Here is a 125,704-nt window from a genome sequence, read left to right as displayed (position 1 = left end):
CGTGCAAGACCAGGGGTCTCCAACCCTTCCTGCATACTCAGGTCTAACCCTGCTCCAACACACCTGCCTCGAATGTTCAACACTGAACACCTTGATTCGCTGCTTCAGGTGTGATTGGGGTGGAGCTGAACTCTGCAGGACAACAGCGGCGTCCCAATTCAGAGGCTGCATCCTTTAAAGGACACATTCGAAGGCTGACTGTGTCACAGTGGCGCGACGGAGTGTGTCCCAAATCGAAGGCTCCTCCAAACGAGTCCTTTGTTTCCCGGGCAATGAAGGGTACAACAGATGGATCCTTCGTGGCCTTGGCCACCCCAGAATTCATTGCGCACCACTGACGTCAAGATATTTTTCATCAATCGTATTTTGCAGAATCTCGTGCATGAGACTTTTTTTTTTTTTACTTTTAAAAAGACATGTTTCTAGGCCTTGCTTTATTTTTTATTCCACTACCCTGCGTCTCGCATTTTTAAATGCAAAAACACGTTCTTTGTGTATAGCCACGAAGTCCACAAGACTGCAAATGCACTTGAATTGTGTCAATTGGGACAGGGCCAAGGATGTTTAAGAGCTTGCTCTCCTTGCTGACCCAGCACTCCCTCGCCCTTCGGTCACGCTCTTTCAACTCACAATTTCATTGACTGTTGCTCATTGCTGCCCTCTGTCTTATTGGAGACAGTGCACATACCCAACATCTGGTTGGCTAGATTAAAACAAGCATGAAATTTATTGTAGCATATTCAACATCTCTGATCAATAACGGACAAATTCCACGAACTGGGACATCTAATTAGAAATTCAAAAAACGAAACTGCAACAAGCTTCTGTCTTGTAGTGCACTAGACAAAGACAGAACAAAATACACCACACATCAAAAGGTTTTTAGATATTTATTTAAAAAAGAAAAGTTTACACTTTATAGAGATTTAGCACTTTATTTTAAAAGCATAAATTATGGCAAAAAAAGTGACAGACAAACCACTATAGTATTTTCACAACTAATAGTTTATAATTTGATACCACGGCTAGCAAACATCTACTGCTGTCATGTTCAAGCACTGCTCGCTCACAGAAGTTGTGCACAATCATCACTTCACATTATATTGTTACCCTTTATAATATCTCAAATCTAGATCATTTTTTCTTTATATAATTTGTCAAGTTACATAAAAGTTGTGATATGGATAACTGAGAATCCCGCAGACTGCTTTCATTCGCAGTCTGACTCAGGAGTATTTACAGAATCATGGAAGAGCTCACAAGCAAGGATTTGCCAATGCTCGTAAGTTACAAATAAAATTAAATAAACGTAAACAATGGGCATAAGCACACACACCCCCCCACACCCCAAAAAAACACACACACAATCACATGAATATTTTTTTTATCATATAGGTAAATAATTCATTTCAGTGTATTTGGATGTGTCTACAAAGATGCAGTTAGCTCTTCTATGAAAGTACATTCTACTACATAAATACATTCCAAACCTAAACATGGCTCTATTGCTGGTTCAGTCTACGGGGACTTCGGCGTCCCGGCTCGCGGGTGAACCAGCTCAAATGACGGCCGTCCCCATCTGCCCCGCTTCATACGCAGGGGGAGATCGGAGACGAGGAGAAAACATTACCTTCAGCAATTCATTTTGCAAAGCTTGCTCAATCTGAAACCGGATCTATATCTCTGTACTTGCATCGCAAGCTCGCAAATTGAATTTCCAGCTTTTCTCAACTCTAGTGCCACACACAAGTCCCTTTCTTTCACGACAGGACAAATATTCCATCACTTAAGTCTGCTCGTATTGATTAAGCACCAACGTTATAAAGTGTATCTAATCTAATGATTATCAATCTGTTGCAAAGTGAGAGTATTAAATGAAAAATGCCAAATCTAGTCAGTTAATCATCATTTATCTGTTACATGAAACTAAAATATACAGTGTTTGGACAAAAGATTTTAAATGGTGTATTGGTTCTATCAGAGGCAACAGTCCAATCAACCATTCAGTGCCAATGTTGTGATTTTAATCCAGATTTCTTTCTAAATGAAGAGTTTTTGCTACTGTATTGGACAGAGAAAGTGAAGACACTGGGGACTTGAACCTGCATTAATCATGTGAGCTCCAAGATGTCTCAAGCACATATATTAACTGCTGCGTCATGGCTCTGACAAATTAACCAAAGTGTGCTAAAACAGGAGAAGCGGAAAGTTGCGTTTAACATCTACCTGAGTAGAGCCGATGAAGTGCCGTACAATCTTATGCGCATCTTGGGGCCCCGCCCACTGACAGTGACATCATACACGAGTCGGCAAACGGAATCGGAAATGAAACTAACTTTTGACGGCTCCCAGGAAATCAAGCCTGGTTTATTTTAATCAGATGTTCTCTTGCGGATCTTTTGTTGGAATCACCTCAACACTTAATTTGACAGGAGATGCAGCTGTGCAAATGTCTTCTCCCATCCCTCGCTACGATAGACCACTGAGATTCAATCGCAGCTGATGAGCAGATTTAAAACCTAAACTGAACTAAAATATGAGTTCTAACAACATATTTATGAAGACCATCTGGCTGTCGGGAAGCAGGCTGGCATGAAGAGAGACATATTTGCACTTCAGAAGAAGATTTTGATGCTTTTTAAGCACTGCAGCAACAATGCAGCTACATCTGATGTTTATAAAGACGGACTGGCTGCGTTCACACTGGCACAAAAAAAAAAGAGAAAAAATCTGATTTTTTACTCACATCTGAGACAGAAAAATCTGCACAAGATCAGATTTTTCGCATCTGTTCTGAGCCACTTCCAAATGTGGGTTTAAATCAGATATATATCTGATATATGGACAATATCTGACCTAAACATGTATATCCGATTCCCCTTGGATTTCCCGCTAAGAGGGTGACCCGTTTGCCAACACAGATAGCTTTTTAATGTTGTTTTATGAAGCAGATGTGGAGTATAGAAATGTGTTTTCAACCTCTGCCCCGTGATTTGTATAAACAGCTACACTACTGAATACTTCTTTATAACGATAATTTCTCTCTTTTTAATTTATTCAAATTCATTTACATAAACGTACTCTTTCAACGCTTCTTTATTTCACTTCAGAATTCTAGATCTAAGTGAACCGTTTTTACCGTTATCTTACCGGTATCCGTTCAGGTAAATTTTGCGCCGCTAACATCAATGACAGCTTTTAACTTATCTATGCTGTAAAGTAATCTCTAACTGATATGAATTAATAATAAATAAATAACAGAATCGATTTGGGTGGGAGTTAATGTAATTCTTTTCTAAAGTGAATATAAACATGCAAGACAAAAAAAATCTGATATGGTCAAAAAATCTGATCTGTGCATTAGGGGAGAGTGGGGTGAGTTGTGCCAGTTTTTACTCAAAGTGACTTTAAAGTGAGGCCATGGCAGTAATGCCTTCAACTTAAGGATGTACATATATTTCAGGATGTGGTGCATCCCTGAGAACAATAACTTTGGATCTGAAATAAATTGTTTCAGAAATATAGCTCTTGGAAAAAAAGTGGTCTCATGGCACAACTTGCCCCTGGTGCGGGGGAAGTTGTGCCTTTGGGGGAATACATTGGGGGTAAATTGTGCCAGTGATTTCTGAAGTAAAACAGAACATTTTAATGTTATGAACCATACTGCTATATGAAAGCAAGATAAATTCAATACAAAATTACTAATTTAAGGTTTATTTAGATATTGTCACCCTGGAATACCATAGCATGCGTTTTTCCTACTATGGTCAATTGCATAGGGATTTTGTATTGAACATAACTCTGGATCACAGTGTCATAGAGACAAGGGGGCGGGCTCATTTTACTCAGACGACCAATCAGTCTCTCAGGATCATTGTGAAGCTATCAAGCTACGCCCTAGCAATCATTTAGAGCACCATAGCAACACAATATATGATATTTGTGAATCATTTCAGGCAAAAAGGCTTTTGCAATAGATGCGTTGTCTGTCAATTATGTAACATATAAGAATAAAGTGACTAGGCTAATTTCTAAACATCCTATTGTGACATAGGCCACTTAAAAACGGAATAAAACTTCTCTTTAATAACATAGTGCAAACTCAAAACTGAAATCAGTGTTAGCTAAATTAAACAAATAACAGGCAGGCCCAAGTAAAACAATGATGAGGCATGCCCATCTCCTCACTTCTCAAGATTATCCCCTGTGAGTATGTAGGTCTAGGTGGTCTGGATCTGGCACAACTTAACCCAGGCCCTTTGGCACAAATCACCCTGGACCCACAAGTTTGAAAAACTAGCATGATCCAGCAGTTAAGAGCTAACATCATGCTAACTGTATAGACTCATTGTGTAGCCTACTAAAGCACTAAAACATGTGTGAAATGTTTTCAAACTTGTCTATAATTGTTCAGACACTACAATCAAAAAACCTTAATCATAGAAATTTTACTTTGAAAGGGAAAAAACAGTTTTTTGCACTAAAATATGCTTAACTCTCATGCCATGTGTCTCTCTTCTTTGGAGGACGAGTAAAAGTGATTGCTTTTCAAAATTATGTGGTCACATGACCAATTTCTTCTATGGTTTTCCAGAAACAAGGGTGGAACTACTTCCCCCCCTGGCACAAATCACCCCACTCTCCCCTAAGCCTTGCAGTGTAAACGCAGCCTATATGGCTTTTACGCTGGATTTGTAGGCTACATTTGTATTAATGAAACATCCCTGTAATATCTTTGTTTTGAAATGCGTAATATTTTACAGCACATTTGTGAGTGCGGGAAATCATATTACGAGGTAATCTTGGTTAAAGTCAACATGTAACTACATTCTAAACTCGTGTCTGTAAACAACATGATGTATTTTCAAATGAAATAGGCCTACATTTTTTTATCCTAATTTTTAGGGCCCAAGCACCGATGGCGTGAGCACCTTCTTGGAATTGCTCAGTTTATTCCTGTTTTGAAATTGCAAAGGCGGAATGTTTACATTGAATATTGATTGGATTATGAAAATGAGCGTTACATATAAGCGAACCAGATGATTAGAGGAGAGCGGTTGAAAAATAAGAGGGATTGTTGACGTCAGCCAAAAGTCATTGCAGAGGCATTTATTTCATGCATATTTCATATTTCGTGATGAATCGTTCATAATAAGCCAAGGGACGTGTATTAAAGTAAATCGGGCCAATTTTCATTTCATGTTGACTTTATCGTTAATGAGTTTTATGTTTGCAAACTGATTAGACACAAATAACATGGAAGACTTTGAATCGACGTAATGTAAAAATGAACACATTCTTTGCTTGACTTTGTTAGCCCTCTGTTTGACTAACTCAATATAAGGTTAACTGTGTTAACTCCCAGTTGTCAGTCTTTTGAACTGCGTAATGCTGGTGTGGCGTCAGATCGAGGAAAGGGCCTTGTGTGTTTGCCGATCATTCATAAAGCTCAAAGAAAAATAAAGGCCATTTTGTCTTTTGATGCGCTTTTCTCTCAAATCTCTATTGCATTTCCATACAAAACTTACCCATACAAGACTTACCAGCTTTAATTCAAAACTGACCGAAGTCTCGTCTGGTTGGGGAACAGAAAAATGAATTTGTTTTCAAAAATGTTCCAAAAAGTTAAAAACGAAAAGAAAGAAAGGTTACACTTTATTTTAAGGTGACGTTGTTACATTGTCCTTACTCAAATACGTACTTGTGTACTAAATATGTACTTATTATAGTGTTACGGTTAGGTTGAGGGTTAGTTACTTGTAATTATGCATAATTTACTGTTATTACTATAGTAAGTACATGTAGTAACGTGTAACTACGTCACCTTAAAATAAAGTGTTACCAAAAAAAAAGTCATTATGACAAACAAGTATATTTAAACTGTTATGATCATATGATGCATGTTGTACTATTGCTTTTATTGAACTATACTATACTATTAATCTACTACTATTCTGTATTGTTTCTGAGATTATATCCCATATTTTCCTATTTGAAAGCTACACTATTACACATTCAAACACAACAGCTAAAATATGACTAAATACATGGGGAAATTTATATAAGAGGACACATTCAATAGATATGTGAGCTGGGTTGTGTCCTGTTTTTGTGAAATCCAAATTTCTTTTGCCTTATACGTTTGGGTTTTGGTGAGAAATTGTGACATTCAATTGCTTACTGAAAGCACAGTAAAATATCAAAACTACTTTGACATACAAACATCAATACATTCCTAGTGATATTGGTTGTACTATCTACTTGTACATGTGAAGCTAACAAGAGAAGGACATTTTTATATAAAAATTACTTTCATTACTTGACGATAAGCATTCAGAGTACAGTAAAACAATCCTGACGGTTCTTCGAATAGCTGTAAATCTGAATATAGCACAGCTAAAATGATATCATCAAGCGTATTCCCATTTCTGTGCTCTGTGGTTGGTACTGTATCTGGGAGTCTTTAGAGAGCTGTTATTAATTAGTTGGCCTACAGTTGCGCTACAACAGACCTGCTGAAGAAAAACGCAAAAAAGTAAAAAGCGACTGCTCGCTGCTGCATTAACCCGAGGCCTGTTTCACAACACGTGTGAGCGGCGGTAAAACATGCATTGCGCTTTCACACCCACAGAACTGCAGTACTACTGTGAAAAATAGGGATTTCTGGTTGACTAAATTGAGCATTTCCTTTAATAACAACCAGAGTCAGTTATCGGGAGTTAGCTACTGAAAACTTGCTCTACACGGAACTGAACCCAAACACAAATTGTAGCTTTAAACTCCTTTCATTGCATAAAAGCCTTTAACGCTAAATATTGTGTTGTTGCTAAATAGGTTTACAGCACATTTTCAGCATGTTTTCTGCAAGAACAGGCAGGGCACAGAAACTTGCAGCTACGCTTCTGCTATGATTGTGCAGGCAATGTGAATGCTGTAACATGGCCACTGAAATGTGTCCAAATATGTGCCTTTTGTGTGCAGTGTGAAACAGGCCTGAGAAGTACGAATGACAGAATGAATGGAAAGGCGAATGAAGGGCCACCTATGCCGCGTTAAGAGAGTCACCTGTGCTTTTGCAGGGAGAAGTGAGTGAGTGAGTGACCGGGTCACACTAGCTGCCCCTCATACCGTGATGACGTGTACGAGTATGCACCCCAGTCAACAGCCAGAAAGAGGAAACCAATCTGCCGTCGGATGTGCTTTAGAAAGACCTGCGTGTTCGCCTGTGAGGTGTGGGTGTAGGCGGCACGGTGGCCAGATGTTTGGAGGACGACCTCTTGACCCAACCAGAACGCCAGACTTTGGTCGACTGAGCAAAAACACGCACGCGCGCAGATCTGACGAAAAGACACGGCGAAGCCGCTCGAGTCGGAGAGAAGGAAGCATCACTTATCTACTACAGGTAGATTAAGAAAAGGGCTTTCATATTGCATTTTCACAAGAATAATTTACTAGATTAGATTGCTTAGCATATATGTATACTGTATATATAAAACTGGAAGAAAGTTATATCCTAGTATAATTGGTTACATATCACTTTCCAATTCTAAAATAATTAATACCAAGAATATGTATATGTATATATATATACTGCATATAAATATACATAAGTACATCGGTATATCTACACATATATATTTATAGTGCCATAGACCATACATATATATGCATGTATTTATAATATAGCCACACATACACATGTGGTGAATATACAATGAAAATGACTATATTGCAATGCCAAGTTTGAGTAAGACTCAACCGAACATTCACATCTCAAGTAAGCTTAAAGCCCAAAAGAGTTCAAGTGTATTGCTATATAAGGAGGAACCGAGGTCCCCAGCCGGTTTTCGGGACGAGCAAGTCAAATAGAGTATTGCTTTTGTAAGAGTGGTGCATTTTTGGATCCTTAGATTGGGTTTGGATGGGTTTGTGAATGAAGTTTGGGCCGTCTCTGTGCGGTGGAGACAGCCTGGTCATGCCTGGAGTGGTACGACAGTTTAGAGCCACACAACCTGATGGTTCTAGAAGTCAGAGAAGAGATCTTGAGGACCCAAGTGAATAAAAAAAGGAGCGATGGTCCGCGGCTGGTAAAAGGGATTGTCAATGAAAAGACCACCTACAGTGAGGACAAGAGCAGAGAGAGCTGCGATTAATGATGCGGCACGGCAGGAGGCAGCGGTATATATATATATGCATTCTGATGGCAGGAGGGAAACGGGGTTAGGGTGTGCCACAGGGGTGGATACTAGGGTCTCTGCTCTTTCGGGCTGTACGTGGGGTTTTCATTGCACTGGGAGCGTCTCAGGTTAATAAAAAAGACATCAACAACTTAAGCTGCACGGTTAACTTTCCGACAAAACGGAAAAAAACTTGGAGCTCATTCCTTTGATACAAGGCAGAGGAAATGTGAAACGTATGTGGCACCTCTGAGGTTTCCATACAGATGTAGTTAGTACATAACTCTGACAAATCAGATCTGTTGTGATTTTGGAGAGAGTATAGTACAATGACTGCTATCACTACCAAAGAGGACGGGCCATTGGTTCTGAGTGGACACTTGAGGATGACCATGACGAATGGGAGGGATCCGTTTACAATGAATGGGAATAGAGTGACCACTCGTTTAACCATGGAGATGGAGTTCCTCTTTGGTAAGCGATGATCATGACCCAGCCATAAGCCAGCACAAGCATTGATCCACATGATCCAACAGGAACCAAAGGAGTCAATGTTTCATGAACGTTAAATCCAGAACGTTTGTGGAAACAGGGACTAGCGTCTTTGCAGAAGCCAATGTTATATTACAGGTGTGCGGCATCGTCTGTCGCTCAAAGGGTCAGGAACAGGGTTATTACAGATAACTGAAACCATTTTTGTAAAAAGTTCATGAATAAAATTCAATAAAAAAAAAAACCTTTTTATTTTGAAATAAATCAAATAAAAATGGCAAAAACAAAATAAATGAACATGAAAAAAAGCATTAAAAATATTAATAAACACTATCTCAATCATACTAAAATAGCAGTGGTTAGGAAAGACCCCCCGAGCAAAGTGAGCGCACGTGAACCTCAATGTGAATTAGCTTGTGCTGGCCTTTGGAGGAGTATGAAATAACATCTCACACACAATAAGACACTCACCAAGAAGTCAAAACAAAAAAGGACAAAAAGACATTTCAGTAGCATGTCTCCATGGATCCCTTGTTGCTGCTTTCGATTCTCCGCTGTAAGGCTGTGACTGGAGGCTCCGGTGTGTGTCCATGTGAGGGGCCGTGTTTGAGCTGTGTGTGTAATGTGTGTCTTTGTATGGTTCAACTCTACTACTAATTGTTCAGTCGACATCTAGAGCCTGATCAACCAAACCTTCTGTGAGGAGACAGCAACGTAATGTTTCATGACTATGAATGGAATAATCAGCTTCATAACTAGCTCGAGACAGGGTCACCATTCATTCATTGGGACAGCAGAAGGGGTCAGGTCAGCATGAAAGGGTTCAAAGGCCATCTCGACATGTGTTAACTGCCCAAAAAAGCTACTAAACTGCAGGCTGATATTCTTAAACGTCCAACGTTTTAAAACAAGCTCTGTCTGGAAACACAAGCTGCTAGAATGAAATAAAAAGTAATGTTCCGGGTTCAATACATGCTGTCAATTATCACAGAAGAGAACGGACTCGTCCCTCAGTTTGTAAAAACAAATCGTGTGCACAATGTACTTGATGGAAGTCTATAGCACTGGAATTTTTATATCAAAATACATAACATTAAAATATAGCTTTAACATTATACATGTTAACACAGTCAATGCTTTGATTTAGTCTAAAAAAAAATAAAACGAAAAAATTAAAACGAAAAAACTAAAACATAACAAAACAAAAACAAAACTTCAGAATAGACTTGTATAGACTTCGATTTAGTCCAACAAAACCAAACCAATCTAAAAAACATACAAATAAATCAAATCCAAAACAAAACAAAAAAAACAAAACAAAAACTTCAGAATAGACTTTCACAGAAAGTGCATTACAGCAACTTTCACTTACAAACTGAGGGACAAATCAAAGCTTTTTTCTGTGGTCATCAACAGAATGTGAAGATGCTGTCCATAAAGCACAAGTCGCATTGAACCTGGAACATGCCTTAAAACTTCTTTAAGTATCTGAAAGCTACACCAAATGTTCATTCAGAGCTGCTAAAACTGCTATAGAGGAACATATAACTGCTACACGAGTAACTAAAGAGGTCTGAAATATACAACAGTCAGCGCTTGGCAGATGATGAAGATAAAGGTTTATTTGTAAGCAGTAGTTTGAATTAGATCTATACATCTTAAGCACAGCTCCTGATATCCGTACATAGAGTAAGCCTGTCATGCCTATTCCCATTCTACAAGAAAAACCATAACAACAAAAGAGGCTGATATAATTTAAAATGTCCAAGAATGAGGTAACAATTCACAGTACAAATCCTTCAAGTTTTCTTTCTGAAGAACATAAAACCTGTATTTGTTTAAAACCAGAAGACAAATGTGATAATGGTCAAATAAAAAGCTCTTTACAAATATACCCTCATAGCTATCCCTGTGTGTGATAGGGATGTGCTCTCTGACCTTCCCTTCTCACATACATTTACACGGTGCGTGTGTGTGTGTGTGTGTGTGTAAGGTAGGCTCCTGAGCTAAAAGAAAGAGTAGTGGGGGACGGGGTAGGCGGGCACTTTCATGACGGGCAACAGAAGCATTCTCTTGGGCAAACCTAGAGAGAAAATGAAAAGAGCACTCCACATAAGTCCAGGATAAAATAAAAGACCTGAGGGTGTTTTGTTTTAAATGAAGCTAGAGCCAATTCAGTCTCATTCTAGCATGGGGATATGAGCCCAAGAGAGGGGAGGAGAAGAGTGAGGTCAGGTGAAGAGAGAGGGCAGAAATCAAGCATTCATTCAGATAGGAGATGACACACATGTAACCTGCTGGCTAATGTCATGTGATATGATATACACATACAGTTGACCCGCTGAACCACATGGTATATTCAGTCATCTTATGAAAAATGGCTCTTGAGTAGGGCTGGGCGATATAATGTAGATAAAATAAAATCTAACAGCTCCAGATCATTTGATTGGTTGATATTTCAACAACTTGTCGCAGATATTCTGTACATTGAATGATGGTGTAATAATTTCAATATTTTCCAGCCTTTATGTATTTGCTTGGAAAGTATGATTTTTCTAAAGTCCCCAAGATTTTAACCAAACCATCACCAATTTCGGCATTGTATAAATCAAACAGTAAAATACAGTGAAATTATAGTTAAAAAAATTCATGGTATGTTTTCCACTAAATTAACACACTAAATTAAAGGAATAATAATTATCTATTCGATTTTGCTTTATTTACAATGTATAAATCTAACAAACAATAATATACAGTGACAGTTTAGTTAGTTTTTTCAGCTTTTCACAAACTTAAAATAAATGTTATTTTATTCACAGTGTATAAATCTAACAAAAAATATTCAAGGTATGTTTTCCACAGTTTTTATGAAATTAACACACTAAAATTATTTTTTTAAATCGTATTCACAGTGTATAAATCAAACCATAAAATACAGTAACATTTTCGTGGAATAATACTTGTTTTTGTTCATTAATTTTAAGAGAACTGTTTTCCGGAGACAAGTTGAACCGTTTTTTCAGAAAGATTTAAATCCGAGCCACTAATAAAAATATCTGTCTATCACTATTGCATTAAGTTGCGACATTAATTACATATAAGCAGGTTAGTTTACTAGCATAGTCTTGAAGAAATGTAAAAACAGCACAATGCCATTGTGATATTCATGTCCATACTTAATAATGTACATAAATATCCAATATATCACCCAGCCCTAGTTTTAACAACTAGACAGAACTATCTAATTGAAAGTAATAGTGGTGTCTGAACCATATATTTGAATTGTGGGTCGGGGCACATGGAGGGTTACAGGAGTGATTTGCTGGCTGGCGCTCTTATGTGGAGTGTTCATTCTGTGCCGTGTGTGTGTGTGTGAGTGCATGTGTGTGTGAATAGAACTGTAGTCGTAGTCTCACAGTCGTTCCCATTTAGAAATCCCAAAGCAGCAACAGGAGGAAGAGGGTTGGACAGCGTAAGATGACTGGTGAGAATTACTGCATGCACACAGCTCTCAGGCACCAAACCGGAGAGACGTCAAAGAGAGGGGCGCACTGTTCTCTTACAGCACAATACCAGGTTTCACCTTCCACCTAAAGGAACAGTCTTTATGTGGCAGGCAGAGACCAGGCCGCTGGGAGCAACCCCATACCCACCCCCCTCATCCTGCGAGGAATGAACACACAAACCCTCGTTCCCGCTGAGCCCACCTCACCTAGTCCCCCCTGCACATAAGGCTCATTCAAAGCATCTTCATCTGGGCCTGACCGGAGAGGCGCTTACGAATCTGTTTACTGTGCGCGCATTCCTCTATTTGTGTGTTTAGAAGTTGCAGTGCGAATGGGCGTCCCTGAGCGGTGTGTTTGCGTGGAGTATAACGGAATAAACTACGAAAAACTGTGTCAAAACTCAGCAGCAATTTCAGACGGTTATGACAATGGCGCGTGATGAATATTAAACATAAAACGGAAGTCAGTCAAATTATTAACTGAAATTAAAACCATTAAAGCCTTTTTCTTAATAGAAATAAAGCTAAAATAAAAAATATATATAAATATTCAATGAAAAACTTACACAAACTTATTTAATACAAATATTTAAATGTTTTTTTTTTTTAAACTTGCTTTAAAAAAACGACAAACTGAAACCAATATAAAGCTGAATAGAAATATTTTTTAAACTAATAAAAATGACAAAAGCACAAAACAAAATTACTAAACTTAAAAGAAATTTAAAATAAAAGCTAATTTAAAACATTAATAAATATACTACATAATACAAATTAACTGTTCTGAATGTGCCTTCTCTACTGTATAGCGGTACAGTATGTCCGAAATCACTCTATAAAACAGAGGCTGAAACACTGCTGAGATTTTGAAGTGTACATCTGATGAACACTTAACTACTACGCGCACTTTTCTCATCAGTCAGAGCTCTCTCTAGTCTAGTATGTACAGGCGGGTGGACTCAAGTTTGAAGATTATACTGTGTTTACTAGAATATTAACTGGGGATGCCAATTTAGAAAGTTGATTTAATGTGATTTATTATTAAAAGAATTAAGTGATCAATTTAAAGGGAGAGTTCACTCAAAAATGTTAATTCTCTCACCATTTACTCACCCTCAAGCCATCTTCAGATAAACACAAAGAAGATTTCTGAGAGTCCATATAACGCCTGCTGCTCGGTTGACGCATGAAAAACCACACACAGCAATCGTGACCGTAATCCATACAACCCCGGTGGATGAACCAATGACTTCTGAAGCCAAATGATTGGTGTGTGTAAAAAAATATAACACATTAAATGTACATTTTTATTCCGGTCATGAGAGGGACAATGTGAAGTTGTGAAGTTCACACGAGAAAATGCCTCCGTGCTTCCACGTTACTTCTCAAGAGAACTTCAAAAGCATTAAAGTCACGACACAATGTCCCTCTCATGAACGCTCATACCAGACGCAATGATTTACAGAAAGTTTAAAATATAACTTTTTTCTTACACCTATTGTTTGGCTTCATTGATTCTTTCACTGGGGTCATATGGATTATAGACTGCGACAGCCTTTCATTATATGGACTCACAGAGATGGAGGATGGCATGAGGGTGAGCAATGATAAGAATTTCATTTTTGTAATATCTCTTTTAATATTATAAACATGCCCCCTGACCTGTACAGAAATTAAATAAGGGATTTTGTTACTAATGGAGTGATTCAAGCACATAGTAAAAAGGGCTGTTCACACCTAGGATGATAACTATAATGTTAACTATAATGATAAAGTTTTAATAATCGTACTAATTCCATGAAAACAGTGAAGTCCACAACTTCACAGTGAAGTCCACAACAATTTTGTTGGAATCACTTTCAGAATGATCCCCCCCCCCATTGTCAGCCAATCAGAATCCACCCGACTGTAAAGAGCGCAAGCATTTAAAGTGGACGCTTGTTAAATCATTCTTGGTGCGAACATGCTTTTAGGTGGTGCAGGGTTGAACTATTAAAGTGTTATTTAATGGTGTCTTAAAGGGATAGTTCCCCAAAAAAATTAAACTGTCATCATTTACTCACCCTTATGTTTTTCAAGCCTTTTTTCCAACCATCTGAATGAAGGTCAATGGATTCCAATGTTGTTTTTTGGAACCCGCTGACTTTAATTGTGTGAGGAAATACAGATTTGAAAATGATATGAGGGTGAATAAATGATGACAGAATTTTCATATTTGGGTGAACTGTCCCTTATTTGCCAGCTAGTCGCAGTACTAGTCTTCAAACTGTGCTTAGCGTGATCCCTCCTCTCAGGCCATCATGCCCAGCGGCTGCTTTGAATGGTGTAACTGTGTGCTGTAGACAGTAGCACTACGCTGACGCTTCGAGAGCCGCCCAGAGTCAGGAGAAACGGGCCAAGCGTCGAGCAGGCAGACTAGATGAGCAAAGTCACACTCAGGCCAGGTGCAGCAAGTCTTGCTCCAACCACAATTAAGAACCAAAAGGTTATGGTTCAGTTCCATCGTCCAGGGAGTCGTTTCTCTACGGGATTCTTTGTGGGGGTTTGAAAGCCCAATTGGAGAGCTGAATGGGGGAGTAAGTGGGGGCAGATTTGGACCCTAGACCCTGACTGGAGGAAGGGAGGACGGGAAGGAAGGGGTACGTACCGTATGCAGGAGTGGCGGCCGCAGCGCTGTACCCGTATGGGGCTCCAAAGCCTGTGAGAACACGGTATTCATGACGGATGGGGAAGTAAGTGTTAAGACTCCTTCACAATCTTACTGACATGAGTCATGTGAAAGAGCCTTTCTGAATACTATTATATAAACTATAAATTGATCTACTCATAAACAAGCAAAAATGGATGCAAACAATGTTGTGACAAAATACCATGTTAAAAACAACACGAGTTGGTGTTCTCATCAAAAAGAAAGCTTACTGACCAGATAATTTTTAAAGCTATTGAAGCTATTAATTAAAGCCATTGAATATATTCGAAAACAATTTTCATAATTTCCTAAAAATGTTCAGATAACTTAAGGAAATATAAAAAAATTTACATTCAGAATAAAAAAATTAAAAAAACTTCTGTAGTCAGTTCCATATCAGCGAAATTAAAGATTTTTGATCGTATCGGTCAATCGTAGGGATGTACCTGAAGCCGAATACTATGTTCAGAAATGAAATGATGCAATGGAGCCTCTAAAGGGACATGGTGATGGAAAAAATACGAGATGGGAGGAAAAAATATATTCCAATGATTTTGCGTTCTCTTGCAATTATATAGTTGTGTAATTATATTGTATATAATTTGCGGGCATCAGGGATAGCTATCAATATGCTGGGTATTGAAATCGCTTTTGAATGCACGCTCGGTTTTTACTTTCACTTAACTTTCGCGATCTCGCATACTCTGTGGATAGGGAGCAGTGGCACTGCCCGCACCTTATACAAGACAATTCCGCCATTGTCCTGTCAGTCATTCTCCTTACCCTCTTCACATGATCAGTGAAAGCTAACTACTGCAGCAAGCCTAACCATGTCCCTTTAGGGGCTCCGTAGAATGCGTTACTCATTTTCCGTGCCTTTCCTAATTCGGATTTAGGCTTCAGGGCGCATTCCTAGTCAATAGCATTTAAAACAATTGATTTCAGTTTTCAGTGTATTAACCGAAATAGTACAAAGAAATTTCATCCATTTACTGTTCAAAAGTTTGGGGTCTGTAAAAATGTATTTTGTCTCTTGCACTCACCAAGGCTGAATTGAATTGATAAAAAAAAAAAATACATAATTAAAACAGTAACAGTGAAATATTATTTCAACTTAAAATGCTTATTTGGTGCTCAAATTCTTATTATCAATATTGGAAACATTGTGCTACTTAACATTTTTGTGGAAAACGTTATACACTGATTTTTTTCAGGATACTTTGACGAATATAAAAGTTCAAAAGAACAGCATTTATTTGAAATAGAAATCTTTTGTAACATAACAATTTGTCTTTACTATCACTTTTGATCAATTTAAAGCATCTTTGCAGAATACAAGTATTACTTTATTTAAAAAAAAAAAATCTTACTGACTCCAAACTTTTGAACGATGGTTATACAATAACCAAAATTAGGGCTTCTTTTATAGAAATGCATTGTTGCATGCAATTTTACAAGCGTCAAAAAAGTCAACTTGAAGTAAACAGGCTTTTAGTCACTATAGAAAGACTGTCATCAAACACACACCTGGCGTGACGTATCCCGGTGCGGCCGCAGCGCTGACGAAAGCTCCTCGCGTGAGAGTGGGTCTTCCTCGTCCTCGTGCGGCCTGGACCGCGGCGGCAGACACAGCAGCAGCTGCAGCTAATGCCCCTTTACTCTACAACACACACACACACAGGCTTTAATGAGCACTGAGAATCTACAGTAATGCCACAGTGTTTTATGTGTAAGGTTGCCACAGATTGATTTCTGGAGAAAAACGATGAGTTAGTCTGCAGGTCCCAGTTTCATCCAGGATATCTTTATCACAGAATATCTAATCCTGCAGTCGTGAATCACCAGGCGCTGACCCCGGTTATTGGAGAGACACTCCGAATCTGGACATTATTGATCACTAATGGAAGCAACCGACGACCTACCGGAGGGATTATTTTCTTCTTCTTGTTTCCAGCAGCATTAGGCCCGGAGAAGAGTTTCTCTAGAGCTGCGAGGGCAGCGCTGGCTTTGGCTACTTTCTTATTGGGCCCTGCGCCGCGAAACTTCTGCCCGTCGACTTCCACCTGCCAACGAGAGCATGAGGATGAGGAGGGTTGAACAGGAAATTACATCATACATCAGTCATCAATGACTGAAATGTGAGATGATGTGTATAATAAGGTGCTTTCTTTTTAGAGGTCGATCGAAATTGAATTTTGCTGAAATGATGACAATGTTTTCAAAGAAAGGCAATAAAAAGATTGTTGTGCTGATACTAGTAAAATCCATATATTAAATGTGTTATAATGTTCTTTCCTGTAACAGGTCGGCCCTGAGAGGCTGCAAGAGTTTACTTTGAGTAAACCAGAAAAGTTTATTTCGTAAATAAAATACTAAAATATCCAGAAAAAAACACTGTATGCATAATACTTTAAGACTTAATTATAAACAAGCCTAAAATACACTGGGACACTTATTTTGAAATGTCTATGCGTCACTGCTCCCGGCTCATTCAAAAAGATAAGAGAGATAAGCACTCTTACAGCCACTTACAAAACATTAAAATATTAACACCATAATCATTTTCAGAATTCATCAATAGCAGATCAAAAGGAATCACTCAGCATACTATTTTTGACTTTGAAACTCACATCACTCACAATTAAATTAGAGCCTTTTGAAGTTTAATAATCACATTAAACCATATTGCGATTCCTGTTTTCCGTCCCCAAATTTGCAGAAAGACCTCTTGAAATTATAATTAAGACTTTTGTTATACCAAGACTTTTTGTTATAGTTTTGCTAAAGTCACCATAAAATCAAAATTGAGAATTCTCAATCTGCCACACCTCTCAAGCTGAGGCATCACTCATATCTGCATGTTACACAACAAACATTAAAATCTGGGTTAGAGGTTTGTTCAAAACCCTCACTCCAAATATGACTAATAATAATAATAGCGTTAATGCTCGTTTTAGCAAACATCACAAATAAACAGTATTGTATTGCGGAATAGGGATTAAGAGGTACATGTGTGTTTGAGGCCCACCTCCATGACGAAGCGTTTGTCGTGACTCCCTCCGCTCTCTGAGATGAGCTCATACTTCAGCCCGCGACGTTTCTCATTGAGCTCCATGACTGGGTTCTTCCCGCTGGCCGTCAAAATAGGACCCTGAGTTCGCACCTAGATGCAGAACATGTTATTGAACTGAATCAACACAGACTTGAGCTGAATAATGATACTATTGTCCTCTGCAGAGCTGCTTTAGAGCTGAAATCGTGTTTCAGAATCAAAAAACTTAGTAACATTAACACTGTTATTTTCTTGTTTAGTACTGCGAAGCTGCATTGAAACAGTTGGATTGTAGCCTATATAAAGCACTTTCTAAATAAATGTGACTTGACTGGAACAGTAAGAACATTTAATAAACGCTTGAGTAAATGTGGAGTTTGCAGTTTGTGTGCTTGTACCTCCAACGTGTTGGAGTTGTCTGAGTGTGATGTGTTATTGCTTGAGTGAGTGGACGATTCGCTCTTGCCCTCCCCGTCGGACTTCTCATCTGCACTCATGGAGTCCAGGTCTGTGTCGAAGCCCGTGGGGTAACCCATCGCCTGTAGCACCTACACCACACGTCCACAAAACATCGTCACACAACAGATCCAGCATGGAGATCCAACAGGACATAATGAGAGTTATATTTTAGTAAGTTGTCATTTATTACTCGCCTATGGGTAGGGTTGCATCAGCCTTCTTTAATAACTTAAACTGGAACATAAAGTCCACACTAGAGGCTTAGTACTGTAACTACTAGTTTGTAACTAACTCAGTACTTTATTAGGTTGCACCATTTGTTCTCAAGGCAGAACGTAGCTAGTCGTTTATACACTGTAAAAAATGATTTTGTTGTAAATAAAACAGATTATTGGACTATTTCAGTATATGTGTGTTTAAAGGATTAAAGTCTGTCAGATAAAACAAAGGCTTATTGATGTAATTCAGTCAATTAAATTTTATTCTAGCCATTACTCCTTGCTGGAGGCTTACGTAAATATTTAGTTTATACTTAGATTTACATTTCAACTAATTTTTAGTGTTGCACCATTAAACTATTTAGTAGTGTGTAAATTGTAAGCTCTTAGTGCCCCTTTTCTTCAATACGTTCAGTTTAGGCTGTGGCTATGCCACATCAGTCCTCATTTTACTTGAAGTTTTTATCGAAAATGACACAATGATCCAAAAAAGTAAAGCTTTAAAGTCTCTCGTTTTGGAGGTTTTGTTATGAAAGTATCACAAAATGATGAGACATGCTGGGAAAGATCAGTTCATCATCAGCATGAGCCGGCAGAATCAAAAGAAGACAGTTTCTTGGATACTGAGGTCATTATTGAGAGAGAAATCATCACCTCGAAAAGACTGTGCTTGTATAAAAAAAAGGCACAAAACAGATCTGTGCAAATTAAGCTGGATGTTTAACCAAACAAAATCCTGAATAACTTATATTATAGAAATATACACAAAATATATTATACATAAACTGCACAATATATTAGTACAATATCAGTTGTCAGCCAATAATATATACTGAAAATACTGATGAATACTGATAAATTAAATCTCTAATTATATATACACTACCGGTTCAAAAGTTTGGGGTCGGTTAATTTTTATTTATATTTTTTCTCTCATATGCTCTTATAGTATGTTATGTTCACCAAGGCAGTATTTTTTTTTTTATGAGACATACAGTAAAACATTAATACTATGAAATATTACAACTTCAAATAACTGTTTTCTATTTTAATATATTTTAAAATGTGTTTCTTCCTGTGATAGCAGAGCTGAATTTTCAGCAGTCAATACTCCAAAAGATTGATGAATAGAGAAAGAAAACATTGTCACTTGATCACTTGTACTGCTATTCACGGCTCACATCTCACAGTTAGGGTGAATGCATGCTTTAAGTGTGTGTTTACACAGGGTAAAGGATATCATAAGAGCGCCAGGGTTCATTTGTCAGTCTGACCCAAATTGGGGCTGCTGGTACTGTTAATGGCTGCGCTCACAGAAAGAGGATTAGTGTGGTCTTACGCTCCAGAGCCTTTGTTCACAAGCACTCTGGGATTACATAGATTTGAGCCCTTTTTGCATCCTGGGAATCACTGGTTTGAGTGTGTGGGAACAAGCTTTACTGGTCTTCCTGAAGAGAAGCACACATAGCTGTAACCTTCTATCCAGTGACGGGTCATCTATACCGCTAACAGATGGATTTAACTACGGTCATGCGATCGAGTATACATCTAATAAGAGCTTAACACTAGCACAACAACTAGGTCTGTATGTGTTGGCCTGATCACAATGGAAAAAGTGTAGTATATGAATATTGTAATGGAACAATTAATCGAAATGAAACTGGCATATGGCATAGAGCAATTATAAAATCGCAAATGCTGTGATTCAATTAATTAAACATATGTGTTTTGTGTTTCAGAATGAAGGGCTGTGCTCATTTACACACAAGCAGCTCATGATCCATGTGTTTTCAGCGGCTCGGTTCACAGTAAATGTTGCTCCACACAAACTCCAGGTCTGCATGAGTTTGGGTCGCTCATATAAATAAAAGCTCAATGGTTTAACATTTGAAAAGTAAGAAATTGAGATATAAATATTGTAATTTAAAATGTTTACTGTAAAATAAAAATAATTATTATTTTATGTTATTTTACTTAAATATGTATTGTTTAATATATTTTTACTGAGCAATAATAATAATAATAATAATAATAATATTTAATTGAACAGCCCTACAAACAAGCACAGCAAACTGGAGCTTTAAAAAAAGTCCTGAATTTAACACCTGGAAACTCTGAAAATACATAATATGGATGTAACTTGGGTTGTAAACAGCATTTAATTCTGACTTTAAACCTTTTGTGCATGCACACAGGAAAAAAAAACAAGGTTTGCATTTTTATCTGATTAATCAATTAGTTAAATCGAAAAACAAAATCAACAGATCGATAAAAAACAATTGTTAGCTCTAACACTAATTATTAAACCGTTTTGCCACATTTATTCAATGAGAGCGCAGGACGTGAAGGGAAAATTGAATCAACGGGATCAGGAAAATAGGCAACCCAGGCTTGAATTTACGTTGCCTGCATCAGCACTGTGGCTTATTGTGGATAAAAGGAATAGTTCATCCCAACATAAAAGCTCTGTCATTATTTACTCACCCTTACCCAGTTTTTTGAAACTCATATGAATTCCGTAGATCAGAAATGAAGAAATTAGGCAGAATGTCCAAGCTGCTCTTTTCCATACGAGTGTGTAAAGCTACAGTATCAGAAGGCTAGAAATAATATAAATAAAATACCACATGGGTCACAGACTACATTTATGGTGCTTTTTTTTGTCCTTTTTGATGCTTTACAGACAACATTCACTTTCATTGCATGGAAGAGAGCAGCTCAGACATTTTTTTGTCCGTATATGGGTTTCAAATAACACAAGGGTGAGTAAATGATGACAAAATACTACATTGAGTGAATTAATCCTTTATTTCCTTACGTAATGCTCACCACTCCAATCACACGCCTCAAACTAAAGTCCAGATGTACCTTTACAGCCACGTGCAGCTTGGCGGTCTTCTTTGAGGAGCCAGAGGCTTCGTAGACAGTGCCGTCGACGTCTACAGACATGGTGAAGACGGGGGCGTGAACCGGACCTGACTGAGACAGCAGTTTATACTGCAGCCCCGGCCGGATCTGGTTCAAGCGCATCAGAGCGTTCATGGGTTGATTCGAGTCTATTGCTTTACTGTCAAGAACTGCTGGAAGGGAAAAAGAACAGAAATAAGCGTTAGCAATTATAGCGAAAAGGAAACGCTCCTTAGACACACAGGTCGTCTTCTAACTTTGTAGCATCCCTTCGTTCCATCAGCTGGCTAATTGTGAAATTCTGCTGCTTTGAAAGCAATTTATTTGAGTCCAGCGAGGAGCACAGGCTGGGGACAGTAGCGCGGCTCCAAGAGAAATTAAGAATCAATGCCATTGATTTCCCAACGGTTGTCTGCTTCCGTACGAGAGAGCAAGAGATGGAAGTGCAGGAGGATGTGGAGCGAGAGGGAAGGGAGACGCAAATAAAAGAGTCGAGTGAGAGCTCTACAGCTTACAGAAGAGAAAGCAGGTGAGAGATTAGAGGTACAATACAGCAAAGGAAAATAATAATTCTGAGGTGAGGAAAAATGAGACGTGTTATGCGGTAATCTTTCTAGAAAGAGGACAAAAGCTTTTACAGCCAAACTGGGGAATAATAAAGAATAAACGACTAGAGAATGCAGGTTACTGTATGAGCATGTCCTTGCTGGTTTAAAATAGGAGATTATATTTAAGGCAGGCACATTTTTCCACATTATATCATGTAGTAAATTCATGCATTAAATTGACAGAGGCCATTTAAAACTTAAACAAAATATCGTATTAACAAATATTAAATAAAAAATAGAAAATAACTTACTCATAAATATTATAAATGTTCAGAAAACCTGACCAATAAGAACATACAACAGGTCAACTGATATGCATTTTCTAATGCCCAGTGCTGATACTGTTATCTACAGAGCATATCGTTATCTGCTGATGAATGGCAATGACATAAAAATTATTTTACACATAAATTATCATGCAATTTAATGATAACAAAAAAAAAAGTTTGCATAAATTAAGACTTATTTTGCACAATATTTAATAGAAATGAACACACAAAAATCACTGATAAAGGCAGATGCCCACAATCTCAACAAATATCAGTAAATTAACCAGTCTGGACAATATATTTGCCTATCATTACTCAGACGGACCTTTTCTCAGGTTGCGCTTCATCTTCTTGATGATGTCTTTGTCGTCCAGCAGACCATCTTCATAAGGTCTCTTCAGCCCTAGACCTGATACAACACAAGAGTAAAGTCAATGTGCCGATGAAAACACACCGACAACAAATTACTAAAACACATCGAAAACAGACTCATAGAGCTGTATGTTAGTGTAAAATTTCTAAATTATTTACATTATTAAAACAAATAAAAGGTAAAGTATGTCATTTCAGAGGCACTGAATGGATTTGCAAAAAATATGACTGTTCAAACAGGTTTCTCAAAAACTTCCTCTCTTTGATTGGACAATCAGACAGGCCCACCTCAAACTCCAACACCATTGGTTGAGTCAAAGTTACTGTTGTCGGGCAGATCAGGATGTTCAAACAAATAGATTGATGTTTTAAGAGCGCCAGTTTTCACACTTTTCACAGATATCAACCTATGAATGACGCGCTTATAGTTATATCTACAAATTAAACTAGACTATGAGTATTTAAATATTGGAAAAATAGACACACTTCAGGTTTAAGTAATGAATTGGGCATGTTTGCTCACCTTCTTTATCTGACCAGGGGTATTTCTGTGAAGGTTTACTTGAGGGGAGAGGGTCCATTTCTAAGACCTTATAGATCTGCCCAAAGGCCATAAGCCGCAGAGCATGCTGAAACACACACACACAAAGATTAGATATGATAAAAAGGTATCAAGTAGGGATGTGCTGAAGCAGAATACTATGTTCAGAAAGGAAATTACACATTCTATGGAGCCCTTAAAGGGACATGGTGATGGAAATATATATATATCTTAGTCCTTCTATAATTGTATTCTCTCGCAATAATATAGTTGTGTAATTATATTGTATATAATTTGCGGTCATCAGCAATAGCTATCAATATGCAGGGTATTGAAATCGCTTTTGAATGAGTGCTTGCTCTTTACTTTCACGATCACGCGTACTCTGTGTATAGGGTGCGGCGATACTAACCACACATTATACAAGACAAGATACTTGTCAATAACACTTAGGATTTGTTGCGCATCAAATCCTCCGCCATTGTCCTGTCAGTCATTCTCCTTACCCTCTTCACGTGATCAGTGAAATCTGACTACTGCAGCAAACCCAACCATGTCCCTTTTGGGGCTCCGTAGAATGCGTTACTCATTTTCCATGCCTTTCCGAATTCTGATTTAGGCTTCAGGGCGCATCTCTAGTATCAAGGTTATCAAAGAGCAAACCTAAATTATCTGAAATAATTTGGTCTCAAAACATACCCTGAACACACACACACACACACACTTGTTGCTTATTCTTTTAATAATAAAGCAATAACTCTGCTTGAGCCCAGATAGCGCCTGTAGATGTGGAAGATCGGGCACTGAATCACCGTGTTCAGAGGAATTATGAGGCAGACTGCCTCACAAATAATTCATGCTACAACTAACTCGCATTAACTCATCTCAACAGATATTGACAAAGCTGTTTACTTTAGTTATAGCCCATTAGGAGGCACCATAACTTTGGTTCCAAAAGTATCTCTAGAAAGATTTGAAAGCCCATTTTGAGAAACACCTTTAATTACAGTAATCAGAGCATCTGTAAGAATATCATCACAGAACAGTTTACATAATTGAAGTGGTCTTTTTAGTATTGTCCCAAAGAGGCAAGGGAGGCACATCCTAAACAACATTTTGAGGTGAAAATGGGAGAAGGGTGATTTAATGTTAATACAATTCCTAGTTATTCATTTCATTTCATGTCTCAGAATGTGCATTTCTTGCTTGTAAATTCACCACAGTATAAAACACCATAAAATATCACTGAAGTCGGAAGCACTGCTGCTCTTCCCCGAGCGCTCAGAATCTGCCGATGTAATTACAATCTTTCGGAAACTGTGCTGAGGCGAGTCTGAGGGGACAGAGAACTGGAGGGGGGGGGGGGGCCTTCTGCCTCCGTTGCCAATCACAGAGAGTAGCCAATTATGGATAGTACAAGACATATTGAATATCTGATCGCCAACATATTGACCGAGTTAACATTCGAAAAGCAGCTACAAATTAAGAAATAAAGGAAGACTCCACGCCTAAGTTGGATATAGGCTACAGAAATCAGCTTCACTAAAGGGCTGAACATGCTCTTTTAACACGGACAGATAAACCCCATAAAACTAGATCGCTTCCGTTATAAATCAACAAAGCCGTCCACACTGCTACTGGCCGATGTGCCTTCACTTCTACTTTTGACTTTTTTAAAGGTTCACACTTAAATGCTTCAAATTAGTTTTGTAGATAAATTAAAACTGTAACTACATATGAATTTCCTTGCAGTTTTTCAATATCATTTTTATTGTTTATGTAAGGGATAATGTATAGCGAGGCGGTTGTTATAGCGAATACAACCCCGACAGGCTGATTGGGACCCCGACGAGAAGCGGAGGGATCCTGAATCAGCCTAAAGGGGTTGTATTCGCTATAACAACCGCCTCGCTATACATTATCCCGCTTATTACATGGCTACCCACCAAATAAATCAATAATTTGACAAAATATTGATTTAAAAAGGAGTTTATTGATTTAAAAACGATTGTATTGCTTCCGCTAAAGAAAATAGTCCGTTCCGTCTCTGCGGTTAGAATCCTGCGTCCATAGCAACGCTCTGTTTTTCATGGCAATGGTGTTATACTTAGCAGCGGTTATCAAGAAATAACAGACCGCATTCTACATTGGAATTCAACCAAGCCATGTAATAATCAATTATAACAGTTATTAATAACTGTTATATACACTAGCATTAAGTAGTTTGGTTTCAGTAAGATTTTGTAATGTTTCAGCATCATTACTCCAGTCTTCAGTGTCACATGATCCTTCAGAAAACATACTAATATGCTTATTTGAGACGCTAAATTGGATACATAGTTATTTACCCACTTTCCCAAGCTTAGCATTGAGATTAAAGATGATTAGTCTGTAGTTAGTAAACATTCAGAAAGTTTCACAAAGTAAATGTTGTTCCTAATGTAAAGTTTTAAGTGACATTTAAGGTTAATGAGCAATAATGGCATTTTAATGAAGCAAAATTGACATTGTCCTTCCTTTAAATTCAGTGATTAAACACGCAGCTTATCTTTAACTCATGAACTCGTCATCACAGAGTAAATTATAGCTATGAGCACCATCTTTTAGTCTCATGTGACAACAGAAACTCTCTCTTGAATGCAGTATTTCTGCAGGTAGGCGTTACTATGGCACATTACCGCAATGCATCTCATTTATGACTACGGCTAACTGCAGTAAAAACATATCCTCATTTACACCCGCAATATTCCCATAAAACCTAATGCATCACATTCACAAAAGTAGATGATGAATAAAACAAATATATTGAATCATTTTTTTCCCCAAAACATAATACGCTTAAAATTATTGCTGTTTTCCCTTTTTTAACAAGGAAATAATACAATATAATAAAAATGTTAAGCAATAAAACAAAAAAATCAGTGGTGTGTGTGTGTGTGCTGAACCTCTTCGATCTGCTGCAAAACAATTAGACACATTGTGATTCTGATCTCGACTGCATGAGCGTTCAAAGGAAAAGCAATACAGAAATCTACTCAGAGATGCAGCTCACACACACACACACACACACACACACACAAGTCCCCAGGGCAGGAGTAAGATTCACAGGCAGACTTTGTATCATTTTCCCACGCTCATTAGAGACCCAATCATCAAGGTGCTCAATCGGGATGTGTGTGTGTGTGTGTGTGTGTGTGTGTGTGTGTGTGTGTGTGTGTGTGTGTGTGTGTGTGTTAGTGTTAGTGTTAGGGCTGGGTGATGCAGAATATCCACAATAGATTTGAGAATATTTTGCTGATGATATAAAATCAAATGATTTTAATTCTGAAGAGCGTTTTGTTAGACTAGTTCCATGAGCCATGATTGCGACAGTGTTATGACAGGTTTTAACACTACCTCTGAGATAAACTTCAGTAGCAAAAATGGGGTTAGAGCTGGTAGATTCAATTCTGTGAATCAGTTTAAACTGATTTAAGGAGACATGACTCACTGCCGACTGTAATATCGTGTGCATATAAGCCGGAATCACTGATAGGACCAGTGTGTGTGTGTGTGTGTGTGTGTGTGTGTGTGTGTGTGAGAGAGAGAGACACATGGCAGTAATCTAGATAGCACAGATGAGATAAGCGCCTCTCTGTCATCCATTGACACCTGCATCTCTCACACACTAGCAGTACCTGTGCATTAAACGTGACGGCCTCTGCTTCCTCGTCCATCATGGCCGACAGTGTGTTTGTGGGCTCCTTCTCACAGGGATCATGCAGGCCTGGCCCACCTGAGAGGAAACAGAAGAGGATCATTATTCACACGGGAAATATAATAACAAAATACATGATTTATATAACTGACACAGTTAAGCGTTGTGGAAGCTACTGGAAACTCTAGTGTTTCATTATTTAGTTACTCCCCGTTACTGCAGGTCAGGAGTTAATTAAACCTTTAAGAGAACCCTTATCGTTTAAATTATGCCCTAAAGGTACAATACAGATATATTTTTTTTTAATGTTCAAATAAGATTATATATCACTGTGGGATGGGCTTATTTCCTATGCAAGCCAATCAAATGTTAATGCCTGCATCTCGTTATTAATGAATAAGTGAGAAAAGAGTATAAGAGTAGAGAGGGATGGACTAGTTGTGTCAAGAGTAGATAAATGAGGCATCATTATTCCTCTGGGCCTCAGACAGGAACTAGAGCTTTGCAAATGAAACCCAGATCTGATAGTGACACCGCTGCAGTCATCACACCGTACAGGACATGCACACACTTATCTCACATATTCAGACTTATTTATAGTCTATTATGATGAGGGATCCATTGATACACAACAAATCATTTTATAAAAACGTTTTAGTTTTTTTTAGTTTTTTACTCTTTTCAATATTTTCATTTAAAACAGCATTCATTTCATATTAAAACTCTGACATCACTGTCTAACAAGCTTTACATTTGAAAAATCAAGAATCAAATTATTATTATGTATAATATAAAATGATTATAATATACAAGTTTAGTATAATGTTTTATTTTAAAATGGTTAAAACTAAATGTCCTACAGCACTGGTAAACAAGCTTTTTACATGTAGCTGATACATTATATCTAAAAATTATACTTTTATTCAGAAAATATGCATTTAATTGATCAACAGCGACAGTAAATATCTCTCAAATAAATGCTGTTCTTTTGAATGCTGAAAAAACTGAAATTTGCATCAAACCATCATATTAGAATGAATTCTGAAGGATCATGTGACACTGAAGACTGGAGTAATGATGAAAGTACAGCTTTACATCATGTATTTGTATTTCTCATATTCCAATAGAAGCATGCATTTAAAAAATATTGCAATGGAAAGCAGTTATTTTGAATTGTAATACAGATTTCATAATATTAATGTTTTTGCTGCATTTTTGATCAAATAAATAAAGCCTCATTTAGCATAAGAGACTTACTGACCCAAAACTTAAACTGTAGAGTATATTATGAAATATAATGACCTATATGTTAGACATTTATAATTTCGCTTATAATAGTATATATAAATGTCTTCCACATATAGATTTAATTATGCCAAAAAATACAACTTTAAACATTACAAAACCATAAAAGTCCCCCTATTTATTACTCATAAAAATGAAATTGTCTGAAGCACAATTTTTTTTCCCCCGTTTTTTATTTTATTTTATTTTTTTACTTATAATGGATTTTCCAAAATGAGTTTTTTTTGTTACTCATTTTTATGGCTTCTCTGTGGAAGTGTTCATACCTGGAAGCAGTATGCCAGAGGCAAGACACTCCATGACCCGGCGCAGAGCCTCTCCAGCTCCCAGAGGTCTGTTACACGTGGCGATGGCCTTTTCACATATTAACTCCAAAGGCTGAGGACAAAAGAGCAAATCACTTTTCAAAGACTGATTTATTACACAAAGAGCTATCAAGTCATCAAAATGTGCCCATGGGCCACTGGGATGAGAGATTAAATCTGTGGTTATTGTAAAAACCAGTCAGTTTAATCACTCAATTTACAAGTTATTTATAATTATAAAAGTGGACAGATCCAGACCTGGATGTTGAAAAAAAAAACATGAAAAATACAGTAGTGCAAAATTTGCTCAGTTGCTCAATTTTTATTTTGGATGACAAAGTACTGTGTAATTTTTATATGCAATAAGAACTTGTACGACAAATTAAGTATTTTCAAAGTCTTTACCACATTAACAGTTTAAAAAATGATTTTGAACTGTAATGGCAGCTTGAGGTATTTTTAAACAAGATATTAATATTATATATTTAATTTCTGCATTCCTGCATATATGCATTTCTGCAAGAATGCATTTTAAGTTGCTGTCTTAAATTTTTTTAAATACAATCAACAGATGTTGGATGTTTAAGTCACATTAAACTGACTTAAAAATGAGTTGAATCTTGTATAACATAAAATTTAAAATTGTTTAACTTAGTTGAGTTAAAGCAATGTAGAAACATGTAGTCACAACTTATTGATCTTTCTTTTTTTTTTCTTTTTTTACACAGTACAGATTCGAGTTTTGGGATTAAAAATAAATGTATACGGGAATATTTGTCACTAATCCATATTGCTGCACGCCGTGGCTCCATTACACACTTGAGCCCCAATTTTCAACAATTCAACGTCAATTAATCCTTACTTACCAAATTCTATACACTGAATTCTCATTGGCAGATTACACACCTAAAGTTTTACCGTATCATCACTGTAGTGTTTGCAGTGATAAAGTCAATCTGACTACTCACCCATCCTTTCAGAGGTTCCCACGCCGGGACTCTATTGCACATGTCTCTCAGTATTCGTAAGACGATCACGCACGACTTTAGGCCGTTAACTCTAGCCTGAGGAAACCAGAGGGAATCGGCCAATGAGCTGAGAGCAACAATCAAACTCAACCTTTAACCCCTGAATCTCTAGATCTTGACTATGTGTGTGTGAGTGTGCAGGTGTGTTCAGCTCTGGTCCGTGTTGTGCGGGTGATGGAGGAGGGGGCGGGGCTTATGTCGGTGGGGTGGGAGAAGGGAAGATACGGTGCAGGAAAGCACTAGACAAATCCTTTATGATGACAGGCAGGTTATGGACAAACAAAAACAGGCAAAAGAAAACTAAAAGTGTAACAATTGCTTTTGTAGCCTTACGATACGTAAATGTTCGTGATGAGGTGTTGAGCGTTTGGAGAGCAGGAGGAAATTGAGGAAAATGGCATGTAGTTTTGGGTCATAAGGCTACAATAACAATGAGAAGAAGTGAGCGCCAACCTGGAACCATTTGGCATGTCGCAGAGAGGCCAACGCCACCAGGCACCTCTGTCTATCCAACAGGTCCGCCGGCTCGCTCGACTCAACGCTCTCTATCGGTGAGAAGAACGGGACAGGAAATCAAATCACACACGCGTAGACACGCACACACACACACGCACACACACACACACACGTGATGAGGGAGGGGCTGTTAAGGCACAGCAGGAGGGAGAAAGGAGGAAGCCAATCGGCTCAGCTGGTCCAGTGCATCCAAAAGAGATGAAACCTCAGAGCATCTCCTTGGCTGGCTGGAAACTGGAGGAAGGATTCGCAAAACGTGTTAGCATGTGCCAAGTGTTATGAAATACTAAACCCAGCCTAAAACACGCCAAATGAGGCTGTTCAATTGGCGTTACACACTATCCTAACCAGGCACGCCGCTATACAATTTTAATTTTAATTAATGTGTGAATGTTTTGTGCTAATGAGCTGCAAAAGTCACGATTTGTGTTGATTTTTTTTTTTTTTTTTTTGAAAACCAACAGCTTTAAACTTTTTGTTATATAAAAGGTCACAATAAAACTCTTGGAAAATTAATTTGATTCATATTTTACAGTGTGTAATTTCCAGTCAAAATTACTCAAAAAGTGTGAAGATATTATCTTATACATCCAATTAAACATAAAATGCTAGAGTATAAGCATCTATATATAATCCCTATATATTATTTTGTTTTTAAAGAATTCTGCATGTGAAAATTATTACTTTGAGATGTGGTGTAAGTTACATGTGCTGGTTCATAAATGAGTACAGTGAAAAAAGACAACATTCTCCTCTGACATTTACATTACCATTCAAAAGTTTGGGGTTGGAAAAGATTTTTCTAATTTTTTGAAAGAAGTCTCTCATGCTCACCAAGGCTGCATTCATCTGATTAAAAATACAATAAAAACAGTAATATTGGGAAATATTATTACAGTTTAAAATAACTATTCTCTATTTGAATGCATTTTAAAATGTAATTTATTCCTGTGACGCAAAGCTGAAATTTCAGCAGTCTTCATTTTTTTCAGGATCTGACCAATAGAAAGCTCAAAAGAACAGCATTTATTTGAAATATAATTTTTTGGTAGATTATAAATGTCTTTACATTCAATCAAACTTTTGAACAGTCGTATACAGTGTTGGACATTGTTAAAAGACTAACTAAACTAATGAGAGTGTGAAAAGCATGTTTTCGTTTCTAAAAGTCTATATCTGAAGAAATCTGCACACTGAATAAAACATCAAATACTTTGATTGGCTGCATCTCAAAATATTTTTCTAATTTCCTGCGTCGTGCCTGGTTAGGAGTAAATGTCAAAAGCATCAGCACACGCTAACACCCTCAGCGAATCCGTGCCAGTTTGTGCTTGGATTGGCACTGGAGTAATGAAGACATGCAGTGGGTACTGTTATAGACCAGTCACAACAAGAGAAGAGATCGCTCGCACACACACACAACACACACTAACATTTTGAGTTGTCAGACCATTTTTCTTCGTCTCTCCCACCCAAACAATACATAAGGTTCATTCTTCAACAACGTTTGCTAATCTTTTCTTATATTGGCTCAGAAGGTGAGCATCTACGTACCAGTGAGACCATCACATTGTGTTCCTCTGCAGATAATGCAGATAAACAAATAGATAAAAAGAAAAAAGACAATGCTGCCGCAGTGTAAATCCAGGAAAAGGCGTGCAGGTGTACGGGGCTTATTTAGAGATTATATGATGATAACTGAACCATTACTCTTTCATAATACTCTCTGGATTTTAATCAGAGCAGCCCAGCTGAGGATGGTTTAAAGAGGAAGATCTGTCAGAGTGATGGAAAGGTTTAGCCCACCCTCTAATCAATGACTCACACATACCGCAAAAATCAACATCAATCCATCATTGATCACCCCACAAACTTCCACATATTCAAAATGAGACAAATGCTTCAGTGCATTATTAATCTGATCATACACAAACACGGGTGGAAAAACATACAGAGGGGTCCAAAAGTCTGAGGCATCTAGTAAACTGCCTCTGATTTATGTTTTTGAGGTTTAATAGATTTTTATTACATTATAAGTTAGTTACATTAGTTACATTATCAGCATAACAAAAAGCTGAATTGAAAAAGTAATGAATCACATATTTACAATATAGACATTTGGACTCCACTATATAATTATATATAATTATAATTTTATACTATATATTTTTTAAATAATAATAAAAAATAAAATAAAAAACAAGGTCAATGACGCCATTCAGCTAAATAGGGCCATTTATTTTTTTAATTGTGACATTATGACCTCAAGGGTGATTCTTTTTGATGTATTACAGTTAAAAAAAAAAAAAAAATGTAATACAATGATTCTGTATTTAAATCAACAAATAAAGTGGACAAATTTAAGGGGCACTTTGTAATATTGACAGCTAGTGGTTGAACAGGGTACTGCAAATTCAAAATATTGTATAGATTTTCCCCCACCCCCTCCTCCTCAGCCTCGGATTGCCAGATTAAGGACACGCAAAAGAAGCAACGAGCCTTACAGTGTAAATTAATCAGCTAATGTATACGTTTGCAATGTTTTCAATGTTTTCAATACCAAGGCTTTTTAGGTCAGGTAGAATTCGCAATCTGTGACCCAGTTCCTTTGCTGGCTTCCATCGCATTGTTTTCTGCCAACTGGCAACCCGGGGAGTCTAAACACTATTGTGTAAATTGGCAGTGGGCGAGATAAAACAGATATTCCAACATGGAACGCACACTTCAAAGTAGAATAACTGGCTGTAGCATTGCTTTTCAGAGAAACAAGTATGTGAACTTAATATGTTTGCAGAGATGTAGGAAACATGCTATGATATTTTTTGGTTTAATACGTCATGGTAAATGTCATGAAATAACATCACAAATGTAAAATATCTTAATGGTCCTAAAAACAGCCTCCATGTTCTTTTTGAAGAATATAGTTTTCTTATCTTATATAGTTTCACCTAGTGTGTGAGTGTGAGTGTCATGTGCTGTATGCAAGTGTGTATGTCTGTGCGCGAGCAGATGAGAACTGCCCATTCGGGCCGGTCCTGAGATTGAGCAGTTTCTCAATGGGACAGGGCCCTTGACCTGGTCATGAAAATACGAGGTGCTCTTGTGGTGATCTACAACCCATCGCTCCATCTCTCCGTCCCTCCCTCCCTCCTGACATCTGTCATCCCACACTCCAGGGACAGTGTCCACTTCTGACACATCTGTTAGATGGATGAGGTGTGTGCTGGCACAGGTATTGATTCTTCAATCCGGATACATTCTTTCATTTTCCTCCCCCTGCTTCTAACAATCCACATCAAAGAGGATGGCGATGTGAGCAAACCAATGAGAGTGAGTATGTCAGAGAGAGAGCGAGATTAAGGCACGCTGGCCTTGATGCAGCACAAATGCTACTTTGTGTGGCACTGCTTTAGAAAATTCATAAAAAAAACAATTAGCAGTTGACCAAAATGGTATTTTTTCCCAATGCTGATAGCAATGAATAGAGAGCAGGGTAGTCGATATAAAGCTGAAAATGTAAAACTTTTTTTAAACAATATTTACTTTGGAGAATTGAGCATTATTCATTAACAGTGCCAATTTTTATCTGTTATTTGGCAGTGTTGATCATCTCAAAATGGCCAAATATTGGCCAGTATCACTAAACGCAAGTATAAGTTGCATTTTCTGTGCTGCCACTAGGGGTGCTATAAGATCAGCTAGTTTTTTTTAACAATCTGAAGCAACAGTTCTTGCTGAGTAAATTGATTCAAGTTGGTTAAATGGTTAACATATCTATAGATAGCTAACTGAATAACTAAAGGTGCAGTCACAAGAGGTCCATTGTCTTTTGTCAATAGAGTAGCGATATATGAAATCACAGCTCACACAGAAGTCACTTTCAAACCAAGCAACTTTCTGTTGGTCAACATGGCGAGTTCAGTTCACTATGCAAAAATCTGCTAGGGAAAATCGTTCACCCTCATGCAAAACTCTAGATTACGTGGATTCCTATTGAAATGCCTGGATTAATTAATGCAAACACTGGCAAATGTGACTGGTCCTTAAGACTGAGACTTTTCTCGCATTTTCATTTTCTATGCTGATTTTAGGTCAAAATTTGCAGAATTTCAACACAGTGTTCAACACAATTACCAAGTATACTTCATTACTTGGTAATCAAATTATCAGAGTTATATTCAGCAGAAATCTGTGGTGGTGCTTATGGAAATCCATGAAGGTCGTAACAATAACACTTCTAGGTAACTCTATCACCCTCTTAGGTATTGAGGTTTGCTACTGCCACTGCAACCGAAGTGCACTCAAGCATGTACAACAGGGCTGCAACCTTTTCGTTGGCAAAGCATTTGCATATTTGCATACAGCGACAGAATGTGCATGACAGTGTGTGTGTGTGTGTGTGTGAAAGAGGCAAGGGGCCTGTGTATGAGGGAGAGAGAGCAGAGAGAGAAACAGCCCGTTTCGCACCACTGCAGCTCTAATTGTTATAGCCTAAATGCCATCCTCTAAAGATACAACCGCTTCGGCTGTCAAAGCGGTCAGTCACGGGTCACGGCACCAGAAACTCCAATAACAGACTTCCATCTTGACTTAACTCGTGTTCTGAGCTCAAATGCCTCTGCATCAGGAATTACTGACCCTAAGCCCAAATTAGACTTGACATAACGCATTCATATTAATGTCAAGACTTAAAGAGAGATAAAAAGTGTGGATTAAAGACAGGACGAAAGTGAGTTACAGGACGAAAGTTCACCTAAAAAAATCCTGTCATCGTTTACTCACCTTCATGCTGTTCCAAACTTATATGACTTACTTTCATCTATGGACACAAAATAAATTATTTTGTCCATACAATGAAAGTCAGTGGGGTCCAGTGTTATTTTGGACCCCATTGACTTTATTATTTGGACTTCAACAGTTATTCTTTTGTGTTTTGCTAAAGTAAGGTTTGCTATACAGGTTTGAAATGACATGAAGAGAATTTTAATCTATCAGAGAATTATCAGATGAAAGGCAGGAAAACAACACGACCCCTACCAGAATTGTACCCAAAGTGCACTGGGCTGCTCTTATTGTCCAGGTTGAGTATGTAATATGGATGATTATAAAGGATAAACAGTCCCGCCCTACATTGTTCTTGACTGAATATTCGGTTTCACTTCATAGTGTCCCATTACAGAAGTGTTTCATGTTGTCTCTTATGTCTGTGTCTACTTTCTTACTCTCCTCCCGCTGTTATTCAGCACCTCCCGTGAGCGGCCCGCGGGTCAAGAGTCTGACAGCGCGCAGACCACTCAACCTGCTGCTGAATCAGCTCTATGTGTGTGTGTGTTGACTATAAGATGAGTCCAGTGGTGTGTGTGCTTTATGTGCACGGCCCTAAGAGAGTTCTGGATGCAGAGTAAGGAAGAGACTAAAGCTCGTTCTTTTAACGGACCATCGCTAAAAATGCACACACAAACATTCATCCACCCTCCCTCCCCTTCACCTCCTGTTTAAAAAAGAAAAAAGAAAGGAAGTAGGTCACATGCAGGCTCAAACCTTGCTCCTCCGTCTCAAGGTCGTCTTTCATCTGCGGGGAGGTGAGCATCACCTTCAGTGTGAGTTTGGGTTCTGTCGTGGTGCAGACCAAGATGGCGGCCTCGGGAATACAGTGCTGTATCTCATACTTCTCTTCTGTCAATTTCTGTAGGGGTCAGAGTTTAAATTCCAAAGGGTCAAAAACATGCAAAAATAACCCAGAACGAATGATCATATCTATGGCTTTATAATAGTGTAGAGTTGTGAACTATTTAAACGGATCATTTCATAGAAAAATTTAATTTCTTGCTCTTTTATTTGGAAATGATTTGATGTTTTATATAGACAAGGGGTGTCTCTATATACTGGTATTGACAATAACCATGATAGTAACAAAATGAAAAGTTGATTTCATGTTAAAACTACACGTATCATTATATAGTAATCGCAATCATATTGTACCCTTCTATCGCAATCATATTGTTAGAGAATTATTTTGGCCACCATAATCATGTAGCAAAAATGTGTTAATATGACAGTTCCAATGTCGACAAAGTAACTTTTTTTTCCTCCCCGAGCCTATATCACTTACTGACACCAAGCTGCAAAACTGCCCACATCAAAATTATGTGAAATGTTTAGACAAAATCTAAATAAATAAATAAATAAAAAGTATAATTTCGCACATCAGGCTTTTATGGCTCATATATTATGATAAAGGAGAATATTGAGCTCATACTCGATGAGGAAAAACATTTCCAGAGGCCCAAACTGAGCAAAAATATGCAAATTGGTGCAGTTGCTGATATTTATATGGCCAAAAGGTAAGATGAAATTCTGATTGCTTGTAATATGAATCAGTGGGGTTGTATGTAATTTCAGTGAGAGTATAACAGATTATATATATTAAAAAAAGCATCTAAATATCACTTGTAACTCTATATCTCCAAATAATATGTTTAGTAAGATGATATTTAAATGCCTAGTTTTATGATCAAAGCTCTGATGTATAATTTGATACTCACAAATATGATTATGGATAATCAAGTAAAAGTTGTTTCAGTCCAGTAAATGTTCATCTTGAAATATAACTAACAATATAAAAGTTATTCCTATGTTTACTTTAAAAAAAAAAATCATTAAAGATTTCAGATCAAAAAGACACGTGTACCACCACCTGAAGGGGGATGTCTTTACAATTTACTTTACTTGTTAAAAAAGTATGAACTATCAGACGGCAGAAGGCTTGTAGTTCATTGTGTACTACAGTCTTTTCAGCAAAGTTTTGCCCAAGGCTTTATAAGGTTAAAAGTGCAGAACACACCTACTGAAAACAAACTGGACAAGAATCTAATGTTTAAGGCTTTTTGTTATCACATGACCACAGCTGGTCACACCATCACAATGCATTTACAAACCAGACAGCACAGATGCTTACTATAATGTTTAACGTAATCCGGTTTGATGTGGGGAACCGGTTTGTAATCCATTCAATTAATTCCAGCCGCACATTTCCAATCCGTCTGGTCTTTTCATGTAAACCAGAGGATCAATTACATCTCCCAGTCCCACCACAGTGACCCTTGTGTTTGTTTGTGTGTGTGTGTGTGTGTGTGTGTGTGTGTGTGTGTGGTTGGTGGTGGGGGCTGTCCACACACACACACAGCTGAGACAGGAAATGTGCATGTCTATCACTCAATCGCTGACTAATACGGAGAGAAAGAGGAAGAAAGTAAAGAAAGGTAAAGTAGGGGACTGCCGTTCCATTACGAAAAGATCCATTATACGGAGAGTTGACCTGCTGGCAGTGCAGTCTGCTTTAATGGGATTTCTGTCTGGATGGAGGGTTCAGACTGGGTCACCGCAGATCACCCCACCCTCCCGGCCTGTCCAAAGTGTCTAATTAGGGACACCGGTTGTTGGCAGGTTTAGATTAATTACACATGATGCATATAAATAGAGCAGGTCTGTTTCGTATGTTGCAGCTTTTTTTCTGTATGTAAATCTGCAGTTTCATTTCCCTCAAAACACTTTTGAGTCTACAACCCTGGCAGTGTAATGTGTCGCAAAAACTTTTGTGCGATGCGGTTCATTTGAATAAGTGTGAACACTGCCATCTGAACCCTGGTGCCATCAAACAAGCGGACCGAGACGCTCCAAAAACAGGACGGGATATCACAAGATGTGACCTAAAGAGAACAGAATGCTTAACAATGCCTGGTTCTTCTCGTCATATAGGAGCTATGTTTATTTTTACTTTTTTGGTTCGGTCTTAAAAACGACAGTGTGAATGCTAACTGAACCAGGACTAAATGTATCTTCTTTTTTTTTTGGTCTGGATCAAAAGAACGAAGATAACCAAACTATAAGTGTAAATAAAATACATTCAAACATGCAGTCTCCGATAAAATACAGTCACAAAACATCATACACATTAAACTGAGACTAGCTTGATAGACTGACTTACTGAACTTGTAAAAGTTACATCAAAATACTCTTGTTATGACCATGTAATATCAGTAAACAATATTCTTCCACATGGAAGGGGCAAGAAACCAGAAAGGGACATGACATCTACAGTACTGTTTACATGGAGCAAATTCCTCCCACAGGAATTACATTGGTAATGTAAAACCGAAAGTTCACCTGCATAAACCAGTACTATTATTACAGCTTTAAAGCTTGAATAACAATTTGTTTTGTGAGAATTCATAAGTGCAAAAATGCACATTTTCGCTTTCTGATTTTAAACCCTCTGGGATGTCTTGTCCCATAGAGACTGACCCATTATTGTCCTACAGTCTAAATTAATTACTGAAAACAAATTTTGACAGAATTTATCTGAGATTCAGTGTAATTCTAGTATTATTTATATACTATTATGCTATTTATTATTTATTTTAAATGATAATTTTTTGTAATTTTGTTACGTGCTTGTCAGTTTTATTAGTTTTTTTGTAGTTATTTTAGTTTTAGCTTTACTAATTTTAGTACTTCAAATTAAACATTTTATTTCATTTAGTTGCCAAGGAAATATTTCTAAGTTTTAATCTAAAATTTAAGTTTTATTTCAGCTTTATTTCAATTAATGAAAATTATATGTTTTTTGTTTTAGTTAGTGATAAAAGCACCTTTGAGATTTTTGAAAAGAATAAAAAATAAGTGTTTGTTGTGCAGCAATTTGTGTTCATGTATTGCAAATAATAGAAATTACAGAAGCCGTTACAGTTGCAAATGTTCAGGAGAAATTGCAACAGTATTGCAACAATTGTTTGGTAACATATAATTACAAATCACCTTCACAAGGATATTTTAATGAGTGCATTACCACAATACATGCTTCATTATTAGCAAGCAACAAATGCAAATCCAGAGGAAAAAGTGTTCAATTGTTCTTCGGGGCAAAACTAGTCGCAGTGTACCGCAGTGCAGTTTTTTAACAGATGAAACGCAAACAGTAACTTTTTGAGTGTATATTTAGCCACGGCAGATCAAAACTCCACCAGTAAAGGAGGTTGTCAAGGACACTTATCAAGTGTGTATTTTGGTAGCTCATTTAGCTTTTCTGTCAGCAGGTGTGATAAGTGTGAGCATGTGTCATTACCTCGATCTGCAGCGGGAGGTTGTCACAGACGGTGCACAGCAGTGTCTTGGTGGGTTTCTCTTTGCACATGAGCACCAGCTCCAGGTCCATGTCATCTTTAATCAGGAGGCCTTTGGCCACCAGACCGATCCTCATCACTCCACATAACACCCCTCCTTCACTAGGACCACTGCTACAGCTGCTGCCCTCGCTGAGACAGAACACACAAAATATGACTACCGTCTCTGGATCAGAAAGATTTTTAGCCAATAAATCAACAGCTAACAGATTCTGTCCATTTTCCCAGCATGCACTAGTGGGAATACTCACTTTGTGCTGCCTTCTGGTGATTCGTCGGCGCTGGCCTCTGTCTCCTCCTCCTGTGTGCTGGGTGAATTTGACTGATTTGTTTGGCTGGCTTGAGTTTGGTCCATCCACTCAGACACATGTTTCAGGGCGCACTCCACAGTGGAGACGAGGCTCTGCACCGCCTCCAGGACCTCAGAGGAAGGGTAGATGGTGGAGTGCTTAGCCATGACGTGACGGTCATCGTTCCCGAACGACCGAATGGACCTCTGACGGAGAGAGAAAAGTCTCATTAGCTTGAAAAAATAAACATAGTAAGAAACAATACATAACGCCGAGTAGTTGTAGATGCAAAAACTGTGCACATTCCAATAAAGCATTTCTTCAGCTGTGGACACGTTGGGCCCTATTTTAACGATCTAAGTGCATGGTCTAAAGCGCACGGCGCAAGTGCACTTAGGGCGTGTCTGAATCCACTTTTGCTAGCTTAACGATGGAAAAAATGGTTGGCGCATTCAACACATGGTCTAAAATTCTCTTAATGGAGTAATGGGTGTGTTATGGGTGTAAAGTGCAATAAAACAATCAGAGTCTCATCTCCCATTCCCTTATAAAGCCAGTTGCGCTCTCGCCATGGCGGATTGCTATTTACATGGCGGAATTTGCAAGCAGAAAAACTGAACGATTCTCTAGCGAGAAAACGGATCTGCTCGTGCATGAGGTTAAAGCTCAAGCAGACCATCTACGGGACAAGCCGGATTCCACCATATCTTTATGTACACAATATTAATCTTTTACATTGTAATCCTTTTATTTTTAATATTCGGCATGTTTGTGTGCTGCTGTGCATCCCTGTGTGTGTAATAAGCAGAGTGCATCAAACGACGCGCATACAGTTGCCTCAAAATAGCAACGCGCCAACAATGTGCCTGAACGCACCTCGTTTTCAGACCAACAGCCCATGGGCACACAAAAGGGAACAAATGCATTTGCTATTTAAACAACTTGGTGCAGGACGTGAAAATGATAACTGCATCGGGCTGAAACTAGCAAAAAAACACGTGTGCCGCGAGTGTATGATTGGGCCCATTATGTCTCAGGAGTTCATTTTTATTAAAACTAAGACTTTTTATGTGAAGGTCACAAAACAAAATCAAACAAACTAGTTTCTCTAAGTCAACAGGACAAAAGTACCCGTAGTTGAAAAAACAACTAGATACCAGTAACACTGATAAAGATGCGTTACACGCACCTACACACACACCACTATGTTAACAACTTCTGAAGATCACCTTGGCTGACTTGTTCAATTTATCTTTTAAAGTGTGCGTTAGACAGATGTGCAAGGTTAGAGCGAAGCGTTTAGCGGCAGATTAAACTTTAATCAATCAAACTCACCTCTGCTTGCCTTCATGGCAAAACAAACGTCTATGGAAGTAACATCTACAGAGCTTACAGAAAGAGGTTCACATATGTGTGTCTGAAGCCGTGTCTCACACCCGACTCACCGGGAACACTCCATCAGACACGGATGTGCTGTATTAACCCATGTCTGCAGGTGTCAGTGTGTTCTACATCATCCTCACGGGTGGAAATCAATTTGAGCTCAGTGACAGTCACCCAACAACCTCTTCTAATCAGACATGAAGCCCTCCTGCTCCCACTTACCCACAATCCTACAGTCTTTCATCAACCACCTTCAGTCAGTCTCATGTAATGTCGTCCACTTCTAATAACCAACAAATTCTCAATTCCTGCATTAGAATTCAGGGAGACGCTTCTCAGCTGGCAGGACGCGACCGAAAAATGGTGCTAAAAGTGGTGAAATAATGCTAAATGTATAATAGAATGCAACTAACCACACATATATACAGTACATACATACACATATGCGTGTTTGTGTGCGTGCGTACAAGGGAGATAACCCACAGCTACAGTAGATGTGCATTAAACTATTTTAATGCATGGCATGGAGGCAAATAACCACCCGACTTAAAGTGGAGTGCATTTTAAAATAGTTGAATGCACAGCTAGCTGTGGATTATCCCGCTTACACCATGGTCATTTGCCAGCATTGACAAGTTAAAGCTGTTATTGATGTTTGCTGCACAATATTTGACCGAAAGGGTAAAAATTCTTCTGTGTGTGCGCACGTGATCTATTGATCTGTGTTCAAGTGGTGTGTGTGTGCGCACTTGATTAAACTGACTGGAACTACCTGTGCATTAAACAATTTTCTTGCACACCTTCCAGCCAAATAGAATCAAGTATTTAGACAGACCATGATATATTCTAATTGGCTGGAAGGTGCCCAATAAAACCATTTAATGCACAGGTTGTATCTTTTTGCCATCAAAGCAGCGATTTTGTAACAAATTCAAGACAATTACAAGCCTTTAACAACCAATTTAAAGACAATTACAATAAAAAAGAAAATTGTGTAAAAACAGATAGTTATTTAGCTTATTGTTTTTTTTGGAGAGCTGTGCATTCTTGGATTCAGTATGGACTATTTATTTATTTTATTTTATTTTATTTTAATTGGGATGTTCACGTGCATCTTTGGCCACTGCTTTGCATGTTTTATTAGCATTTTGTAAAATGTGCATTGCGTTTTTGTCAGGCTATAAAAAATTGGTTGTTAGAGGAAAGAAGTTTAAATGAAAGAAGTCTCATTCTCACCGAGACTGCATTTATTTGATCAAAAAATACAGTAAAAAAAGTAATATTGTGAAATATTACAATTGAAAATAAATGCTTTCTATTTAAATATATATTAAAAAGTAATTTATTCCTGTGAATTTTCAGCATCATTACTCCAGTCTTCAGTGTCACATGATCCTTTACAAATCATTCAAAGATTTGATGCTTGAGAAACATTTCTGATTATTATTATCATCAATGCTAAAAAAACAGCTGTACAATTTTTGTGGAAGCCATGACACAGATTTCTTTGATGAATAGAAAGTAGAAAATTAGATGAATCTCATGGTATTTCATGTTTCAAGCGGTTTACCTGCTAACATTTTTTAACGAACCTCTTTCATATGATGAGATTTTTTCTGATTTTTGCGCATTGAGAGCTAGTCTCTGCATGCAGCAAAATACGAAGACAAAAAAAGAAAGAAAGATGGCAATAAAAAGGTAGGTGTGCACTACCAGTCATTTCTTTCATCAATTCATTCATCATCCTTCACAGCACTGAATCTCAATGACATCAGCTCTATTCAACACGAGTTCCATTCCCTAATCCCGTCATTTTCATTCTGTCGCTCTTCCTGCACCATTTCTACATTCGACAGCAGACTTGCTCAATAGCGTATCAAAGCTCATATCAGCGCCACTGCAGTCCCCGGGGGGGGGGTGACCTTTCACATAATATACACATAAAAACGACACGACGCATCCATCTTCTGAACGCCAGCTGTTGTTTAACTAGCAAGAAAAGAAATACAAGATTCATTTGTTTCAATCGGAATTCACAGAGTGACATTTTTACACTGGAGGCTTCAACAAGACAGTCGGGCTTGTTTGTCGAGTGCGAGGCACTGATGGTTGAAGGCTGCAACCTTTAATGGAGTTGATCAATTACTGTGATGCAGAGTGAACACTTTGACACTGCTATACAAACTACACGTGTTTGAGAACATTAAAGCAGACTTGGTGAGCATGTGTCTTTCAGCATCTGCAGCAGTGGGTGGCTGGGGTATAAAGATGCATATCTGTGCGTGTGCGTTACCGGCAGTGACAGCGGCCTCTCGGTGGCATCAGGCCAGTATTTAACAGGGTTTATGAGGCGCTCCTAATGGCTGCCTGCGAGTGGCCGTAAAACATACTGGGAAGTGTAAAAGAGTGTAAAATAGCTAAGGAGGAGCAGAGAGCACTGCATCTTAATCACACATCATACCGAAGAGAGGGAAAGGATGGATAAGGATAGAAAGACGCTTAGTACGCACAAGCTGTGCACAGAATAATGGTTACATACAGTATTACAACAGTGTTGGGTATCTTCAACTACCTCGTAAAACACATTGGGCTGCAATGAAAAAAGGTGCAGTAAGCGATTTCTGAGAAACACTGTTGATATTTAAAAAAAACAACTTAAACAAAACACACCCCTCCCTTCATTGTACCGCCCCCAAAAATGCATGAACACGCAATAGACCTTATTCAGAGCAGCGCTATGACCGGTATGAAAGTGAGGCTGCGAGGGATAGACTTATCGTATTTTTAATGGCATCCGCTGTATAAAGGTCCTAGATCACATTAATTTTCCACAGCTTTTGTCTGGGATTTTTTGACAACTGAAATTTCTCGGAAAGATATTTTTGCAGTGTTTTGTCAGCAGAACAATCCAAAAACACATTAAATAACAGTACAACCCACTGACGAGATGTATGTCTATCCCTCACAGCCTCGCTTTCATTCCCGTTAAAAATCAAGCATGGCGCTGCTGTGAATAAGGTCTATGCAAGGGTGGATGTCTCTTTATCACAGCTGAAGAGAAGCAAAATAATGCTTCATGAAACAAAGCGAAGATGACAAGCATTGATTTGCTGCCATGTGATTAGATATTTGCGTTAATGAGCAGTTGAACAGGTGTACCTAATAAAGTGCCAATTATCGCTAAAAAGAATTTACATTAGAAAGATTCTGAAAGTCATTTCATGTCCGCTCTTTCGTACAGAATTGCAAATGTAATTTTTATTGTAATTTGGAACCAAACATTCTTGAAACTAACCAAAACCCAAGATTCTTAAACTAATCAGAGGCTAAACTCAGAATAGCATAATAGTATACTAGGGCTGGGTATTGACACAAATTTCACAATTCGATTCGATTTTGATTCACAAGCTTGCAATTCGATTGGATTTCGATTCCGATTCAATTCGATTCAATATTGATTATTTTGGATATCAGGTACAATACATGGCAAATTTTCTCAAGGAAAACAAATCTCTTACCTAATGCTGTAAACTATGGGAGTCAGTTGTAGCCTACAGGCTTCATTAGCCTACTATAATATTGAAGGTACAAATTAACTGATTTGTATACAAACACTTAAAAATACACTTATTTATTTTTATAATAATAAAGTTATATAAAATATAAACATTTAAATGGTGGCTGTCATAAAAACCTGCCAGATTTATTCAAACATGCATTCAAAATTGAAGAGCATTAAAAAGTATAATGAATATGTAATATGGTGCATATATTTAGCAAAATGCTCCTCTCTAGAGTTAATTTTTCTAGCTGACTAACGAGTTTATGGTCACTGGATATGGTTTTTCTGAGGTAAATGTGACGCTACATGACATTGTTTACAAGCTGATTTACTGACGTCTTTCCACGGTTGAAACACTGATTGAGCGATTCCATGTGACATGATACGGATTTCGATAAGTTGTACTCTACCTTTTAACACACTTTCAGAAGCTCATTCATGTTTATTTTGCGCTGTAACTGGTATTATTAAGGCGGAAGAGAAGATCATGTGCTGCTGCTTCTATTGAACTGAGCAAGAGCGATCTCACGCCACAGCGCCGAAACGGTATTTATGTTTTTGAATTTCGTAAGAAAATAGACGTAATTTGAAATCTGAGACTTTGTTTCATATCAATAGTAACAAAGCACAAAGATTATTGCGATTTATTGGATGGGATGCGCTACAATGTTACATTCATTCATCAGCTGAAAACAGGATGACTAATCGATTCTTGGGATTTAAGAATCGATATCGGTTCGTAAAAATGAGAATCGATTAAAATCGAGAAATCGATATTTTTTACCCAGCCCTATAGTATATTATTCTACATCACAGAGCAAGATATTATTTGATTCTTAGCAGACTCTATTAGGATTCTTTAGGAGGTATTCCAAATTATGGCAAAAAATCCAAAAGGAATCCTGTACACATTAATTTGTATGTATTAGTGGAACCGGGGGGGGGGGGGGGGGGGGGGGGGCAGAGTAAGAAAGAGACAAGAAAGCATGCATGTGTGAGAGAGGGAGACAGAGAGAGAGAGAGAGAGAGAGAGAGAGAGAGAGAGAGAGACAGAGAGAGAGAGAGACAGAGAGAGAGAGAGAGAGAGAGAGAGAGAGAGAGAGAGAGAGAGAGAGAGAGAGAGAGAGAAATCAAGTATAATCAAGCTAAGGAGGGTTTCATCAAACCACTGGATTAACAAATGGCACACTGGGGACACATTCAGATAAACCGATCTCAATCAGATGGAGTAAGATGGACAAATGCATGCACATAGAAGGATAAAGCCCATTAAAACTGAAGGGGAAATGTAAATTTTGCATGGTTTATTTATTAAAAATGTCACTGTTATAGTGCAGTTTTTATTGTAGCAATGTCTATTTATGGCTCCTGCTCTGCCAATCAGATGGAATAGATAACCGCACAAGGGCACTGGCATGTAGTGTCATCTCTGTGTGTATTTTGAGGTCAGTGTTCAGTAATAAATTAATTACACACCCCTAATTAAAATGTCTTCCAGTCAGGCAATGATCTGCAAAGCTCTGTGGCCACTTATTATAGACTTATAGGCATAGACTTGAGCTAACCACAAAAAGCTGTTGACTGATGCAGGTCTTCTTGATGAGTGAGAGAGTGTATGTGTGTGTGGTGAGATTGACACAAACAGACTGTGACAGTGTGCGTGAGCAGCTTTCTGATGCCCAAATTGTGTAAATCTCAAGCGGCCCCAGAACATAGACCTGGAGAATGCCGCTTTAAAAATGTATACACACACACACAACTTGACAGAAAATCAAGCAAGCAATTTATGCTTTATATAGATGGTCTATTTGTAACATGTTGATCAGCACTGAAAATAATTTTGATTAAATTAAGTTAAAAACATGGTAACAAAGCCACATACAATGGAAGTAGAGGGCTTAAAAAGCTCAAATGAGAAGCTTGCATTTTTGTTAAAGCACTTAAATTCTTCCCTAAAATTAATTTTATTTAGGCTTTAAAGTGGTCATCACCGAAGTAATTCTAGCTTGTAAAAGGTAAAAGGCTATTTTCTTATTCTTGCACATTTTTTGAAAGTTGTTTACATGCAGAACCTTTCTATAAGCCAGAAACACAATACTCAAGAATTGTACATTTATTTTCGGACTGCCATTGTGTGTGTGTTCTGCCACTTTGGCCACAGTTTGACAGGAAGTCGAGTGAAACCAGGAAGGTCACCTCGTTATGTGCACAATAAATCAATACAGATACAGAATCAAAAGACACAGAAAGCTGCTAGAATGAAAGCAGTGGGAAGCGCTTGGGTGTGTATGTGTGTATGCGCTTGCGTGTGCATATCCAAGGTCACCCCGGCTGCGGCGGCAAAGCTGGGTTAGCATTAGAGCTCACGCTAGCAGGGCGCTCGTTACGTTGGGTTATTTATGAACCTCCCCCCCAACTCTCAGACTTTAATAATTCAAACAGCACAGCCCTACTCTCCCATGAGACCCTGCTTCCACAAGCCGGAGGTGAGGCCCATTAATCAAACGCTGATCTCCTCCCCCCTTTTCTCTCTTTCTCTCAAGCTCCCCATCACATTTTCTCGATCACATCTTAACTCGTTTTAGATTAGAGCGGTTTGGACAGAAACACGTGTAAGGGAGATTTCGTAATTTAGACATCAACCTTGTACGAACAAAACCGTGATACTCAATCCACCACACAAACAGAAGATGAGGGGTTTACCATGGTGGCTGGAGGGCTGTAGGCGCGGTGTGTCCGTGAACGTGTGTGTGCGAGCGGTGGAGATGGGGGTCTCAGGACGCCCTCTCCTCATGCGCTCGCCTCTCTGCCCACCCCGCTGCACCAAACCTAAGAGACAGACAGAGAACAACATTAATTACACCATTCCGGCATGTATTCGGTATATTTTTCTTGTTAGCATTGCAATAGTGTCAGTGGCACAAGATGGAAAAACAGCACTGTAATCAAGGGGACTAAATGTGTAGCATCACAAACCCTCACACACTCTTCCCTCAGGAGGTATCAGTGACTCTTTGTTTGAAAATGAGCAATGCAGTATATGAATGTTATACATATTTCATGATCTGGGTGTTGCTGCACAACTGAGTGTTCCGCTTGTTCCGCTTGTTTATTTCCCGACACAGGGAGGTTTTAGCATGTATACTTGTTTTATTGAGCACTTATCCGGGTATGTTTATCAGGGTTATCTCACAAAGTGCTTCCACTGCTCAAGATAAACATGACTATAAGTGAAACTCACCTGAATGCAGAGAACACACAGACCAGAATCGTTTTGAGTGCTGGCAATAACCATAATTTGTGGATCAAACACTGAACTACTGTACTTTTTTTTTTTACCTCACTTAATCCCTTCTTATCTGGCCAAATCTTCCCTGTATTAATGCAATTTCCCTGGAATATAATTTCATTCTCTGGATTATGGCTTTCAGAGCTGAACAGATGTACTCTCAAAAAATTATTTCAGGCCAAAAATGTACAAAAAATAAATAAAATAAATCCAAACACTGTGAAGGGGATTGAGCTGATCTCAGTCATATTTCAATGCTAAAGAAACAAACTCATTACATCACATGTAACCAGATATTTGTGCGTCTATATTTTGCAAATGGGCTGTTGGCTGATAGTCCGCTGAGAATTTCAAAACAGTGAGTGCACAAAAAAAGTGTCCGTTCCTGATCACCGTCCTGAATGTCAGAAATGACAAATGGGACACCTGGGAGCAAAGACCATTAGCCAGTATCAAGTGCCATTTGGGACAGGGCCACATAGTAGGATTATTTCCATGCTCTGGTCAATGCATATAATATCAAACGTTCTCACCTAATGGACATTATCCAATAATCCATAACCAAGATAATGTTAAACAGGAAGAAATAGTGTTGTCTAATAAGCCACAGCTTATCTCCCAAGTCCCTTTATGCTCAAAACCTCTAGGTTTGACATCCTTTTAAGAGATGAACAACTGTATCTCACGAGGGACCCTACACCGCTGCCAATAGCGTAATTACGCTCAAAAGCAGCCCTGCAGATCTTCTGCAATAATGTTCAGTGGAGTGTGTCCACACAGAGACATTCACAGTCTGCTCGCTGGCGTCCCTGCTGTCACTGCCTCGTTACCAGTGGCACAATCTGCTGAAAACACTCCACGTATCAGACCTTTCAGAGAGATCATTAGCCCAGACAGAACTAACTGACGAACATTTAAAAAAGAAATCACTAGACTGATCATTAATGCCACATATAGCCTATTCAAACTACAATACAGTCTAGTTACATAAGATATCATTTTAAGATGGATTGCAATATACAAGTAGATTTTTACATTTGGTTTACCTAAAAAAACCAACCAACTCACAATGTTCAATATACTGACTGATTATTTACTATACTTTATTCTGTATGGCAGAATAACAATGTTCTTGAATAATCTTCATTGGTGGGCTTTCTCAGAAGATACTGATAATTAATTAATCACCATATCATGCAATTAAATTAAATGTTTTCATCAACTGATGACCCTAATCATAATTCTGTTAAAGGAACACTTCGACTTTTTGGGACTTTAGCTTATTCACCGTATCCCCCAGAGTTAGATAAGTCCATACATACCTTTTTCATCTCCAAAGTCTGTTTGACGCATCCACCGCTAGCCTAGCTTAGCAAAAAGACTGGATGTAAATGGCTACGGCTAGCATACTAATCCCAATAAGTGATAAAATAACGCCAACATTTTCCTATTTACATGTTGTGATTTGTATAGTCACAGTGTGTACAAATAACAAGGTCACATGAGACAGCCATTTTTTAAACGTTTAAATACTGGGAACTATTTTCTCAGAAGGCGAAGCACTGCTACTTGGGCAGAGTGATTAGCGCAGCACCCGAGAAGCGCCGTGGTGAGCAGCAGAGAGTTCGCTCAGAGTTGGAGTAATCAGCAATTACTAGATAGTAAATGCAAAGTTTACAATCATGGGTGTTCGCTGTATTGTAAAGAGCTGCGACAATAAACAGGGGAGACCAGGTAATACCATGATGTTTCATAGAATTCCAACCAAAAACGCTGACCTGATGAATCAATGGCTACTTGCTCTGGATATAACGTTAGATCCAAACACACCTGTAGACATCATCAAGGACTATTATCGCGTGTTTGCTCAGAACATTTCACTGAGGACGACTATTTTGAAAAAATTGAATTTGCCACACGGACCATGAAACATGCTGAAGGATAACTTACGGCCATCCCATCGATAGTAAAGACAGGACAAAGTGGATCACCTGCGGCTGCGGTAAGTGTTCCGTTATGTTTTTAGATGACTAGCCTTACAGTGCCATTAGCTAGATGTAATGTAACCTTAGTGACACTATTACATGAATAGGATGCTCACTACTATTACAGTTGTTCCCGGGCTCCATGTATCCCCAGTAATGTTAGTATTGTGTTGTCACAAACACGCTCTATCGCCCCAGTAACAAATAAGCGGCGCTAAAGGTAACTTTCAGGACTGTAGCCTTCAACTTGCTAATGAATTGGAGGGGGGGATGGGCAGTTTTCATTTTTGAGAAACAGTGACCTTGTTTGTGAAATAGTAGGCTACTCCCGTTCTGATTCTCCCCTCGACCTCAGTCTGTTCGGCATCTTGTCTATCAGCTTCCAAAGTTTGTAACTCCTCGTCTGTGTATTCTGGCTCAAAACGATATGGTTCTGGATGTTGGTTTGATACCAAATAAAAATCTTCTGACAATTCCTCAAAGTCAGCCATGATCACGAAGTCACGTTGGTTTTGTTGACGGAACGGCGCTTCTCGGGTGTTGCGCTAATCACTCCGCCCAAGTAGCAGTGCTTCGCCTTCTGAGAAAATAGTTCCCAGTATTTAAACGTTTAAAAAATGGCTGTGTCTCATATGACCTTGTTATTTGTACACACTGTGACTATACAAATCACAACATGTAAATAGGAAAATGTTGGCGTTATTTTGTCACTTATTGGGATTAGTATGCTAGCTGTAGCCATTTACATCCAGTCTTTGTGCTAAGCTAGGCTAGCGGTGGGTGCGTCAAACAGACTTAAAGCACGCACGGAGATGAAAAAGGTATGTATGGACTTATCTAACTCTGGGGGATACGGTTAATAAGCTGAAGTCCCAAAAAGTCGAAGTGTTCCTTTAAAAACTCCCAAAATAACTGCAATGTGTTAATTTGGGTCAAATAAAAGTGGCCACAATATAGAAAAAAGGAAAATCTTTATATGCTAAGTTCTAAGAAATGTAGGCTACTCTTTGCATTCATGTTTGTTTCATATGGTTTAAAAAAAAATATTTTTATGCCATTTTCAACCAAAGACATTTAACGACTATAAAAATATCACGTGGTTTATCAATCAGGTAAAAAACAATAACATATTTTCCTTGTATTTTGAATGAGTGTACGTACACATCTTAATTATTTTCGAAAACGTTTTTAAATATACTGTATTATTCAAGGTCTTGTTTTTTCCTTTTCAAAAATCTAAATTAAATCAAATATCATTTTTAGGGAGCCACAGAGAATAAATGAATGCATCTGAGGAATTTTATTCATCAAGCTGAGGTTCAACAAACTCATCATTGAAAAAAGCAGGAGATCATTGATTATCATGCAACTAGAGTGGTCAAATTATGAAAATACATTTAACATCTATATTTGACCACGAACAAGAAGAAATGCACACACATCCTCAAACAAATAAGTGAAAAGAACGAGATAAGCCTTCCGCAACACTGCCCCCTTCACAGACCTTCCCCTTCACCTTCTTTCTGACTGATGTCAATCCTTTAATCATTTTTTGGTTCCCTCTAGCAGTTTTAGATAATAGAGGTATTATAAAAGCAAGAGTGGGATGTTGGGTTTAACTGGATTCTGTCACCAGGACAGTCTGGCCTTCCTGAAGACAGCCAGCGGCGACATTACTGCCCTGCAAACAATTACAGTCTCACTTTGTTGCAGAATAATAGGGCAAACAAACTAGTGCACGCCCTCCAAATCCCTGCCAGACTTTAAACCAAAATAGCGAGCCTTACAGTCCCTTATTCGCCAACGTTTCCAATAAAGTATCAAGATTTTAGCTTTTTAACATTAACAGTTCTAGTTTGAAATGCGGAAAAAAAACAGAAGTAACGACTTTATTCAACTATTGATTTTCTTCTGTGTGGGCCTCTGAGTGAGTTCACGAGAGCGCACTGGCGCATGAGTGAAAACTGAGAAAACGACGCAGATGGGTCTCGATGTAGTGTTTAAAATGGTTCTAAAGTGTGCATTTCCTGGATGTCCGAATCGTGAGAAACCAATGAGAAAACGTAAAAGTGCCTTACCAATGGCGCAAAATGAATGGCTTACCTTTCACACTTTCCAATCAAATGATCATGAGCGTCATCTTCAATAGGCGCATATCCAAGTGTTCGTGCGGAAGCTAAATTAGCACTTACTGCATGATGTGTTTAAGCTAATGTGCATTTCTCTCTATAGGCGCATCCCCTATAGGCCTAGATGAGAGTCAGCGACCTCATCTTTGCAGCCGACACTAACTCAGAAAACACTAGCTTATTAATAAATAGTTCAATGTTCAGTCTCCTTGCTGTTTTTTCCGACACATTCATAATCATTTCTTTTGCCGGTGCAAAGCGCTTAATTTATATTTTAATGCACATTATGGTTTCTTTTTTCTCTGTAATGTTACAACGTTACATATAATATTCTTTCTCAGCCCTGAAACTGAAACCATTTTCCGATGCCACTCTCCAAGTAGCCTATATATTTAAGTAATAAAATTAACATCATAATCATCCAACTGCTTGACTAATGTATTAAATGAGTGACTAATAGTCGACAAGAAACATCTTTAGTGAGGGGCAGCCCTACAAAAAAATGAAAAGTGCACAAGTTAACATTGGCTATAGCATATCAAGTAGAAATGTATAGATATACAGAGGTACCCATAGAACAAATTTAACAAATCTGAGATATATTGAGTTCAACATTTTTTTTACTCAAACTCATAATTGGTTGTTTCTTAAACTTGCAAACAATTGTTCCAATCGTGCTCTAATGTTGATTTGATAAAGAGTTAAAATATTAATTAAATGTTTTTATTTAGGAGTCAGCTCCTTTGAAGATGTTTGTACAAAAATACAACCCTTAAAACCAAACGGATGGCACAGCACATTCAGAAACAGAACCTCTTATTGGGATTCATTGAAAATGTGCAGTTCTTTTGCATACTTTAATTAGTGGCAAACCTCATTAAACCACATCAATCCACCTGAGACTTGAGACAACAGGGAGCTAGAAAGGAACGCCATTGTTTTCGACGACCAAGCCGAAGACAGAAAGAGGTTTCGTGAGGGGAGTGGGTGAAGAGGGTTACTACTATCATGTCTTTGCCCCCAGTGCTACTAATTACATGCATTCATTTTCTTTTATTCTTCCCAGTGTTTTGAGGAAAACTGTTAATTTCTTCTCTAGGGTAATCAACTGAGCTGGCATTAATGAGAGGGACTTTCAATCTGAGCCTAGTTGACGTTTTCTGTACTAGTTTGGCATTTATTTCCTGCCGAAACCCTTCTAAAATTTCAAAATGAGGGTGTTGATTTTTGTTTCCTCATTACAAACACCTCATCAGATTCCTCTAAGGAAAAGCATTCTGGTGGATGGCATCTCATTAGTATGAGGTTGCCAGATCAGCGACACACTTCTCTGCACACTGAGTATTGGACGGACACTTAATGAATCTTACACAAGGCAAACCGCACCTGCTCCCACTCAGAGCAACCAGAAACGACTTGGGCGCTGGTTAGGGTGTGTGCAATAAACATGTTAATTGTGTTGCTCCAAACATACAAACCATCCGTCTGGGAATGCCGTGTTATCCTAATGTTATTTCCAACTCGAACTGCAACCCATGTAAATACAAGTTATGTTTAGGTGAGTGGTGGGTTATTTTCACAGCTAAATATGGGGGCCGGTGTTGACGCCCGGATGAGCTTAAATACCACTGCTCATCAAAATGTTTACTTCAGAGCCAATTTAACCTCTTTGACTATGTCTATTAATGGTAATCTCAACATACCCCATATATTGAGAATGTTTACTGAAGGAAATCGTTCCAAACTTGCTCACGCACATACTTGAGCATTCCCTCAGTAGTGTGTTCGGGAGGAAGTGCCTGGACTCAAATCTGCCGACTGACACGCTGAGCGAGCGCCGTCTTACACACACCCAAACAGAAGCACACGTGAATGCACATGCCCAGAAAGACAATACACTTTAGGATGCCCTTCTCATGAAACTTCCTGAACTCTATCCCAGATCCAAGGTTTCTAGATGTTGCTGAATAATTCATTACTATGAGGAGTTCAATTTATAATTATGCAGTAGTCAAACCATGGTTCTAGCTTCATACGACATGCGACAAATCATACGACATGTTGATCTGAATGCCAGCAGTGATTTTCCTGATTTTTTTTCTTTCAGAATGTCTCATTGTTGAGCATAAGAACAGAAACCTGCGAAAGTTTATATTCTTATGCTCAACAGTGAGACATTCTGAAAGAGAGGAAAAAAAAATCAGACAAATGAAAGAGAAAAGTATTTTGTTCTTTACATATTCTAACCTTCAGCAAACATTCTTACAAGAGAGCTGTCATGAGTTACCAGGGAAAGAAATTGGCAGGGCGGGGGTGTCAATGTGGATCTAAGATAAAGTCTTGTTTAAAATGCGTGTACCTTTTAGTTCTTAGAAATGTAATCTTTGTATTCAAGTTGCATAAGGTTTTGAAAATGTTATGTAGTGTAACAAAGAAAAAATGTTTAGAATATTTATATTAAAAAAAAAAAAAAAACCTTGAATACTGTGAGTATACACACAAAGACAGAGTTTGAGAAAATATATTTTGAGTTTGACAAAGATATAAACAATGTTTTTTACAGCTCAAACTCAACTAGATAAAAAGTACAAAGTAAATTTAAGCTAAAGTTCAATTGTGAACAATTCTTCTAATCATGCTCTAATTTTGTGTTATGAAAAAAAGTGTTAAAATATTATTTAAATGTTTGTATTTAGGACATAAAATATTTGATAGCAAGACAAAGGAGTCAGCCACAACCAATATAATTTCCACAACCGTCATTTCCATCACAAAATGCTATTAAACAAAATACTCCACATCATTTGAGATGCTGGAAATGACACTGTGGTCATTGTTTCAGAAGTAATGTTTGAAATGGCCAAAAGTGCTCAGTTGAAGAATAACCAAATTACATTCATTTGGTCAAAGTAGAAATGGCTCCTTTTAAGACGTTAATCAGATGCTTGTACAAAAATATGATTCTTAAAACAGAACGTCTTATTGTAGGCTAGTCCATTGAAAATTTGCTGGGAAAAAATAAATAAATGTAAAAGGAAATGTTTAGAATATTTTATGATAATTTTATGACGACATTTTTTTACACCTTGAATTCTCTGAGGTACAAAAATCATTATAATCCTTATTTTCAAAAGTATATTGGTTTTGTTTTTAAATATACCGGCAAAAAAAAAAAAGGGCCCTCTCTATGATATAAGAGAAATTGTGTTTTCTACTAATTTGGTCAACATGAGTTTATAAATAATAATAAATGATTACTTAAGGTTTTGTTAAATTAAACAAAAAAGCCAAAAAGAGGAAAACCTACTAATAATTGTCCAGACCTGCTGTGAGATAATATCTACATTTAATAAAGTTGTGTAAGTGTGAATGAAAGTAATTTTTCATAATAAAACTGTAAGGCAGAACAAAGACCTAAAAGAACTGAGGCAAATCTCAGAAAAACAATTTTTTGTTTAAAAAATGCTTTAAAAGTCACTTCTAAACGCATCAATGAAGCATCAGTACCACTTGAAATACATTTATTCTAAATAAATAAAAAGAAATATATCAACTGTTCACCTTTTTTCTCAGGGTGAGAGCATTTAAGAGTCAATAAGAAAATCTACCATGATCCAAAACAGCGCTCTGAGGTAAATTTAGCAGAACAGAAACAACACCCTGTCATCTTGAACAGACGCATAAATCTCATTACAACCTGCTCTGTTCAAAGGCAACGGAAAAACATGTAAAGGTTGTAATATAATGCCAATTTATTGCACAATGCAAAAAATACACCATCTTCCCAAAAATCTTCCAACACAGTTATCTCCAATGCTGACTTGTCTTGGTGGAATCTCTTGATTAAAACACGGCTTACTGTGCGTCGAAGCGGAAATGCGAGTGAAAGTGCAGCTTCACGTATTTGTTGATTTGGCAGTGAAAGAAAATGCTGAACAAGCTTCAGGGAGAATGGATGATCAATAAACGAATAACTGCGTTGTCAATATTTAAGATGGAGGGGTGCTTCCTGCTGACTGGAGGTCAACCCTGCAGGGACAGAAGCGAGGAAGAGGAGGATAACAAGGATATAGGCATTTCGAAGGGAAAGTATAAGAGACTATCAACTTGTGTTGTGTGTGTGTGACCTGTTGTCATTCACTGTTTCTACAAATACATCATAATCTCTCACTTAGACTCGCTTTTCCTCACACAATTCTCATTTGTCTCACTTCTACAGTTTTGCCACTTCCTCAATCAACTTCTGATGGCCTAATGTGAAACTGACTCTGAGCAGTAAGGTACGTGACGATGTTTTAGTACACTTCACCAAATCCAGACTACAAGGAATTGTGTAAAACCCAGTTAACCTTTAGATCATTACCTCTGACATTAGAACAAAATATATGGATGTGAGAACATGTACGAAACAACAATCTCTTAACATTTTAATTTCATTTTGTGAATTTTTTTTATTAAACATGGACCTTTATTTTCATTAAAATGGCTTTTTTCCGCTTTCATAGGATCGTTTTGTAAATGTAAGCAATTAATTTGGACAAGCTCAAACCGGGTGCCGGTGTGGTGAGAAATCTTCAGGAGCGGAGACGCGCGGAAAGTTACAGTATGCACGTCGAGTATAAATCAGCCTTAACAGACACACAGCAGACAGAAAGATCCATCAAAGCAAATGCTTCCCAAACTGAAATCAATATTATAATGACAGGATTGAGCTGCTGTGTGTAATTCTACCATGTTATACCATGGTCTGGGTGAATACTTGATTCTGATTGGCTGCAGGGTGTCCATTAAAAAGTGATAGAGGACACCTAGTAAAGGAGTTCTGGTGAAACTGACTGTTTACCGTTCGAAATTAATAAACAAATGCGCTGGCTACATCAGCTGTGAGTAACCATAGCAACAGGCAGTAAACTGAAGGGTTCTACGAGCCGAGCGGACTATAAATATCTCCGGTTGCTAAATAAACCGTCAGGCGTAACCAGGGAAACCAAGTTATTGTTTGTAAAAACTTTAGATTTCAATTGTAAAACTAATTAATATTAATATTTAATATTTAATAATAATTAATATAAACTAATTTTTTAAAAATGTGTTATTTGGCAAGTGACCATGGTATAAGCGGGTTAATGCCCTTCGAGGTGTCCATTGTCAGGAATTTATGGACTTCGGATCCGCTGCGTGTCGGACGGTTCACGCCTCGCCGTCGTCCATTAATACCTGACAATGGACACCTCGTCGGGCATTAACCCTTACTTAATATACTTTCTATCCCAGTTTTCCCTGAAGATCAGGTCACAATACCAAAACAGTTAATATCAGTATCAATGAAATTCACCTAATTTGATCATCTTTGTAAATACTAATGGGGTGATAAACAAACAAACCCAAAAACGTGGAAATACATGCCTGTGGCTCTTTCACTTCTGTAAAATGATATCACGTCGCTTCTTGCACGTCTTGAGACGCTTTCAAAGTGAAATGTCCAGCGAGTGGCAGTAAAGCCGGTTCACATGAACTGATGAACGTAAATCTGACAACATTTTATGTTGGTTATTCTACATATCTTGGCAGTAAACAAAATGTGGCAGTGGCACTAAAAGATTAATTTTTAGTTAATTTGAAAATAACATACTCTACACTACACCTAGCCTATCTGAGAGAGTTAAATCTTCGCATCGCTAGTGCACTGCAGTGCCAGGTGAGATACAGAGCAAGTTCACCACATCAGAAAAGACACATCTTTGCAGCTGGTTATGTGATGCAGCAAAAATGTGGCGAAAGTTTTACGAAAAAATAGTTTGAGTTTTTCAACTTCAAATGTTCATGTTTAATTCAATGTGTTACTTGTCATTTCTTTGTAATTATTTGTGAAATTTACTGAGTGAGGTGAGTGAATCAATCATAATCTTTCTGTTCGAATTAAACTATGTAACTTCATTAATGTTTATACATCTGACATAAAACTACACACTACACATCTTGGCTTGGGTTTTAGACAATAGTGTAGACATAAACCTGATCTACAGTATTGACTAGGATCCAGCTAGGATATTTCAAACGAGAAACCACAAATAATGGCCTGGAATTATTAAATGAGATGCATCAAACTGATATCCTCTTCAGTGTGGCCTGAGGACTCCAATAACACACACACACACACACACACACACACACACACACACACGCACACGCACGAACGCACGCTTAAATCCCCATACAAACACCCATGCTCTGCCCAATAGCGTTTTATTCTAAAACCCTGAACTGCATAAACACACACACACACACACACACACACACACACACACACACACACACAAATGAAAAATGCGAACAATTGTGGTATTAAAGCTACAGTCAGTCTGAGCATCTATTAATTTAATGGCTGGTAAAGTAGCCCTGGAATAAACCCACAAACTCAGACAGAGAATGTCTTTTAACTCCAGAGATTATGACTGCTTTCACAGAAATCAACATTACATGCTATTTTTTCTCTTGTTTCAGGCTCAATAAAGTCGAAACCATCACAGAATGCTGCTACTCTTAATGTGAAAGTAGGTAAACAACAGTCATGCTACAAAAAGTAATCAGCCACAAGCTAATCATAACTTTACAGTTTACAGTAAGATAATTACATTAATTGAAGCAATGAATAATTGCAAGTTGCTGAACAAAATAATTACATATTAAGTGCATTATTGTTCATCAGTATTACCCGGTACAGTGTAACTACATTGTAACAAACACTCAAGAATCAAGTAAAGGTAACACTTTATTTTCCAGTGTCCTTGTTACATGTTAAATGTACTTACCATAGTAATAACAGTGAATTATGCATAATGACTAACCCTCAAACAAATCCTAATCCTACCCTAACCCTATAGTAAGTACATGTAGTTGCTTAATATTACTCAGTACTTAAATATATAATTACACTGTAACAATGACACCTTAAAATAAAGTGTAACCGCACAATATTACCCATAAAAGTCCTGAGCGTCTGAGCACATCAGGCTCATTTACACCATAATCCAACTCTTTTTACAATAATGTCTTTTAACATCCCTGTACTATGTATGAATATTAAGTTTAAGTAAATGACGTAAACAAAAAAGACAATTAATCACTTGTCAAATAATGTTGACAGTTCACAAGTGCAAAAAAAAAAACCTCAAGTTTCTCAAAAGCTGGACTTGTTTGTGCAGTCTGAGGTTACAGTGACAGACTCCCCAGGATACTTTGAGCTTCCAGTTGCTTCGGTAACACTGCGAAAGTGCTAAAAATACAGCTGCCCATGATACAACACAACAGCTTAAAGTGAAAGCCATTTATTATGATGTGTGCAAGTGCTAATGGACAAAGAGAGGAAACACATTCAGCACTTGTTTAGCACTTATTGAAAAAACTTTAATAAAGGAAGGAAGGACAAAAATGAGAAAATGAGGACAAAAATGAGAAGGAAACTGAGCAGGGCAGAGGGGAAACTCCATCAGGACAATGAGGTGAATAAGAGAATGAGAAAATCATTGAAAACACTGCTGGATAAGAAAGAAAAGCAGATGAAAGAAATAATGTGCGTGTTCTCTGTGTGTGTGTGTGTGTGCGTGCAGATTCAGCCCACTCAACACTTTGTATCCCGCCGATAAATCAAAGAGGCTCTTAGAAGTGAGCCAAGGCAACGGTTAAACACAGCACAGCGGTCAGCCTCAAAATCATCATCTTCCGGTTTCCTCGAGACAGAGCTCAGACACACACATCACAGCAGCAGATAAGTTAACTTTAAGGGGACATACTTGTTTGATCTCTTTCCATGAAGCCTTATTATAATAGTCAAAGTTTCTTGTTCTTTTACACAATTATTTTTCACGCTCTCGCCGCACCTTAAACAGGATGTTTTTGGTACTTTATACTGTAAGTAAGTTACCTCTGTTAAGATGGCTAACCTATCAGAAGTCAAATTTGTACAAAAATGGGTAACACTTTACAATAAGGCAAAATTTTGTTCGCATTAATTAGACACTCAATAATTCTAAAGCATTTATTAATCTTACCTAGTGTTAATTTCAACATTTACTAACACGTGATTGAAATCAAGTCACATCTGTTATATTATTTAATGGACCTGAGCTGACATGAACTAACAATGACAATTTTTATTGACTAACATTAATGAATATGAATAAATACTGGAACAAATGTTTTGCTTATTGTTAGTTAATGCATTTACTAATGTTAACCAATGGGATCTTATCGAAAAGTGTTACCAAAATACCAAATAGGTGTTATGTCTGATTTGTGAACTGATTTAGTTCTCATTTGGTTCACTGAAAAGAATCAGATCCAAAACCATGATCTGTGTATATAAATATAATATTCAAATACTTTTTAAAAATTATAATATCATTTATATAATACAATTAAAAGAAAAGTGCACCATGCTGTCGCAGACTACGAATCTAATTAAACTACATATTTTCACACTTTTTTTCATTTTAATAATTTTGCATATTGTTGAGCCTGTGCAGCTCATGGAAATATATTGTTAATTTCATGTTTCATTACCAGAATGTTAGATTTGGTCACCATTCGTGTCAGTTCTGAAGTGAAACCACCTGAGAATCGCTGCATTAGCAAGAGAAAAACAGTTTTCTATCATTTGACCCTTTGAAAGGACTCTTATATAATGGCTCTCTCACTCCTCTCTCTCTCCACTTCAGCTTCACGTTCTAGCAACACGCAGGGCAATTCAGTGCGCCAGCTCCCCGCTACAGTCGCATCCAACCTTGGGCTGCCGTGGCTCAGTATCACGGGCACCATCTGTTCAGCACAGCGGGCTGCCCCCTGCTCCTCCACACTGCACCGCCAACATGTGTGTGTGTGTGTGTGTGAGACCTGAGGAAGCGAGGTATATTTGTGCAAGCGGCGAGACAGTGCAGGACAAACTCAGTCTGTGGCTGCATTTATGCAGAAAGAGGAATTTAGAAACAAGTGCGGGTAAACCGAAAGAGGAAAACAGAGCGCGTCTGTGCGCACGCATTAGCCGCGGCACCTCGCGACTCGGCTGCCAAGACACAGCGGATCACTGAATTCATTCATTCCAGGTCAATTTGGGCATGTTACCCGACAACACCAATTTATTAGCGCGATCCCTCGCCGTCTCTCTCTCTCTCTCTCAGAATAACCCATTCACTTCGGTATCCAGCAGTAACCATGACCCACAATGCACTGGTACAAGCAGTCGACGCTCAATCAGATTGAGCGATGTTGTAAATATTTCAGTGGCTGTCTCTTTCCATCTTCTCCATTCCTTCTCCGTCTCAAACATCCGTTGACTTTTTTTCTCCCAGTCCACCCAGGAGCCTTTGGATTCCGAACATGATCTAAAACTCTAATCCCTCAATCAGAATGGCCTGGTTTGCAGAGAGCCTCTGAAGTTAGACGGTGTTGAAAGGAAACGAATGAAAAGAGAGGTTGGGTTATCAAAGGAGGACGCCCACACGTGCGCTTTCACAGGCAGCGCTGACCCCGGGTGCACGGCTCCGACGCTCTCAATAAAACGCTCTAATTAGACACCGGGAATTCACGCAGGGGCCTTGAGGCTGAGCGGGTCTGAAGAGTTCGTCGCACCTCTCGCTCATGTTGGGTTTGTTTGAATGCACAGGAAGTGGGAGAATGATGCCAGATTAAGAACTAAACATCACTTTTGAATGAACCTCGAAGGGAAGTGGAAGAAACAGAGTGAAAAGGTCACTGAGGTCACGTCTGTCTCCATGCTCAGAGTAAAGCACAAACTTACTGCACAGTATCAATGAAGACTGCCACCTTGGTTTTCTTTTTAACAGTATGTGATTAAGTTATTCTGTAGGGAGCAGAGATGTATTAAATATTCAAAATACATGTACAATGATTTTGCTGGCGATATAATAAAGTATTACTTTGAATATATTGCAGTGATTAAATTTTTTGTTTTTTTGTCTAAAAACATGCCATTTAAAATATATTTGGTGATCGTTCCTTTTCTCTTTATTAATTTTGGGAATCAGTTCAAACTAATAAATTGATGAATGAACTGACTCTAAAGTGTTTCAATGATTCAAGCAATATTTAAATGTGCAATAATCTCTGCATACCATTTTTCATGCGTTAAAATGTTTTAGATGTTTTAATGTTTACGATAAAATATAAATATTTAAAAAGATAGGTATTTTATTAATATATAGTCTATAAAAAGATAAATATTTGTTGATTACTGTTGTATCAAACTAATAAAATACATTTGTATAAAACATAAAATAAATATCTGAGATGACTATCTGTATCCAAAATAGATTCACACGTTTTCCAAACAGTTTATCAATAAATTAAGAACATGAATGATTGATATTTACTCAGTTTTATTTATATGCACTAATGTACCAATACACATTAACTAACAGTAATATTTACCTACTTATTTTCTTACCAAAATATTTATACATAAAAAAACATGCTAAAAATCAAAGATATTCACAAACAATGATGCTTAATTTTATATTGACCAAAAAAAGCGCTGGTAGTAAGCCTTTACAAACATCAACTCATTCTCATAGAGAAGTGCAGCTCTTGGGGGTTCAATGATAGTGTGAATGGAAAACAGAGATAGGGCTTATGCGCTGTGTGTGTGTGTGTGTGTGTGTGTGTGTGTGTGTGTGTGTGTGTGTGTGTGTGTGTGTGTGTGTGTGTGTGTGTGTGTGTGTGAGGAGGTGAAAAACCAGCTTGTCAGCAAAGTGCTGAATTCCTAACAGAGTTCAGTGAGCCCAGCACCATCAGACAGGAAGATGTGTTCATCTCTGTGCGTAAGCTGCAGTTTTGACCCCTGACCCCATTTCCAGCGCGCACCACTGTCCTCGTTACATTTTCATCACCTCTCATCCTGCATTTCTGAGCTCATCGACTCAGTGATGTGATGATCCAGCACAGAGATTAATGCGACGGATCAGAGACGCGTCTCAGTTCTCAGTCCTTGTGTTTACAGCACAACTCGTTCCAGTTCTCTCTGCTGTTTTGGCTTGATACAATGTTGAATCTCATGATCAATGTAATACACTTTTCACTGTCAATTCACTAAGTTTTATTTACATGATTAGATTTGTATTATTTATATTTTATTCATAAATTTAATATGCATAATCTTTACAACAATTTTTAAACTATAATTAATTTTTTATTTTTCATTTAATTATTGTTTACTTAGTAAAAAAAAAGTTCACTTGTCACTTTTACTAGCTTTGCATTGTTCTTTTTTTTCTTTCTATGTATAACTATTTTATATGTTTAAAAAAAAAAATTAGACACTACAGAAAGATGTTTATTTCGTAAACATTGTCAACTGTGAAAAAAGAATGCATAATACATATGCTTTAAAAGTCTTTGTGGCAAATAAAGTCTCTGAGATCTCGATATCTTGTACTTTTGGAGACTCCACGTAAGTTGGCGCTCTGGAAAATGGAGACTAAAGGGTTCCTGATGGTTCCACGCCTAATTCTTCACCTTAATTCCTAATTTTTTTTAGGAAATTTTCTTCTTGGCCTGTTTTTGTCTGACCCTGCTGAACCAACGAGGGTTTTGCGGTCCATTGGTCATGCCTTAATTTTGCAATTTCTAGTACTGCATTAGTATTGCATCCTTCACATGAGCATTTAATATTGTTTTACTTTTCAGTGCGAGTTAAATCTCTTTTTTGGCCCATTTTACCTGTAAAAGAAAACTTGCTTATAATTATGCACACCTGAATATAAGCAGTTATTCACTTCCAGCCTTCCTTAATTATATAGGCCTATCACTTCTAAATGATTAAATACAAAATTAATTGTAGTTATTAAGATTGATGTGTTTGGAAATGGTAAAATTTGCTTGGAAATAAAATATGATCAGAATATCAACTTGCATAATAATTATGCACGCACTGTATTCATCGCTAATCATTTTCAGTAAAGTGAAAGTAATGCGAGTACATATCAAACGATCTGTAAGAGACGTTCGACGTTCGTCTGTTATAGGACAACTTAGTTTGATCTGCAACCGCATCACAAAACTCATCATCCGCACCAACGTTTTTTGACCAGATTTCAAAGCCGCACCCGCCCGCCATCCGCTGATTGTTTTGCGGTCTATGGACGATGCAATGCTCTGCTGATGCGAGCCGCAAGAAAGTCCTTGTCTGTTCTAGAAAGGATGCAGCAGCAAAGATATTTAATGCTAATGTATGAGGCATAGGCCTACGCTGAGTTTCATTCATTTACGATGATGAGATGCGCTCTAGTTCAACTTCACAATGCAATGCAAGTGAACGCGGCGCATCGGAGCCTCCATGTCACGGTTACCTTTTTAGTAGAAGGTTGAAAAATGGATGCTTACCTGATACTTAACATAATGATTTAACTCAAAGGGGCGGGGCCTTTAAAATATAAAGGGCAGCTCTCTCACACCAAGGGAGGTGGGTGAAAGCTAAGGAGTGCAATTTGAGGTGCAGACAAGAGAAATTTTGAAATCCTTTATAGTAGAAGGAAATTCAGCCAAAGGCTCAGTGTAAATATATATTTTTTTTTTTTTTTCCTTTGTTTGTTTTTATTTTGTTTTTGAGTATTGTAATGCATTTTTGTACACTTTGGGACATTTTTGGAGAATAAACGACCTTTGCACTGAAGTGCTATTGTGGCTGAGCCATCATTCTTGTGCCGGGAGCCTCTTAACAACACGCCTTTTCACATATTGTCTCCTATATTTGCTTTTTATTTATTAAAACTTATTAAAATTAAGATACAATTTGTACAAAACGAAATTCGCTTTAAAGAAAGGCTTTCTACAAAGCAAAACTTAATTAAGTAGTAAAAATCATGTCTGACGATTCACAAAACAAAACTTCATTAAGTGGTAAAAACCATGTCTCCCGATTGCAAATGTTCATTGCTAATTTTTATTATTGCAAATGTTCATTGCTAATTTTTATTATTGCAAATGTTCATTGCTAATGTTTATTATTGCAAATGTTTTTCATTTGTTTAATAAATCTCATAATGATGGCACAACACTATATCATAGCTTTTATTTCTATCTCAAATGATTGGCAGGGGGTACTTGGCAAAGAATCAAATACAGTTGGAAACGACGTAGACCATTAATAACACAGACTGTTAACAATTGTTTTTAATTGGTATTTAAACATTCTCTATGATAAAAAATGTTTGTAAAAAATATTTTAATAACACTGTTTTGGCGGTTATAGAGTTCTAATGACGGTGTTCAACTATAACCGTCGGTCTCACTGTTATATACTAACCGTCACACCCCTACCACTACATGACACGTGTGAATCGGTGGGCGGGGCTAAAGAGGTAATGATGTAGAAGTAGGCGTGGTCTTTTGTAGAGGCGGTCTTTCAATGCACTATGACATCATAATGTGACAAAATAAATTATTATTTTTTAGAATTTTATATATAATTATTTTGCACCGTTTATTATTATTATAATAAGGACTGATTGTTTACTTAGTTTTGCACATTATATTTTTATTTCTATTAATAATTATTCATCATCAATATCTATCTATTCATTTCTTTTATTTTTAATTCTATATTTTTCCTTTTTTTATTTTGTACTGTTCCTATATGTATTGTCAAAAACTGTTTCTTTTAGGGGTAACACAAATACATTATTTCTTGTCAGGTCAATAAGATAAACTGGGAGAAAAAGAGGGCGACAGAGAGAAAAAAAAAAGAATGCTTGGTAAGATGGGCAAAAAAAAGTGAGGCTCTGTGCCGACTCATCCCGCGGGAATTGTCGTCATGGCTACATCCTTCCAGCAGCAGCTCCCTGATTCCCAGAGAGCGACGAACGGAAGACAGGAGGAGTGAGAGAGAGAGAGAGAGAGAGAGAGAGAGAGAGAGAGAGAGAGAGAGAGAGAGAGAGAGAGAGAGAGAGAGAGAGAGAGAGAGAGAGACACAGATGGAACGGCTCTTCTTGCAGAGGATTGGGATGGTATATTACCATGTGGTAAAACAGACAGAAGCATTGTCTGTCCTCTGACACAACAAAACTCAATCTAACACTCCAACACAACCAGCGACTTCACACAGTAAGATTAAAGACAGCATGAAATGGCTTTGCATCACATTTAAATGCATGTGATGTATTTAGCCATTGTGTTGCATCACTACGGTTAACAGCTGTATCAGTTCAAAAAATTCTAGCCGAATTGAAAAAAATATAGTTGCATGCTTATAATTCATATAGCACTCAGCTAAGGAAGCGCGCATCTCTCGTGTATCAGTGTTTATCTGTATTCACCAGTAGTGGTCGGAGACTCCAGGAGTCCCAGCGGCAGACAGTTTTAATCAGAAATTCAAGTGGCTTCAGGCAGAGCAGTGTCCTTCTCTCTGAGAGCACCTCATGTTTATGTCTCCCACTGAACAGCCCTTGCAAGACATACCTATTCAGCCCAGTCCAAAACACATCAGATATGAGATGCAAAGAACAAAACCTGGCAGAGGACAAAGACTACACAATAAAATACAGTAGCTAGGGCTGTGACGGTGGTTGGGGGGCGATTATATATATTCTTCAGTACCATGGTACAACACGGAACATTTCGCAAGACTACGTAAGTGCAAATACACAATAAACAAAACAAAAAACAAATAAACACATACATACATATATACATATACAGTGCAATGCATAAGTGAATACACCCATGCTAAAGTTGACTAAAAAGAGGAATAAAAAATCATATTTTGGAAATTGAACTTAATGCCTTAATTTAAAAAATTAGGAAAAATCCAACCTTTAAGGACACCAATTTTCTTTGTGAATGAATAATGTATCGTAAATAAATAAATGTTCTTCCTTAAAATACATGGTGCATAAGTGAGTACACCCCTATGTTAAATTCCCATAGAGGCAGGCAGATTTTTATTTTTAAGTATTTTTTTAAAAAAAAATTTAGGATACTATGCATCCTGATAAAGTTCCCTTGGCCTTTGGAATTAAAATAGCCCCACATCATCACATAGCCTTCACCATACCTAGAGATTGGCATGGTTTTATTTCAGTTAGCCTAAAAGCTAGTTTGATTTGCATTGAGAGATGATCTTATGGAAAGTACCCCATGCCAATCTCTAGGTATGGTGAAGGCTATGTGATGATGTGGGGCTATTTTAATTCCAAAGGCCAAGGGAACTTTATCAGGATGCATAGTATCCTAAAAATTAATTTTTAAAAAAATACTTAAAAATAAAAATCTGCCTGCCTCTATGGGAATTTAACATTGGGGTGTACTCACTTATGCACCATGTATTTTAAGGAAGAACATTTATTTATTTACGATACATTATTCATTCACAAAGAAAATTGGTGTCCTTAAAGGTTGGATTTTTCCTAATTTTTTTAAATTAAGGCATTAAGTTCAATTTCCAAAATATGATTTTTTATTCCTCTTTTTAGTCAACTTTAGCATGGGTGTATTCACTTATGCATTGCACTGTATATATATATATATATATATATATACACATACATATATATATATATACATACATATATATACATACATATATATACATACATATATATACATACATATACATATACATACATATATATATATATATATATATATACACACACACACACATATATATATATATATATAAGAAAAACAAAAATGATATATGCTCTGCGGAGACAGTGATTGTTGAATGAAGCATCTATAGAGGGTAAAGAGATCCCGATGATCTTTTCTCCGCTGTAGAGTCTTGCGGTCGGAGGCTGTGCAGTTCCCGTACCACACAGTGAGACAAGCTGGTCAGGACGCTCTCTATCGTCCCTCTATAGAAGGAGGAGAGAATGGGAGGAGGGAGTTTTCTTTCCACGTTTGTTCCATTGAAAACACAGCAGTTCCTGATTTCACGCTGGGAAGTTAGCTGTAGTTTTATTATCGAGAGAGCGAATATTGGAGAGGAGAATGTATGGTAGAGCTGGACGGCTTGGGTTAGCTTTCAGCTTAGTACGGATACTGGCCCGCTTTCGCAGGCTCGCACACCGTTTCCGGCACCCTCCAATACCAACGGCCTGGTTCGCGTAGTAGCCCAAGGTCTCGTAGCTCGTCTCGCAGTCCGTCGCTTATTCCTCCTGAGCTTTGTTCTCCAATGTTCAGTAGGATTTGGCAATGGTAGACATATACACAAGAAATACCGAGGTGCATCTATTTAAAAACGTTTCCAATTTGGTGTAAACTACACCAAGCCTTACCATAATAACAAGCACAAACTGTGTTAAATGTTTGACGTGCAAGTAAAAAGGTTTTTCTACTTTACCACAGTAAAGAATGCGGATATAATAGGCCTAAAAGCGAACCAAGGAAGAAACGTTTATAATCCCCTGCAAAAATGGGTGAGACATGAGTGAAGATTTGGGAAAAGAAACAAGAGATTCCATGTCCAGTGGAATAACTAATGGGATATTGTTAAATTCACTGATAATCGGGTGACCAGATCGCAAAACAATACAAAGCCGACAAAGCTTTAATTTATGGACTCACGCACAACTCTCTCATTCGTCATGAATCCAAATGTTTCCATGGCTGCGATGTAATTAATTGCTAACCAATTATTTATTTTGTAAACAAAGCTTTCTGCTTCACTCCTGTCATAATATTCATGACATAAACAGCATTCACATAAAAAATGTTTTGGCAGACCGCCGGTGCTACTGTGTGCGTTTGTCAAGTTACCAGCCCTAGCAGTAGCACAAACTGCTCCACAGGAAATGACAAGGACTGGGAGAAGGTTTCAAGGAAATGATGTCAAACGTCAGATGCTGATCTCGGATTAAATGAGGATTTGGAAAAATACTGTGAAACAGGACAATATGAATATTACTACTACTACACTGAGTTTTACTTAAAATAATAATAATAATACTTTTATTTTATTATGTTTGTTTTATTTACAGTATTTACTGCTTTGTTATTTTTTTATTATTATGTATTAATCATTTTTAAATAATAATATTATATGATACAAGTTTTCTGTTAGTTTTTATTATTGTTTATTATTATTAATAATTTTTAAAACAATAATAATAATAATAATAATAATAATAATAATAATAATAATAATAATAATTTGTGGTATCTGATAACAGGAAGAGACGGCTTCAAGATTTTTGCTTACTAAATTTACGATGTCCGCTCTAAAAGACGTCATCAATGCTAATTGATGACAAAAAAAATGTGTGGAGAATAAACCAACATCAATCAGATGCTACATGCACGATTAACAATTAGCAATTAGCAATGACATGTCAGATGTCCTAAAACCGCAGAGAGGCGTGGGCTGACAAAGTCATTGGATTCTCAAGGACACTGCGGCGAAAGAGAGTGTGTGTGTGTGTGTGCGCGTTTCATCGAGAGAGACGACAAGCGTGCAGGAATATGAGAGGTAGCCTGGGAATACACTCACTTGGATTGGCCGTACCGTGAGCATGTGTGTCAATGTGTGGTTCTGAGAGCGGGGCTTGGCATCCGAGCCGCAAAGCATCCTGGGGGGAGGAGAGTGATAACGGCAGGGTTCGGGACAGAGAATCATCACTCCGGCTAATGAATCGAGGGTTACAAGAGAGAAGAGCAAAGTGGACTCAAGCGGACACAAGTTGTTAGTCTTTGCAACTTGCTCACCCTAGTAGTTCAAGCCAGCGGAAACAATTAGCAACCATTTGGACAGGAAGTCAGAGCATGTTGTTCAGTCGGAGCAGCGATACACTCCATTACATGAACCAAGTCCGAAAGGAGCAATAGAGCTGCCCTAAGCATCCACTCCACTGCACACAGAGCCACAGCGAGCAGACTTAAAAGACAACGTGTGATTGAATAAAATTTGCATGGGTACATTTCTGCCCATGCCAAGACAAGATCAATGCCAGCCACAACCATTACTTGGTTATTTTTTTGCCCCAGACACATTCACTTCACAATTACAACCATGACAAATTGGCCTTTCCTCCTGTGTCAGGGGATGCTTGAGAATGAGCCATCATCCCTGTGTGGACATAAAGGTGTGTGATTACTTTGCCAGTAGTCTATGTTTGGTCTCTACAGTAGTAGAGGTTTCAGTTGTACATCATGAGTGGTGTTGAGGACTCCACATCCATAACCCATCAGAAAGGAACAATCTGAAATTGTTCTGCAATTGTTCTGGAAATTAAACCATCCGCTAGGGCTGCAAGATTTGGAGATGGGAAAAAAAAATTGCCATTTTCTCTAATAAGAAATGCAAAGGCAATTTAAAAACCAGGTTTGCTGTGCTTGTTTGTAGGGCTTCACATTCACAATATATAATAACAATAATATTAATATAATATAAATATATTAGATTATATTAGGCTATATTATGAAGAATAATATTAAATAAATCTAATATAATGCAGTGCTATATACTTTTTAATATTGTAATATTTCACTGTAAAATAAATTACATTTAAGAAAAATAATAATACTTTTATTTTACCTTACAACTGTAAAATTACATTACTAATATTTATAACTGTATTCACTAAAAAGTCATTTTTCTTAATTTTCAAATGTTAAACAATCAAACTTTTTTGGCGGAAATCCACAGGGAGCCCCTAAAGCTGCTCTTTTATTGATAAACGATTCTTAAATCCAAATATGGAAAGACGGAAAGATGGCGCATGTTACGTCCATGTACGTTGTACGTTAAAGTGATCCCAACGAGATTTAAAAAACAGGTTTGCTGTGCTTGTTTGTAGATCTTCACAATATGACAACAAAAATAATAATATAATATAATATAATATAATATAATATAATATAATATAATATAATATAATATTATATTATATAATATTATATAATATAATATAATATAATATAATATAATATAATATAATATAATATAATATAATATAATATAAAGATTATATTATATTTCACTCGTCACATTTTAGTCTCGCGAGATCTCATGCCATCCCCCTATTGATAGGCGCTTCTTAATCAAAGTATGGAAGACGGAAAGATGGCGCATGTTGCGTTCACATATGTACGTTAAAGTGACCCCAACTCTTCAGATTAGAGAGATTGTGTGAAGCAGCATTTACTGTGAACCGAGCCACTCTGAGACACTGAAAACACAGGTGTATAATAAGCTGCTCCTGTGTAAATGAACACAGTGTAGATCTGAACACAGCTTTACTCTGAAACATGCAGCGCATCTATTTAATCAACTAAATCAGCCTTTGCGATTTGATAATCACACTGAGTCAATTCGCAATTGCGGTTATATTATGATTAATCATGCAGCCGTACCTTCAAGATATCTGTCGTCTGACCAGCACACCGACACTCAATTCATGCAATAATGAAGACTGTATCATCATTTTACTCATGTTGTTCCAAAACTTTAAGACTTTCTTTTTCTGTGAAACATAAAAGATCTTTTGATGTTTCTTCTGTATTTGTCCTTACAATAAACGTCAGGATAAAAACAGGATAGGCGAAGGTTCAGAGAGACTCTCAGGAGTAAACAGGTTACGTTCAACTAAACATCTTCATGATACAAAGTTGTGCATAAAAAAAAAACAAGCCTGTCAACCTACAATCCTTAATGTCCAATGGGAAACATCCCATTGATTGTGAAGGGTTTAAAACACGGCATATCTGAACAACACAATTCTGTTTCATCGACAAAAACCAGAGGCGGTGAGGGGGAAAACATTCTAACAAACTAAGACTTCAACACTTGAACCGCATCCAGACCACCCTGTACTAATTATTCCCAAAATAAGCAGTGAGGGGAAGCGCTCCACACCCATAAAGCACATACTCAAAATAAACTCCAGCAAACAGATCCAAGAATGGTCCGGTGGTCTCGAGAACTTCTGATTTATGTGCCTAACCCCAGCCTGACCCGCTCAGGACGGCCGTGTTTGAGAGGTCGAGAGAGAGGTCACGTACCGTCAGCGCTCTCTTCCTGGCCCTCTCCAGCACCTGCTCACGGAGGACAGACGCTGTCGTTTCTGGACCTGTCGAAAGAGAGGATCATTATAAAACAATGACAACTGGGCTGGAGAAACACAAAAGTGCTGCATTCAATGACTGCCACTGTACTTCACTGTCACGTTAACAAGCTTTAATGGGGCCATATCATGCTAAGAGGATTTGTATTGCTATTATGATATAAAACATTGTCAACAACGATCAGAACATAACTGTTTCTCCACCGTCCTCGCAGCTCGTTTATCATAATAGAGGTCATTTACATAAAGGTGCAGTAACAAAAACTGTTCGGAGAGAAGGTGGAAAATGGTTGGTTAATTCCCAATGCTATTTTAGTATCATTGAGATACTATTATAGTTTATTTTGAATTAGATTGTATGTTTATTTTTTCAGTTTTCATTTCAGTTGCGATTTTGTCTATACTGCAGTTTTTATATATTTTTATTTCAGTTTTAGTTTTTTAGTACATCAAGTTAAACTAAATGAAAATGAGAAATTTCACCTTGGCAATAGCTGAAAAAATAAGTTACTTTTTTTATATATATTTTATTTTATTTCAGTTAATGTTTTTGTTCATTTTAGTTCATTTTATTTCAAGTAACAAAAATGTTTTACTGTTTCAGTTTTAGTTTCAAATATAATAACCCTATAATAATAAACCCCACGTCAAATAAAGCAAACAGATAAGAGGTATTTCTGTAATATAACAACTCATTTGAAATGTTTAGGTCACAATTAGTAGAAAGTTGGTTTTACCTTTCAAGCAAAACAAATACATAATATATTAATAAAAATGCAGAACACACACACATAATAATATTAAAAAAAAATTCAAAAATGTATCACAAAAAAAAACCTTCAAATAAATGCTGTTTTTTTACTTTCTATTCAAAGAATTCTGAGAAAAAAAATGCATCACAGTTTCCACAAAAATATGAAGCAGCACAACCGTTTTTAACGTTGATAATAATAATATTAATAAATGTTTCTTGAGCATCAAATCATCATATTAGAATGATTTCTGCAGTAATGATGCTGATCATAGGAATAAATTACAGTTTAAAATGTATTAAAGTAGAAAACAGATATATTAAATTGTAATAATATTTAACAATATTACTGTTTTTAATTTATTTTTGATCAAATTAAATGTAACCTTTGTGAGCAGAAGAGACTTAAGATTTTTTAAATCGTATCAACCCCAAACCTTTGAACGGTAAAGGCTGTATTTATGTATTTATTTATTGAACACTAATAGATGTTTCCTTCGCTGCATTAGCGAAGCCATAGGCCACGCCACAAGCCATTTTCTAACAAATCCAGCGGTGGCTCTCGACTTGTGGTGTGAGATCAGTGTGTTTGAATGCACAATGTGGGCTGCTTTTAAGCATCACCTCAGCACTCTCTGAATCACTGCTGATCCGGCCCTGTTCTACATCTATCATTCCCTCAATGGGCTCCGGCAGGAGAACAACAACATAGCGCTGGCTTTAATCGCACAGAGCCTGTGGTCGTTGTCCGCCGCACCACGCCAGATCCAGATGGCAGAGAGTGAGTAATACAGATAACAGGAGCAGTTCGGCATCACACAGCAGCTCTGCACTAGTCTAGCATATGATCCCTGAACGCCATCGCTGCGGGGGGCGGGGGGCGAGCCGGTGCGCAGTGGAAATGGCACAACCTCCCAGCTCTGTAAACAAAAACTGCTAGCGGTGGGAAAATCGATTCTTAGAAGCATCGTGATGCGGACGATTCTGAATCAATACACAAATGTCAAAAAACTATTTTTTTAAATGTTTTTTTCTTTCTAACAACCCTGAAGAGCAGTTCCCGGACAGTCTGTAGCGTGCGCATAACAGACGCATGATGGCTGAGCGCGAAATCCAAACGGCACCCTCTTTGTTAAAAGCTAACATATGAAAAATTGGCATAATTTCATTGTGGACTATTTTGTATTTTTGTATGAGAGCTGCTTTCTGTATTGTTTAGTTTTCACATCAATATGCTGTAAACTGATCTGTTATCCGTATGTTTACTGAACTGCCCTCCAAGTTAAATGAAGTTACATTTTGACAGTGCTCTCTGCAGATGTTCATTTACTTTTTTTGTATAAGCTGTTTTTGATTGTGGTATACAGCAACAATTTCAAGTCACAAGTCTTAGACTCTTTATTATTTAGTTGTGTATAAGAGCAGCTTTGTATGTTACTAATTATTCAGAATATGCGCAAGTCCACAAGAATTATTTTTGTATGAGAGCTGCTCGTACGTCATTCTGTATTTTTTTTTATTTTTTATGAAAGCTGTTTGTGATTTTGCTAAAGCAAAATGTTTTTTGTTTTGTTGTCTGAAGGATTATATTGTTCATTGCACATAACAGGAGGATGTTGGATAGAAGTCTATTATTTCTTTATTAAGAAGAAATACTTTGCTTTAAAAGTACCAAGTAGTCACACACACACATAAAAAAAAAAAGATGCATCGATAATCGTTTGAGCATCGCAGCCCTCTGAATCGTTATCAAATTGAATCGTGAGGTGCCTATTCCCACCCCTAATAACTGCTGCTATGATCATCAAATCACCATCCACTGTTGGCAATCCATTTCCACTGAACATCCCACCATTTGACCAATAAGAAATAGACCGTTGCCCCATGATCCGCATTTGGAGTTGGAAGTAACACACCTCAACAAGCAATGATGTTTTAATTCAATCATGTGAAGCCGGAAAGAAAACACAACATACAGTACGGCCGCTGGCGTTATTATAAAACAGAACTTGCAAAGTGAATGCAGCACTTTACTGCTTTTATTAGTATTCTCTAAAGTCATCAAATCTCGCAAAGCAGCTGCCTTGCATTTTTTCATCTTTCATGAATGTCTATAATTAACACATTGAAGCTAGAGCTGTCATGATCAGTAGGAACAAGGAACAAAACACTACTGTGGTTTGTAAAGTGAATAATGCATATTTTACAGACATACTATATTCTCTCTCTCTCTATAAAATGCACACACACACTATTCACTTAGGTTACTGAAGAGTTGGTTGTTGTAATGAGTAAACTACATCACCCACATCTTTCAAGTTTTTCCCACAACTCATTCAGTCCTAAAAAGCACTTAAAAATCTTCAGAGTAAAAAGTCATTTTCCAATCACTCTAGAATGAATAATTGTTTCCAAATAGAGCTATTAAGTCATCTGCTGAAAACCTCTATTTTTCACACAGCAAAATATAGGCTACTGCAGAAAAACATATTGCAATGACAGTTTCTTCCAATATTATGCTTAAACGGTTATCTTTTTAACTGTCTATTTTGTTCATGTCATTGTCTATGCGAGTACATAGCCTAATACATAAAATGTCTTTTAATTTAATATAAATAAAAAGCATGTTTTTCCAGAAGGTCACAATTTTAAATATATCTAGAAAAGTAATTTTCTAAATATTACAGACATAAGCCCTATTCGCACTGGATTAGTATTATCTGGGGACCTTGTGAGATTTAGAAATTACCCTCGTGTGGCGCATTCGCACGGGATAAACGAAGCCTGTGATTTTACTGGAAATTACTGACATATCTCCTGGATATGATGTCAATAGGCTATTGCTTGGAAATGTCTTGTCGTTATTATAGGTCTAGCTGTATGATATAACATAAACAGAAGAATGTTCCTTACCACATGCTGCTATACATGTCATCCATCTCCATGTAATCATTCTTTTTGTTTTTGCTCTTCTGATGGTTTTCAGCTTTCTCTTTATGCAAATTGTATAGTTGTATGGTGTATAGCGATATGACCCAGCACCCAAAATACTATCAAAACACTCCAACGCAGCCTCCATTCTTGGCGAAAGATGGATTAAAAAAAAGCACACAGGAAACAAAAACCTTGAAAAAATTATAAACGACCCCGCCAAATCACAGAGACGCCGATTCGCACGGGACTAATATTATCAAAGGACCTCGGTGTTCGGCGAAATATGGTAGGTCATTTGCGGGGGAATTTTTACTTTACAAATTACAGACATGGCCGATTCGCACGGGATTAAGATCACAGACAATCTCCACAATTATTACAGATTACTAGAGGTCACCAGGTAATACTTATCCCGTGTGAATAGGGCTATAGACAAGTTTTTCTCATTGCAAGCCCTTATCTTAAACCGCACCATGCGACTGGAATTTTAAGTGCACAATTATCACAGTTGTCAAACAGTTGAGAGAAGGCAATTATGTAATAATTTCACCTGGCCCGATTGAAAGCAGCCAGCGATCTGTTCTGAAACCCTGACAATGCTCGAGTCAAGGATCAAGTGAGGAAAGTGAAAATAAAAGCAGTTGTGGGTCATACAAATTTACCATTTATTAGTCTTGGAAGCACAATGGATGAAAACAATCACTGTTAAACACAAGCTCTTTTCCTCCCATTCCAAAATTATAATTCAGTCTCTAGTGGGCACTCAACCGCTGCGTCTGAGCACTCTTGAAACTGACCGAGCGTGTGTTTCTGCTACACCTCCATCGATGGGCATCTTGCCAAGACTAAACTGGTAGTGGTGCGAGGTCTCTCTGTGCTTCAGTATCGCTGCAGTGACTGGCGGAGCGGCACGCCTGATTGTTTGATGATAAAGCAGGCACTGGAAATTGTTTTTGCCGGGAGACGGGTGACAATGGGTCATCTCTAATCTTCCCAGTTGAAAAATTAATCCGCCAGTAACTGCGTTCATGAGCCATACGGTGTCTTTTTATCCATGAAAAAGGGGGAATCAAAGGAAAGCAAGAAAAATTAGGACGCAAGGTTACGAAAGAAAACAGCAAAGAAGTTAAACACGAAGGAAGGAAGCAAAAGAGGCAAATAAAGATACAAAGAATGGATGAATAACAAAATATGAACAGTGCAATAAAACATTAAAGAATAACAGCAAGAAAGAATGATTAATGTAGGAAATACATAAAAGAGAAAGGGAAAAAAGGAAGCAAGGAAGCATAGTAACAGAAAGAAAGAAAGAAAGAAAGAAAGAAAGAAAGAAAGAAAGAAAGAAAGAAAGAAAGAAAGAAAGAAAGAAAGAAAGAAAGAAAGAAAGAAAGAAAGAAAATGAATAAGAGGTATGGAAGGAAGGAAGAATAAAAGACAAAGAAAGTATGAAGAAAAGGAAAGAAGAGAAAAAAGGATAGAAGGACTGGAGGAAGGACGGAAAGAGAAAAAGAAGGAACAAAAACAGGAACAAAGGGTGGATAAGAGGAATGGAAGCAAATGAAAAACAGGAAGGAAAGAACCATAATAGACAGAAAAAGGGGCAAAAAAGTGCAGATGAAACATTTGTGCATTTTACAGCTGAAAATGCTTTTAGTCAGACATCATCAATATTACAATGATCTGCAGAAGACCTAATGAGACGTATGAAATACCATGAAACCACAATGGTGTTTATGACTGAATATCGTGACGATATATGGAAGCACACTGCAGTTGTTCTGTAAGACTATTGATGTGAAGTCCTAGTGCCACATTGATCAAGCTGCACTAAAATAGAGGCATTAGCAGAAGTGTGATCAATGCACAGAGCTCTAATTCAAACATCAATAATTACACTCTTATGTGAGCCGCTATGATACAAAGTGCTGCACACTCAATTATCCAGCAAAACAAATGTGAAGTCAGAAGTGAATAATGGCTGCCTCATGAACACGGAGGCCATGACAATTAATTTTAATAGCTTTCTGTCAAGTTTACAAACTAATAAAACTTCAAAAACACAAACACACCAAAATATTAAAAAAGAAAAACAACTAGGACACAATTTTTGCACATACATGTATAGTCAAAACTAGTGTTTTTCCCTTGATCAATCGCCACAGCCAATCATGCTGCATGCTTATCGGCTCACTGACGTTGACGAGAATAGGCTAACCCCTTAGATATAAAAATTTGGTACCGAACGACAAGGCATTTCTTGATACTCAATGGTATTGAGGCAATTTAATCAGTGCCTAAAAAGTTTCGAACACGACACCGAGCCACAAGCAGAACAGACTATGAAATCCTATAATGTTTCCAAATAAAGTTGATAATGAATAAGCTCTGAAGGCATGAACGCAATCCCAAGAACTCCGGCAGTCTGCACAAAACGAGTATATATATTTGTCACAATGAGGAGTGTTATTCCTGCGTCTAAATCGGTCGAACTCCACATACGTGCGATGAGCTAAGCAGGATCGTCAGTTAAGCGGAGCGTGTGGTGATGATGGAAAGTGAAATTCAATTAGCGCTCTCAGACAACGTCTCCCACACAGCGCTCCACTTTGAATACTGGAGAAAAGGTCGCTTTCCAGATGAGAATAGCTCTACTATGGGATACATGTCAAGCATACATGCTATAAATTTTAATTGATAAAGGCCGATGTAATCTACAGACGCCTACTTAAGCTAGGACACTAGATATCATATAAACGGCATCTTTGCCTTTGAGCTATAAAGCCCCGACTCACTACAAGGCACGCATACTAGAGTCCCCTGGCTGGTTTATTGCTCATGACAGCTTTTTCAGGACAAACTTGTTTCTTGTCAGATAATGTTCTTCCTGAAAAAGGCTAACGCCCTCCTGAACATGTTGTGGCAGACCTTTGTAAAAACAACAAAAACTTTCAGCATGCCAAAGAATGGAGTTTCTACTATCTGAACGCCAATCGACAAACCAGTCTGACTGCAAGTCACTTAACAGAGCATCGGGGAGAATCTGCTGGCCAAACCCTAATTTTCTCTTGTCAGCAGCTGTAAAGGTCAGGGATGCCATTATTATGAAGTACCAGAGCCCTTTAGCTTCCAGGAAATGCTGTTCCATTAGCATTATTTAACATGCTTTACAGAGGAATTTAAAAGGATTTGCCACAAAATGTCGCAACAAAATAATTCAGCAGCAAATTAATTAACATCTAAATGATTTCCTACAAAAAGGCTGTAAGCACTAAGCAGTTTTTAGTTGATTGTCCTTATTGCTTAAACTCTTGTAGTTGGTTAAAGCAAAAGGCCAGATTATTCGTTCTTCTCCCACAACACATCAGGAGAAGTGCTCTGCTAAAACATATAGTGTGTGTGTGTATGTATTCGTATACATGTGTATATACTGTACAGACACACTATATATGTTTTAGCAGAGCACTTCTCCTGATGTGTTGTGGGAGAAGAACGAATAATCTGGCCTTTTGCTTTTTAAGTATAGTATAAGTTAAGGCTTTTTGATATAGTATATAGGTTGGGACGCTTGCACACGTGTGTGTGTATACATATAGGCAGGCATTAGCACAAAATATGGATTCAAAAACAAAGACTAAACCTGACTGCCAACAAAGATTTTGGACACACTACAACAGTCTTGCAAAGAAAACAAGCTCATTTTTGGCCAATATATTTCTCCCTTTTCAGAATTTTAATGCGTTTATGAATTTGACTGAACAGATCCCTTTCTGTGTTAATTCAAATGACCGTGAAAATCCATAAAGACTTTAGCACGTCAGTGTGAACAGAGTGACTGACTGCAGAGAGCCCTAATTAACAGTGCCAGCCTTAGACGTCCAGATGTTCTCCTCGGAGAGCTGACGACTGCATCTGAACACACAGAGAGGGATCAGCACAAGGATCAAGAGTGAGAATAAAGATGAAAAAAAAAAAAATAGAAAACAGGCCTAAAAATACTCCAAGCCAACGCATCGACAAAATCGCTTCTGGCTTTGGAAGCTCACTTTTGTGTTAGTGTTCCTTAACGTGTCAGACAACCATTTGTAATGCAAACGGATTGCATTCTCATAATGGTGCGTCACAATTTCGGCTCATGCTTAAATGAACAGACGAGTTCAGTTTTTAATTGAAGTGAACTAAATGATTTTTATTACTATGATTCATTACTAAAATCAAAAAGATGTTGGGGGGGGGGGGGAGAGGGGCGATGCCGCCGTGGGCAAGTGATGTAACTGGTGTGTGGCTGAACACCGTGTCACACCGGAAACACTGACTATATCAGCAAGCCTAGTGCATCACAACATTCTCAGTTTTGCTCGTCTATGGTCAGTTTTCTTTCCTGTCACTTAAGGCCTGTTCACACCGAGAATGATAACTATAACAATAACTACATTAGCGTCCGCACCAGTGGATGATATTGTTCTATTGTTTTTTATCTTCCGCTTTAAATGCTCAATATCTTAAAGTAGGATGGATTCTGATTGACTTTGATTATAGTTGTGGTGTTGACTCTGCTATTCTTTCACATTTAGAATAATTTTAGTTATAGTTATCATTCTTAGTGAACGGGCCTGCAATGACAGAAATGAGCAAGTTAGTGAAGGTTGATATACTTCAGCTAGCTGTGACTCTACCACCACCTTGAATGCGGACAACAACAAAAAAAGCCTGAACCAAAAAATACAACTCCCCTTTTATAATGTTTTATAAACCACATTTCCTGTGCTAAATATAAAAGAGTCTCCGCCGTTCAAGCAAGGACTGAGATGGGCGTAGTCACACATGCACCTGCACACTCATTCTGGGTCGCCTACGAAAGGTCAGAGTCGTGCCGCTGGCCTCTGCTGTGAAAAGCTCACTAACTCGCGAATGATGAAAACATTCTCCTCTGCCATTCAACAAATACAGCTTCTCACCAGGGTCCAGACGCCTTCCATGAGACCAGACGCGTCCTGCAGAGATCTCGCACAAGAGCCGTCCAGCCCGGCTTGAGCAATAAGGCAGTGCTCCAACTGCCAAAGCAGGATTGTTAGCCCAGACTCCCGCAGACAAAGCTATTGTAGCGAAGAGCCAGATCTCTTCCTGCCCGAGAGGAAAATAATCCTCAACAGTATGTTTTAGCAGACAGATCAGGACTTTTGACCCTAACTCAGCCACAACACTGTTCGAGAAGTATAGTAATGCTGGTTCCTGAAGCTAGCAATTTGGTGAAGTGCGCCAAAAGGGTCGAAGTGTTTAACTGTAGCTGCTCTGAAGACAGTTTTCACATGAAAACAGCCCAGAGATTATCCGGCTCAGGCGTCTCAAATAGAACCTCTTATCTTGCCAAACGATGTAAGTGCCTTTGACTTTTAGTAAAGGCGGGCATGCATTCATTCATGATTTTTCACTAGGAAAATAGGAGGGATGACCAATGTGATCAAAATCATTTATAATTTTCATAGTAATTAAATACCACAGTATATTTAAGTGGTATATTTTATCCTAGAAAAACAACCAAACATTTTATACATTACATTAAAATGGCTATTTATTTATTTTAAATATGAAAATAGACTTGACAATAATGAAAAGGTAAGACTTTACACTAAGGTTACATATTGTTAACATTAAAACTATTAGTTAACAAATAACCAACTGCTCAGTGACAGTAGCTGAATGAACTTCCTCATCTGTAGGACAACACAAAGCTTAACTTCACATCCACTTCTCGTTAGTGTGAGAGTTCGAACAAGCTACTCAAGTCAGGCCTGAACAGGAACAGTGGAACTGAAATCGATAGACAGACACCCAGTCTGAACGGGTCAAGCTTTCGCCTCACAAAGAGTTCTCTGTCCACAGTTTAAAAACACGGCCCCTTGCTCAATACAGAGCTCATTCCAGCTTCAACCATCCATAAAACAAGCCAACACTCAACGTCCGGGTCTCATTTGCCCAAGAGCCAAAATATTTACATTTGCATGTTCTCTCGTCCTGCATTGAGCGCCAAAGAAATCATACATTGGTTTAACACACACATCCAAGTCAGGCAAATAAAAGGGGCAAAGATTATGGGTATTATGTGAGGGCTTTGACTCGATTATTGAAATAAAGACAAATTACTAAATTAAAATGTGATGTAATAGCCACTAGGCAGGGTTTCTGCCATACAGATTATAGCAGTTAATCTATGAAAGACACAGCTGTGATGTTGAAGAGTTATTCGCCTGGTGATTAGATTTATAATAGATGTCCACTGCTCAAAGAATGCAAGAGTTAGGAACAAAACAGAAGAGAAAGGGAGGAGAAAAGCCCCTCTTCTGTTCATCACTCTTTACACAATCTGGGCCAAGCCCAATCACTTTACTCCTGCAGTTACCATGGAGACTGGCTCCCTCCCACTCCTAGGTGTTAAGAGACATTGCGATCGGAGGCCAAGCGCGCAGTGCAGTTTATGTTGTCACCTCACTTGTTTTTAACTGCAAACTCGCTAATAAGCATAGGTTGTGTCGGTCAATGGCACCTTATTCTATCAAAAGATCCACGAGAAGCTGAGCTCATCTCGAGGTGTACGGAGGGTGACAGATAGTGGTAATGGAAACCGTGAAATCTATTTCGTGGGTCCTGGACTTAAGAGACACACTGGACCACTGTACAAACGCTTGTAACTTTGAAAGCTATCATTTTAAAATGTAAAATAGTTGGTCAAAACTATCCAGATGAAAAACTTACTTAACAAAACGTAGTTACTATATTGTGGCTATTTAAATGGGCAATACCTTGATAAATATCATCATCTGATCAGCTGTTTTGTTAGTAACTTGTATTGTTGCTAACTGCTTTTTTTATTTGTAAAAATGGGCAGTTTGCACTTTTGTAAAAAGCAGTTTGTTTAAATATATCTGTTAAAGTTTAATGGCATCATCACCACATTTGAGATCCTCATTGTTTCTGTGACAAATCAATTCTGCTGTTATTTTCACAATAAATGAGATATTTGACACAAAAACACAGAAAAACTGTACAAAATCTTAATTATGATGACAGTATTAAACATGAACAGATAGATTTTTTACATAAAATACAAGTAATAATTATAAACACCTTAATTTATTTTTAAAACCCTGTCAGACAACAGAGTTTAACTATATACATTTCACAACAAAAAGACTTTAGTTCCTGATTTATTTTTTATTTTTTTATTGTTAAACTGCACAAACGGTTCAACTGAACTGTCACTAAAATGAATCGACTTCCCAACTCACTAATGTAGGAGTAATGCTATGTTCATACTTGATGGGAAGATTTGATAGAAAAACTACACTATTATGAAAATTGATGAGCTAAAGTCACACAGTAGTTAAGTTAGTAGCAACCCTCTACAACGTGAGTAAATCACTCGCATATGCGACCAAATTTCATGAGAGGCAACTAAAAAAAAAGTCTAACTAACCAATAGCTAGTAAATTGTACGATTACTGTCGGCTGTAATTGAGTTAGAGGCAAAAAATAAGTTTAGCGCAGATACAGTTTCATTGCCTATTGAGCTTTATGCACCGTCGCTTGGATGAGAGTGCCCTCTGATGCTTTCTCTCTCACACACACACACACTCACCGTGAGAGAAAGAGAGAGCACATGCAGGGCTCGTTGACTGAACCCGATCGGACCAGTGCTGCATCGTCATGAAAGTGTATCATTTGCAAGCATTTTCAAGCCTTTGACAATTTAAACACTGAAGCGCAAGACGACGATTTCTTTTCTCTTTTTTTTTTTTGCTTGATCTGACAGTAGCTATGTTTCCATCCACACGTTTTTATCCGAATTAAGTGATATCGAATGAAAAATGCCTTATGTAAACAGTAAAATTCGATTGAATTTCATGAATATCGACTCAAATGAAATACGCTCGGTCTCATCGGATTTTATCTTGATCGATATACGGCTTATGCGATAAACGCTGATGGAAGCGTTATTTGTATAAATCCATTTTTTCTACAGTTGAGAAATAAAACGTGTACAGCATCATTATGATCCGTGCATTGTCTTAAAGTGACAGCAGCCTAATATACCTGCTGCCACCGCCTGTGTTTTTAATGTTAACTCAATGCAAAAAAACTGAACAAAAAACAAAAATTCACTCAATGCTCGACTGAATAACTTTTGTAACTTTAATAAGGATTCATGTATATTTCATTTACAGTGAAGACTATGCAATGTTATTTTACATTTCTTGATTACTTTATTCAATTTCTGTAAATATACTCTTAGATCTACCGGAAAAACCTGAAATGCACTGTTTACTTCATTTGCATCTTTGTTCTATTGTGTTTGTGCTTTTGCTTGTAGTTTGATTATGTGTTTCATTTTATTCAACGGTTTACTTTAACAGTGTTTGAAATTATTTAATATTTATATTTAATATTATATTCATGCAGAATGTTTTCATTTGCATTGTTCTTGTGTTTCATGTAAAAAGTCTGGAGTGTAAAATCAATCTTTTACTAGCCAATGGCGACTCGAGCTACAGTCTGTGCGTGGAGGGTTGAGTAGCATCACTACGTTATGAAATTTGCTTGCCTAAGGTGAGAAAGTGAGAGCAACTGTCTCTCTAGCGGATAACACTTGCAGGTTTCTGCGATTCTGGTACTTGACACTGGCATTACCAGCAGAAAGCACGGAGATACCAAAAGCCTCTAATCAGCTTAACATTAAAGGCTTATAATCAGTGAGGTCTCTGTGTCCTAAACCGCCCGCTGAGATGCTCGAGGCCCGTACATGAGGCCTCAAAGGCCGCGTGCACCTGGTCATACAATTCTCATTTCTGTGCCGCAGACTAGTTTTGACCAGTCGAATTAGGGCACCAGCACTGCACATTTTGGCAGGGTACTCAAGTTAACACAGTCAGTAATGTCTTAAGTAAAAGTAAACAGCTATAGGAAAAAATATAAAAATCGAACGCGTGTCAAAATATCGAATCTGAACAGTGGCCTTCCAGGGCGAATGCAGCCCTTGTGACCTCTCTGTGAAAGAGGAGGCGAGGAATAACGATCGAGGTTTGCATCAGTTCAGACTTGGATCTCCAGAGACTGCACTATCCTCTACAAATATTGCTGAGAGAGCATCCGCTGACAAAGACAATTTTTGTGCGCATGCGACTGTGTGTGCAAGCTTACGTATCTGCGTGAGCTTATTGTCAGTGCAATTGATCAGTTTCACTGCAATCTTGGATCGTCACGTGGAGCAATGATTGTCACGTTGCAGGATGGCTGACAGAATAGCAACGTTTTAAAGTAGCATTTGACTCCCATCTTCCTCACAGTTAAGGTTTTTTTTTTTTTTTTTAAAGGAAACGAACTCCTTCCATTCCCCCTTCACCAGCACCTTATCAAATCTGGTGCAAAATAGACAGTGACAAAGGAAGAAGAAAGAGGGAAAAAAGTAAAAGCAAAGACATTGTGAGGCCTGCCATTGTTTTATTCTTCTAATATGTAAAAAATAACTCCAACCGAAAGGCAAAGTGGGTCAGAGAATTCCCCAGGTACCGCAGAGACGCAGCCAGTCGTTTCACAGCAGAACCAGAGCTCAGCCCATCCCAGCTCGAGGCTCTCAGACCTGGACAGCCATATGAGTATATGAAAACATATTACACACCGGTCATTCCTAAAGGCTTTGTTCGAGTGAATATTACTGTTGAAGGGGGCATAATTTGGAAAACAGGATCTTCTTTGCACAGTCTACTATGATACTATATATATATTCTACGGTTCTCAAAATGCAAAGCATCCTACCCAGTCCATCAAGGCCATTTACAGAAATTAGGGTACAAAAAAAGTAAGGTTACACTTTATTTTAAGGTGACGTAGTTACACTGTACATACTCAAATAAGTACTAAGTAATATTAATTAACTACATGTACTTAGTGTTACAGTTAGGGTTTGGGTTAGCGTTAGTTGTAATTATGCATAATTTACTTTTATTGTTATAGTAATGTATAACTATGTCACCTAAAAAAATAAAAGTGTTACCAAAAGAAAATACTTATGCCACAGTCCATTCTGATGACCAACATGCGAGTTATCTTGGTACATGGAGGTCAGATGATCATTAGAGGTCAGTTAAAAACAGAAGACAAAGATAAAGTATAGGAAAACAGCCTGAACCGAAACTAGCTTGGCTAAATTAAAATGAGCTAATTCAACAATTCTTGATTTTTTTTTGTCCCAACTAAAATTGTGTGAAATCCACTTATATATGCAAAATAGAAATTCTCAAACCATTTGTGATGAGACTACATGAATCATTTTTGTTGGCATTAACCTGGGCAGGGGATTTCTAGTTCCCAGCATGCTTTAGGACTGGATGGAGAGAGTAAATGTTGAGATTAAGTGATATTTTGTGTGTTTTTCAGAAGGATGAAAAAAGGGGGAATCTGAGGGCCGGTTTCACAGACAGGGCTTAGATTAAGCCAGGAAGGATTAGACCTTAGTTCAAATAGGATATTCAAGTAGCTTTTATAAAACTGCCTTAGAAAAAAGCACATTACTGGTGTGCATATGGAGACAAAACAATGACACTAACATATTTTAAGATTTGTCAGTGCAAGTTGCTTTCAGTTCAGACAGCTCAAACATGCATAATAGTCTGGGAGTATCTTAAGCCTTGTCTGTGAAAACAGCCATTAGTGTTTAATGTTCTGTTGGGATTTAGAACCGTTTATGATATATTGTTAATTTGGGGGTTACCATTGTGCTGAAGAGTGAAGCTTATATCCTCAACCCAAGCACAAAAGGCTATACCGTATGTTGCTTTAAACAATAAGCCATTATTATGCAAACCCCATCTTAATTTTTATTTATTTTTTTGTTAGTATGGCTCTTGCTAACTAGTAGTGAACAAAGATTTCAGTTCATTGACATTTCATTTTATTGGCTCAATTCAACCCAGTCAAATTGAAAGAGTTAAATTTACATGGCAAATTCATATTAAGAAAAGTAATCTCCAATATTTGAACATTTATCTACAACTGAATCCAATTTAGCCAAAGACTTAATATACTGTATGTACACTAACATGTAACCACATATTCAAGATTCAGAGGACTAATTTAAGATTCAACCATTGAAAAGTCCATATTGGTCAATGACTAATCTGAATGTTCAGGGGAGGATGTCTCTGTTAAATCCCCTGCTAACCAAGGCCCAAAAGAAAGGCTAACATGTGCATTTACCCTCTTAAATCAATTATAGGTGCAATAACAGAGCTGCTGTTTATATTGGCATTGCTGTTCACGTCCAACATGTTTGTTTATTTCCTGAGAGTGACAGTTGAAGACTGCTCTGCTCTGTAAATAGACAAGAGACTGGGAGCAGGTCAAAATTAGCAGCAGCTGACAAGCTATCTGTGACGCAATCAGGGTTCGACCTGAAAAAAAACTGAGGGCTGAAGCCAGGTTTACTGCTCTACATACAGTAAGCCACAGATGATTTACCATGCTAGCAAAGCTAACCCGGCTACTGCTGCCCACGTTAAGCTTGATCAGTGAATACTAATCAGAAGAGACTTAAAAGTAATCCAGCCAGGATATAACACATCCACCGCACAGATTAAAGGGTGTTCCCGTGGGGTCAGTCAGGGTCAGACCGTCTTATGCATATAGGAGAGTGCAAACATACACAATGGGAAAAAAATTAAGGAACAATCTAGAAGCACTGCAAAAAATTTGGTGCAAAAAAACCTCCAGTAAATAGTGATTCTCTCTGTAAAGATATAATCTAGCTCAGACAACACAGTGTGATACATCATTAGATCCCTGTTGTTAGGAAGCACCCCAGAGTCTTATGGGAAAGAGACATTCTGGTCTCCAGAGAGAGAGGAAGGCATGACTTGCCAATTCAGCCAAGATTTACAGTGTAGCAACTGTATCATTGAGGAGGCTGAGAAAGAGACACAGCTGTATCAATACATGGGGCTCAGCAAATAGCAGGACTAAGGGTGCTGAGTCCTTTCAACGCTCTAAGGTACGCTCAACACTGACTGCGAGTAAATCGCTGAGGTTACAGAGTCACTAGGTGTGTTCGACTTCATGTGGCGCTGCGCAGACCGATCGACTAGAAGACGAGACAGTGCTGACGTCTCGTCACTGTGACGTACGGCATCAAAGTACAGCGAGAGCGATTCGAGAGCGGCTGCACAAGCTCTGATGACAGCGCAGCCGTTTCCCGATTGGCCGAATTCACTGATGACATCAGTGACATGTGTTTTGTGTTTAAACAGTGATTTTATAACAGTAAAAACTTTTCATTTAACCATAATGTTATATTGTGTCATGTTTATCAAAATAACACTGACAAAGAAATATACAGAATCAGAGAATTGTGCCAGATGAAGACCTGATGGTCGAAATGTTGCACTTTCAATAAAAAAAGTTGTTTGGAGCTGTTATGTTCAGTGTGCGGACATCACGCTTCCTTTTTCCATAAAAATATATCCATTTTATTGGTATTTAAATATATAGGCTTATGTAGAACTTTATTATTGTACAGATGGTGCTGTATTAAGCATGAAAAGTGTTTCTGTTGCTTCAAGAAAACGTCTAAAACGCCCGTGTATTTGATAAATATTGTATAAGTACTGTGATAAAGTACGCAAACACCTTGCGAGCGTCTCTACAGGAAGCAGAAAGTCTCCAACTTGACGGCTTCGTTTTCAATACCGCCCCCGACAGCAAGCGGCAGCTCTCTCCGATCGGTCAGCGCAGCGCTGCATGAAGTCAAACACACCTTCTGTTCTGTCCTTCATACATGACCTCGGTGTCTAACCTGCAGCGGATCACTGTCTGCACTATTTACAGTCGTGCAACTTTATATATCCTCAACTGTTGCCGTCACTGATGTTGGCAAAAATCGTCAACTGTCGTTGAAAATGATTGACAATTGCTTTTTTGCTGTCATCATTTGCAGTCAAGTAAATGTAGATCATCCTATCAAACTCAGTATCCAAGTGCATCAAAAATGAACGACTTCTGGTCACCTTGGCATTGCATATTTGTGTCGGTGTGAGTGTAACTTCAATTACCATCCCTCAAAGACCCTCAGGCAGCTTTTGACACTCACACTGTCCTCCAGTTTCCTAGTTCACCTCGTCCTGAAAACATCCCTCAACTCTCTTAGCTGAAGGCCAGGAGGTATGTGTACACTGACAAACTGTATGAGTGCAAGGAAGCAGAGAGAAATCTCTGGGATTTGTCAAACCCAAGGAATGAAGGAAAGATATGCAGCACAGGGTGTCCCTTGGCACAAAGGAGATTTCCAATTACTCACTGCGCCTGAGAGCTTAGCAGGCGGCCACAGCCATGAAGGGTAAGAAAGACAACTTCAGCATGGAGAATGCTCTTTTTAGGGAAATCAATATTCAAGAGCCAAAAAATAATAATAATCCAAAAATCCAACTGAGAAATGGAAGGTAGAAATGATTATCGTAATGAAGAGCGACAGTGACAGTGTGTTCGGTGGACACTGGCTGGTGTTAATGAGCATGGTGGAAAGTTCATGCTGGACAGATGTTACGTGAGGTTCTGGACATCATTAAAGATTATTCATTTTGTGCTAATCTCTTTTGTCTCTTCATCTTTCTTGCACACATCTAAATGCTGTTGCTTCAAGAAAGCAATTACATAATAATCACTTTATGACAAAGCTAAATTGACTTCACTATTTGCTAGAGCTTTCTCGAAAGTCTCACATCCGCAGGTCCGATACCATTCAGCCCATCTTCCAAAAAATTGTTTCATCATTCTCTACTTTCTATCCAAAAAACTAAAAGAAAAAATAAATATAAAACAGGTTACACATGCTCAAGATATATTAAACTGTGGTGCTCATGTGGGTGATGCAGGTTTGAATCTGACCTGCAATACGTTCAAATTCTCGTCACTCTCCCGAAGCAAAAACTAGGGCTGCAACGTATATCGAGTTTGTACAATACATTGATATATTTTTATAAACAACATAGGATGAGGCAATACCATTTATCGATACACAGTTTACGAGCGCATCAGAAAAATAGCAGAGGACACACAGTGAGCTGCTGCAAGGAAATCCAATGTTTCCTAAACATGAGACATGATTTATATTAAAACTTGCAAAATAACTCTTAAAGGTGCATTGCGCAAGTCTCTGAGTTTTTGCAGAACTATGCCCCCTCTGGCGACAAGCGAAACTGCAACCAGAGGTGTGCACTCTCATGGACCACACGCACGCTTGCACGAGCACGAGCTGTTCATAACCAAAGGAGCATCAGCCGCACAAATCTTTTGTTTACAGTCATAATTAGGGCTGGGCAAAAAAATCGATTTTTCGATTAATCGTTTTTTAAAATGTGGTCGATTCAAAATCGATTCTCAAACGCCAAGAATCGATTTTTTTCCATCTTTATTTATCTATTACCCACTGTTCATATAGGCTTGCAAACTCAATTTTATAGCTAATGCTGTGAGATTTTATGTTAGTTTTATCTAAATCATAAAATAACCTCAATTAGTGCTGCACGTTTAATCATATCGCAATCGCGATGTCAAGCCTATACGCAATTAGGCTATATGACGCAAAATGCTGCGATTTTGTATGAAATAGACAAATCTGGGCTTTTAACGCAATGCAGCATCTGTTAATTTTTTGTCATCCTTTGGCTAGTGTTACATGATCCCGCTCTTATTCATGCAAATGCTTTTAAACCATTCATACGCGACAAGACAAAATAGATCTCGCTGCCTGTGAATGTCCTGACTGTGACACAGAAAAACTTGCGATGATATCGTGCGTGCGCACAAGACAGCCCAGAATAGAGTTATCTTTCGCGCTTGAACGAACAATAAAACACACAATAATGCCAAAATGTCTTTTTGTTGAGTATTTTCATAACATAAGAGCAGTCTTATGATGAACGTGAAGAGTTATGACTCGTGAGGGAATGAGGCGCGTGTGAGATCCGCGTCTCTGTCAACAGCGGCTGGTCTTAAAGGGACAGTACACAGTAGCCACTAATTATCTCTGTCGTTAAAGTTAATCAAATAACAAAGGGAACAGAGAAAAACACTCACTGCTCTTGACTAAAGAACTTTTTTAACTTTGATTAGTCTATATATAATTTATAATTAATGCAGCACAGACTGTTTGATAACTTTATTCAATTTATGTATATGGCCTAGCTGTTAGACAGGAAGGGCACAGATAAAAATTATATGCAATGTTTTTATATGGGTTTATGTGAGGATTGTTAACCTGTTTGATCAAGACATGCGACTGTTCTGACTTGTCCGATTTTCAGCATCAATTTTTCATCTTGCATCAAAATCCTGTCTATTCATTGTATGCATTTGAAATATAGAGTTGGGTTCTGTTTTAATACCCAAGTGTACCTAAAATAAAAAGAGTTTAATATACAGGTTTGTGGCTCTTAATTTCTTTTTATTAATTAAACACTTGAAAACTTATGTTCTTTTCTTTTCTTTTCTTTTTCTTTTTTTAATAAATATAGGATTTGTATTAAATATTCATTGAGTCGAATCGAAATCTAATTCAGAATCGAAATCGAAAAATCAAATCGAGAATCGAAATCGAAAATCGAATCAAGAATCGAAATCGAATCGATTTGAGAGCTTGCGAATCGAAATCGAATCGAATTGTAACATCTGAATCGATACCCAGCCCTAGTCATAATGTCTTCAGAGGTAATAAAGTTATAAATCTGCAAGTCATTTTAAATATGTGAAAGGAAAGGCATTTGAGTAAATTACACACTTATGTGTGAGGGGAAAACGGGGGTAGTAGAAAACTTAGGTTTTTGTTTCCATCTATCTCCATGTTGAACTGTTTTATGTGTTTACTGTATCCACTTATGATTGTATTATTATGGAAACACGTTCATGAACAATATAAGTTATTACTTTGTTATTACTTTGTAAAAGTTCAAAAGTACAACAAAGTACACTCAAAGTACACAAAGTACACTCAAATGTCTCAAGGTAATATTCATAGATTATTACATCATTTGTTGTCATAGATTTGCCGTATCAGACATTAGAGACTGGGCTATATCTTACCGTTTTATCAAGAAAAAATCCAACTGAGGATCCCGTTTGAGCCCTAGAGCAGACCGAAGATTCCAACGAACAGTATTTATATAGTTTTTACCTTTTGTACACAGCCACGTCCAAGTGATCTGAGGGCGCGGGCGCTTCCTAGTGTGTGCAGACCGGAGATCTCTCCATTTATTGAAAGCCTTCCCGATGTTGACTCTCGTCTTATTCTGACGCCTGTGGCACTAGACAAAAGTTTTCTTTTCTTTGTCTTACGTGGAGTTTGCGTTGGGGTTTGGAATGAACTACAAGCCGGTCTCTTTGAATCCATCTTTTACTTTTGTCGAAAGTTGACTAAAGTTTTGTTTTGTCGCTCGAGTTGTCTTCGCTGATACGGAGAATGGTGGCGAATACACAAACCTGCCAGACATTACCAGGTGAGCGTGAACACGCATGACGTCACGCCCAGTCTCAAATTCCGTCCCGAATCCCTCTTATTTATTTTACTGTACAGGATTATAGAGGCAATCGCAGTGATCAGAGAAGGGCTCATTCAGCCCATCAGGCAATTGTTTAAGCATGTATGGGTTAGAAAAACGGGTATTTTTAACATGAAATGTTGCGCAATGCACCTTTAAGAAATAGTTAACGCGTATAGTTTAACGTGGCTTACCCCGTCAGGTGATCTAACAGGTACTTGTGCTTTTTAATGTCTTTAAGATGTGGTGTTTTCATCAGAGGATAACGTGTTAGAAAGCCATGCAAATATCTTAATTTCACTGTAAGGATTGGACTAGCCTCATGCAAACAAGTCTTCACTTCACCGCTAAACTTCACAGACTTCACTGAACCAGAGCCACCGCATGGTACGACAAACAGACGGAGCACAATAATTATTACTCAAATAAACATTGATAAATTATTTGTTGGACATTAAATGTTACAAGTATGTATATTTTTTTTGATAGTAGTAACTGAAAAGTGTCTCTTGCAATGGGGTAATCAACTGTAGGCCAAAGCCGGGTTCACACTGTACGATTTCACAGTCTGGGACACATTTAGCAAATCCTAAAAGATTCCTCTAATCCTAAACTAAAATCAAAAATTAGTTTGACAGGCTCACCAACAGAAGATTAATGATCAAATTTGACCTCCGACGAAATTCTGGCAGCGTCCGAAGATTTGACTCGCACTCCTGCAGTGTGACTTCTATGACGACTGTCAAATTTTCTTCGTTTTTCAAGACAAGCCATGACCAAAATGAACGTTAGAGATTTCTTTGTAGCTACCGGTTCAATCCCACGTGTAATGCAGCTCAGTGTCACTGACTGATGAAGTAAAAAAAAGAGTTTCTTGAGTACGTCCATTTTTAACGCGTCTTGAATGCTGTACAGTCTGATGACAACCGAGATCTTAGTGTGACAAGGCTTACGTGGGGATCATGTTCGTACAGTCTCACAAGAAACAATCGTAAAGGACTATTATAAATCGTACAGTGTGCACCCGGCTTAATATTACCACTAAGCTCTGTGCTTTTATTTTTAATCTTCTATAAAAGCATTGTTTTTGTTTTTAGATTGTAATGTTGTTACATTGTTAGAATATAATGTGATTTTAACCCTTTCTGCACATAATATATAGAATAGCCTACATGGGTACATTCAATATATTAGTTTCCAAAACCTTCAAAATGAACATTGTTTGCAGGACTACATTAGGCATGTGAAATAAATAAAAAAATAATTACAGAAGAATTTTTTTTTTTTAAATGTGTTTTCCAAATGCCACTCGCTTTGTGAAAACTCTGAATCCATGAAGGCTCTATCTGTAATTATGAATCAACACGTTCACAGTTCACACAGACTAATAATCTTGCGAGTGTAAGTGAGGGGTTGTTGGCTAAATTTGGCAGGAGGAACAGAAATGAACAATGTGCATTTTGGTCATGTTTACTAAGTACTGGAGCAAATTGCCACCACCCAAACAATTGGACCACAAAGTAAAATAACACTGTAAGAAATAAAAAAAAGGGACTCAATACAACCAGCTAGGACTGGAATACAGACTCATTTAAATGCATCTGATTCGCCAATGCATTCATATTTAATAAGATTAATTCTGCATCCCTAAAGTACACACACACATGCATTTGTTTTATGATGGAATTTTTGTATAGGGTTTCATATCAAGAATACATCACTGAAAGCCTGATCTTTATTTATAACCCATACACTTATGACTTCAACACACCCACACACGCCCAGAAATAAGCAACATTACCAATTATCCTTAATGAACAGACCGACAGTCATTATGGGGCTTTCAACAGCCGCTACAACCGTTCTGAGAACAGTGAATACGATCGGTGTCAGATAAGTGCAGTTCTGTCACAAAAGTACAATTCAGAGGGAATCGCTTCCTACAATTACGTCTGGCAGCTTAATTCTCGCTACCATAACTCACACACACGCCATTGTGGGTTAAAAAGAACTGTTCAGTACTGTATTACGGCACAAAGGAACAAACGTGGCGGGGTGAACGTAATAACCCTCACTTGTCTTTATCAATATTCTGCTCACTCATTTATAGGCTAAACAGAGGGCTCCTTTCATCTATCTAATAGTGTGTGGCCAGCATACGCACCAGGCACTGTCTAATTGGTTAATTCTCCGTGGAGGCAAAGGGGTGATGACCATCAAGGCAGAACAAATCAAAGTGTCCTACACCCCCTCCTCCTTTCTCTTCATCTACCCTTCTCTTTTTCTTTCTATCTCTCTATATCGCTCATAAAAATCATCATGGTGATACTACTGTGCTGGAAACCTCCCTTATTAAATTAGATACACTATCAGATGGGGAAGCACTCTGCCTTCCAGTCTTTAATTGAATATCCATCTCAGCCATGACTAGGAAGTCAAATAGGAATTAATTGCTACATGCAATAACACAAGTGACCAGAGCGCTGTTCAAAACTGTACCTAGAAAGCAAAAAATAATCAAAATAAAAGGCAACGTAGCATGCATCCTTAATGATAATGCAATCCCACAATGCACTGCTTCAAAAAACTCATTGATTTTATTCAATCTTGAAAAGTATAAATGTGTGTTATAACTACAAGAGTCTCAGGTAGCTTTGTAACATGCTGTTGCTAACATAAAACTCTATTGCAATTAATTTATTCAAGTTAAAAAATAGTTGCGTACATTAGATTTTATGTACATCAGTGCCTTTTTGATCCCAATGTGCTCTGTCTAGATGTTTTTAACGCAAAAACCCATCCCGAACCCATGCCTCCTAGGTTTTGAAACAGAGATATTTGTCACACCATACAAATCTTATAATCTGCAAAATCTTATCAGACTAGTAGAAACACAGGTGCTTCGAGAGAGGCAGTTAGTTTGTCTTACTGATAGAAACAAATGTGTATCCTAAAATACTCGAATAAGTTTAGACCAAATCCACTGAGGAATTTGTGTGTATTTGTGATCCTCTTGCAGAGGCAGACATCATCCTTGCCTCATTCATCACTGTGCATTAAAATGCATTTACAGTACATTACTATTTTACTATTCATAGTTTTCATACTAGGGTTGACATACCAGTACCAGTCAGTAAAAAAATAATAAAAATAATTACTGGTTGTAATATTCAGTACACGCTGATAGATACGTGATAAAAGGGAGGCTCTTCTCTTGCTTTCTGCTTATAACCTATTCACAATCTCAACACAAGTTTAGTTTTTTATGCAGCTAAGTACACTGCAAAGTTTCTAGATTGACAACCACATTTAAATAGACTGAATCGGAAACTGCAATGATAACCAACAGACGATACAACAACAAAAAATTACGTATACTTAATTGAACAGGTTTTGCTCTGGTACTAAAATTGGTACCGAGAACCGCAAAATTGGCAGGATAAAACCAGCAAATGTTTTAACCACCAGGCAACGAGTTTTGAATGAGAAAGCACAATAGGCAAGCAAAAAAAAATTATTATTTTTTATTATTCATGATCTGCACAGTAAACCACAAGAGCATAAAAAACACTGTCCATGTGTTTCAATTCTGACCATTTAAGTTTTCATGTGAGACAATACTTTCCATAAAAGATTCGGATTTGTAAGATTAAATTATAAGAGGAACTGTTCCCAGGTCAGCGTTTAATTACTATGCTTGCCAAATTCAATAAATCAAAAGCAACAGCACATGGTTTCCTATCAACACTAATCATCTTTGGTTTGAACACCTTTATAGCTTTATAATGCTAAATGTATTATTTTATAGCCTGTGTGCTGCATATAATGATTTGTTTAGAAATGCTGCTGTTTCATTGAATGTGTGTGTCTGTGTGTGTCCGTCTCAGGGAATGGTGACCCACTGTCTCTCTCTCTCTCTCTCTCTCTCTCTGACTCTCACATGCCTTACAAGGCCATTCCTTCCCTGTGTGTGCGTTAGATCTGGTTTCTGCTCATCGCTGGATCCATTTCCGCTGCTCCTGTCGGCACATCAGCTGCCTTAAAACCACATACGCACGCACGTCTACACAAACTGCCTGTTGACACAGCGCAGGGCACTTTTCCACTGCACACCCCCTCAGGAGTTCCAGTCCCATAGTGCCCTTCCTCCAGTATGCACACACAACCAAATGCACACTTGTACCCAGCTCTTCACTTGCTCCCTTCGACCCCAAAACAGACAAACCATTTATCAGACAAGGATCACGCAATGTCACTCTGAGGTCTTTTGCAACAGTGCAGCTTACTAGATTGGACAACTAACAATTATCTAGCAAATTGAGCATGGACCAGCGTTTCCTGCTATTAGTGCTGCCGCTTATAGATCTACAGCGTCATGCTAGAAAGATACATTTTATCTTAGTTGTAAGTTTGCAGTCTGAATGTAGTGCGATATAAAGGTTTGATAAACATAAATTCAAAGACATGTCTTTCTTACGATTCATATTAAAAAAAAAGAATAGAAGCGAAAGTGTTAATATTACTGGAACAAGTGCTTTAAAAAAAATTAAACTTTTGAAAGTACTTTAAAGGCTGCCTGAAATAAAAATGTATGATTTTTTATAGCTTTTAGTACAAATATGTTAGCCTTAAGGTTATGAATAAGCTGGTGTGTTCCAAAACACTGACAAAATTCGCATTTAGGAGAAAACTTCTTACTTCCACTAAAATGATCACGGATTTTTATGACATCACTGCGGACTTCAGCTTCTCATCACATCTTCTGTCCAATCAAATGCTCTCTAGAATCTAAAGCTCCGCCCCCTTTGCTATAAATACCGCCTGGCCAAAGCGACCATTGACACGTCACGGAGCAATATGGGCTGGAGATGTGAGTTCAGTTGCTCAAACGCTCGAGTTTTATTCCGTTTTCCAACGTTGGTTAAGAATGAAATAGCTAGAATTTATTCACAGCGCTCGGATACGCTTCCATGGTGCCGTCAAGTACGACTTGCAGTCTGTGCGGTAAACTACACGCTATTGGCTATTTGAAAAGGGGGAGGAGCCATTCAATGTCCCGCCTTAGCTTCCTGTTTCAGTGGAAATTACGTCATTGCATCAAACAAAGCTGCGCGTTGCAAGGCACTTCAGTGGGCCTTTAATTATAAAAACATTCAAATGTTTCTATTTCTATAGTATAATAATATAGTAAAATAATTTTGTTTAAAATTGCCTTCATTTAGCCCAATTATGTACACTGTTGCACAGACATATGAAGGTCTGTTGTGCTCATGGGGTATCCGAGGGTAATCTTTTACCCTTCCCTCTTCACTCGTCCTGTACTTTTCTGTCAATTCCCCACTGTAGCCTAATAAAGGCATAAACCAAATAAATAAATAAATAAATGATTAAACCAGCACAGATGTCTTTGTAGTTGCTTTGCTGTTTGCTAGATTCTGACTTTGCGCAATGTGCCAGTTCTTTTATGGGATTGTTCACCTCTCATTAGTCAGACAGAATTAAATTCAGCGGCCAAGATGCAACCAAGTCACGGGCCAAAATCAGTTGGCACAGTGGGACGTAATGCCTGTAAACTGGTTGATTTTCGATTATTGCCAAACCAGCAATAAACAATGTACAATGGGTAATGACCTCAGGCAGCTGAAGACCTCAAGAAACTTGTTTAGAGTACTTCTCCTTTCGGAAAAAGGAGAGCTTCTTCCTCTCTGTTGGGTTCTCCCTTTCTCAAACACTCTCCCCAGAAAGGCTTTCTTTGTCATGCAAACAGCAGACAGTAAATCAGATGTCCTGATGGCGCAGTGGCAGACGGGCGCACAGGCTCAGGAGGAGGAAGCGGGCTTTGGCTTGAGTCGAGCTCAAATTCCCCCTCTGTTAGCAATGTCAGCTTTTCCCATCAGCAAGAGAGCAGGCCAAGAATAGCTCCGATCGGTTGGAGAGCGATGGAGGGAAAAAGGTGAAAGAGTGGGAGAAAGATGAAGAAACACTTCATCAGCTGAATATCACCTCATTCTGTCAAACGGCCAATATTCTGCAAATCTATTATGCACTATATTGGCATTTAATAGAAGAATATACAGGCAAAAATCCCAATACATAAATATAATGAAATGTTTACAATTTTTTTGACCAATTTCCAAGACTTTTCAAATAATTTCTGATTACTGGACGTGATTTTTTTTTTTATATGCATGCAAAGCTATTTATAGCTGGACAAAAACAAACATGCACAATATTTAACTGTTTTCTACATTGATAATAAGAAATGTTTTTTATTGATCATCAGATCATATTAGACTGATTTCTGAAGGATCATGTGACACTGAAGTCTGGAGTAATGATGCTGAAAATTCAGCTTTGATCACAGGAATAAATTACATTTTAAAATATATATATATTTAACAATATTACTATGCCTATATTTTGGTCAAATAAATGCAGTCTTCGTGAACATTTCATAAGACTTATTTAAAAAACAAACAACAAAAATCAGACCCCAACATTTTGCATGGTAGTGTAGTGTATATGTGAATTTTAAAAAACTAATTGCACTAAAAAGAAATCCTAAAACATACACTCTCAATATCAACTACTAAAACTCTAGCAGGCAAAGTTAAGTAAACACTAGAAATGAAATGTATCCATTTCAAATAAGATAAATAAGCCGAGAAGACGTGTTTGAGTTTGTGGTGTCGGCTGAAGAGGCAGAGCGAGTTATGAAAGATTACATAGACAAACAATTTCTTTTTATTCGGAACAATATGCACCAATTAATTGTGCACAATGAGACCAGGAACATGCATTAAGAAATTAAACAAGGCCCATTCTGATTTGATGTTGATTCTAAGATTAAGACTGAATGTGGAGGAATGTCAATAAAGCCATAAAGAGAAAGAAAAATCCATTCTCAGGTTTATTATGCTCTAAATCTCCACAGACAGCCGGTGTGACCTAACGATGCTGAAAGTCAGCTACATCTGCCACCGTTGACTCCCTCTGCCCTCAGGAAATGCCACACACACAACTCTTAAACGATTATTCAAGTGCTAAATCCTTGCAACAGGCCGTGAGAGTCAAATTAAGGCCTCTGGGGCCGATGTGGGCCATAACCGAGAGACTTAAGGCCCGTTCACAACAAGAACGATAACTATAAAGATAACTATATCAGCATCCACACACCAGCGGACGATATCGTTCTGTTTATTCTAAGCGCGTGTTTGTCTGCCGCTTTAAACGCTCGAGCTTGTGACAGCAGGATGCATTCTGATTGGCTGACAATGTTTTTATCGTTCATCAGCTGGATAAAATCGTTCTGAAAGTGATTCCAAAGATATCGTTTCTCTGTGCCGTTATAGTTAGCTGTGGTGTGAACTATTCTTTAATATTGAGAACGATTTTTAGAACTATATCTCCATTGTTTTCTTTATAGTTATCGTCCTTGGTGTGAACGGGCCTTAAGCCTGGGAGAAACAAAGACAAAGAGTGACCAGAGACATTCGCACTTTGACCTCCCGACCCGAGCATCTGTCATCTCTTCTCTGAGTAGAATCTTCAGAGTTCAGACAGGTCTATATTTCTGTTCTGTCCTCTACGATATGACCCCATAACATCTTGGGGAAGAAGGCAGACAGACTGTGCGACATCTGTCTCGTATGTCACTCTGTACAGTGGAGATTTTAAACCAACAATATTTTAGACCAGTGGTTCTCAAACTAGTTTGGCCATGGACCCACAATAACTCATGGATATACAAATCCTTCCCAGCAAACACACAACATACCACACTAATATTAATAGTTAGGGATGCATCGATATGAACATTTTGGTCGTAACCGATCATTCTTTTTATTTCAAAGCCGATAAGCTGATTTATTGGCCGATAAATCTAAACCCAAATGTTGATGTAAGTTTTGAGAGCCTAATTACAAAAACAATAGTCTCACCATTAAAAGCCATGTCCCAAGCACACAACTATATAATGTTCTCATTATCATTTTATATAGCCAGATCTGACAGATCATGCGCTGCATGTTACACTTAAACGTATTTTCCTTTTTGAAGTAATTTCAAGCTATTCAAAGCCATCATGTTAATCAGTGCACATCTGAAGGGAATAATCCATTATTTATCGGCTTTAATATATCGGCCAATATAACATTAAAAATGAACATATATCGGCCGATACCGATATTGTGGCCGATATATCCTGCATCCCTATAATAGTAATATATTGGTATTTTTTGGGACATCGTAACTACAACGTTGCATGCTCATATATGAACCGCAAAAACACCTTCTGTGTGAGCCGGCCCTGATAAGTTTTTAAATGTTGAACTTCTTTTAACTTGAGTGCCCTATAGAGAACAACGTCATGCACGAGACGCTGCAAAAGATGCGAGGGCAACAGTCAAACACGTTTGTCTAAAGCATTTCCATAGAAAACCAAGTAAAAATAGTGCACCGTTTTTTGTTCGCGTTTTAAGGTCACGAAAATGCTGTTGTTGTGTGAATGAATGGCCAAAATTAATTAGAAAGGTTTCAGTTTTTAGTTGAAAACGGTGTCGTGTAAACGGCCCCTAAATTTTGTTCTTTGACTACACACTCTGGGTCACCGGTTGAGAAACACCGTTTTAGACTCCATAACCAACATCTTATGGTCAACACAATGAACATCACCAGGTAACACACACCGCAGTTTATATATGTGTTTTCATGCTTTTGTTTTGGCACAAACAACTTGGAGCCGCACAGAAATGAAAAATAAATAAGTTTCAACTTGTCTCTCTCTCTCTCTCTCTCTCACACACACTCAAGGGAATTCAGTCCTTACAAAACAAGTGCAATCTTTCGCATTTCAACCTGAGGCAATATGTGATAGCCACAAGCTATTTTCAGACAATGTGCCAAGCAATTTCCAAAGCATTTCAGATGCTGGGCTCACAGCAGCGTGTGTCGCAGAGAGAGAAGTGTGTGCATGTGTGTGAGGGACGGAAGGGATGAGCTGATCGCATGAGGAAAAAAGCATCACAGTTATGCTCTTTGTTCTTGTGAAAGGAAAGTGGATATCCAGGATCTATAGATCACACATAGATTAAGTCAAACATAACTTCACCATACTTGCGTAGCCTAACAAGTTAACATTAGGAGGAAGCAAAAACAGATTTATGTAGCCTACACCTTCACAAAAATTTAACCATGGCATTTCTGTAAAAATATTAGTTACTGCAGTTGTAAAATAAAATTGTGGTAACTTATCCAAAGTAATAAAAATAAGTGATATAACAGAATTCTGAATATATAACAAAATTCATGTTTTTACAGTAGTATGGTATTTTGGCAAGCTAAAGACTTTGGTTACCACACTTTTTGGTCAATGAATTGCCATGAATTTTCCATAATTGTTCCAGTGGTTCATGGATGTACAGTACTGTACTATTTAATAATAATAATAATACTATTAATAATAATAATAATAATCATTTTATGGAGATTTTATTGCTAAATAAATATTATTATAAATATATTAACTACATCTAAATAGTTTATTATTTATCTTTATATTTGTATTAATACATTTATAAACGTCCATGACTCGTGATACTTCCAGGTTTTTCATGGCTGTGGTTGTTACCGTGTAGGCTAAATATGTGTAAGAAAAAACATCAATATTTCGGAGAGTATTTTAACCAAATAGAGAGAACGATACTTCCCACATGTAGTCCCAACATGTCTGCTATTCGTCTATTAACGTAAGATTCTGCCCCTTGAATCAATTCTTCAGTTTACTCTAATCAGTTCTAGGCTCATGACTATTTTCAGTTCAAATGAATCGGTCAGCTATTGACTCCAGAACCGTTTGGACCGATTCAATTCGATTCGCAGGTGTATCGTAACAAACTGTTAAGTGAACCGATTCAAAAGATTCATTGAAAGATCCGACTCACAAGAACGATTCGTTCGCGTAGCGATCACAGAATAGACGGTGAAACTGCGGAAGTCTCTCTACAAGACACCTGCTGCAAGATGATTATCAACCCTTACTTAACCGCCTCTACATGACTGTGTCTGTTGGAAAAAGATAACAAAACAAACCCACAGTACTAACCATCAATGCCACATAACGTTACATTCACCGCACTGACACAGGTTAACTGAGACAAATAAAACAACAACGTTTCAGTTTCTTACAACATGCAAAACAAGAATCACGTGCAGTTAATAAAACGACATCCAGCATGTGTTTGCTAACAAATTTAAACGAGGGAGTGGGAAGCTGTTTTCAGAGCTGGAGAAAGAGAAAGCAACTTTTTAAATGGAACTTGTCGCAACCGTTGAGCCAAACGAGAGTCTCAAGCGCGTTTAAACGCGAACCTCCGGGGCTGGAGGAGAAAAAGCCGCAAACACGACTCAGAGCGCTACTTACTGGTGAAAGACGAAATGTTAAATAATCCAAGAGTATCCTGAATGTGTAGGAGTCGAGGTTCAGACTAATATCGTGGTGTCAGCGGGACTCGCTCTTCTCCGCCTGCTGCCTCACTCACGCGCACTTAGATGAATGAGGAACGCGCAGAAGCGTGCACGAGCTCAATTCATTATTCACGCGGAGGACAGTGAAACTGCCCAAGTTTCCCAACATCGATCTTTCGTGGTTATATATTTTGCATGAATATATTTACGGGATCATTTTAGTGGAGTTTTGACTTGCTATCAAACTGCATGCAAATGCCCTAGCCTAAAGGTCCGGAACCTAATCATATTTAACACCAAACCTTTACTGTTTACCCCCGAGTAAGAAAAATAGGCTATTTAAAATAGCTAGACAAACACAATAAACATAGCTAAACAAACATGACAAGATTTTTTTTTTTTGACGTTTTCATGAAAATAAATTAATGATAAATGGGAGAAGAAAAAAGAACTGACCCCCAAATATTTGACATTTTCTTGGAATTACACGAACACATATACTCACTGTAAAAAATATTGTTGGTTTAACTTAAAAAGGTAAGTTACATGGTTACATGAAAATATGAGTTAATAGGAGATTGCTTTAATAAGTAGAAACTCAAAATAGTATGTTATCTGAAGCACACTAATTGTCTAAGTTGATTTGACAATGATAAAAAGTTGTGATAAATCATGAAAATATTTTTTACAGTGAGGATAGGCCTACAAGAGGACTAAATGTCCTGGTGTAAAAGACCCCTTGGATATTATTATTTTCTCTTAATAGGCTATATTATATAACAACAAAACCATTGCATCATTTTCCTAAATACTGCAACAAATAGTTTTGAATAAGTTGTGAGAAACTGGATGTGGTGAATATGCAAAGTGTCCATATTGATGACTCCTGTCACAATACAGATTTGTCAAATATATAGGCCAACACAAACTAAAAGAGGTTGGCTATACACATGGCCCTAAAAGCAGAATAATACAAATCTTATTTTATAAAAACGTAAGATTTTATGAAATGCCAAACATGAATCAAATAGAAAACGGAACACTTCTGTCACAGTTGTGTCCCAAAGAACTCAAATTGAGTTACTCCATCGAATTGTTTATTTATTTATTTTTATTAAAAAATAGGCTACATTAAGAACGAATTGAACTATAGCTAAAAGGTGGTCTGCTTTACCCTAATCTAGAATAATTAATTCAGGTCAGATCTGCCCCATGGATCACAGGTGATGCAGTAACAGTTTCCAAAGGACAATAGAAACGGTTAATGCAAACAAACCATCTCTTCACACACTTGATGGCACGCTCACAGCAAAATTGGGCTACACAAATTAACAACCAAAGTTTATATTGGCTAAGCGACTGATTCCTTCGTCTCAATTAAAATAGTCTCACATAACAAGCCAGTGTTTGTTTCTCTCCTCCAGCCCCAGATACAGCCTAATAAATTATTCATCTACAGCAGATGCACCAGCACAACCTCAATATAGGCTACCCAAATGCAGCATCTGAAAGCGCGAGGTGAAGTTAAATGCACGCGCGTGCATGTAATTCATCCATTTGAAAGCCGATACAAAACCCATCGTCCGAGAAGCGACTGCACTGCCTTGCCTGAAAGCATCAAAGAAAGATACGAAGGCATTTGCAGGTAAAACTACGAATAGATGTGCTTGCATCCGCAGATACTGTACATTAACTAATAACAGCAGCACATATGCGGATAGACACAGATGATGTCCTTCATGAACACATGAAACAGTCATCGCAACAACACGATGCGCTTTAAAACCATATGCGTGTTTCTATCGGCATGGTAGGGTTTTAAAGCGTCCTGAACGAGATGAATTACCGTGGTCTCGTTGGCCGTAATCCCCCGCTGGACCGATATACCTCCAGTCAAGTGTTTCTTTCTCCGGCTGTCTCTCTCTTTCTGCTTTCCAACTGTCTCAAGTATTTGGACCACGGGCGCGTTCACGTCATGATATGCGCGTGCTCTAATTGGAGGGCTGCTGCTCTGCAATAACTGGTACAGTGTTACACTGTTTCACCTGGCGAAACATCTGACTGTCTTACAGTGTTATCTTTCGAATTATTAAGTCTCGAGGCTAAGTTTATCTGTGACTTGTGTTCTGGAAAATATCCAAATAGGAAGAGCCCAGACCATTTTGTCATTGCACCTATTTTTATCAAATATTATCAGCGCATGATTAGTAATCACAGAGCTTACTCAAAGAATCCACAAAGAATGCAGAGATAACCTGAGGTAAAATATGTTTAGATAGATAGATAGATAGATAGATAGATAGATAGATAGATAGATAGATAGATAGATAGATAGATAGATAGATAGATAGATAGATAGATAGATAGATAGATAGATAGATAGATAGATAGATAGATTTGAAACACCTTTAATCTTGTAATGTAATTTGAAACACCATGTAAGGAACTTCACCACTTTTGAAATAATTGACTGAAATATAAAATACATTTGTAATTTATAAGACACTATCATCTTCTTGCAGCCTCCTCAGATTGGACGAGAGGTTTCAGATTCGCTCTTCTTTTGTTGCTGGCCATATATAATATAGCACATCTTTTCAAATAGCTATAAGAATCCAGCAAGGTGAGTCTGATTGACGAGATACATTGTGACTTCAATGTTTATCAATCAGCTCCCAGACAAGCGCATGAATCTGTTCCACGCAGAGCTGAACTGTATAATCCAATCAAGGGTATGAAAACAGGTATGTGTGGAGTGACAGTAATTCAGTGCTGTGATTGTTGTAGTGGAAGGCAAGGCCACGAGGAATGCAGAATACTCCGGCTCTCAGAGGAGGCTTTCAGAGAAACACCTCTACGGCAGTTTCAAAGCAAGGCCGAACACATAAGTCTGGTCTCTCCTGTAGAACAACATGCCAGGAACAGTCTCCACACACACACGCACACACATACACGCACACACAGCTCACAGTGTTTAAATTCCTGTTCATTTTAAGGGTGTGTTTGTGTGAAACTTAGTGTCTCTGCTTACACACCAGAACAACAGGGCATACTGTCCTAAAAGGACAAATACTCTTTTCTATGTATCATAAACGTACACAGCTGGATTTCATTAAATAAAATTAAACATTAATACAACTCTTTATTAAACAGACACCCCTCACCTAGAACAGCATAATGTCCCCAGTCATATATATAAGAGGTGGCATAATCTAATAAATATGCATGTTTTTGCATACATTAGTGAGCTTCAGCCTGCAGTATTATAATTAGATATTACACCAGATCCTCCCTCTGCAGTGCCAAAACTGCTTTTAAACTGACTCAGAGCATCACAATGTATTCACAATGTAACTATCCGTCCACAAAGACGGAATGATGAAAATATGATAAGTATCATAAAGATTTTGCCAAGTATCATATGCTCCTGGAACAACATTCCTATCATCCAGATTTTCCTTTTTTAAATCCCTATCTGATTGGTTGATGTTGCTGCTGGTAGCTTAGTGATAAAAAATTGGTACTAGTAACCCATTCAAATTGTGCCTCTTGTAAACTGTTTTGGATAATATAGAATCAGCTAAATAATCACCCCACGAATATTACAAACAATGTGCATCAGCATTTGAATGGTCTTTCATTGGTTCCGCCCCATATTCTCATGGCAACTTAAAATAATTTGTATGACAAGACGAAATCGGGATATATTGTACGCCTCGGCTTAAACAAAAACGTACGACTGCATTTTTTTTTTTTTTTTTTTTTTTTTGCGAACTTGATTTCTTAGGATTTCGTCATCTTGCCTGACTTTGGTGACTGCGCAGAAAGTCCACAAGTGAGACTCATGAGTAATAAAACTTATGACGTTCCAGGAAATCCCTAATATGGGCAAAGACATCCAGTGATCGCTGTAGCTGAATAAAACGCAGATAGAGACATTTTGACTTATTAAACATGAATAAAATTAACACACCATTGCAACAGTATTATAGTTTTCTGTGTTCTTCAAGACATCTCGGGTATTTTCATAAGGATAATGTATATTTATAATGCATTGCCAATCGACATAGCCTTTATCACTCCATATATTACTATAAAATAATTTAATTTCTTTTTAATTTCTATTTGACAGATAGCATTATAAACAATTTTTTTCAAGATTTCAATAGATATTGCAATATATATCTTTATCGTGAATTATTTTGGCCATGATATCCGCGTAGTGAAAAATCTGATATCGTAACAGCCTACTCTGAGTATTGAACTTCACATTGTAATGAAATGATCGGACTAACAACCAGGTGGACAAAAGTAAGAAAAAGTCTGATAGACTTACATAGCTGAAGGGACTAGACCCATATCTAGAGACCAGGAATAGAGACTTGGGGTTTGACATGAACCATTCTTTCATACCCTAGCGAATACCATGGGCACCCCAGAAATTGCATAGCAATGCTCTGGCAACCACCCACACCTTGGCATTGTGGCTGCAGGTACTTGTACAATATAAAAGTCCAGTTACCTTTTCAAAGTTGAACAGTTCCCCACAAGGAAGCATTCAAGATCCAATCAACTGGTTACTTTGCAAGTCATGTGATTGTGTGAGTTCATGTCTGCATCCATATGTGAATGGCAGTGCCGCTCTCTCCACCACACGTACATGACTGGATGCCCAAGACTGACAATTGGGTTGTCTGTCCCCTATGGGGCTTCCATCCTGACCTGCCAAACCCAGAACATACAGTCTCCCTCTCACCCCTACCTGAAACACAGCAGGACAAAAGCGGCACAGATGGCCAGCACTCTCTCCATCCCCCTACCTCCCCCTTCCCAACCTCTTTCTCTTTCTCTCAATATGACCGCTTCTCTCTTCAATCGTATCACAACAAGCCTGACATTCAACACCGACCTCAGGAGTTCGCTTTTATCTGTCCTTCTTGAGGAGGATAGGATTTGAAAGCTAGAGGTGCTAGTGCACTTCCTGCCTCCCTGCTGAGACCAGTTCAAGTAAAAGCACTAAGAGGGTTTTCACATAAGGGTCTTCTTCAGTTCAGTCGATGATCTAGCCAAACCTGCCAATTTTCCAGTTGTGTTAGAGCCATTCCAGATGACTAGCCCCCAGGGGCCTGGAAGTACTGGTGATGTTAGACCTTCAGAGGAGGAGATGAATGAGAGAGAAAGACTGAGTAAGGGGTAAGGCTGACAGCTGGGTTGCAGGCCCCTGACCTAAATGACAGGTGGCCAATTTGAAGCTGAGAGTGTGAACACATCCAGGGAACTAGCTGGAAGACGTATCTAAGAGGAATCAAGTCAATATACAGGCAGCAACAACTTCTTTACCTGAACAGAAGCAGCAGAACATCCACAAATTAAATGGACAAATCTGATGTTCATACAGCTGGGAAACACAGATCTAAAAGTACTGGTTGACCAAAAAATTAAAATTCAGTCATCATTTATTCATGCATGTCAAATGATCCATTTGATTTTCTTTCTTCTGTGGAACACATACAGTATTTAGTGAACTAACCCTTTAAGGATTTTTTTTTTTGGTTTGTCAAAGATGGTCTACCAGCCATGATCAACTTGACTATGATTAACCACCAGGTCCTCCAGGTAAAAGTCCAGCTGATCAACTAAATCAAAGACTGGACCTGCTAGTGATCATCAATGACAACGCCTGACCTTGAGCTAGTTTTAGCTGGATTTTCCTGCAGGGTATTGGTGTGTCTCTGTTTACATCTGGTGTTAAGATGCGTTTTGGTCGATCGGATCACAAGTGGACGAGGCTAAATACAGGTGTAAACGGGGTCTAAAACGTTTTGAGCTTGTCCACTTTCGACCACTTCCAGAGGTAGTCGAAAACTCATTTGACCGGATTGCATTCGGAGTGTGAACGCTCGTGTGGTCGAATACATTCGAACAGCCTCAAAAGAACGTCTACTCTCCGCCTACTGACCTAATGCGTAAAAATTATGGGAAGCGCGCTAGTCAGACGGGATTTAAACTGTCGGCTGGAGACCTAAGTTTGGTTTGAAGACGATAGACCTTCATAGGCCATCCCTTCAAAGAAATCAGGACAGAAGTGTTTGAAATGGGACAAAGGAGACGGATTAAAATGCCACGTGTTAACGCCAACGTGTCTATCTCATCTACTTCGATCGACCAAAACGCATCTTAAAACCAGGTGTAAACAGGGCCTTGGACATTTCCAGCTTCTACATTCAAACTTGACAGCAATGCTATTATAAATTCAAGTCACGTGTTTGCAACTCATTTTACTTCCATAATGCGACATATTTCCAGGTGAAACAGGAGATCCAACAAGACAAATATAGAGCGGGACTTTTATCCTTTAGGAATTGATTGTATTGTGGTATTCGAGCCAGAACCTAATGTGTTTGCAGACCGCTCTCCTCCTGAAACATCAGCAGCACACGTTGGTTTAAACTGAAGTGGCGTCATCTTAAAAGAAAGTAATTTCAGAGGAGAAGTTATGACATTTCGATGAAAGGTTACAGTGACAAACATTTAGTTGGAAGAAGACCAGGAACGTGCGATACAAAAGTTAAAAGGGTACATTTTGATTTCGTTATGACTTTAACATACTTTAGTTATACATATGCTCAAGAGAAGTATAAACAAGTTTAAGGTGACTTTTATAACAATCCAGTAACCATATCTGTATTCTTGTAATAAGAAAGAGAGGGTGTTGGGGGAGGGGTGGCACAAGCACCACCTGGCCATCCACTCTGTGCCAGGGCGGCAGGAGTCATGCTGACGTTCAGCAGATGGTAGTGGCCAGCGTGGCACGGGCTGCGGGCACCAGCAGCGGAGAGGTGCCGACGAGCCCAGCAGGTGGTGGAGCGTCGAGATGGAGACATGGACGAGGGGGAGCGAAGGTCCACTGGGCAGCACAGACAGACTGTGTGCGTGAGAAAACAACAACACTCGTCTGATCCCCTCATCAGTCTCTGTTTTTAATTTCCAGCAGATGCACAATGTCAACAACCTTCCCATTCAACAGGTCTGATACACAGTGTCAGCTGTCAGCAGTAAACGGACACTACTTTGTCTCGACATGATTGATGAATCTCTTGTCTTATAGGGTGGTAAGACCAATGGAAAGAGAAACGGGTCTGTTTTTAGTGGTTTATTTGGTGCATGCGTTCCTGTGTGTGGGTGTTAGATGAGATGTTTATTTTTGGATAGCGGCTTTGTCTGTGTTTTCTTATTTAATTCTCCTTTCTCTCTCTCTGTCTCTTTTTTCTTTCTGCTCTTCTTCATTCCTGTTCAAACATTTACAAACACACACACAAACACACCTGTCAACTTCCTTATAAACAGTCTGGTTACTGAGTAAACCTTCATAATGAACATCTGTCACCATTAATGGATAAAAACGAGTTGAGAGCTCAGATCTTCTCACATCTCTTTCATTCTAACACGGACATTATATTTCAGAACATTCTCATTAGCTCTCCCTATTGTCTGTCAATGACCCCATTTGAGTGACATCTCAAACTGACCAATCCCATGTTCCCATGTTCACTATGTTCTAAATCTTACTGAGCCACCTTGTTGTCTACTGTCTACACAGGCAGCATCATAACAGGGAATTCAACCTCTGATTTGGAAAACTCATCATTATCAATAGAGATATCAACCTTCAGACTCCATCGCAGCTTTCATTGGCCAAGGACCGCCCAAGAGGCCGTCTGACTGACATGTAAAGCAACCAAACACAGTTTATGTTGTTCAGCATCATGTTTAGGGGTAGTGAAAATGTCGATGCCCCTACAATAATAGATCGGTGTGCAAAACTCTTGGACGTATTCCACAAACTTCACATACTTTTTTTTTGTTGCATTTAGCATTTAGTTGATCATGATAAGCATTCATTGTCACATTTAAACACAATGGCTTTCTTCTTCCATGAGGGGGTTTGCCTTTGTTTCCAGGTGGACAATTAAAGAATGCGACACACGCATCTCATGGAAATCCTATAGAATTCATCCAATCAGATGATGACTTCGAAAAGCCTGAAGTGTTTCCAGTTAAGTGTGCCATATGCATCAGATGTGACCAAAACCAAAACTCCATGGGCATGACGTCTGAGTGTGTGATTTATGAAGGATCATGGACATGACGTCTGGGGCTGAGGCTATCAATATGTTGACGTCAGCTTGTTGCTATGCTATTATTTAGATTTAACAAAAAAATGGAATTGAATGAAACATATACACTACTGTTCAATAGTTTGGGGTTAGTACGATTTTTTTAAAATTATTAATAACTGTTTTCAACATTGATAATCAGAAATGTGTCTTGAGCATCAAATCATCATATTAGACTGATTTCTGAAGGATCATGTGAAATTCAGCTTTAATCACAAAAATAAATTACATTTTAATGTATATTCAATTAGAATATACACTCACCTAAAGGATTATTAGGAACACCATACTAATACTGTGTTTGACCCCCTTTCGCCTTCAGAACTGCCTTAATTCTACGTGGCATTGATTCAACAAGGTGCTGAAAGCATTCTTTAGAAATGTTGGCCCATATTGATAGGATAGCATCTTGCAGTTGATGGAGATTTGTGGGATGCACATCCAGGGCACGAAGCTCCCGTTCCACCACATCCCAAAGATGCTCTATTGGGTTGAGATCTGGTGACTGTGGGGGCCATTTTAGTACAATGAACTCATTGTCATGTTCAAGAAACCAATTTGAAATGATTCGAGCTTTGTGACATGGTGCATTATCCTGCTGGAAGTAGCCATCAGAGGATGGGTACATGGTGGTCATAAAGGGATGGACATGGTCAGAAACAATGCTCAGGTAGGCCGTGGCATTTAAACGATGCCCAATTGGCACTAAGGGGCCTAAAGTGTGCCAAGAAAACATCCCCCACACCATTACACCACCACCACCAGCCTGCACATCACACAAGGCATGATGGATCCATGTTCTTATTCTGTTCACGCCAAATTCTGACTCTACCATCTGAATGTCTCAACAGAAATCGAGACTCATCAGACCAGGCAACATTTTTCCAGTCTTCAACTGTCCAATTTTTTGTGCAAATTGTAGCCTCTTTTTCCTATTTGTAGTGGAGATGAGTGGTACCCGGTGGGGTCTTCTGCTGTTGTAGCCCATCCGCCTCAAGGTTGTGCGTGTTGTGGCTTCACAAATGCTTTGCTGCATACCTCGGTTGTAACGAGTGGTTATTTCAGTCAAAGTTGCTCTTCTATCAGCTTGAATCAGTCGGCCCATTCTCCTCTGACCTCTAGCATCAACAAGGCATTTTCGCCCACAGGACTGCTGCATACTGGATGTTTTTCCCTTTTCACACCATTCTTTGTAAACCCTAGAAATGGTTGTGTGTGAAAATCCCAGTAACTGAGCAGATTGTGAAATACTCAGACCGGCCCGTCTGGCACCAACAACCATGCCACGCTCAAAATTGCTTAAATCACCTTTCTTTACCATTCTGACATTCAGTTTGGAGTTCAGGAGATTGTCTTGACCAGGACCACACCCCTAAATGCATTGAAGCAACTGCCATGTGATTGGTTGATTAGATAATTGCATTAATTAAAGAAATTGAACAGGTGTTCCTAATAATCCTTTAGGTGAGTGTATATATTCAATATAATAGAATATATAATATATTAAAAAACAGTTAAATTGCAATAATATTTCACAATATTACTGTTTTACTGTATTTTTCATCAAGTAAATACAGCCTTGGTGAGCAGAAGACACTTCTTTCAAAAACATTAAAACCTTTTGAACGGTAATGTACATATTATATGTATACATATTTTCAACATTTCTGCTATATTGGATACATGTTTTCACCAAACTCTAGGAATTTACATTGAAATTTATGCATTTGGCAGACACCTTTATCCAAAGCGACTTTACATTGCATTTGATCAGCTCATGCATTCCCTGGGAAACGAACCCATGACCTTGTTGTTGCTATAGTGCCATGCTCTACTGTTTGTGCTAGAGGAATGCTTTTAATTTTTGGATTTTAGTTTCTTGGGCAGAATAAAGGGAAAAACCAACAACACCAGAAGGCATCCACTGTAGTCTGGACTTTCCTGTTGGGCCAGATTCTGCTAAAGGGGTGAGTTTCTGTTCAGATGAGGAAACAAACAGACCTGGAAAGAATGTGCAACGTTAAACTACAGTCATACTCGCAAAAAGTAGCTAAAATTTTCTATATTTATAATATATTATAAACAGTACATTTATACCATTGTTAAAAAATGTAACTTGCTACTGAGCTACTACAACCTTACTGAAAATTGTGGATAAGTTAGTAGCGTATGATAATGAGAAAGTTTGAATCTGTTTCCTGCAGGAAGTTCTGGATTTATGGGACTGAGGAGCTCATAGTTTGACAGAGATTTTTCCTGAGCATGTCAGTATTTCCTTGACCCCCTTTGGCTTAGCTTACCCTCAACTGTCGAGGAACAAAAATGTAAGACCACCGCCAACCCCCCCCCCTTCACATCTCCCCTATTCTACAAGACCAAAAGATCCTTTCATCTTCTCTTTTTCATCCTCCATTGCTGTCTTTCTCTCAGGAGTCACTTCGGCCCTCAAGCCCACACTCTATCACTTCAAAGGATGAGTAAACAGGAAAGAGGAAGAGGATGGGGGAGGGCGAGTGAGAGAGAAAGTGATTTTGATCTGACAGACATGCCAGAAATAAGACAATTAAAAAAATGCACAACAAAAAGCCCATTACTGTAGTTTCACAAACAAACTCAATTTTCAGAGAGGACGACACGTAATCTACTCTTTATCCAAAGAGAACAATTTATCTGTGTTTATTCTAAAGCCAAACACTGAAACACAAGTGAAACATGTCATTTTACATCAATAATGTGACATTTTTCTAATTAAAACCAAATATTCAAAAAGAATATTCAATAAAAAGACAGAGATTGATTTTATCCCCAGGGAATTTAATGGATTGTGAAAAGTGGGCATTACAACAGAATGGAGCGAAGAGTTGGATGGGGGAAAGGCTGAAAAAAAAGGAAAGACGTTTTATAGCCAGTTTTATAGCCTTTAATTTTAATGAAAGATTATTATGACAAATATTTTTTAGAATAATAATATATTATTTAATAATAAAGCTATTATTAAAGCTAAATTCATATTTGGGTTTTTATATTCTTATAGTTAAAACACATTTGTCATTTTTTTCTCTCTTATATTTTTGAGGTGAACCTGATTTTACCAAGTACAAAATGTTTCTGGATCAACATCTTTGTTGATCCTGTAACAACATTTCAATCAACCAATCAGATTTGAGGGAGTTCACGGTTTATGTCAAGTTTAGGCTTACAACCAGGGTTAGGTGCTTCTACATCAGTGTTATTCACCTTTCATTTCACTCTTATTTCTGGAAGTTATGGTTATGGTTAGGTTGAGGTGTTGGGATAGGGTTAGAACTAAATTTTCAGACAGGAATGTTGATCCAGGAACGTCTTGGCAAAATCACAGAGACCTATTTTTGACAGACCCCTAGCACCCTCTTACAGCACTAAAAACGGCCCCAGCATGTGCATTAAAGGTGGAGAAATTTATTTAAATTTATGAAATTTATTTTATTTATTTAAGTTATTAGAGCTGTACTGTTACTTTGCCAATCAAATATTTAATGTGCTAGTTAAGGGCAACATGTGGCCAGTGGTGAACCACCATTTCTCTTTTATTTTTCCCTCACACGTTAACCACACGTTACTCTTCATCCATTAGCAACCATAAATACAAACCGTTTCTGTTCAATTTAATTCATGATCTTTCTCAAACCAGTTTGTACAACCACACTGCACAACCACTTTACTGTAATGAGATGACATCTTCACACAAACCAATTATCTTAAACCTTAATGAAGCTGTTGAGAGCACAAATCAGGCGGTGTGTGTGTAAACCCCAAACTGGAATTGCATGTGCCCTGGCATGAATCACAGCGCTTAGCTGTTAGCTGTTAGCATACAGAAGAGCACTTAATCTTGCCGTCTGTGAATATCCATCCGCCAGATACACAGCAGACTCTCATCGAACAATTCTCTTCCAGATACACAGACACACACTCACAGGTCACGTTACGTTCCACCTAGCTTCGCCTTCAGATGGGACGCCTACGGGCCGCCCGCCGACAGTTCACCGACTTTCTGTGTCTGATGCCTTTTACACACATCATGCCAAGAGCTGACTGAAATCTTCAGATCTGATTGTCTGGCTTCGGCACAATTTTCATGATGCACGTTTTTTTATCAGTCCACCAAGTTGTGTTTACAAGGTTGCTACAATCAGCACTTTTGAAGAAGTAGTACTTGCTGAGGTTCATGATGCCATATCTCCATTTAAAGGGATAATTCATTACAATTAAATTTCAAATTTAATTGCCATTTACTCACCCTAATGCCATTAAAAACATGTTTGACTTGCTTTCTTCTGTGGAACAGAAAAGAAAGTATTTTGAAGAACTGTTTTTGTTCATACAATGAATGTCAATGGGGTCCAAAACAAGATTGGATCCCATTGACTTTCACTGTATAGACAAAAATCACTGACCCTGCGTTTCGACTATGCCTCCTCCTATACTATATTAAGTTTAAAACAGTATGTGAGCCGAGTAGTGTGTCTGAATTCATATTCATCAAACAGTGGGCGTAAAGTATCCAGATGACCTACTATTTCCGTCGAGATTCTGAAGTGCGCATGATGGACACTTTACTATCCCATGAGGCCCCGGGAGAGGACCTGTGAACTCAACTGATGCCGTAGGTCACATGACATGGTGGATGTAGAACGCCAGAACCAAATATAGTCCCTATTATTACTAAGTAATACAGGGTTGGAACGACATGAGTGTGAGACAATGATTGCTCACTTGGTGCCAGTCTGTTGGTAATTTCACAAGGTTTCAACAGAATACAGCAGAATATTCTATATATGGGAAGCAATCGCCCTCCACCCACGTGTGCATATATGTGACGTACATGAATGCCTATTTCACATCAAGGAATCAAGAGCAACAATGATTTGCACTCAAGGGGGTGTTTCATATAGGGATTATATAAGTGCTCCATGATTCACATGTTCACTTCTGCTATATTCTCTTAGATCTCTGGTTGCTTCACAGGTTTTCTGTGTAGAGACCTGCTCTAATTGAGTTCTGGTGAGTGTTGGTGTTTTGTGTAGCTGCTCAAATGAGGAGTGAATCCTGTGGTCCTCTGGGGCCAACTGCAGGTATTATCCAGTGACAGGGAGCTAGAATGGAAATGAGAAAAGAAGACAAGAGACAATTGGCACCTTTGGTGTGGAACATTTGACACTGTGTGTTTGTGCATGGGTGTTTAACCTAGCAGTGCAAAATTAGACCAAACATTTCTGGTGACAAAACCCTTAAAGTATACATTGATTCAATGTATTTTTACTTATTGAGTTTTCTTATATGAAAGCTTTGTGTAAGGAACAGACTGATTTTCAAGCCGTTATTCATTGAAAATATTCCCCTCAGGCTGTAACTTTCAAATCTTGTTCTTGTGCATATTTAAACAGGCCAGGTACATTTGATCCAATGGCGTTTGTCATCATTAGCGCCAAAAGGGGCAAGTCACGTTTTGACGTGGCATATTTGAATACACACAAAACATTTTCTTTTAAAGGAATGGTTTGAGTTAGGGTTAGTCTAGGTAACTGGTTTTAATCAATTGCTATAAATTGCTTTCCATTTTAAACTGTGAAATTATTTTCATTTATTTTATTATTTATTATTTATAATATTATTGTTATTATTATATTAAGTCTAATTTATTTTCATGAAAAAATAAGCATATTTTCCCTCAAAAGTTTTACCGTAATATCTTTATATTCCTAAATGTGATTCTCATTAAATGATTGTGATGCAAAAAATGAAAATATATTTTAATTTGAAAATATATAAAATGAATATATATTATGAATACACACACACACATATATATACACATATTGTCAGGGTATTGCAGGTTGAAGACGAGGAGACAGGATTTCAATACATCTGGTTTATTCACAAACTCAGATTACAGGAATACTCAGGAACTTAGGAACTCAGGAACTAGAACTTAGGGGGGGGTCGTCCTGAAGCCCTACCCGGGTGGGTCAGGAATCAGGGACCAGGGAATAGGGACCGGGAGGCAGGGATCAGGGGCTTCAGGACGTCACTGATGGACCAGGGGTACTAGGGCGGAGATGACCCTTCGGGTGGCCATGGCGGAGATGACCCTTCGGGTGGCCATGGCGGAGATGACCCTTCGGGTGGCCATGGCGGAGATGTTTTTTCAGGTGGCCATGGCGGCACTGGGAACCGCGTCGGAGAGACCTCCGCGGTCCCCCTAGCAGGTATACTGCCCCCCCCAAAAAAATTTAATGGGGAAATTGACAGGAAAGGGGGGGTCTGGCAGCAAAGAGGGTTTTGTGTTGGGTGGAACCAGCAGGGAAAACGCCTTTGGGAAGACTGGCTCTGGCTCTTGCTCGAAGACTGGCTTGGCTCGAAGACGGGCATGGCGCTCTCAGTCTCAGGCTCAGCGGGCATGACTCTCTCAGTCTCAGGCTTGGCTGGACTGGAGTGAAGTGCAGGCTCGGCAGGACTGAGGGTGGAAACATGTGGCTCAGGAGAGGATGGAGCTGAGGTAGCCGACAGGGAGGCATGTGCGGCCCAGACACACATAATAGCAGCAACATACAGGGAAAGGGTAGCCTCTTCAACCTCAACAGAACGGACATGAAGAGCAGACTGCTCAGGGGTGGCCTCCAGAATTTGGGGAATGCAGGAAGTCCTCTTCCTCCTCCGTTTACGAGAGCGAGGGGGCGCTGCAGCGAATGATGGCTCTGGGTCAGCTGTGCAGGCGTCGGGCTCTGGATCAGCTGTGCATGCGACTGGCTCTGGATCAGCTGGGCAGGCGACTGGCTCGACTGGGTAGGCACAATGCGTAGGTTTGGCAAAAGCAGCACACTTGCGGGCCCCACGAACAGACATAATGGCTGGATCAAACATTTCAACGCCAGATCAGCGCTATTCGACACCAGCTTCCGTGACCTAGGCCAGGTGATCTCAGCTACGGGTCCGGAGCCGTGATGGACCGTTTCCTTTCCGGGCCTGGTTGGGCTGACTGGATGCCTGGGTTTGGCTGGGCTGGAGAGACGGGCAGACTTGGGATTGGAGATAGCCCAGGTGGGGATAAAGCTATCCCAACATGTGGCGATCGCATCCCTCCAGTCCATCCAGTGATGTCAGGTAACGGTAGTGGGTCGATGTACTGGACTGCGATCTTGTAACACCCTATGATGGTGTCGTCTCCCAGGGTACTGTCCGCCACCAGCAAACAAAACTTGTCCGTGAATTCGAACAGATCACGGCTGTTCATGGCCAGAGCTGCGATCTGATCCCAACTCATCCTGATGCCGAAGGGACAGGGTTGGAGCTTTTACTGTTTTTTGAAGGTCGGTCGTTCTGTCAGGGTATTGCAGGTTGAAGACGAGGAGACAGGATTTCAATACATCTGGTTTATTCACAAACTCAGATTACAGGAATACTTAGGAACTTAGGAACAGGAACTTGGGAACTTAGGAACTTCAGAAACTCAGGAATACAATGACATTCAACACTGACCTTGACACTTCAACGACCGACAAAGACTGAAGGAACGCACAGGGCTTAAATACACAAGGAAACAGATCAGGGAAATATGACACAGCTGGGGCAAAACAAACGAGATAACTAAATGAGGTGATTAACAGGGCACAGGTGAGACAGATGAATTAATGATGAACTGAATGAAAATAACTGGCTTCCGGTAGCGGTCGACGCGCGTTCACAGAGATGGATGCTGGCGTATGACGTAGGACGTAGCGTAGGAAGCGTCGTGACGTAGAACAAACGTGACAGCGACAGAGAGCAGAGCAAAACAAAACTCTACGTTCGTTCTACGTCACGACGCTTCCTACGCTACGTCCTACGTCATACGCCAGCATCCATCTCTGTGAACGCGCGTCGACCGCTACCGGAAGCCAGTTATTTTCATTTATAAAGTTTTAAATATGTATATTTTTACGACAAAACCGCACGGATTACCCTCAGAAGGCCTTCGTTTATCCCCCTGGAGCCGGATGGATTACTTTTGTGAAGGATGCATGCGCGTTTTGGGACTTGAATGAGGTGGACCCCATTGCTTCACATTATAACCACTGAAAGATCTAAGACATTTTCTAAAATAACTGAAAATGTGTTCGTCTGAAAAAAGATTGACATATGGATCTCGAACGGCTTGAGGGTGAGTAAATCATGGGTTAAATATCATTTTTGGCCGAACTATCCCTTTAACTGACAAGCTGAGCCATATCGCATTAATTATCGCGGACGTATCGCCTACGATAATTAATGCGATATGGCTCAGCTTGTCAGTTAACTATGGCTCTGTGTTGTAAATGCCGCTCCATCTGAAAGCAGGTGATGGCGATTTACTACTAATCAAGGAACCGGCTTTACTGAGGAGATGCGCCTAACAATGTCATGCGATATATTGCCCAGCCCGAATATATATATATATATATATATATATATATATATATATATATATATATACACACATACATATACAGTGAGGAAAATAAGTATTTGAACACCCTGCTATTTTGCAAGTTCTCCCACTTGGAAATCATGGAGGGGTCTGAAATTGTCATCATAGGTGCATGTCCACTGTGAGAGACATAATCTAAAAAAAAAAATCCAGAAATCACAATGTATGATTTTTTAACTATTTATTTGTATGATACAGCTGCAAATAAGTATTTGAACACCTGAGAAAATCAATGTTAATATTTGGTACAGTAGCCTTTGTTTGCAATTACAGAGGTCAAACGTTTCCTGTAGTTTTTCACCAGGTTTGCACACACTGCAGGAGGGATTTTGGCCCACTCCTCCACACAGATCTTCTCTAGATCAGTCAGGTTTCTGGGCTGTCGGTGAGAAACACGGAGTTTGAGCTCCCTCCAAAGATTCTCTATTGGGTTTAGGTCTGGAGACTGGCTAGGCCACGCCAGAACCTTGATATGCTTCTTACAGAGCCACTCCTTGGTTATCCTGGCTGTGTGCTTCGGGTCATTGTCATGTTGGAAGACCCAGCCTCGACCCATCTTCAATGCTCTAACTGAGGGAAGGAGGTTGTTCCCCAAAATCTCGCAATACATGGCCCCGGTCATCCTCTCCTTAATACAGTGCAGTCGCCCTGTCCCATGTGCAGAAAAACACCCCCAAAGCATGATGCTACCACCCCCATGCTTCACAGTAGGGATGGTGTTCTTGGGATGGTACTCATCATTCTTCTTCCTCCAAACACGTTTAGTGGAATTATGACCAAAAAGTTCTATTTTGGTCTCATCTGACCACATGACTTTCTCCCATGACTCCTCTGGATCATCCAAATGGTCATTGGCAAACTTAAGACGGGCCTTGACATGTGCTGGTTTAAGCAGGGGAACCTTCCGTGCCATGCATGATTTCAAACCATGACGTCTTAGTGTATTACCAACAGTAACCTTGGAAACGGTGGTCCCAGCTCTTTTCAGGTCATTCGCTAGTTGCACGTAGCCGCCATTTTGGATTTCGGATCAGCGAGGGTATGCTAAGACACTTCCGGTTTCGCATTACGCCCGGTGCAGGGAGCCGGAGAAAGACGAAATTTATCTTTTATAGTTGTTTATAGAATCAATTATCACTTAAAATACTACTAAGATCCATATTACTATCACACGAGCCAATGGCAATTAAATGCACGGACGCATAGTCAGATTAATGAATGAAATACAACTGTTCACGAACAGAAGATTGTATTTGACTCATGCTGCATACATATACGCAATGACAATTATGCCTAGGCCTACTGTAAATATAGAGTTACAACTACGACTAGAGTTGTTTACATAAAATGCACCGTGAACATTCACATGTTTGCCCTGTTGACGTTCGAACTTGAGTGTGTGGGCCAGTACTTCCAGTGAAAACTACGGTGATCTGAGAGCGAGAGCGAGAGACGCAGCGACCGAGTTCCATTACCACAGAGATATTTTTTTCACAAGGAGTGTTTTTAGGATTCAAGAGAGGTGACTTGCCTTTCAGAGGACAGCCTCAGCACTTAATCGTTGTGTGCCGGTGTCGTGCCGAAAAGTGATGGTCCGCCGAAAAATGATTGCGCCCAGTCTCTTTACGTCTACAGCTGGATCAAACAGACATAACGTGCAAATAACCATCAGTTTATGTCCGTGGTAATAGCAAAGGTATGTCTGTGTGATACTTTAACGTTTCTTTTAACATAATAATAACAATTGTGGCCAAATAAGTGTGTGCAGTTTATAGCTTAATCAGGTATGACATTTACATGATTATAGGAAATAATAGAAGCCTGTTGTTGCCGATGGAATACGTGTTTGTATTTGGAAAACGGACTGTATCCTATAACATGACTTACTGCGGAGCTATATATAAAATAAAGACATGATCTCTTTTGCAATTATCCTTATGACTCTGCATTATTTTACCTGTTGTGTACCAACCAATCCAGCCCTTTTTACCTGTTAAAATACCTTTAAATGTCGAAAACAACCCATAAAATGCAGTATTCTACTTACAACAAAATGATTGAAGCCTCTACTTATTGCAAAAAATAATGCAATCAATTTTCGGCAGACCATCACTTTTCGGCACGACACCGGTACCATTTCGTCACGTTACAACAGAGAAGTCAGCTTTCATGCAGTCCCCGTTGACACCGCGGGACGGGCCGAGTGGATACAGAAGATCCGGAGGGATGACTTCAACCCGATCAAATTTTTAAATGCATATCATTTTCAGTGTATTTCACCTGTGCGTTTATATGCTTTCTATTACTGCATTTATTTTGTGCAAGTGAGATGAGTAAAGATCTGTTCCATAAATAATAATAATAATCTGTCTGGTGTTTATAAGCAGCATGTATTGTGTAAAATATACACAAACTTACCTATATTAAATTGTTTGTGGTACCTACCGTAAAAAATGAAAATGTAAAATATGTGATGATAATATTGATCGAGCAATTGATGTAAGAAAGTAAAAATATATGCGCAGAATTGAGAAAATAGTATTTATGGAGATAAATTGTAGCCGATCACAGGGCAAACATGTGAATGTTCACGGTGCATTTTATGCAAACAACTCTAGTCGTAGTTGTAACTCTATATTTACAGTAGGCATAATTGTCATTGCGTATGTGTATGCAGCATGAGTCAAATACAATCTTCTGTTCGTGAACAGTTGTATTTCATTCATTAATCTGACTATGCGTCCGTGCATTTAATTGCCATTGGCTCGTGTGATAGTAATATGGATCTTAGTAGTATTTTAAGTGATAATTGATTCTATAAACAACTATAAAAGATACATTTCGTCTTTCTCCGGCTCCCTGCACCGGGCGTAATGCGAAACCGGAAGTGTCTTTGCATACCCTTGCTGATCCGAAATCCAAAATGGCGGCTACGTGCAACTAGCGAATTGACCAGCTCCTCCCGTGTAGTTCTGGGCTGATTTCTCACCTTTCTTAGGATCATTGAGACCCCACGAGGTGAGATCTTGCATGGAGCCCCAGTCCGAGGGAGATTGACAGTCATGTTTAGCTTCTTCCATTTTCTAATGATTGCTCCAACAGTGGACCTTTTTTCACCAAGCTGCTTGGCAATTTCCCCGTAGCCCTTTCCAGCCTTGTGGAGGTGTACAATTTTGTCTCTAGTGTCTTTGGACAGCTCTTTGGTCTTGGCCATGCTAGTAGTTGGATTCTTACTGATTGTATGGGGTGGACAGGTGTCTTTATGCAGCTAACGACCTCAAACAGGTGCATCTAATTTAGGATAATAAATGGAGTGGAGGTGGACATTTTAAAGGCAGACTAACAGGTCTTTGAGGGTCAGAATTCTAGCTGATAGACAGGTGTTCAAATACTTATTTGCAGCTGTATCATACAAATAAATAGTTAAAAAATCATATATTGTGATTTCTGGATTTTAATTTTTTTTTAGATTATGTCTCTCACAGTGGACATGCACCTACGATGACAATTTCAGACCCCTCCTTGATTTCCAAGTGGGAGAACTTGCAAAATAGCAGGGTGTTCAAATACTTATTTTCCTCATATATATATATATATATATATATTACACATACAATACACACACACACACACACACACACACACACACACACACACATATATATATATATATATATATATATATATATATACATATATATATACATATACATTTACACACACAATTAAACTGTGTCATTAAAAAACGGACAGTGAAGAAAATATTAATGGTGTTAAAATAGAGGTCATTTGCATTATGCTAAATATTATTTATTGTTCTTTATATTTATTTATTTACAGGTTTTGTGAGATTCACCTAATTAATTTTTTTTTTTTTTTTTTTTAAATCAACACTTGTCAATGGCATGTCCCCATTTAGATAATTATGTTTGGGGTTATTTCAGTATTTGGACAGCACTCGTTCTTTCAATCAACATTTGCTCTATTGAAAAGTGAGAATGATTTCTTGTAATCTCATGCCAAAGCAATATCTCAACACTCTTTTATCCCCAGCCTGGCCACACACACACACACACACACACACACACACACACCTGAGCTCACTAATGGCAGCTTTGGCTTTGGATCCCTTACACTTTGAAGAAAATGAGCATGGATATTTACATACGCAAGATAATCCACTTTTAATGTGGCTGGACCTTTAATCGGCTAGCTTTATTTGTGCGACTTGCTTGCCTTGTTTAAACGCGCTAATTACCCCCATATTTAGAATGGCATGTGCCTATCCTCTACTGACGATGATGGAGAAACGGCGGTAGACAAGCTTTAATTGAGCGAGGCACAAATCCAAAATATACTGCACGCTTCAGATGAGAAAACTGCTTGTTTGTCAGGTTTCACGATCACACAGGTAAGACAGGTCTTACAATTGCACCTCAATATTAAGTCTCTTTCAGCGTTTGTTTACTCCAGCAGAGCAGCTTTGTTACGTTAGCTTGGGCGGCCATTATGCAAAACCCTCAAGGCCGCTCGCTTTTGCAGCTCATTCCTCACCCTGGATTTGAATATGATTTTCATTCAAATGGGATTCTTCTCATTTTTCCCTTTCACACACTCCTTCTCTTCCTCTTCTAGCCTCTGCCACTCTCTCAAGCTCTGATCCTATGCCTCTTTCAAGTGTCTGTGCCAGAGAAAAGAAATAAACAAATGAATTCCCATCAGTCAAACGCTCACGGCAAACAGAAGGAAGCTTGCGTTCGTGCCTGTCTGTGAGCATATTGTGCCATATTAGCAATGATAGGTTTTCTCCATCATAACCTGCACGCAATGCTCCCTCAACATTCCCAGACTCATCCGAATTCCCAGATGAGAATCAGGGGGAATTGGCTGTAATCCCGCTAACACACGCTCTCAGACGTGTGCCTATCTCCTCCATTATCCTCAGGACCCGCCGTGTGTCTGGAAGCTAAACATAGCCGCCCTCCAGCCCACCGCTGTCTCACTGCTGTCTGACCCCTCTGCCCATGACGCCACCATAATCACACCGGATGGAGGTGTCCATCTACACTGTACTTCATTTGGTTACACTTTATTTTGATTGTTCACTTTAGACATTCTACTAACTATAAGTAACTTTGCAACAACATGTCAACTAACTCTCATTACAGTGTTAGTAGAGTGTAGTAAGTTAGGGTTCGGGTAAGCTGAGTAAGTTGATGTAGTTAGACATTACTTATAGTGAATGTCTGTTGGGGGACAATCAAAATAAAGTGTTAGCAGATATTAAGCAGACAGTGTACTAATACTCTCATGACTGCTAGTTGATGTACGCCCTGTTTACACCTGGAATTAAGATTTGGCGTTTTGGTTATTTGGATCACAAGTAGACGAGGGAGACACATTCCCGTTTACATCTGGTGTTTTAATCCGTCTCTTTTGTCCACTTTCGACCACGTCTGTCCTGATTTCTTTGAGGGGAGGGTCTATGTGTGGGTTAATGTATGGGGTTTTTCAGATCTTTCAATCTAATGAATGAAATAAACTCATGGAATTGACATATGAACATGCCCAGAGACGACAGAAAAACATACGGAGAGCATCAGCTTTAATTTCTGCTCTGACAGCTGCAACACCAGATGAACGCTGCGAGTGTGTGTTAGAAATCAGGAATGGTGAGAGAACACTGAAGACGAAAAACGTACTAAGCACAAACCAAACTTAGGTCTCTAGCCGATAAAGTTTAAATCCCGTCTGGCTAGCGCACTTCCCACAGCGCACTTAGGTCAGTAGGCGGAGAGTAGGACCACATGAGCGTTCACACTACGAAAGCAATACGAATGTCAAATGTTTTCGTGTTTTGTCAAATTTTATGTTTTGATGTCCTTAAGAATACATATTTGTGGTATAAGTACCCCAAACCAACTCAATATGTTTTTGCAGCTCCTTTCTCAGAAGCTCTGCTGAGAACAGGTCGATTTTGGCCTGTCTAATTAATATTCATGAGCCTCTCTTCTGATTGGCCTGTTGTTTTCTGAGTGACGCACGGCCAGGCCAACCACAGGTAACTAGAATCATGTATGCTGTAGCCTGCTGTGGCTTGGTGATGCTCACAAGTAAGGTAAATAAAACACCTGTAATGATGGACATTGCTGAGGGAAATGTTATCTGGCCTTATATGTTCGAGCCAGACTCAGACCCCGAATCGGCGACGACAGGAGACAACCAACCACCTCCTCAAACGCGCTTACAAAAGGATGGTTCAGTATGGTGATTCATGTTTTTTTTTT

The 125,704-nt window shown here is 38.4% G+C and overlaps 1 protein-coding gene across 6 annotated transcripts; it reads right to left on the bottom strand.

Annotated features, from left to right (window-relative positions):
- Positions 1 to 7,871: 7,871 nt before the first annotated feature.
- On the bottom strand, positions 7,872 to 104,745 carry strbp (spermatid perinuclear RNA binding protein). Of its 6 annotated transcripts, none has more exons than XM_084104129.1 (19): positions 102,712 to 102,845; positions 71,971 to 72,038; positions 47,261 to 47,386; positions 39,574 to 39,818; positions 39,265 to 39,454; positions 35,682 to 35,826; positions 30,078 to 30,169; positions 29,565 to 29,660; positions 28,558 to 28,669; positions 26,967 to 27,064; positions 23,272 to 23,377; positions 22,702 to 22,785; positions 21,461 to 21,669; positions 18,314 to 18,463; positions 17,892 to 18,026; positions 16,786 to 16,926; positions 16,391 to 16,523; positions 14,822 to 14,872; positions 7,872 to 8,116 (listed from the first exon to the last, which is right to left on the bottom strand). In XM_084104129.1, the coding sequence occupies exons 3-19, from the start codon at positions 47,261 to 47,263 to the stop codon at positions 8,022 to 8,024; spliced, it is 2,085 nt and encodes a 694-aa protein (XP_083960255.1). In that variant the 5' UTR covers positions 47,264 to 47,386; positions 71,971 to 72,038; positions 102,712 to 102,845; the 3' UTR covers positions 7,872 to 8,021. The 6 variants fall into 6 exon arrangements, with proteins under 6 accessions (XP_083960255.1, XP_083960254.1, XP_083960253.1 ...); XM_084104128.1 differs by lacking the exon at positions 102,712 to 102,845 and adding an exon at positions 104,602 to 104,745 and having other exon boundaries at positions 7,873 to 8,116; positions 21,461 to 21,672; XM_084104127.1 differs by having other exon boundaries at positions 7,873 to 8,116; positions 21,461 to 21,672.
- Between the last annotated feature and the right edge of the window lie 20,959 nt (positions 104,746 to 125,704).

This window comes from Abramis brama (genome assembly GCF_963993115.1).
Source record: "Abramis brama genome assembly, chromosome: 25".
Taxonomy (NCBI): Eukaryota; Metazoa; Chordata; class Actinopteri; order Cypriniformes; family Leuciscidae; genus Abramis; species Abramis brama.
The sequence above is the reverse complement of the archived record's forward strand: the minus strand, read 5'-3'. Positions and strand labels throughout refer to the sequence as shown.

Coding starts and splice junctions, on each gene's coding strand:
- strbp (XM_084104128.1), bottom strand. Junction 39,455..39,573: donor TCACCAGAAGGCAGCACAAA/GTGAGTATTCCC, acceptor GTTCTGTCTCAG/CGAGGGCAGCAGCTGTAGCA. Junction 16,927..17,891: donor ACAAACGCTTCGTCATGGAG/GTGGGCCTCAAA, acceptor TCTCGTTGGCAG/GTGGAAGTCGACGGGCAGAA.